The sequence below is a fragment of the Tiliqua scincoides genome, chromosome 8 (genome assembly GCF_035046505.1).
Source record: "Tiliqua scincoides isolate rTilSci1 chromosome 8, rTilSci1.hap2, whole genome shotgun sequence".
Lineage (NCBI taxonomy): Eukaryota > Metazoa > Chordata > Lepidosauria > Squamata > Scincidae > Tiliqua > Tiliqua scincoides.
The window spans coordinates 42,759,850-42,870,769 of record NC_089828.1 but is presented as its reverse complement, the minus strand read 5'-3'; the positions used below and the strand labels follow the sequence as shown (position 1 = coordinate 42,870,769).

General features: G+C 44.4%; 3 protein-coding genes across 4 annotated transcripts; 1 reads left to right on the top strand and 2 right to left on the bottom strand.

Annotated features, from left to right (window-relative positions):
- The first annotated feature begins 5,521 nt into the window (after positions 1 to 5,521).
- NR2F6 (nuclear receptor subfamily 2 group F member 6) lies at positions 5,522 to 49,552 on the top strand. 2 transcript variants are annotated; one of them, XM_066635716.1, is made up of 5 exons: positions 5,522 to 5,608; positions 6,367 to 6,697; positions 27,272 to 27,366; positions 36,861 to 37,385; positions 43,019 to 49,552. In XM_066635716.1, the coding sequence occupies exons 2-5, from the start codon at positions 6,426 to 6,428 to the stop codon at positions 43,291 to 43,293; spliced, it is 1,167 nt and encodes a 388-aa protein (XP_066491813.1). In that variant the 5' UTR covers positions 5,522 to 5,608; positions 6,367 to 6,425; the 3' UTR covers positions 43,294 to 49,552. The 2 variants fall into 2 exon arrangements, with proteins under 2 accessions (XP_066491813.1, XP_066491812.1); XM_066635715.1 differs by having other exon boundaries at positions 5,530 to 5,642.
- A 5,075-nt stretch (positions 49,553 to 54,627) lies between these two features.
- LOC136659297 (occludin-like) lies at positions 54,628 to 68,740 on the bottom strand. The gene is made up of 7 exons (XM_066636431.1): positions 68,054 to 68,740; positions 64,748 to 64,906; positions 60,252 to 60,403; positions 57,980 to 58,189; positions 57,200 to 57,371; positions 56,489 to 56,530; positions 54,628 to 54,729 (listed from the first exon to the last, which is right to left on the bottom strand). The coding sequence occupies exons 1-7, from the start codon at positions 68,738 to 68,740 to the stop codon at positions 54,628 to 54,630; spliced, it is 1,524 nt and encodes a 507-aa protein (XP_066492528.1).
- A 14,264-nt stretch (positions 68,741 to 83,004) lies between these two features.
- Positions 83,005 to 92,065, bottom strand: OCEL1 (occludin/ELL domain containing 1). Its single transcript, XM_066636265.1, has 5 exons — positions 91,059 to 92,065; positions 89,008 to 89,201; positions 87,713 to 87,884; positions 86,298 to 86,348; positions 83,005 to 83,386 (listed from the first exon to the last, which is right to left on the bottom strand). The coding sequence occupies exons 1-5, from the start codon at positions 91,821 to 91,823 to the stop codon at positions 83,267 to 83,269; spliced, it is 1,302 nt and encodes a 433-aa protein (XP_066492362.1). The 5' UTR covers positions 91,824 to 92,065; the 3' UTR covers positions 83,005 to 83,266.
- Positions 92,066 to 110,920: the final 18,855 nt, after the last annotated feature.

Below are 110,920 nucleotides of genomic sequence, written 5' to 3'. Positions count from 1 at the left end.
GAGGGGGAAGGGCGGAACAGAGGGGACCGGGTCCGGAAGGGGGGTGGGATCAGTGACTGCAATGCATGCCTTATCGTAACCCTGGTTCCAGGATAGGGCAACCCTACCAGATTTATGCCAGCTGGTATAAATAGCTGGTGAGGATTCAAGAAACCCCATGGGAGTGGCTGGGGATTTACTTGGGGTAAAGGGAAAAATATCCCCTTACCCCAAGGAGACCTCCAGCCCCCTCATAAGCTGCATAGGATGCAGCACAAGCCATGTGGCCTGGTTGCTCCAGTGCAGCTTAGGATTGGACTGTAACAAGTAAACCTACTCCTGTGTTCCAAGGTTCTAGCCAATTTTTTCAAAGCAAAATATTTTAATTGAACTGAATATTTAAGACAGCATTTAAACTTTTCCTCCAGGGTTTCACAATTCCCACAAAATTCATGATATGGAGGGGAAAACTGAGTGGAGTCTCAGGTGGATTCTGGACTTTGGGAAAGCAGACTTCGGAAAGATGAGGGAAAAATCCGGCAACATTCTGTGGGCAGGAACCCTTAAGGAAAAGGGTTTCTCAGGGTAAATGGGGTTTCTTAAAAGATACGTCCTGAGCACACAATCTTTAAATGATCCCAATCAGGAAGAGGTCTGTTCCTGAAGAAACCAGAGTGGCTCCACAAGGAGCTTTCTAAGGAGTTGACTATAAGTGACATGCATAGGAAGTGGAGAGAGGAGAAATTGACAAAGGTGAATACAAGCATATGGCTGTTAAGTGTAGTTAGATAGGATTGGGCTCAGAGTCAGGAGAGCTAAAGCTCAGATGGGGCTTAGGTTAGTGAGGGAAGTAAAGAAGAAGAAAAGGGATTTTTATGTCGTACTTTCAGCCCAGGAGGAAGAACATGTGTCTGCTGCCTGGGGAATGTATTCATGCAAATAGGTGATGGATTGAAGGCAGAACTGCTCAGTTCCTGCTTTGTCTTTATCCATCCTGCAAACTAGACTGTGTTTCGACCTAGTGAGAACAGAGAAAAAGAGAGAGAGAGAGGAAACTATGGCCTAAGAATGGAAAGGATGTGGTTCAGGATCATTCAGCTGCTCTGAATTAATGCAAGTCTCCAGGGCTGGATGAGCTGCATCCTAGGATGCTCAATGGGGGACGTGATCTTTGAATTCATGTCTACAATCTTGGAGAACTCCTGGAGAACCAGGGAAGCATCTGGAGGCAAAAAACATGATCCACATCTTCAAGAAAGTTATGTTGTACCACCATATCCATGGCAATCCTAAAGCTATTCGCGGTGGCCGTTCTGTATCTGTGGCTGCCATTCAGAAGCTATTAGCAGCCATCCTGAAGCTATACGTGCCATTCTGAAGCTGTCCACTACTGGCATTCTCTACCAATTTTGCTACCCCTCCCCATGACCCTGCTGATCCCATTGGATCAATGATTCATTATCCACTGGGATTTTCAGGAACCCTAGTGGATAACGAGAATTGACCACAGGATGCCACAGGATGTGGTGCTGGCGTCTAGCCTAGACGCCTTTAAAAGGGGATTGGACAAGTTTCTGGAGGAAAAATCCATTATGGGGTACAAGCCATGATGTGTATGCGCAACCTCCTGATTGTAGAAATGGGTTATGTCAGAATGCCAGATGCAAGGGAGGGCACCAGGATGAGGTCTCTTGTTATCTGGTGTGCTCCCCGGGGCATTTGGTGGGCCGCTGTGAGATACAGGAAGCTGGACTAGATGGGCCTATGGCCTGATCCAGTGGGGCTGTTCTTATGTTCTTATGACCCTATCTGGATTTCAGTAAGGCTTTTGATAAGTTCCCCCCCCCCCCCCCCACATACTGGTGGACAAGTTGGTGGGATGTGGGCTAGATGATACTACTGTTGGGTGCATCTGTGACTCCCTGACTAACTGTACTCAGAGAGTGCTTGTCAATGGGCACAATCCTAACCAGGTCTACTCAGAAGTAAGTTCTATTTTTTTCAATGGGGCTTACTCTCAGGAAAGTGTGGTTAGGACTGCAGCCAATGTCTCCTCACTGATCAGGCAGAATGTGACAAGTGGGATGCTTCTGGGCTCTGTCTTGGGCCAGGTATTGTTCAGTATCTTTGACCTGGATGAGAGAGTAGAGGGGATGCTAATCAAATCTGCTGATGACAACAAAGTTGGAGTCTAATGCCATAGACTAGAGAACAGGAATAGGATCCAAGACTATCCTGACAGGATGGAAAACTGGGCAAGTGCAAACAAAATGAACTTCAACAGGGATAAATGTAAAGTTCTGTGTTTAGGTAGAAAAATCAAAAGCATGCATATGCAGCCAGGGTGTTCTTATATTTACACTTTGGGCAGAATTTCCTGATGGCATGAATTGTTTGTCTGTGGAACACACTGCCTTTGAAGGTGGTACTCTTCACTGTTGAAGATCTTTAAGCAGAGGCTGGACAGGCTCTTGGAGTTGTAGCTGCAGACAGCCTGCATTGGCAGTGAGTTGGACTTGATGATCTTGTAGGTTCCTTACAACTCTATGATTCTATTATATTGGGCTAGCTGTGTTTACATCCTGCAATGATTCTCCATTCCCTTTGGCCCTCGCTTTGTGGGTTGATGTCCTATATAAACCAGGTGGCCATAGGCAACTGTGGGCTCCCAGCACATGCCCATTTTGTGCACCTTCCTTTTCCAGGCTTTGTGTCTTCAGGTGGCAAACCAAACTGCTCTGTAATGTGTGCATCTATCTAGATGAACAGCCATTGTAAGATGCATTCAACTCTTTTTTTGAAACCAATTTAATTTTTTCTTAATCTCCTAGGCTTGTTCAGATGAGATGCTCATCCCAGGGGGATTTCTCCTGGAAAAGGCTCTGTGCTTTTAACTGAAAAGTAAAAATTCAATAGTGCAGTTTCATCCCAGCACACTGAAGCAGAAAGAGGAAAGCATGGTACCTGTTGAACTCCTGCCTAGAATGCAGTCATTTAAAGGCACAGGACATCTAGTTGAAATTTCACCTTTACTCTTTTATGTGGCTTTTCTGGGCAAGTTGCCACATTCTTCTGTAAAATTGACATAATATAGAGTTGCAGTTCTAAGCATATTTACAAAAAGGTGGTCTTCAGGGCATCTGAGAATGAATAGATTTAGGAAGAGGCCCCAGAAGGACACAACTGAAAATCATACAGGCGAACACACATTTTGCTGTCTTAAACTTTAGAACTAATCCTGGGTATACTCGGGGTGCCAATTCCAAATTCTTGCCCTATCACGTCTAATTTTCAGAGATATGGCAGAGCCTCATTAGTGAATTGTTCAAGAAGCTTCCTCGAGAGAAAGCTATGGCATAGGCTTCCTGCTTGAACCATACCATGGCTTCCTCATGAGGAAGCTGCTTGAACACTTCACTAATGAGGCTCTGCCATCTTTCTAGACATGACAGGGCAACTCTGATGCCATTTTTTGGAATCAGCACCCCAAATTCATATAAAACCACCATCCAAAGTTATGCTGCTGCTGAGCAATTGGTATTCATATTGCCTTGAAAGCAGCTGTAGCTAAGAGCCAGAGATAGGTTTGTCCTCCATTAATTTGTCTGGTCACCTTTAAAAACCATAACCACAATTTGCCATCACCACATCTTGTGGTAGAGCGTTAACATGGATGAATTACGTGTTGGATGAGGAAGTACTTTTTGTCTGCCCCAGATCACCTGCTAGTCAATTTCACTATATGACTCCTGACTCAAGTGGTGTGAGACAGGAAAACTTAAAAAGTGCACCGGTATTCAAGCTAAGGAAAGGGCACTCTGCATAGGCTCAGGTGTCCTCTCTTCTTTTTTTTTTCCTGGCACTGAAAGGAAATTCCTTCTACATAGACAATCCCTTATACACACACCAGAGTAACTTCTTATTACAAATAAACTATTTATATAGCAGGCATTGAAAGTACTTCATTCAAGTACTACATTAACTTGCAATTTTTACAACAACCCAGTGAAGTAGGTCAATATTCCCCCCAACACAGAAACAAAGAAGGGGCTTCTGGCTCACCTGGTGAATTAATGGCAGAGTCAAACTGGGGATCTCTTTAGGTGAAGCTCAATCTTTATGTGCCTGTTGAACTTCTTTCTAAGTATACACTATTACAGTGTTTCTCAAGGTTTGTCCTCTGCCATACCACTTCACATGGTCCACCCATTCAAAGTACCACCAGAAGTAACTGGAGATGACATCAACACCAGTTACATTTGGGTTGGGAGGCTAGATGAAACGCGATAAACACCAGTAAGAGGCTCAAGTGCATGGAAGGGCTTTTCAAGCACTGGAAAGCATACTATGGAGCTCTGCCAGTTGAGCTGAACCTTCTACTACTGTTTGTTGCATCAAGTTCCTGGTCTCACTGCTGGGTGGCAGGTGTCCAGGAGTCCTGCAAGTATCACAAGAAACCACCTCAAGTACCACTGGTTGAGAAACGCTGCACTATTAAGGATCTGGCGGCAAATGAATGAGAGGAGGAACAGATGATAAAAGAAGCAACTTAATAATGAGATGTGCAGTCATGGAGATGTGCACATCCTCCTTAGGATGGAGGGAAGGTGCCTAAGTAGAATAAGGCCCCAGTCCTATCCAACTTTCCAGCACTGGTGCAGCACAATGCACCCCCAGGTAAGGGAACAAATGTTCCCGTACCTCAAGGAGGCCTCTGTGACTGCCTCCCCACCACAGGATGCAGTGCAGACCCCATTGGCATTACTGTACCAGCACTGGAAAATTGGATAGGATTGGACCCTAAGTTTGGTAATTGGGGAGGGAAGCAGGGAGAGAACTTTGACGTTTGAAGAGGCAAGGGCACTCTGCACATGCTCAGAGACTTGTCCTTCTCTGTTCTTGGAAGGAAAAAATGAGCCAGGATAGAACTAGCTGGGCTATTCTTGGAGTGGGAAGAAGAGAAAGTGTTGGGAAGAGGTGATGCTGAGGGACTCGGCACATGCCCAGAGACTTGTGGTGCCAGGGCAGAACAAGCTGAGCAATTCTTGGAGGGGGAAGAAGAGGCAGAGGCATTGGGGATAGGTGAGGCTGAGGGACTCTGCACATGCTCAGAGACTTGTCCTTCCCTGAGGAAAAAGGTTGGGCAGTTCTTGGAGAGGGCAAAGGAGGAGGCTGAGGGACCCTGCACATGCCCAGAGACTTTCTCGACCTCTGTCGGGGGGGAGCTGAGAGGAGGGCCGGGGCCACGGATGGCGTGGCGGGCGACTGGCCGGGCAGGAAGCGGCGGCCGAGGCGGCCCGGGAGGCGGCCCAGCGGAAGGGGAGGGCCGGCCGGCCGCCGAGGGTGGAGCGAGGAGCGTCGGGGGCTGCAGCGGGCGAGAGCGCGGAGTCCACGCTGGGCCTGAACTTCGCTCCGGCGCCGCAGCGGCAGCTGCTCTGCGGCTCCTCCTTCCCTGGCGGGCCCCGCGGCGCCCACGTCGCCCGCCCGCGGCCGGAGAGGGCGAGCTCCCGCCTCCGCGGCCGCGCCATGGCCGCCCCGCCGGGCCCCCCGCCCGCCCCGCGACGCGCCTGACTCCGCTCCCGGGGCCGGAGGGGACCGGCCCGGCCCGGCCCGGCATGGCTGCTCTGAAGTAAGTCCCGGAGAGTCGGAGGGGCTTCCTCCCGGTAAGTGGGCAGCAGCGCCGGGCGGGGGCGTCTCGCCTTCCCCGCTGCCCCCGGCCCCCCGTCCTGTGGGGAAGACCCCGACCCCTCCCCCCACTTTAATTATTAACCATATAGAGCTTGAGCGACCTCCCTTGAAGTTGGGGCCCCTCCAGCAACAGGGGCCCCTCCAGCAACTCTGCCAGTCACTCTCTCCAGACGCCCCTTGCTGGTTTCTTCATCTTCCACTGCGCTTGGCTCCCCCCCCCCTTTCCAGGTTGGTTTTGGGGCATCAGGACAAAAATTATATATATTCTTCTACTTCAGTTTTTATATAAATATTTAAAAAGTTTCCCCTTCCAGATATATATTCCCCTTTCCAATTTACATATATATATATTTCCCCCTTCCAGATATATATTCTCCTTTCCAATTTATATATGTATATGCATGTGTGTGTGTGTGTATATATATATTTCCTCCTTCCAGTTTTTATTTATATATATATATATATATATATATATTCCCCCCTTCCAGTTTAGATATATATAAATTCTAAATACATATATATATGTTTCCCCCTTCCAGTATATATGTGTGTGTGTGTGTGTGTGTGTAGAAATTATATATATAAGTTTCCTCTCTTCCAGTTTATATATATATATGTGAATTTCCCCCCTTCCAGTTTGAAAAATATATATATGTATATATTTTATTTTCCTTTTTCCTCCTCTTGTGCTATGGGAAGAGAGAGAGAGTGAGTGTGGTGAGAGCAGTGGCAGGACCCTTGGCTGCGCCCAGGGCGATATGGCCATGGTGACTGGGGGCTGGGGAGACCCCAACGGAGACGCCAACGGGGTGGAGAAAGGCTACCCCCGGAATTCCGAAGACGACTCGGCATCCCCCCAAGGCGGCACCAGCGACCAGGAGCACGGCGACGAGGACAAGGCGGGCATCCAGGTGGATTGTGTGGTGTGCGGAGACAAGTCTAGTGGGAAGCACTACGGTGTCTTCACCTGTGAAGGCTGCAAGAGTTTTTTCAAAAGGAGTATCCGGAGGAACCTGAGTTACACCTGCAGGTATGGCTGAGCATGTTCCTTGTGTGTCAGGATCACGTATTCTGGGGTCTGTGTGTGTGTTTTCTCTCTGTTCCTCCCCAGGGCTTTTTGTCCAAGGGAGAGATGCCTGGCCTGCCTGGGAACCATGGAGGGGGGGCTGCATATTTCCATCCCCCTGTCGCCTCACTCCTGCCTTGCCTGGGCCTGCCTGATCTCTTTTGGCCTTGGGGCATTGCATTGAAAACGTAGCCATCTCTGCTTCTCCCAAATGGAAGCAGGCCTCTTCAGGAAGGTTTTTTTTTTTCTGGTCACTTCGTCCAGAGCTTGGGTTTGGCAGGCCCAGGCAGGGTCCCCAACCCAGCGGTGTTAATCGAACAGATTGGCTGGGGTTTGCAGCAGAGTTGGTGACATTTCACGAAATTTGTCTTTATGATTGCTGTTGTGCTGCTGTCTTGGAAGGATTCTTCGTCCCCTGGGCTGGGGCACCTTCCTTATGAGGAAAGGCTATGCGTTTGGGCCTCTTCAGCCTAGAAAAGAGACACCTGAGGGGGGACATGATTGAGACATACAAAATTATGCAGGGGATGGAAAGAGTGGATAGAGGGATGCTCTTTACACTCTCACATAACACCAGAACCAGGGGACAGCCACTAAAATTGAGTGTTGGGAGGGTTAGGACAGACAAAAGAAAATATTTCTTTACTCAGCGTGAGGTCGGTCTGTGGAACTCCTTGCCGCAGGATGTGGTGACGGCATCTGGCCTGGATGCCTTTAAAAGGGGATTGGACAAGTTTCTGGAGGAAAAATCCATTATGGGTTACCATGATGTGTATCCATGATGTGTATGTGCAACCTCCTGATTTTAGAAATGGGCTATGTCAGAATGCCAGTGCAAGGGAGGGCACCAGGATGCAGGTCTCTTGTTATCTGGTGTGCTCCCTGGGACATTTGGTGGGCTGCTGTGAGATACAGGAAGCTGGACTAGATGGGCCTATGACCTGATCCAGTGGGGCTGTTCTTATGTTCTCTCTGGTTCAGGCGCAATAAGCAGAGCAGTTCGTGGCTTTCAGATCCTTTCCGAACACTCTGGATGGATTTTGCTCCTTCTCTGGATCCAGCTCTGTATTGTGTTCGTATTTTTTTTTGTTTAATCAGAGTAGCTGCAGGCCCTGGTTGCCTTTTGCCTTTCTGCATACCATATGGCATGACTTGCTTGCTCAAGATGTCCGAAGCTGCAGATGCTTTTCTGTTGTGTACCAGATCTCTTGTTTGTGGCATTCAGGGCTGTCCCAAGACAGTGGGCCATTCTAAGTAGCAGCAGTGTGAGTGATCCCTGGATACCTGTTTTGTTGACAGCCTCAGTACATTCTTCAGCCACCTATAAATTGATAGGTGGGTGGGTTTTCTGGCTTTGACATAGATTGAAGGTCCTGTATAATGTTTTGGTCTGTGCATTTACCAGGGGATGTTCCTCAAAGGAACTACTGCCAAAGTGTAGGCTCTGTTCTGTCCCTGGCTGTTGCTTTCTTGCTTGCGCCATTACATAAGGAATAAATGAAAAACTGCCCAGCTGTAACTCTTGGGGTGTGGTATGCAGCAACTGTGTGGTCTCTTGGTTTGGGCATCCTTCCTGTGAGCAGCTCTTGTGTCTTCCAAAAACAGTCTGGGTTTCTGGCATTTGTGGGAATCTGGAGAAACAAGGATATTCAAGTTAATGGGCAGGATGGGAGAGGGGAGATAAAGGCTTCCACATCCTCTGAAGGCCAACACTTTCAGTGTAGGGCAAGTGTGTAAAAGTTTTTTTTTTTTTAGAGTTTTCTGTGGAGGAATTGTGTGAATGCTCTTGACTCACTTGGGCATCCAACTTCCTAAATTTAACAGGTTAATTGGATTCTTTTATGAACAGCTTTTGGGAATTTTGTGTGTGTTGCAGGCTGGCATTTTGTACCTGAAACATCTTCCCCCTTTTTATTCTGAAATCTATCAATTGAGAGTACACCTTGTATTGAGAGGCTTACTTAGGTATTAGAATTTGGCAGTGTGGTGGTGATGGCTCTTAATGGGAAGAAAATGTTCTTTTTTGGGATGAAGTGTTAATGTGCTACTTTGATGGCAGTCAGAAGTTGTATCTGAAGAGTTTGCCTAGCTTATGGGACTGCAGGGAGTTGTAACAAGAGCAGGACAGGATTTCAGATCAAATTTTTGCATGCGGGTAGGAGCAGTGAACAAGCTGAGTTTGAATCTGACTGCTCTTTGTGTCTGTCTGTCTGTCTGTCTGTCTGTCTGTCTGTCTCTCTCTCTCTCTGCTTGTGTGTTAGACTCCATGCTCTAATTTCTTGAGTTTCATTCTTGCTTCCAAGTTGGCGGAGGCTTCCCAAGGTTCAGTTTTAGAACAGCAGTTTGCATCCATGTATGTATATGCTGAGCATCATTTGTCCAACAACTTCTGTTCAGAAGGACAAGGGTGGTCTTGATTACTAGTTTGAATATATGAAGGTTTCTTAGCTCATTTGACCATCTATTATTATATCTTCTGACTGGTAGCAGATCTCAAAGTCTTGGCCGAGAGAGAGAGAGAAGAGCTTTTCCCAGCTCTGCTACCTATTCTTAAGATTGTACTGGAGATCTTCTGCACTGAGCTGTGGCTGCTTCCCATGTTACAAACTGTGTGTGTAGAATCTTGGTCAAACTTAAGATTCCAGTCCTCATGGTGTATATAGCTGGAGCCCATCTGCACCCCCTCCCCTTCACTTTACCTTTTCTTCTGCCATTTGGCCAAGAGCAGGAGAACAGAATGTATTTTATTGATGCCTTCTATTGAGTCAGACTATCTGTCTAGAGCAGTGCTTCCCAAACTTTTTAGCACTGGGACTCACTTTTTAAAATGACAATCTATCACAAGCCACATAGCATTACTAGACAAAAGAGATCTTGTGTGTGTGTGTGTGTGTGTGTATGTGTCTAGACATTTGCTAGACTCTCCCTAGAAATTGAGTTCAAGGACAGTCCCCCCCCCCCCCAAACCTTTACAGTCATTCCCAGAAGGCTGAACTGGGGAGCAAGTTTTGCAATTTGGGACTTCCAATCCAGGTTAAGACTGGGGTCATACATGATCTGCAGTATGCCAATTACTAGAAAAAATTGGAAAATGTTGAGGATTACCTCATATCACAGGTTAGCATTCCATGCACGAGGGCAATCTCTTCATCTGGATTGCCCACTACAGAAATTTTGCAAACTGGGCAAGGGAACTTCCAGTTTTTTTTTTTAAACATTTCAGAAACATTTGCAACTCACCAAAAATTGGTTCACGACCCACTGGTGGGTCCTGGCCCACCATTAGGGAAACACTGATATAGAGTCTCTGTGTCTCCTAAAATTCTTTCCCACCCATGCAACCTTAGTTGCTGAAAATTGAGCCTGGGACCATCTCTGCCTTTGCCACTGAGCTGTCTAGAACAAGCTGTCTTGGTCCACCCAGCCCAGTAATGATGGCTACTTTGCCTTTCAACTAGGGGTGCTGAGGACTAAATTTGGAAATCTTCTTCATGCCAAGCATGGGCTGTGCTACTGAGCCGTGGGTGTGGGATCTTGGGACTCTCTTGCTCCTTGCAGCAGCAGTAGCTGAACTGAAGTTACCATCTTACCTTTCTTATTTCTAGTCTCTGGCTGTTCTGTTTGACATTTTCTTCCTTGAATCTTAACAATGTTCATATGCTGTTTAATATCTCATTTTTGTTAACCATTTTAAACTGTTGGAAAGCTTCTCAATCCCTATAAATATTTTTAATAAATAGTTTTGGCAGCAAACCACAAGTTAACAGGATATATCTCTTCTTTAATAGGAACAGTCTTAAAGAGTTAGACTCAGATATGGCCTTTGGGTGGGTTATGGTGCATAATTGTGGTGGAAAGCAGAGGAACTGGGCCCATGAAGCACAACCCAATGGGAAGTTTATGTATTTACTTCTTATAGTATTTCTATACCACCTTCTCAAAGATTTGTAGAGTCTCATAGACTCAAGGTGGTATACAAAGGCAGGATGATCATAAACCTTTGTCCAGATGTTTCCCTTCCTGGTGCAGTCATGATCCTAGCCGCACAGCTCTTGCACTTTCCAAGCTTCCAGGAGCAACTGCAAAACACACCTCAGGATGTTCACTTCTTGCCAGTGGCTTCTGGTCACCCATCCAAGGCAAGGCCCAAGTTGACCCTGCTTAGCTTTTCCAGGCAAGGCAACAGAAGGTTCAGCCTCCAGACCACACCTCCTGCCTTGTGCAAGCCCCACTGATGAAATGGGTGAGAGCTGTGCAGGAGCATTCAACCAAGTGACGTTTGCTCAGGTGACCTTCATGGTGGATTGGGCCTCCTGTGGATGGGAGCCATCAGGATAGGTCATAGACCAACCCCAGTTAGGCTAGTGGTGCATTGAATTTCGTATCCTGTCATGGATACTAGAGTAATAGATTCCCTTGACCTGGGTTGCATCGCAGCCAGCCCCAACCCTGTGCTGGATACAGTGCAGGCCAGCCAGAGCAGGATAGGATTGGGCTGCCCGTCTTTCTGGCTAAACTAGTTTCTGTTGCAGCCCTCTGTAAATCCCAGAATTCCTCCAGGAAAAGCCTCGTCACAATTTTATGTTGATGCTGAGTTGTATAATGACTTTTTACCTTTCCAGTGCAGGGCTGTGGTCTAGGAATTTGGAATAGTGTTTTTTTCCTTCTTTTTCTCTAGTTTTTCTCTTTTTCTAGTTTTTAAAGCATTTCGCATACTGTTTTTCCTCCCCAGAGCTGCATTGTTGAATGAAGAGCATTTTGATCAACTAAAGTGGTTCTTCTGGTTTGATAAAAAAAAATATTTATAAAAATCTAAATGGCAAGAGGCATTCCTTCTGTCATGTACAGTGCCATTTTCAGAGGAGCAATTGGGGAGGGGCATTTGTGTCCCACTTCTGGACTTCCCATATACATCAAGCTGACCACTGTGTGAAACACTGTGCCAGATTGATGGACCTATCTGGCCTCTTTTTAAAAAATATATATATATTTTTAGAAGCATGAGTTGATGTTTATTGCAATGTTCTTCAGTTCCTCAGTGGAGTTATATTGTCTGTTGGTCGAAAGACAATAGCAGTATCTGTCCCTGGGAACACCTGCTTAAGAGCCTAAATCGCACCCAGAAATAAAACTGGTAGCCTGTGGAGATCTTTAAGCACTGGGATGGTGTGTTCAAAGCAGTGAATATATTCAGGCAGCTAGATTCTGAACAGTATGGTTTGGAAGATGATCAACTATATACAGATCATGTTTCCAGCCAGGTATGGAAAGAACTTTGGGGAGAAAGGTTACATGTCTGCATTTGTCCTTTTTCTGTGGAACATCGGGGAGCTCATAGATACTTTGGAGCACAAATGGATTGAAAGTCTCAGGTTGCCCTTAGTATAGCAGCAGATAAAGTCAGCGTCCACAATACTTCAGTTTTGGCACTGACTGAAAACCTTTATGTTTCAGTTAGCTGTTTCCACTTCATTTTGAAGTTGGTTAATGTTTATTCTCTGTTCTGTTCTTGTACTATCCCCGTTTTTTGTTTTTGTTTTTTTGTATTTTGTGTCACTTGCCTTGGTACCCCTCAAGAGGAAAGCAAGGTATAGAAATTTCCAAAATAAGTGTGACATACAGCAACACAGGTGTGCTTCCATAGGGATTCCATTCTGGAACCCACCGCAGATAGCTGAATCCACAGATACAGGGAGACCCCTCCCCTCCAGAGGCAAGGCTTCCCTGGGCCTCAGAATGTCTTATAAAGCAATAATAACATTACTTCTGATTTTGCAATAAAACCAGAAGTAACTTTTTTTAAACCTTTACAGTCATTCTGAGCCTGGCAGAGGCAGCGGGCAGACATGTGAACTTCCCTCACCTCTGGAGGGGGTATATAGGGGGGCTGCAGACCTGATCCATGGTTAAGTGAAACAGCGGATATGGGGTCCCGCATGTCCCTTTGCACTTTTCATCTGGTTAGGAACCAGAGCATGCATGAAAGTAAAAAATGTATGAATGACAAATCATATTTTATGGCAAAGTTTATTTAGCTTGCAGGTTTATTTTGTCTGGTGAAAAACACAAATAATGAACTATACAACACGTGAATGTGTGTGAAACCTAAAAAAAAATAGAAGTGAAAGAAAAATTTAAGATCATTGGGAACAATGTGGATGGTTGGCTGAAATCAGATGAAAGCGGAAAGCACATGGATGAAATTTGAAATGTGGTTATTTATCCACTTGGAGTCATGTGGATAGAATAGAAGTGAAAGAAAAATTTAAGATCATTGGGAACAATGTGGATGGTTGGCTGAAATCAGATGAAAGCGGAAAGCACATGGATGAAATTTGAAATGTGGTTATTTATCCACTTGGAGTCATGTGGATGAAAGTCAAGGTATTGTTGTAGATGAAATCAAAGCAGAACACAGACTTGGATCCTTCTCCAACCACACAGCCCTCTTCCCTTTCCAGCATCCCATCTTCCCACATATTTAGGGCAAAGCGCCTTGCCTCTCTCCCACCGGGAGCCCACCCTGCCACTGCCCTGCCCAGCAATAAGGAACTATTTCTAACAGACACTTTAAAATAGTTAAGGACGTCCAGCACCCTCTTCCCATCCCCATCAAAACTGAAGTTAACCCATCTCTGCTGCCATAGACTTGTATCCTAACGTCTTGCATAAACCTTCAATCAATGAGGCAATGGTGGTCATGACTACCCTCTGGAAACTACTGGAAAGGGAAGAAGGCTGTGTTGGTCATTACCCCTGCTGATTGGGTAAGAGGCACTTTTTCAAGTGGGTGCTCCTCTTTTTAGCAGGGGGAGAGTAACTGGCCCGCCTCACCCCAGCAGTGTCTTTTCTAGTGGCTGTCTGCTGGTGTTCTTTTTGCATCTTTTTAGAATGTGAGCCCTTTTGGGACAGGGAGCCATTAGTTATTTGATTATTCTCTTTAAACCGCTTTGTGAACTTTTAGTTGAAAAGTGGTATATAAATACTGTTAATAATAATAATAATAATAATAATAATAATTAATAACTAGCGTGAGTCTCATTAAACTCAATGTGTCTTATGGGTTATGACTAGCTTTCTTTGGAAAAAAGCATTCTCTTGCTAACTCCTTAGATTAATTTAACTTGCATGCCACTTGCTGTGCATGTGAGAAAGGTAGAATGCTGCTTTGAATCAGTTTTTAAATCGATGGGCCTGCAGGAAGATGAGATTACACAGTGGTTTTGATGGTAATGTGTGTTACCTGATGCTGGAGAAAGATTCCAAAGTGATGTGCTGAAATGCATTATTATTCTCTTGATTTATTTTACTATGTAAATTGCTTTATAAACTACTCCTTTTGAGAAGCGCTATCTAAATATTATTATTATTATTATAAATAATAATAATAATAAAACATCCATGTACTTGTCATGTTGCAATGAATGAGAGGATAGGTCCCACCCAAAGGGTCTTACAGTCTGGATATTGGCACAAGGGAGACAACACAGGAAGGAGAGGGAAATGGAGATGGTCATGGGCACCTTGGTTACAAGGAATAAGACCAAAAAAAAAAACTATTTAAATGACCAATTGAAAAATATGCAGTTTTTCAATTAAGTGTACTTACAGCACAGTACCGTTCCTCCCCCCCCCCCCCCGGCTGATGCAGCTGCACCAAAAAGATGTGCACTGAATCTAGTGGGGAGGGATGGACCAGGAGGCTTGGGGGCTTCCACAAGGCCATTTATGACAACCAAAAGCAAACTCTGATGCCAGAATGTTAGTTCTGGGGGTCGGGGGGGGGGGCAGAGATAGGATTGGGTTGTTAGTTATGTAAGTGTTATGTAAGAGTTTTTAGTTATGTATTGCTGTGTTGGCTGAAATATAACTTAAATTTATGCAGCTGGATTTTCTCTCATCTTATTTTCTTGTTCCCCTTGCCTCCTTTCATACTCCTTCTTTCTTCTCTAGTAGTGCTGTGAGAAGCTTACAGTAAAAATCACAGTAGGAGACCCTTTATAGGAGACAAAGTATATTGATACTTCATAATATTTATTATTTTTACTGGAATCTTACTCACCTACCAAGTCCCTTTCCTGGTGCCTTTTCTCTCACAGGTGAAATGGCTATTGACCAGAGAAGGGCTCTTTCACCAGTGGCACCTGAAATTGTCCGTCCCGCTCCCCAGACTAGGCACTCTCCTAGTGCCTAGTCTGATATTCTCTGGCACCAAAAGATGTTTTTATTTCTGTAGGCCTTCTATAACATCTGCTGCTCTTTTAATGCCACTACAATTTTAATCATGCCTTGCTGCTGTGAGTGATATTTTCTTGTTGATTTAGCTGCTTATTGTTTTCATGTTTGTCCTGTAAGCTGTCATGGGAGTAGTGAGACTGAAGGGTGGGATAGAAATACGTATTTTAGGCACTATACATTAATAATCACCCTACCACTTGGTTAATTCTCTCTTTTTTGGAATGCTCATTTCAAACCTGTTGGAACTAGGAACAGGGGATCATCTTCTCATTCTTTTTACTATATAAGCCTCTTGGAGAATGTTCTGTTGCTGAAAAGTGCCATTTAAATAGTGAAACTGCATCCAGTTGTGGGCATTTTGTTTTGAGGACATTGATAAGGTGAACAGGTTCAGAGGAGCACAATTAAAATAGTGCAGAGTTTGAAAACTATGTCTTGTGATGAACAGTTGTTTTGCCTGTTGTTGGCAACCTTCAGTCTCGAAAGACTATGGTATCGTGCTCTGAAAGGTGGTTTTGGAACATCGTCTAGTGTAGCTGAAAAGGCCGATTCGGGAGTGACAATCCCTTCCACACTGGGAGCAAGTGCAGTCTGTCCCTGGTCTGTCTCCCTGGCTATGGGCCTTCCTTCTTTGCCTCTTAGCCTCAGACTGTTGGCCAAGTGTCTCTTCAAACTGGGAAAGGCCATGCTGCACAGCCTGCCTCCAAGTGGGCCGCTCAGAGGCCAGGGTTTCCCACTTGTTGAGGTCCACTCCTAAGGCCTTCAGATCCCTCTTGCAGATGTCCTTGTATTGCAGCTGTGGTCTACCTGTAGGGCGCTTTCCTTGCACGAGTTCTCCATAGAGGAGATCCTTTGGGATCCGGCCATCATTCATTCTCACGACATGACCGAGCCAACGCAGGCGTCTCTGTTTCAGCAGTGCATACATGCTAGGGATTCCAGCTCGTTCCAGGACTGTGTTGTTTGGAACTTTGTCCTGCCAGGTGATGCCGAGAATGCATCAGAGGCAGCGCATGTGGAAAGCGTTCAGTTTCCTCTCCTGTTGTGAGAGAAGAGTCCATGACTCGCTGCAGTACAGAAGTGTACTCAGGACGCAAGCTCTATAGACCTGGATCTTGGTATGTTCCGTCAGCTTCTTGTTGGACTAGACTCTCTTTGTGAGTCTGGAAAACGTGGTAGCTGCTTTACCTATGCGTTTGATATGATAGCCATCTTCATGTAACTGAAGGGCTGTCAGGCAAAAGGAGAAAACTACCGTATTTTTCGCTCCATAAGACGCACCTGACCATAAGACGCACCTAGTTTTTAGAGGAGGAAAACAGGAAAAAATATTCTGAACCAAATAGTGTAATAAAATATTTAATAAACTATAACAGAATAACATTTGAACCATGTAAAGTGAACAGCAGTCAACAGTGGCATTAAGAACCATTATCACTGTCATTAACAAATGGAGAGACTTAAAGGTTTGAGTACTCTAGTTTTCTGGAAACCCCAAGAACTCATCATCGCTAGAGTCAGAATTTATGAAGCTCACAAAAGCAGGTGCACACAAATAGGGGATCACATTATCTTTCTGCTACAATGATGTTCTGCCAAATTCCAATCCACTGGGCCTCGTGCCCGCTTAAGGCTGATCAGTCCCCCTTGTGCAACTCACCAGTGCAGCAAGCAAAAGTGAGTCCAGTTCTAGTCCACAGATGCTAAGTAAATCAGTCCCATCAATCAGAGTTGCCAAATCAGAGTCCAGAGCCAATAAGCCAAATTACAGTCCAAGGTCAGGTTCCAGGTAGGTCAGTCAAATCCATCAGGGTATCCAAGTCCAGTCACAATCCACAGTCAGATTCCAAATTCAATAAACCCAGTCAGTCAGTCTCCTCTCCTACCTCCAACCTGCACTCCTTCTGAGACTTACTTCTGAGTAGAAACGCTGGCTTGGGCTCCCTCCAGAGCTGCCACAGTCCGCGCAGGCGCTGAGGGAACGCAGGAGCCCCCCAGCCAGCTCAGCCTCTGACTGCCCGGGGGAGCAGAGCAGAGCGAGCGGGCAGGGGGCGGGGCCAGGGCCGGGCAGAGTTTTTTTTTTTTTTTTTTTTTTTTTTTGCAGTATTCGCTCCATAAGACGCACACACTTTTCCCCCCACTTTTTGGGGCGGAAAAAGTGCGTCTTATGGAGCGAAAAATACGGTATCTCTGTGGCTCCCAAGGGCGGGACTAGAATCCATGAGTTGGAACTTAGGAAGAATTTCCTGACTGTGAGAGGTGTCCAGCTCTGGAATGGTCTGCCTTGTGCAGTTATGGGCTCTCCCTCATTTGAGATTTTCATGTAGAGACTGGATGGTCACTTGTGAAGAATGCTGTAGTAGGTACCTGCACTCAGTAGGGAGTTGTACTAGAGAAGGTACTTTCCAACTCTTAACATTATATGATGTATAAAAGTACTAAGTACTAAAAGCAACTAAGGAGCAGTTAAGATGGCATTCAAGCTACATGAACTAAACCAAATAAGTTTTTCCTATTTCACTCCTTCTTTTGATAGTAAATATTTTCATTTGTGGACTGCAGTGTGCAAAAAATCTGAAATGGCAAATTTCTGTTTTCGCCTTTAATTTAGAAAATCTTTTTCATGGTCTCTTAAAATTTACTTTTTAGTTTATACACAACGGATAAAATTAACAACCAGCATTTTCTTACATGATGTAATATTTCATAAACGTGTAGGTTTTCGACTGATTCTTTTGGTGGCTTGTGTGCAAGCATATACGTGTGTGGCCTATTTATGCAGACTGGCCTTTACTCATTGTGGTCTTGGGTAATTGAACCCAGAACGTTTTTTAAAAGGGGGATTTGTTATGTGTTTTCCACAAGACTGCCTTTCATGCTTTTCTCTTGTGCAGCAGGCATCTGCACAGTTGAAAGTCTGAGGGAGCCCCCGAACTGCCCTAATTTGACTATTTGAAACAAAGTTGGATTCAGTTTGGAGGCTGCAGGGGGTGGTGGCAGCAGCAAGTAATGGCTCCCCTAATGATATAATAAGCACAACCAGTGGCATTGGTGAAGTTTCGGGAGGGGAAGGCAGTAGCTAAAACATCACCACATTAGTGGAGCTCACAGGGCAACCAGGATCAAGGATCGTGCCAAGTATTTAGATTTGTTTCAGTAATGTACTTAATTAACTTGGAAGAAGCTGGGAAGTATTAAGATTCGTTTAGATGTAACCAACCAGGCAGTCCTTTTGCTCCACCTCTGCATTTTACCACACTTCAGAGCGTATTTGCACTGATCAAAAGTCAATCATCAATTTTTCTGCTAAAAAGCAACATTTGCATATAGAAACATTTATCTGTTTGTTTGTTTTGGAGGAGTTGACTGGAAAGGTTTTTTGAATTTTTATTTTCTGTATAAATTTTATCTATTCATAAATATATAAGGGAAGGAGGGTAATAGTGCTTACCTCAGGCTTGCAGCAAACACCACTGAATTTGCCCTCCCACAAGCACTCGGTTTTATATGGCTTCAAATGGAGCCATTTTCAGAGGTGAAGGCTGCACATGTGCGGGGGGGGGGGGTGTGTGATGACACAGGCATGGGGGCGCCACCCTCCTCGATGATGTCATCTGGCCCTGGGAGCCACCAGGGCCTGGCAACCCGACTGCAAGGAACAGATGCCCTCTGCTTCCCTCCAGTCCACCATTGATTGGGCCTGCCTCCTTACCCACCCCTTCCTCTATGTGGACTTTTTAAAAATCAGAACAGGAAATGTGGAGTGCACTGGGCACACATGCACTAACTTTGTAAGTTTATATGTAATTTTGTATATATTATCATACCGAAAACATGCTTCTCTTGCGGGTGGCTGCAACCAGCGCTAGCCAGGGTCACTCCTTCCACCGCCGCCATCATGGGGCAGTTCTTGGACACACCCTGCAGCCTGACACCAGGCCCAGAGGGCCCCAACCACCCTCTTCATACGCCACTGGGTGATACAGTGGGTGAGATGTGACTGTGCAACCAAGTGACCCTGCTGGAAAAAAAGGCATGGTTTTGGAAAGGAAAGATCAGGAGGAAGCAGCAACTGAAGAAGACTCTCTCTCCTCAGAGAAAACTGTGCAGCTGCCATTTTTTTGTGTCGGTGGCAGTATATGCTAAAGCTGGCACAGTACTTGCAAAAAATTCAGGGCTCGTACTTGATCCCTAAAAGTTCTTTTTTATAATCCTGAAGTCCCAAAACATGGGTATATGAAATTTTTTTAATAATTGATGTAAATTTTCAGTATAATTTTTTTAGGCAAGTTGCTGCAATACAGACAGGCCCGACGTTGCATTTCTCCTGGAGATATTTTCCAGAACACAATGAGGTGTTTCTGAACTTTTGTCTTGATGCCGAGGACTTCCATTTCAACGTGTTTTTTTAAAAAGCAGACATCCAACTCTCTGTGGTCTGCCAGTGTATCTTTAAATGCACACCATGAGAAGTGTATCCCCCAGATCTCTGAAAAGTTTGCACTATCCCTAATCTGGGTTCAGTGATCCTGAACATGCAGCTCTTGCTTAAGAGCATAACAAGCAACTAGCAGGATAAGGCAAATGCCACAGTTTGGCATTTCTTGCAAGCATCTCACAAACCAACAGGCACTGATAGACCAAAAGAATTGGCTGATTGTCTGCTAGTGGTCTTTCCTCTGCCCATGCCTCTCCAGTTTTGTGTTGTTGATTTTTTACCTTTTCCCTTGTAGGAATCAAGGGGATAGAAAAAAGAGCCCTGCTGTATCATCTTCAGGAATCCATTTGATTCCTATGGGTAGGTCTATCTCGTCCAGTATCCTGTTTCCCACAGTGGCCAACCACACACCCCAGTGTGGTTCTGATAAGCAGAGGAAAAAGGCAAAAATCTTCCCACTGTTTGTTCTCTAGCACCTTTATTTGTGGGTATATTGCCTCTGTACTTGGGGGTTCTATCTAACCATCATGTCTAAAAGTTAGTAGACCTCTCTTTATGAATTTGTCAAATCTCTTTTAAAGCCATCTAAGTTAGTGGCCCATCATTGCATCTTGTGACAGAGTTATAGAAATTAATTCTGTAGTATGTGAACTATTGCCTTTTGTCAGTCCTGAATTTACCATCAGTTGGTTTCATTGGGCACCTCCTGACTTCTAATATTATGAGAAAAGAAGAAAATCTTCTCTTACTCCATTTTTCTACACCACACACAAGCTTGAAAGCCTCCTGTAATCTTATAAAACATGTGTTAGTGTATGTCTCCCAGTCATAAGAACATAAGAACAGCCCCACTGGATCAGGCCATAGGCCCATCTAGTCCAGCTTCCTGTATCTCACAACGGCCCACCAAATGCCCCAGGGAGCACACCAGATAACAAGAGACCTCATCCTGGTGCCCTCCCCTGCGTCTGGCATTCTGACATAACCCATTTCTAAAATCAGGAGGTTGCGCATACACATCATGGCTTGTACCCCATAATGGATTTTTCCTCCAGAAACTTGTCCAATCCCCTTTTAAAGGCGTCTAGGCTAGACACCAGCACCACATCCTGTGGCAAGGAGTTCCACAGACCGACCACACGCTGAGTAAAGAAATATTTTCTTTTGTCTGTCCTAACCCGCCCAACACTCAATTTTAGTGAATGTCCCCTGGTTCTGGTATTATGTGAGAGTGTAAAGAGCATCTCCCTTATCCACTCTGTCCATTCCCTGCATAATTTTGTATGTCTCAAAATTCTTTTGAGACACAAAAAAGTCCTTTTTGCTAAACAAAAAACTTGATGCTTGATCCTTTCTTTGTAGGTATCCCAACCTTTGACCCTGTTCTGCCCCTTTCCCAACTCTACAATATCCTTTTTGAAATGGGTGAGGCAATAGTTAATGTTGTTGTTGTTGTTGGCAACCTTCAGTCTCGAAAGACTATGGTATCGTGCTCTGAATGGTTAATATTGTATGTGGTTATAAAATCCTACAGGAGTAGGCCTCTTGTTCTTTAAATCTGCAGGGTGTAAACAGGATGGAGCAAGTAATGGGGAACCCTAGAAATAAAAGTGGAGATCTTTTTTTACCCTGTGCTAGATACCCTTTTATCTAGCAATGCAGGGGGGGGGGGAGAGGAAACACTGAGGAGAGAAAACAAATGTATGTTTTTCCATTTTCTGCCTTTTGAGTTTTTGTTCAACTGAAAAAAACTTCTTTTGAAATATTTCTTCTTTTGGAATGATTATACTGAAATGTGTTTTTAAGGCAGAGTTTTAAAATATTGTGTTACCTTCTTCAAAGTGTGTTCTAATAGCTACGTAATGCCTTCGGCGGTATTAGGCAATTACAGTTCCTACATACTGCAGTCACGTACAACTCTGATATCCTGTCACTGGCTTTAGATCAGTGTTTCTGAACCAGTGGTACTTGAACCACCAGTTGTACTTGAGATGGTGTCCCGTGGTACATGCGGGACTCTCAGACCCTTGCCGTCTGGCAGAGAGCAGCAATGCAATGTGACAAGCAGCAGTAGGAGGCTCAGCTCCTTGGGCATAGCTCCAGCATGTGTGCACTCCTGTCTGCCTTGAGCCTCTTACCAGTATTTCTCATGTTGCATGTGGCCTCCCAATCTAGATGTAACTGGCAATGACATCATTGTCAGTTACTTCCAGTAGTACTTCCAATAGGTAGACTGTGCACATTGGTACAGCAGGGGACAAACATTGAGAAATGCTGCTTTAGAGCCTTCCATCTCCTGCTGCATGTAAAAGAAACTGTTATATCTTTGAAAATATATGCACTAAACCAAGAAGCAAGCAAGCAAGCGAAATAGAGAAACTTGTTACAGTCCATGCAAGCCCTCAGTTCTCTATTTCATCCATGAAGATAAAAATAAAAGTTCATAAGTAGAAGCTATTGATCTTTCTGAAACTGATTCTGACTGGAGAAAATGGAGATAGTATTTTCAGGGCTACGTTAATTATTGTTTAAATGACACATAGTAAGTATTATAACTGTTAGTAAAACAGTGACTATAACGCTTAGGCTGCAATCTTATATGCACTTTTCTGGGAGTAAGCCCCATTAAACACAATGGAACGCTTCTGAGTAGACATGCATGAGGCTTCCCTACTGAAGGGTTCAGTATTATATAAAGTTTAATGGAGCCAAATTACATTCACTTAAATTTGTCAGTTTAAAATATATTTAAGTACCTCCTTCACACAAAAAACAGATTTAGGGCCCCCAGTCTTGATCAGAACCATGGTGCACAGGCAAGGATATCACCCTTTCCCTGGGGAGAGAAAAACTGACTCCCCAAAATATGACTCTTCTCAAAGTGGTTGGCAGAAAGACAAGTGACTCTTTGTGGCTAATAACCACTTGGGGAACAGGGCTTTTCAGTGGGCAAATAACACAAGGGGCAACTGTCCTCCCCTGGCCATTTGCTAACTATGAATTGCCAAGTACATGCTTGCTACTTGCTTAGCACACATTTTAAAAATATCTTTAAATTAATGGTGTGGTTTGGCTCTCAGTATCGGCAATAGGCTCTGTCTTAAGCCTAAATTTTTCCTCAGAAAGTTGAAAGTATTTTGAAAGAAGAATTGTTGTTTGTGGTGTGTAAGCTTATCCTATCAACATTCCCTTACCCTTGAGGAGGCCTCCTTGACTGCCTCCCCCCCACGGCAGGACGCAGCATACACCCCATTGGCATGGCTGCATCAGTGCTAGATAACTGAATAGGATTGGACCCCAGGTCCCACTGCATTCAGTGGAACTTGCTTCTGAGTAGACATGCATAAGATTGCACTGTTGGGTACCTTTAGATACAGCAGTTTGCTGCTCTATCTTTTATGCTGGGTGTATTTATAGCTATTTGAATAACAGTAAGGGATTTATATTTCCTATACAAACCAGATGCTATCATTTGTTCTGCTAAACTATGCACAATGAATTGTATGCTCTTAAAGTAGTTAGGTAAGTTTTTGATCAGATAAGAGAATAGACACTGCGTGTGTTTCAAAAAGAATTTCTCCAAAATTTTCCATTAAAAACAAACAAACACAGGTTAGGGTTTTTTTGTGTGTGACTTCAACATTTCTGGAAATTTTGCATCTCTGGTTTAAACCAGAGTGGACTTGGAGCTAACCTGGCATGACATTAAACATAACATTCACTAGTTTTTTTTATTGTTCAGTATAATTGCTATGCAAGGGACTGATCCTTTAGTGTCATCTTCAGGGGGACCAGTTCCAGCTGGGATGGTAATTTGTGGTGATGGTAGTGGTGATAGTGATGATGGCAAGGAAGGAGGAAAAAGGGTTAAACACATATGCACTGTGATTCCAATCAAGATTGTGTCTCTGCATGGCTGCTATTTTAAAGTTTGTTTTTTTTTAATTTAAACAACTCAAACCGCACTATGATGTGTATAGCCTGAGAGTAAATAACTTTCTAAGGAGTGTGAAGAACTCGCTTCTGTTGCCTGGAGGTCTGGTAAAGGCCTTCTCAGAGGCATCTGGTTGGTCTAGTTTAGGTTCATTCAAGTCTTGAGGGAGAGTTGGTGAGAGGGGCCCTTTATGGTAGCACAGTTTTGTATCTGCAGGTCTCTGTCCTCACTGCAGGATTATGCTGCTAGTTGTGCTTCTGTGGTTAGCCAATTAATTTATTTCAAAAGTTATTGTTTGAATCTAAAGGAGTCCCTGAATAATCACCCAAGAGATTAAAAAAATACATATTTTACAGTCTTGACTTTAGCCACTCACCAAGTTGCCTCCAATGCCACTCATTGGAGCAGTGAGGCATTTTTTAAAAATCTTTTTTCCATCATGAATCTGCAGGTAGTGGTGACAGTAGCGTAGCTGGGGGGGGTAAGTATTGCAAGCGCTGCAATGTGCCTCCCACTTGCTTGCCTTCCACTTGCTCCCACTCCCACTTAAACAGCCCCTCCCACTTGCCTTTGGAGCCATTGGTTGCTTACACAGCACCTTGCTACACTGCAATACTTACCGTACTGTCTCCCCTTTGCCTATGCTACTGGGTGGCAGCTCCAGCAGTCCTTCAAATGTTGCTAGACCTCTTGCAGTTCGATTCCTATTGGTCGCCATGTTTTTCTGTGTTGTGTGCCAGGAATCAGCACATGCCTTGGATGTTGTATATCCCATAAGTAATTATATATGCTGAAGATATAGCAACTTAAGTACAGATTTTCTACAACCAATTTCTGGTCATGTCCTAAGATTTAGATAGGCATGACTAGTCCAGATTGAAGAAATGGTGGGGTATGCATTGACATCAAACTCAATGACAATACTTTTGGGAAAATAAAATCTCTAATAATGCCTGATGGCAAAGGATTAGTAACCCATTTATTTGCTGCTGCTTGGATAAGAATCAACAAATGTTTGAAAAAAATCTAAGTACTCCTACAGTAACAGTTGTTTAAATTTATTTATTAGTTACAATATTTATACCTTTCTCATAGACTTGAGTCTTGTAGACTCAAGGCAGTTAACATAGGCAGGCTGACCATAAACTCCATTTTCCCAGTTGTTTGCTTATTGTTTGATTCCAGTCTTGAATAAACTCTTTAAATAAGATTATGATGTAATGATATGATGGGGTTGGTTGTTATAAACATGCTTTACCTTAAATTTAGTTAGTTTTATACCACCCTTCCTCCAAGGAGCTTGGGGTGATGTACCTAGTTCCTCCCTTCCTTTTGTCTCACCACAACCCTGTGTGGTAGGTGAGGCTGAGAGATAGTGACTGGCCCAAGGTCACCCAGGAAGTTTCATGGCTGAGCAGGGATTTGAACCTGGATCTTCCAGGTTTAATTCCAGCCATTATGGGCTATCTTTTTTTTAATTTGAGCTACATCTCTGTTCATATTTGTATAAATATTGTAACAGCTGTATGCATGAGAGTCGCCTTTTGCAAATTATTGTATTACTGCTGAAGAGTGGACAGTCCTGGGCTAGATTGATCAAATTGGATAAGGCAACCTGATATGTTCAGAGGTCCCGACGACTGGGAGATGACTAGAATGTAAATTTCAGTGCAATCCTAAGGTGGAGATCTGTGGTGCAGGGGTCCCTGCTCTGGCAGAAGGTGTCACAAATGTACCATAAGGCATGTCATGGCACCTAGTGAGTAAGCAGCACCACCTCTGTGCTGCCCTGCCAACACTGCATCCAGCTTGGCAGCTGCCTGCAAAAGCAAGATTTGCTCCAGGCAGCAAAGGGACAGCAGGAGGATTGTTCAGAGACAGGGAGGGGGCATTTTGGGGTGGAGGAAGGGCAGAAAGGGGGCAGATCAGGTCCAGGAGGGGACGGGATTGACAGAGGCCTCCTCCACTGTATCCTAACTTCCTGCTTGAAGCAGAAAATCCTGCTAGAGCGGGGATGTCAAACTTGTTTCATACAGAGGGCTGAAGTTAGCATTCATGGTGCCTGCTGAGGGCTGGAAGTGACATAGCTAAGCAGAAAGTGACATCATTAAGCAGATGATGGCCAGAAATAAGCTCATTGTTCTCACGTAGAAACTCATTAGCTGCAAATGACAGAAGAGGAAAATGTGCAAACCTTGTTCATATTTTCAAGATATGAGAGCACCCAATTATCAAGCTGGGAGAGCCCAGTTATAATGGGGGCTGAATAAATTGCTTCCAGGGGGCCGTATTTGGCCCGCGGGCCTTATGTTTACACTTCTGTCCTAGAGCATCTCCAGCTGCTGAGCCTCTGCTTAAAGATCTTCAGTGAGGGAGAATCCACCATCTCCTTTGGCAGTCTGTTCCAGTGCAGAACTGCCCTTACCGTCAATAATTTTTTTCATGGTGTCCAGCCACAATCTCCTCTCATTGAACCTTGGATTTTGCATGCCCTCTCCTGTGGTTATGAGAGATTAAAAATTAAAGGGTCAAATGCATGAATTTTGCATGCCTGTTTAGTTTGGCTTTTAGATGATCTTTAAAAGGAGATTGGACAACTTCATGGAGGAGAGAGAGAGGTCTTGAAAAAGACCATGTTGGCGATGATAGACAAATGGAACCTCCATCTTCAGAGTGAGTGTGGTGTAGCATTTAGTGCTGAACCGAGACTAGGTAGACCTGTATTTAAACACTGTGTTCAGCCATGGTGCTCACCCTGTGACTTTTGGCCAGTCAGTATTTCCCAGGGGTATTGTGATGATAAAACAGCTATGTAGCTCTGCAAGAGTGGCAGGTTATTTGTCTTCATGGGGAGGCAAATGGGGACAAGGGAGTTCTTAAGTCATGAGCTACACAACAGAACATTTAAATGCTTGCCTTCTATGTTTATACAGGTGGGACCTCAGTATCCGCAGGGGTTCCGTTCTCGACCTCCCCCCACGGATACTGAACCTGCGGATAACAAGATCCATGGGGCATCCCTTAGAGCAGGGGTGTCCAAAGTTTTTGGCTGGAGGGCACATCATCTCTCTGACACTGTGTCGGGGGCTGGGGGGGAAGAATTAATTTACATTTAAAATTTGAATAAATTTGCATAAGTTTACATACATGAATATATTAAAGATGAACTTATATGAATGAATGAAGGTCTTGCAATAGCTCAAGGCCTATAAAAGGCCTTGCACAAAGCAAGGCTGACCTTTCCTTTGCTGCCTCTACTGCATCACAGACGTGAAACAACAAGCAGTGGAGGGAGCCCTCATCCCACAGCTCACGCCAGAGGTGAAACAGTTGCCCTCACGCTGAGAGCAGTTGCGTCGGGCCAGTGCGGGCTCCAGTAAATCTCCCGAGGGCCAGAGGCTCACTGGAGACTGGGGGCTCCCTGAGGGCTGCACTGAGAAGCCTCAAGGGCCGCATGTGGCCCCAGGGCCGGGGTTTGGGCACCCCTGCCTTAGAGGACCTCTAGCCGTGACTAGAAGTGCCTTCTGATCGTGTCCTGGAGGTGCTCTGAGACACACAGAGGTTGCATGAAGCCGCCACGTGCCTCAGAAAATGTCCCAGAGGCTTCTGAGCCGCACTCCAGTTTTACAGAAAACCAGAAGTGCATCTCGGAAGTCTCTGGGACATGTTCTGAGACACGTAGAGGCTGTGTGCAACCTGTGCATGCCACAGAGCACCTCCCAGACATGATCGGAAGGCTCGGTGAGGCCCTCCAGCAGCTGCTTCAGAACCTGTGTTAATCAGACCCATAGTGCCAAACCAGCGGATGAGGAGAGCCACTGTATGTGCATGCTTGTGTATTCTTAGTCATGTTCTCTCTCAATGAAAAGGATGTGTAAAGTGTAATGACAACATAATATGACATTATTTTTTGTTTAAATGTCCACAGATCAAACCGGGACTGCCAAATTGACCAGCATCATCGCAACCAATGCCAGTACTGTCGTCTGAAGAAGTGTTTCCGTGTCGGCATGAGAAAAGAAGGTAAGCTGGTGACTGTGTGGTGAGAAGGGACAGCCTTCCAAAGGCAGGCCACAGGATCTAGATGAGATTCGAAAGTTCTCCAGGGATATCTCTGCTCGTCCATAGTGAAAGCATTAGAGAGCTTTGCAGCACCTTATGGAGTAGAGGGAGGCAGACGCTTTCAAGGTCTAAAGCCCACTTTGTCAAAGCCCCAGGTGTATCCTCACTTCTCAGACATACAAATACAGGTGGATCCTGAGGAGGAAATGTTGTCAACCATGGGGCGGAAATTGCATGAACTGCAAGAGGTTCAGTGTGTGACAAAATCAAGGCAAAACTTTTAAGATGTACAAGAAAAGCACTGTGATCACAACAGCAGGAAGGGGGGCTCAAACAAAATCTCCTTCTCTATGCAGTGCTAAGACTCCTGTAGTGTGACACACAACCCTACTGTGTTTAACCCCTGTTGTGGGAAAGGTAGCCCTGATCTTGATTAAGTCCTAAACAAATAAAATCAAATTTTCTGCTCAATTCTACTTTTTTTTTTTTTTTTTTTTACACAGTCATTTTGGCAGTTCTCTGTTCGAAAAAATGTGAATGTAAGATTAGCAGCAGATACCCTGCTGGGTGGAAATATGCCATTGGATTTCTGAGGCCAAACTGCACATTACAGTGAACATGTAACATGACCCTATGTGTGTTAGGGTTTTTATTTTTTGTAAAATAGCGTGTACTGGATGGGATGGACATGAAACAGGTTGAAACCATGGCTGGAGGTAGAAATTTTTCACGCTCTTCCCCCTTTGCAGTTCTGATCCTGGTCACAGCCATATAGGTGCTGTTTTTATTAGAAAAAAAGTTTTTTTTGACTTTCAAAAAAATGCCTTTTTTTGACATTGATTGGCTTTCAGGTTTTTCCAGTAAAAATAATGCCGGTGGGAGGGGACACAATTGGGATTAGAACTGATGCAACGGCAAAGTGCTAAGGCCTCCGTGTGCCCTGCAATGGTTTTGTCCCATTTTGCAGTCCCTTTCTCAGTTTGTCAAAAAGATACATGCAAAAGAGAAGCCCATGTTGTGCATAATGTACTTTGGTCCTGACTTTTGCCATATTTGTACAGGCATGCCTCCTCATCCATGAGGGTTCTGCTGACCCAGTTGGCGGATAACTGAATCAGTGGATACGGGGGCTTCCCGTCTGTTAGATTGGTGCCCAATCTAACAGGCGGGACAGTCTATACAAAACAGTAGATGGGTTTATTCTATGTAGACTGCAAAAGGACATTGATGGCAGGTGATAACATAAATCATGTTGGAGGATGAGCAGGTAAAAAGCTCTGAAATTGTTGGGTATCATATTTGAAATTGACAAATGGAGCTATAGTCCACAAAAAGTGAATTGGAGGTGGGGGAAGATGAAAGTCACCAGAGAAGCAGTCTCTGCCATAAATTCTCTTCTTCCCCAGCCTTTGGGTTGATATGATTTTTAGAATTGTTGCAAATCACACTGGGAGTTTTGTTACACAGGAAGACAGTATCAAAATGTTTTTAATAAATCAGTAAGGAGAATCAGGAAAAATGTAGAGCTGGATCTAGTTGGCCACTGACTGCAAGCTTTGACTGGACCAGAAGTGGGAACCGCAGAGACCAACTACCTAAAATCTTTCATTAGACATTAGCTCAAAAGTAACTGAATATCTTTTTTTGCCAGGACAACTACTGTTTCTTGAGAATGTTTATAAAGTCACCCCTTCTCATCTGCAGATGAGAATTTGACTCCACTTAGCTTAGCACCTTTGCACTGCTGGTGTGAAATAATGTCTTAAGTGTGTACTTGGTGCAATCAGTCTTTGTCATGCTGAGATATTTTTCTCAGTTATTTTTTTTTTCTGGTACCTGTTAGACTCCTTGTGTGATTTCTGAAGGTGTTTGGCACCAGCTTTGCTAAGCATTTTATTGAACCAAAGGTTAATGCATTCCCCTGGTTGAAGGCCTTAAATGTCCTAAGTACGATGGGCAGTACGATGTCCTAAGTATGATGTCCCTCGTAAAATGGGCGGGACAAGAGAAGAAATGGATTTGATAATGTTAACAGATTGCCTACTGGTTCAGGAAGGACTTTGTGAAAGCAGGGGAGGTATTGGAGGGGGGTTCATTGTTGGTCACTTTTGGTTGATGAGAGAGGGAAAGTGGTTCTGGTCCCAGTGGTAGCTTGGTGAAAGGCAAGAGGGAACTCGGGCAATGACTTAAAGATGGAGTGTGGCCAGGCAGTTCTGTAGCAATGCCATGGGTCAAGGGGTTCAGGATTTCATCTTACTGTCTGGGCACCCTTACTGGGTACGGTTGACTGCAATGCATGTTCATCAGGTTACAGATTGGTTGCTCATCACATTGGGTGTTCTAGGAGATTCTAGGAGGGATCATATAGCAAACCGAATGGTCAGTTAGATGACCATTAGATTAGTTAGATGAATGGTCAGTTAGAATGGTCAGTTAAATTCCATTCCTGCATCTTGCCAAAACATGCCTGAGAGAGCTGGACTTGGTATGATAACTGAAATGAGAAACAATGGTTTGTGATTGCTTAGCAAGCCAGATTCAGAAACTGTGATTTGAAGTGAGTTTGCAAACTCTGGTTAAAAGCATAAAAGCATTCCTGGTTGATCATACCCAAGTGGGTCCATCTAGGTTGCTATCTTTCCATCATAGGCCAGTCAGGTGCTTCAGTAGGAAGTCAACATGCAGGGCATGAAGGCAACAACTCTCCTCTGTTGTTTCTTCTCAGCATCTGATATTTAGTGGTAGACTGCTTCTGAGTAGGAAAGTTCCAATGCCCAATAGCAGTTGATAAACAGTGAATTTTCCTAACCACTTTCTAATGCCACCTAGGGTATTAGACTTCACTACAACTTGTGCAGTGAGTTCCATAAATTAATGGTGTTGGGTGAAGAGGTACCATCTTCTGCATTTCCTGAATCTCCTTCACATCAATTTCATTGGATAATGAGTTAGTATGAATCTGTCTTTATAGCCTGCAGTTTAAATCTTAATCTGCTTTGCCCTTAAGAAATCTTCTTCAATACTTGGAGTACCACCCAGCTGTACTTGTCATGGTATTTTCTGTATCTTAAGAAATGGCCAGTACAAAGAACTGAGGTAGATGTAAAACCTCCAAAGAGGCATTAATTTGTTTATCTAGAGCCAACATTGGAACACTGATTGCCATAAAACTATCCCTGTAAAATAAAGAGGTATGTTTAATTATTTCTTTTCACAGAATGCTAAAGTTGAAAAGGACATTGGAAGTCATCTAGCCCAGTGTTTCCCAAACTTTTTAGCATCGGGACCCACCTTTAAAAAAAGTTTCACTTTACGTAGCTATGATGGGGCAGCAGTGCTCCCCGAGATAACTGGCTGTTTAACCCTTGATGCACATAGTCTAATCTGTCTTGTCAGCTTTGCAACCCAGCAAAAATTGGGTTTTGAGCCACTGGTGGGCCGTGGTCCCACATCTAGCTTAAATCCCTGGTCAGTGTGGGCAGCTGTTTCAGTATCCCTGACAGGTGGTCATCTGGCCCCTACCTAAACTTTCGGTGAGGGAGGGATCCCCAAAGTACACTGTTCCAGTGCTGGACAGTACATGCTGTAGGAAATTCTTCCTCCTGTCTAGCTTAAGTCCCCTATTCTGTGGTTTCAACCCATTGCTTCTAGTCCTCCCCACAGGAACTACAGAGCTGTCTCCTTCTATATAAGAGCCTTCAGACACCTGAAGGCAACCACCATATCTTCCCTTGGTCAGCTCCAGACTAAACACACCAGGCTCTTTTAACCCTTCTTCAGAGGACTTTGTCCTTTTAAAAATCTGAATCATCATCTGCATCACAGAGCAGTCTCCAGGTTATAAACTGCAGGAATTATGAAATGGTTCTGGGTGGGAATAAAACTATTGAAAATATCCTATGAGGGTTTTTCATGGGATTAGATCACAGCAGGATGCAGACTTTGGTGTCATCCAGCAAGGCTGCTCTTTATAGAATGGAGGCACTTCAATATTTGAGGAAGGCAGACTTTCAGGACCAGCTGGATGGATAATAGGGGTTGTCCATTACCTTTATACAACATACAGTGGGCCCTTGGAATCTGTGACGGGGAGTGGCGTAGTGCTGCAACAACTTACAGGGGAGTGCCTGGCCCTCCGGAGGTTGCACATAGCTCCTGACCTTCTCAGAAGGCCTCTCAGATGTGACTGGAAGGCGCACTTCCAGTTTGCTGGCAAACTGGAGGCACAGGGAGGCCACACACTGTCTCCCTATACCTCTCCCAGATGCGACCATAAGCTACTTTTGGTTGCATTCGGCAGGTTCTCCAAGGCCCTTCAGCTGTGGGCTCAGCATCTGTGGATATTCAAGTCCACAGATGCTGAGCTGGCAGATAAGGAGGGTCCAGAGTATTTAGCAGATTGAAGCAGGCAGGTGAAGACTCTTAGACTGAGGACAAGACGCTTGCAGTTCTCTCAAGTTTGGTTGGGTGCATGCTAGAGAACTAGCATGTTTGTCATTGCAGGACTTGACATTGCAGGACTTGTCAGGTTTGTCATTGCGGGACTTGACAGGTGTGGAATCGAAGTCCTGGTTTCCAGAAGTATTGCTTGTCTAAAATGCCTGAGGACCTGACAAAGAAACAGAAGAAACTGGTAAAACAGGTAGGGTGTGTTTGAAAAGCTCAGCGGGTGGAGAGATGGGCCTGCAGGGCTTGGAGATCACATGACCCAGTTGCAGTAAAGGTCACTGCTGAAAAACAACACCAAGTTGGGGAAAGGTTAGAAATGCTTTCTTTGTTCACCTCTAACATGGTTCCCTGACAAGCTGAGAAGGTTTCAGGGTCCCTCCATCTCTCAAAACTGAGTTTTAAAACCTGGTATGGATTTTTTCAGAGAGGCCACACTTTGCCTGATCCAATGTCCTGTTCCCAGCAGTGGTTAACTAGATACCTGAATGTCTTACTTTCTTGATTCTCCCCAGCATTTGGTGTTTGGGGAGATGCTGGTTCTCATGTAGAGGGCCCATTTAGCTTTTGTGGTGGTGAAGACCAGTTTATCTAAACCCTTTTTAAAAACGAACAGCATCTGATAAGATACTGGACTAGATCGGTCTTTGTCACAAGCAGGAAAGTTCTTTTGTACCTTTTTTAATAAAGGTCAGCCAAACTGCTCTACAGTCACACCACCCTTGTACCTGGTATTCACATTTAGACTGCTTCTAGACACAAAGACTCCACTTTATCTATTATGGTTAATGGCTGAGGCTAGACCTCTCTTTCTCCATTAATTTATCTAACCCTCTTTCAAGAAGAAACAGGGCTCATTTGAAGTTCATTACAGCAAGATGGGCACATCTAGTCCAGCATTTATATTTCCAGCAGTGGCCAAACTAGCCACACTTCCAGAAAGCCCACAAGAAAGGCTCAAAGGTGATGTCCCTCTCCTACTATCTCTTCAAGTAGATTTCCTCTGAATATGGAGGTTCAATTGTCAAATAACTACTGAGAAACTGTTTTGTCGTGGAATTTGTCTAATCCTTTCTAAATGCCCTCTTAAGTGCCTGGGGCCATAATCCTAACCCAACTTTCTAGCACTGACATAAGGTCAATGCAGCTTCTAGGTAAGGGAACAAACATTGACTTAACTTGAGGAGGCCTCCATGACTGCCCCCCAACTGCAGGATGCAGCACATGCCCCACTGCCACAGCTATGTCAGTGTTGCAAAGTTGGTTAGGATTGCGCCCTGGGTCTCTTACACTATGTGACTGTGAATCCCTTAAGTTGGTGAGTGGCACCCGTTCCCTGCCACACTTGCTGGCTTCCTATAACAGTTTGGGAGCAAAGGGGAAGACCAACCCATTTGGGGGGAAAAGAATCATAAGAACAGCCCCACTGGATCAGGCCATAGGCCCATCTAGTCCAGTTTCCTGTATCTCACAGCGGCCCACCAAATGTCCACTAGATAACAAGAGACCTCATCCTGGTGCCCTCCCTTTCATCTGGCATTCTGACATAGCCCATTTCTAAAATCAGGAGGTTGCACACACACATTGTGGCTTGTAACCCGTAATGGATTTTTCCTCCAGAAACTTGTCCAATCCCCTTTTAAAGGCATCTAGGCCAGATGCCGTCACCACATCCTGCGACAAGAAGTTCCACAGACCAACCACACGCTGAGTAAAGAAATATTTTCTTTTGTCCTAACTCTCCCAACACTTAATTTTAGGGAATGTCCCCTAAATCAGATGTATAAGATTCTTTCTGTCTCCCTCTGCCGTTTTTCCCTATTATGCAACTCCTTGAGGGGAGTCCTCTTTCTCTTTTGTCTGGAGCAGTGGTTCTCAAACTGTAGGATTCGGACCCACCAGTGGGTCACAACCCAATTTTTGGTGGCTTGTGAAACTCACAGGGTAGATTAGACTATGTGCAACAAGGGATAAACAAACTGCTACTTGAGGGGGAAGCAATCACCGTTATAGCTACACCCCTTCCAATTTATAAACCAGGAAACAGCCTCTAGGGCCTCTAAAAAGTTTGGAAACCACTGGCCTAGAAGACTTAAAGAAGCATTTTAGAATTTCATGGAGGAAAGACATATCATAGGTTACTGGCCATCATAGCTAAATCAGCCTCCTGGTTCAGAGGCATCCTACCTCTGAATACCATATACTGAGATGAAGATCAGTGGAGAGTGGTTCTACCTGCAGACCTTACTTGTGGGCTTTTGGAAGCATCCAGTTGTCTGTTAATGGAAGCAAGGTGCTGCAGTAGGTGGTCTGATCTGACTAGGTTGTTCTTAGCCATAGTAGCTAAGTTATCTCTATATTTCAAGGCAGTCTGTTTCTAGACCAGGGGTCTCCAAACTCCGGCCCAGGGGCCAGATGCAGCTTGTGGAGAGCCTCTATCCGGCCCGTAGCCAGCCTCTGATCCCCTGAGAGCCTCTGGCCCAGTTGACCAAACACAACCAGAGTTCTGATTTTGGGGTGGGGAAGTGGGGGCTCATTTAAGTGTGTGCTTTATTTCTTGGGCTGTGTTGGTGCTTGGAGAAATCCTGGAAATTTGAGCTCATTCATTCATTCCATCTAAGAGCTATCTCTAATGTATTTAAATTTTATATTTAAATTTTATATTCAATTTTTTTTCTGGCCCTCGACACTGTGTCAGATATTTGATATTTGGCCCTTTGGCCAAAAGTTTAGAGACCCCTGCTCTAGACCAGTGTTTCTCAAACTGGGTTGGGACCCACTAGGTGGGTCGCGAACCAATTTCAGGTGGGTCCCCATTCATTTCAATATTTTTAATCATTCTTAATTTTAATGATTTCTTAACTGTATGCCAATAAAGGTACTGAAACTGAATATTTTTAATCTATTAATCTTGATGCTACCTTGGTATGTGACCACATTTGGGAAAATGTTACATTGGAAATGTTACATGTTACACCTGTACATGTGGAGCCTATTTATCCGCATTAGTTCCGTTCCGTGACTCGGCATGATTAACAAAAAACGTGTTGTGCTAAATTCCATAGAGTTAGGCAAAGACGCTGCAGCCTGACACTTCCAGATTGAAGGAAACTAAGGCAGCTGTTATCAATCCCCTCTACGCAGCCCTCAGCTGTCCCACTTCTTTCACAGGTGGAATGCTGAGCTTTTAAGAGTCCAGTCCTATGTGTTTCTACTCAGAAGTAAGTCCCATTCCAGTCAATGGGGCTTACTCCCAGGAAAGTGTGGATCGTTTTGTTTGTGTCAAATATTTGACACAAACATTTGTTTGTTTGAGAGCCTGCACCATGGGGGGGGGGGAGAATTGGGCAAACACTCCCTGGGTTTTTTGAAGCAATCCCCTCTGTTGCTATGGCACCTGGCACCTGCCCCTGTGTGTGTGTGAGTGAGTGAGTGAGAGAGAGAGAGAGCTCCACCTTGCTGCATGTGCTTTGGCTACAGAGGTTCCCCCCCCCCCGCTTCCCCTCTTCAGCCTCTTTGCTGGCTCAGGGGCTCCAAGAGTGTTACTGTTCCTTGGCAAGGGGAACCTCTTCTATGGCTCCAGTGCTATTTCCCTGTCTGGGCGAGTCGGAGCGAGAAGCCAAAGGGCAAAGGAGGCAAAGGTGTGTGTGCCATTCAGTTCCCCCACCCCATTTGCTTTGAGACAAATCTGCAGATAAAAAAATCCATGGATGAATAGGTTGCAACTGTACTTTTAACAAGCTACTATGTATATTCTTTTAACAATGATAGTCAATGGACTTATTCTTGGGTAAGTGTGGGTAGGATTGTAGCCTAGGATTGTTAAAAGTTTCTTACTTGATGTCACTTCCAGTCATGACATCACTTCTGGTGGGTCCTGACAGATTCTCTTTCTAAAAAGTGGGTCCCAGTGCTAAATGTGTGAGAACCACTGCTCTGGACATTGGGTACTGGGGGACAAACAAAATTGCATCTCAGCATCCGTTCCATTTTATAGAGCTCTGAGCAGAAGAGGCTGTCTTTACGCTTGCAGATATCCCCAATTGAGCACTCTTCTTTTATCAGAGCTGTCTTGCAGTGGTGGACCTACATTTTTAGGGCCATAACTTGAACTGTTATGGAGGCCCCTTCACAACCAGCAACAAGGTTTGAGAAATTCGGAATGTCTGCACACCATGGCAATTGGAGCAGAGAAAGAGAACCACCCTCAGAACCTTGAGTTGTGTGGTGGGGTGAGAAGACACTCCCCCTTCCCCCAAAGTTCCTCAGTTTGTTGCTAATTTTTAAACAAGAAAGTTTCAAGGGAGAATCCATGTCCCAAGATGCTCTGGTCCAGGCATTCACACTGCCCAGGAATGGGTGACCATGCCCCTTTAAAGGCCAAACACAACAGCCTAAGATGCATCACACCCACCCTGAGTGGTGGCGGAACATCGGGAGCTCAGCTGGTTCCATTAGCATCAATTCTGTCTAAACCTGAAGTGGTTGCAGTAGTGGCAGCATCCAGGAATGACAGGAGGTGGATGGAGACAGGCAGTGCCTGGTGAGCAGTAGTGCACCACTGCAGGTGGTGAGGCTTGAAAACCCATCGCCAACCAATGGCAAGGGAGGCCTTGATGTATGCCGAGGAGCTGAGAGCTGCTGATGTGACTTTGATTGAATTTTCAACCCCCCTCCCACATTTAATCTCTTCTGTAGTTGTTTTTGTATTTGACTACCTGGTTATGTCAAATGAGACATTTTTGTGTGTATTTGTGTTGCTTCCTTCTACAAAATATTTTTAAACTATCAGCCATGCCAGACAACCTATATTTGACTGGAGAACAACAAAAGTTGATCTACTATAACTTCTTAAAATATTCCAAAATCTGGAGAAATGGGAGGGAGTTTGTTACAGAATTTGATGGGGCATTCATGCCCTCCTCTAAGCAGAAGTCAGGAAGTCTTTGCATTGCCGAATTTGTAAAATTTGAGTTCCATCTTTTATTCATGCTTGCTTCTTTTTGCAGCTGTCCAAAGAGGCCGGATTCCTCCTACCCACTCCAGTGCCAGCCCGAATACTATGCCCAGTGGAGAATACTATAACGGGCAGCCCGTGTCGGAACTGATCTCCCAGCTCCTGCGGGCTGAGCCATACCCCACTGCCCGCTTCAGCTCCCAGTATGCCCAGCAGGGTAGTGTGATGGGAATTGATAACATTTGTGAGCTGGCGGCCCGGCTGCTCTTCAGCACGGTGGAGTGGGCCCGCAATATCCCCTTCTTCCCCGACTTGCCTGTTTCAGACCAGGTTGCCTTGCTGCGTCTGAGCTGGAGTGAGCTCTTTGTCCTCAACGCCGCACAATCAGCGCTGCCTCTCCACATGGCACCTCTTCTGGCAGCTGCTGGCTTCCATGCTTCCCCCATGTCCGCAGACCGCGTAGTGTCCTTCATGGACCAGATCCGCATATTTCAGGACCAGGTGGAGAAGCTCAACAGACTGCAAGTAGACTCGGCAGAGTACAGCTGCCTGAAAGCCATCGCGCTCTTCACCCCAGGTGAGTTGGCTACTGTGTTTGCCTGTGCATGTCAAAGAACCTCCTCATGTTTTGGCGGGTTGTAGGGACTTGGTGTCCCCCCCCCAGTTCTGCTGTTGTGAGGCTGCGCACACGTTACCAGTTCATACTGCTATATGCCCTATATGTTCATGTGTGCTCCATTCAAAGCAAAAGGCCACAGATTACTTCTGAAAGTGAGCCTTGTTGCACCTTTGCTTGTTTTAGGAATGTTTATGAAATTTTCCTCTGCCAAATTTCTCCTCACATGCTGTTGTTCCAAATTACTGATCTACTACAATCTGTAACTCTTCGTTCTTTTACGTCTGAAATTTGCACATTTTCAGGAAGACAACATTTTAAAAAAACCCTCTCAGGGCAGCACATGTCCTTACGCCTTTAAGGGACTGGGGGATTGCACTGCTGCAGGGGAAAGGAGGGATTTTTTCACTAATCATCCTCCAGTGCCAGAGTCCTGGAGGGCCCAGGGCGAGGGGGGGCCTTCCTACTCCTCTAAACCTGTAAGAAAAGGAAAAAATGGCATTTCAGGTTCTCATCATGAAACCGGAAGTGCCCCTTTTTTCTTTTTTACAGGTTTGGAGGCGCAGAGGGTCCCCCAGGACTCCAGCATCCCATTCTGGTACAGCAATACAATCCTGGGTATTGTGTTGCTACCATAGCCACACACACAAACACCACGCACACACACACTTACAGTGCTCCCAACTTCCTTATAGGTGTTTGGGAAGCACTGCTCTAAAGAGTAAAAAGGCATCATTCTAGTGAAGTGGGGTATTTTAAAAACATATTTTCAAATTAAAAAAAAAAATTATCCACATTGGAGTAGTTTACTAATCTCAGTGGGTGTATCCTAGCTGGAGTAAAAATGAAAACAGAACACTAAAACAATGATTTGTTTTATAAAATACTTCTTCCCAGAGAAATAATAATTTTACGTTGTTGTTGTTGTTGGTGGTGGTGGTGGTGGTGGTGGTGGTTTGTATAATAATAATAATATATTTTTTAAATGTTCCGCATTCCAGGAAAAACCTTGGAGGAGGGAAACTAACTAGTGGCTTATTCCTTTGAGTTACATTTTTTGTTAAGTTGCTCATAGGAATAAACTTTTTTCCCTTCCCCTGGGAAGTCTTTGCGCTTCCTGCTTTTGAACATTTGTTAAATCTGTTTATAGCACTCTGAAATTCTCTTTCCCTGTTGAAAGCTAAGGCAAACTCATAGTGGGGGGGAGGGTTCTTAGGCTGCGGTTCTGTACAAACTTGCTCAGGAGTAAGTCCAACTGAATTCACAGGACTTACTTCACAGTAGACATTGGATTGTGTTGCTAATTGTGTGTGTGTGTGTGTGTGTGTGTGTGTATATATATATATATATATATATATACACACACACACACACACACACACACATAAAAATGAAGTATAAACTATTAACAATATATAGTGGGCCCGTGGTATCCACGAATTCAGGACCCAAGGATTTCATTATCCATGGTTCCCCTGAACCCGTGGGTTGGACCCGCATGGACCCTCCAGAGATTATCAGAGCTGTGCTCTCTGAAAAACCGGAAGTGACGTTTTAAGGCCTTAAAAGGCCTTCAGAGGGCCAAGGAGGGCTTCCCTGGCCTTAGAAGGCATTCTGAGGGCCCGTGAAACCCTTGGATTTCATTATACGCATGTTTCCTTATCCGCAAGGGGTCCTGGAACAGAACCTTTGCAAATAATGAGGAACAACTTGTAATCCCAATAAAAATCAAAATTTAATTTAACACAGAATCCTCTTAATAAAATACATAAGCAATAAGATACCCAGATAGTTTCAGTTTCAGAACCTTTATTGGCATATTACGCACATACATAGACAAACAATCAATTCGCAGGCTTGAAGAGTAATGATTCCTTAAATGTTTGGAAAGTACAACCCAATTCTCTAGATACCTAGATAATTTCCCAGATATTGGGGAAACATCACTGAATGCTCTATAGAACATTTGGGGGCGGGGGGAGTTCCACAGTTGGTTCCCCACCGAAGAGAAGTCCTGGTCCCAAGTCGTTATCAGCTACCTGAAGCTGGTGCAAGGAGTACAAGGAGCGTGGCTTCATCTGAAGAGTTTAACAGACAGGTTGGAGCACTTGATACTGTTGAATGTCTGAACTGATCCCCTAGTTCTGGGATCTCCAAACCGCGGCCCGGGGGCCAGATGCATCCTGGGGTGGGCCTCTATCTGGCCCGCAGCCAGCCTCTGATCCCCTGACAGCCTCTGGCCCAGTTGACCAAACACAACCAGAGTTGTGCTTGTGGGGTGGGGGAATGAGGGTCCATTTAAGTGTGTGCTTTATTTCTTGGGCTGTGTTGGTGCTTGGAGAAGTCCTGGACATTTGAGCCCATTCATTTATTCATTCATCTAAGTTCCATCTCTAATGTGTTTATTTAAATTTTATATTTATTTTTTTTTCCGGCCCTCGACACTGTTCCAGATATTTGGCCCTTTGGCCAAAAAGTTTAGAGATCCCTGTCCTAGTGCAAGGTTTGACCTGAGTTTCTTCAGTGGACAGAATTGCAGGTTCCCTCAGCTTAGCTCTTGTGAACATACTGGATTTCCTGGTATCGGTAGTAGAAAGATTTGCTTGATTAGAAGCATCTTGAATAAAAGGAAGCGACCAGATTGTAGAAGATATTCTGCATTCCTTTGACTACTGAGGTTGAAATTCTCATTTTAAATTAAAATACTTATGCTCTCTAGTGTCTGTTCCTTGCCTCAGTGGCTTATTGTGTTCATGCTTGAACTGCCATCTTGTGGTTAGATGGGTTGCATGCATGGTGGTATTTTGCTGCTTTTAAAAATATTTTTCCTCATCAACGTTTAAATTCACAGAATTTTTAATATTCACAATATTAAGTAATCAATAGTCCTTCATTTAACACTCCCCAAACTGCCTTATAGTGTGCAGGATGCCTCAAGGAAACGTACACATACCTTATAGCAGCGATTTTCAACCAGGTGTGCCATGGCACTTTGGTGTGCCGTGTAAGGTCCACAAGTGTGTCTGTGGAGCGTGGCAGTTGAAAATCACTAGCAAACTCTTCTGGGTTCTGTGGCTCTGTTTCTAGGGCAATTGTCTACAGTAACGAATTATCTGTACGCCACAGATCCTGTGGAGGGAGAGGGGCAGACAATTTGTTGCTACTAACCTAGAAACAGAGCTGCAGAATTTGGAAGAGACTTCCAGAAGCTGGAAGTGACATCACAAGAGGCAAAAATCAGTGTGCCCTGAGAAGAAAAAAGTTGAAAATTATAGCATAATTTATTGTGCTATAATTCACATATATACTTCATATGGTGTATACAGAAGCAGTTGCTTGACTGTTAATTAATAATAAATTATTAGATCGAGGACTCAAAATGTTTCCCACTGACATTGTTGATGAAGGGATCTGCAGACATCCTCCAACATGTGCACTGGAAGGGGTCCATACATATTGTCGGTTGCTTCCCTTAGATCAGCGATCCCCAAACTTATCATGGTCATGGCACTCTTCTTTCACGGCAGCCTCTTCTTCCTGGCTCTCCTGGGTGCCGCTATCTTGGATCTCACATGATCTAAGATGGCATCACACAGGAGAGCTAGAAAGATAGTTGCTGATATCTTGGGTCATGCAAGATCTTGTGCAATCCTCCCATAATCCAAGTTGGTGGCACCCAGGAGAGCTGAGAAGAAGAGGCCACCAGGATCCACTGCCTTAGATATTTGAGTGTTGCAGATTTTCTACAGTGAAGTAGGTATGAGTTAGTTTATTAAAACAGGTATACATTTTTTGAAGCACTGTATGGCAAGCTGAGCGGTTTACACGAGGCTTACTGTAGACTCCCATCTGATCATTGCCACTCTTTCAACAATTCCACAGCATTGGGTGTTCCCAAATCTCTCCCTGAGCCATAGTAACAGGCTAAAACTATTAATTTTACTAAATATCCATAATGTTTTTAAGAGTCAGGGTGGTACAATGGATAGTGTCAGATGAGGCTGGAGAACATAAGAACAGCCCCACTGGATCAGGCCATAGGCCCATCTAGTCCAGCTTCCTGTATCTCACAGCGGCCCACCAAATGTCCCAGGGAGCACCCCAGATAACAAGAGACCTGCATCCTGGTGCCATCCCTTGCGTCTGGCATTCTGACATAGCCCATTTCTAAAATCAGGAGGTTGCACATACACATCATGGCCTGTAACCCATAATGGATTTTTCCTCCAGAAACTTGTCCAATCCCCTTTTAAAGGCATCTAGGCCAGATGCCATCACCACATCCTGCGGCAAGGAGTTCCACAGACTGACCACACGCTGAGTAAAGAAATATTTTCTTTTGTCTGTCCTAACCCTCCCCAACACTCAATTTTAGTGCATGCTCCCTGGTTCTGGTGTTATGTGAGTGTAAAGAGCATCTCTCTATCCACTTTATCCTTCCCATGCATAATTTTGTATGTCTCAATCATGTCCCCCCTCAGGCGCCTCTTTTCTACGCTGAAGAGGCCCAGACGCTGTAGCCTTTCCTCATAAGGAAGGTGCCCCAGCTCAGTATTCATCTTAGTCGCTCTCTTTTGCACCTTTTCCATTTCCACTATGTCCTTTTTGAGATGTGGTGACCAGAACTGGACACAATACCAGGTGTGGCCTTACCATTGATTTGTACAATAGCAATATTAGCCATTTTGTTCTCAATACCTTTTCTAATGATCCCAAGCATAGAATTGGCCTTCTTTACTGCCGCTGCATATTGGGTTGACACTTTCATCGACCTGTCCACCACCACCCCAAGATCTCTCTCCTGATCTGTCACCGACAGCTCAGAACCCATTAGCCAATATGTGAAGTTTTGATTTTTTGCCCCAATGTGCATGACTTTACACTTACTGACATTGAAGCGCATCTTCCATTTTGCTGCCCATTCTGCCAGTTTGGAGAGATCCTTCACAATTACTTCTGGTCTTCACCACTCGGAAAAGTTTGGTGTCGTCTGCAAACTTAGCCACTTCACTGCTCACCCCTGTCTCCAGGTCATTTATGAAGAGGTTGAAGAGCACCAGTCCCAGGACAGATCCTTGGGGCACACCACTTTTCACCTCTCAGGTTCAGGTCCCCTACTCAGCCATTATGGCTCACTGGGTGACCTGGAGTCAGCCACAATCTCTGTGTCTAACCTACGTTACAGGATTTGTAGTGGGATACAATAGGGTGATGACACCATGAGTGTCACATTGAGCTCTTTGGAGGAAGGACAGGATAGAAATGTAAGAAAAATTGGTATTAAGTATTAGTTAAATATTTGTGATGTGTATTAGTGCAACTAGCAGACACTGATTTATTACATAAGCAACCATGAACTGGTCTAAGCCTACAGATTAATATTTGCCAGTAAGAGACAACGGTGGGTGTGTGGAGGAGATCAGAGAGCAAAGAAGGGTGTCCAAGGATATATCCCAGTTTAATTCAACAGGATTCCAAAAAGTCACAAATCCTACCCTTTAACAGACTTAACAGCTTGTGACCAACCTTTTCTGGGAAAATGAAGGATCTCACTCAGATCACAACTCCTCTTTTATTTTCCTTCCCTTTCTCAGATGCCTGTGGCCTCTCGGACCCCGCCCATGTGGAGAGCTTGCAGGAGAAGGCTCAGGTGGCCCTGACGGAGTATGTGCGCTCACAATACCCCTCCCAGCCACAGCGCTTTGGCAGACTCTTACTGCGCCTCCCGGCCCTCCGGGCCGTGCCAGCTTCCCTCATCTCTCAACTCTTCTTCATGAGATTGGTGGGCAAAACGCCCATTGAGACACTGATCAGAGACATGCTTCTGTCGGGGAGCACCTTCAACTGGCCTTATGGGACAGGGCAGTGAAGAGAGCCAGAGGAGGGGTGCACATGTCCTGAATTGTTGCCCGTCCTGCCGATCTTGTCGCCACTGTGCCGACAGCCTGGATGTTCATTGCCCGCCATACCTTCCCAGGAAAAGTCTCTGAACTTTGTGCAATTTGGGCAAAAAGATGTCCCCTCTGTGGCAATGAGGGAATTCCTGCCTCCAAGGCCAAGAGAGACAGAGCTTGGGGTGGATTTGACTTGGAAGTTTTTCTTCTCTTCCTTTACTTCCAGGGTGGGCTAGTGGAGAGAGACATAATGTTCTGTTTTCTGGTTTTTAATTATTTTCTCCATACAGACTTTCAAATGGATGCTGATTTCCCCTGTTGGTTTACAGAGGGTTCCCTTCTTCCCCACTCACCTTGGTTCTTCCAAAAAAAATTGCATTGGCACCTTGCATGTTTTAAGGAGCTGCCAGCTAGTTTCCTGAAGATGGATCTCATTCATCAAACTGCTCAGAGTGTTTACCTAAATTATTTGCCCCACTATCTGACTTTCCTCTCTGCCCTATTTCTGCCCCTCCTTTTTTTCCTCAAATAGTCCTGGTGGCTTTGTCTTGCCTTGAAGAAAATAGCTACTCATGAGTAGAGGTGTTTGAAAATGGTGTTATTTACCTTAAGCCTATTGCATTTATAAGACTTGGGGTGACTTTGGTTTAGCTTACTCATTGTAAACAAGGAAGCCATCACCTCTACTCATGAGGCATCACAACTGGCAAAGTAATTTTGCCATGGACTAGGCTGGAAAGCAAGACAAGGCTGTTGTTTGGTTTCATGAAGGTGGGAACAGAGTTAAATCTTAATTCTTTTTATGGGGCAAGCTCTTTCTAAACCCACACTTGCGCTTCCAGCCACGCACATGTAACACTGTTTTATATGCACCATTTAAAAAGAATTCCTGCCCCCCTGAGCAGATTTTCCATTCTTCTGAATGCAGAAAGTCCCAAAGCGGTTCAATCCCCAGTTAAAGGAATCTTGCGGAGCAAAGGCTAGGGAAAGCCTCCCTCTCTGCCGGAGACCCTGGAGAGCTGCTGCTAATTGAACTGGATGGACCAGTAGTCCGACTCAGTTGAAAGCTACATCATATGGTTTAGGAAGGAGCTGAAATTCTTTAGCTGGAGCATCTACTTTGCATGCCAAAGTTCACTCCCAGGATCTCCAGTTGAAACAATCTCAGCAGGCTGCAAAAAAAATTCCTTCTCTCCCTGCGATTTTGTACAGCAACCATCAGTCAGAAATAGCCAGTACTGGGCTGGATGGACCCATGGTCTGATTCCAGTAGAAAGTGGTTTCAGTTGTAAGTTTCCAGTAAAAGCTGCTTCTATAAACTCTGCCTGGTTTTTGTTGTTGTTGTTGTTGTTGTTGTTTTGCTGCCTTCCCACAAGCCCCTTGGAATATGGAGATCCTGTTTTCCCTCCTTGTATTAGTTTCATCTGTTATGGAAGTCCACCCCAGAATAAGTTGGCCAGTCTTCTCCCTGTTTGTGAAGATGCTATGCACATGGTTAATTGCATGCAAATTAACAGTGATCCTCCTGCTTTTATGGTGGGTTTCCAGTGTATTCTGCTGGTTGGTCAGTTTGACTAAAATCTGCTGCTATTTCTTGTTCAAAATCTTTTTTTCCCTTTTCAGTCGGCAAAGTGCTTTACAGTTGTCCTGTATATGGTTCTCTCAAGGACCCTGTGATGTAAGTCGTCAATAAACCCATTTGCAGATTAGAGAAAGTGAGGGCCACATCCTATCTGACTTTTCAGTGTGGGTGTAGCCACAATACAGCACCAAAGTGAGAGAAGGAACATTCCCTTACCTTGGAGGGCCTCAGTGGCTGCTTCCCCATGGCAAGATGCAGCTCATGTCCTGTTGGCACAGCTGCATCAGCACTGCAACGTCGAAGAGGATTGGGACCTGAGACTGAAATGGTGGCTTGCCTGAAGTCACTCAGTGAGTTTATGGCAATGATGGGACAAACCCAGGTCCAAAGTACTGGTTGTAATCTATGCAAACTTCCCTCCCTCCACATCCTGCATCAAGGATGCTCAGATTTTTTGCTCTTTCAAATAAAATGAATTTTTGGGTATCAAATGTGCTTTATTTTAATCAAGTTGGACTATGTGCATTCTGGCACGTTTTATAAGGGAAATGAGAATTGGGACCAGGAACTGCAAAATTTCTAGAACACAACCAGATGTTGAGAATCTCCCTACTTGTAGTTTCTAATGTCTCTTAGTAGCAAGAAGTGCCTTGCTAAATCGACCATCGATCCAACTAGTCCAGCATCCTGTTCTTAGGCTTTCTGGCAGACAGATTCTTCCAGGAAGCTTGACCAGCCCATTAGGTGTGCGCGTTTGATCCCTGTTGCATATATGCAGCATTGGGCAGAAAAGGCTTAATAGGCAACGAACCTAATGTTTTCTTCCCAGCAACTGGTATTCGGAGGTAGTCTGCCATTGAACTGGTAGGTTCCATGTAGCTATAATGACTAATATCCATCAATAGGCCTGCATGAATTTATCTTACTCTTTTTAAAGCCGTCCAAGCTAGTGTCGTTTGTGGCACTTTGCTGTTGTCAGTGTGTTAGGATGAATGTTCTTTGTTCAAATGTTCTTTGAAGTGACTGACAACACTATGCCATTTCTAAGATTATATTGGTGCATTTGATTCCACTGTTGGAATCTCTTGGGCTGTGTGGCACAACTTTTCTCCCTGTCACTGCAGTTTGATCACAGAACAAGCAGCTTGGTAAACTCTCCAGTCTGCTCCTGATGCTTAATAAGGAAGTGGAGGGAGGATGCTGTTGGACTGGGTTGATCAGGCAGGATGTATAGAAAGAGTTTTGGGGCAGCCCTCATCTAGCACTATCCTAGATGCTGCCTCAGATTGACTCTGTGCTGGCCTGTAGGCATCAAGAGTTGCCTGAGATAATCTGAGCGCTGTGAGTCCGCTCTGGTCGTCAGTGGTTCTAGGGAGCTGATGCTCAGTTAGAAACTAGTAGTTGGTCATCACATAATCACATGGCAGGTATCAATTGATACATCTATACAACTGGATGCATAAAATTGCCTTTTACCATGTCTGGGCCAGGGTGCTGTTCATAGGAGCGTAGGGCCAGTAAAAAGTTGGCATCCCTGTTCACGAGTGACGGTCCAAGACACTTTGTAGAAGGCATAGTATAAAACTACGTACTATAGATAGCTGAAGTTACAAGATCATGCGTTGGGAAACTAGAGGAGCTTTGCTATTTTTCCCCCAACCCACCCAAGTTATCTTTTTCCTTATAAAGGAAGACTCAAAAAACAAATAGCATCTCTGTTTCTCGAAGTTTAAGGAGATCTAAAGTTAAATAATGTGCATTTGGACTGAATTAACTTCACTTGTGTATATTGTATCTTTTCTTACCTTAACTCCTGCTGCTCTTTCTATTTGATACAAAATGGAATTGCTAATAGGGTACCAGTGATCCTGAGTCTGTACTCTTGTTTGAGGATCTCTGCGGTGGATTAGTCCGAGATCCAGTATCCTTCATAAGAGTCCCAGGTGCCAAGTGAGCCGCAGGAAATTAGATACTGAGAGATTACTAGCAACCCCCTTCCCCCAAATATACAGAACCCATTTCGCAAGAGGAGTTCTGCCCAATGTACCCTTTTGATTTTAGCAGTAAAGCAAGGATAAATTCCACACTTTAAAATACTTCCCATTCGGCCCTCCTAATGAATAACCCAAATCAAACATTAGTGGAAAATGTGTCATCTGATCTCTTATGGCTGGGGAGATGGTATTGTTTTTTTCTTTTCTTACTCTAGCACCACCCAGTAGAATTGTAGCAGAAGGATAGTCCTGAACTGAATTATCTTTTGGCCAAGGCCATTTCTCTGCAACCCACAGGGTCTAGAAAAATGGTGTTGGTAATTGGTCAATATTTTTCTTTGATTGCCAGATTCTACACCTTTTGTTTTGTTTAAAACAAAAAAAAAGGGACAGAATTTTTCAGAATGGAGAGCGGTTTTGGAGAAAGCTATGCCATGACAAGGTTGTTGCAGTGGTATTTCCTCTAACCAGATTGGTGAATCGCTCTTAAATCTGTTTTGGCAAACTTGAGAAACGCTTAACTCCCTGCATAATAGTCAACAGTTCCTAGAAAAAATAATGTCTGATTTATTCAAACACATAATTTACATCTTGAATTCATACCACGCAATGTCGTAACAGTTACTGACTTAGAAATAGCTTGGAAAGAGACTAGACCAGCGGTTCCCAAACTTATCACAGTCATGGCACCCTACAGTCATGGAGCCCTGTCACTGTAGCAACATTGCCCAGCTCTCCTGGGTGCCATCACCTTGAATCACATGAGATATTGTGCAATCTCATGCGTTTCAAGATGGCAACGCCCTGGAGAGCCAATAAGAAGAGGCCACCAGGGACATCTTGTGGTGTCCCTGCGAGTTTGGAAACCGCTGGATTAAACCAATTCATGATGCATCATTTGCTTTGGTGGCAAACAGGAACCTCCACAACCAAAGATAGTTTATTGCTGAATACCAGATGTGGGAAAGTACATCAGCAGAAGGCTATTGTTCTCATGCCTTGCATATGTACTTCCTTGACACATCCATGTGGCTACTAAGAAGCAGGATGGACACATAGGTCAGATTCAGTAGAAGTGCTCTTAACATTTGTTCAACCATCATCGGAAAGAGAAGCATGTCAGTGTGCTGCACCAGATCTGATGGTGTCACACAGATGAGTGTGACAAGATGAGTGCCTGATTGTTGATTCCCACCTGTTTTGGTTTCTGATTTTTCTCCTTTAGGGGTCCAGTTTCAGTTTGGTCTAAAGGCAATTAGGAGATTTTAAGGCTTGTGTTCAGTTCTGGTACACTGAAAAAAACCTCTTTAAACCAATTCTTTGGTTTGACTCCATGGGATTTAGTTTGACTCCGTGTTTGACCCTATTACTTCTATGGGGTGGAAGTTGTTTTTTGTAGACCATCCTACATTGCTAGTAGACTGTGTACATTGAAGGATCTTGACTCCTATAAAACTTGGGATCAACACATGAAGTTGGATGGCCAGTAGTTTCAGGATAGAAGAAAGTTAAGTACATCTTCACACGCAATTAACTTATGGAACTCATTGCCACAAGATATGATTGCCACTGCCAGGAGAATCCCTAGGGGGACCAAGGGCACAATCCTAACCCACTTTCCAGCACCGACATAACGGCTATGCAGCTCCGAGGTAAGGGAACAAACATTCCCTTACTTTGAGGAGGCCTCCATGAGTGCCACCCACCTACAGGATGTGGCACATGCCCCACTGAAACAGCTATGCCAGTACTGAAAAGTTGGTTAGGATTTGGGACTAAAAGTCATGGTCTATCACTATTATCCACAATAACGAAATAGAACATCCATGTACAGAAGCAATCTATCTCTGAAATCTGTGTATTACAGGGAGGGCTTTAGGCCTGCTTGTGGGCTCCCTAGATGCATCTGGTTGGACATAGGATGCTGGAGTAGATGGTCTGATCTTGCCAGGTTCTTCTGTGGGAAGGGACTGTGCATTTTTTTTCTCCCTCTAGCTTGGTTACTTAATAATGGAGCAACATAGAACTACAGTTCTTATGCATGGAGCCCAGGTCTAAGTGGAGATGGTAAACTGGCTTCTATCTTAAAGCCTTTCTCCCTAATCGCTAGAAGAGACTGGCTGGTTTTAGATAATCCACTGCTGAAACAAACGCTTTCTTTTTAGAATGGCTGTCTACCAAGGTTCTAGCTCTCTGCCATCTCCTGTTTAGGTTGCACTGTCATGGTAAAAGAAGGGCATGAGCTACCCAAAGCAAAGCACTTTGAAATCGTATCGATTACAAGAAGAATGTTAAGAGGTGCTTGCTTCTGAAGTCCCATCCTAACAGAATTACACACAATTGCTGTGGGACTTCAAAGTGAATTGTCCAGTGTTTCCAACATTCCAATATCTGTTGTCAGCCAGTTCCATGGTTGCTTCTGTTTGACTTGGTTTAATTCCTTCCACACTTTTTGTCCTCCATGAAATTTTCTTTAGCCGTCAACACTCTTAATGGAAACCAGATTTTGGCTGAGGTGGATTGGAAGGAATTTGTGCCAACTAAACAAGAACAAAGGGTGGAATTACTGGAAAATCTGTAACTAAATTGATTTGTTGCAAGTATATACTTTGTCTGATGCTCAACCAATGAACTAATAAAAAAACTTTTCTTAGAAAATGAGGGTGGTGGCAATCTTTGTTCAGTGGGGGATGGGGGATGGTGCACCTGCATTCCAGGACAGGAATAAGGGGGCATGCCTGTATCATTTGGAGTGTGAATGCATGTGTGTTGCATCATCGGAGTTGTATATAGCAAGCATTTATTCTCACACTTCTGTTTCCACTCATTGGATTTCTGTGATTCCTTTTTAAAAATAGATTTATAACCCAGTTTTCAGAGCCAAGGTTTACACCACACAATAAAGATGCAATAAAATCCACAGAGGAAACAACAAATAACAGAAAGCGGGAACAAAACACAATTTTTATAAAATGCAGAAAGGTCCAATCAAGTCTTACTGAAGTCTTTACAAAAGAGCAGTGTGTGAGTCTTTTAAAAACTTGATGAGTGGGGGGAGGGGCATGATGAGGCTTTCCAGGGATAAGGTGCGTCTCCAGCTGTGGTGTTGCAGATGATGTGGGGTAGAGGCAACTTCTGAGTCTCATTGTCCCTTGTCATATGATGAAGACCCATGGTTCCATCCCCTCTTGGACATGGACACACTGCCTACCTTGGAGGCCAAAGGGAAAGTTGCTGCATTGAAATAGTAGCACATCTCTGTCATTTGGTGGCTACGTGAGAGGATCTCGTGGATCAGCAAGGCAATGTCTCTTACATCTATGATTGGAAGGAGTTATGTCCCTTGAAACGGTCGTCTGCTGCCAGGTTCTTCCTGGGGGCTGTTCACATCAGACTTGCCTCTGAAGCAGCCACTGGAACATGTGGACTGGAGTGTTGCCATCATGTCCATTCCCTCCCCCCACCTCCAGCTTTCACTGGTGCTTAAAGAGGTTGTGTGAGGAAGAATTGGCATGAGCCAGGGGCTTCTGACATCAGTGAATAAACAAATAAAACAATAAATTTGGACCTCCCCAACTGTGCCTTGGCTTTTAACCGTCTCCCCGGAGAACAGTTGAAGCAGCATTTGAGGCTACATAGTGCTTTTTAGCCCTTGTTGGACTTTGCTTCCCCTTGAAGCCAGAGGGAATCGTGGGCGCATTTGGTCACAATTCCACAGTTGTAGTGCTTCCACCACCAAGGAAGCCCTGTCCCTGCTACCTGTCAACTTATGTCTGAGAACAGGACGTGAGATGCTGATTTTAAGCCTCAGCTATGCTCAAGAGGGGTGCAGGTGGTATGGAAAAATGCACACAATGTACTTGCAACAGCTAGAAGTTTACTAGCCAACACTGGAAACATCTGGTGCCACCCATAGCAGTTTGGTTGTGATGGTTTTTGGACTATAACGTTAAGAAAATATCGTTCAACCAGCTTGGGGTAGAATGATACAGTCAAAAGAGCCCTTTATTTTAAAAAATCAATTTTCTTCATATTGGAGAACCAGATTATGCCCAGGGAGAATGTCCAACAAAAACTTAGTTGTATAATTCTGCAGCTTGCATTTAAAAGAAAAAAATTCCGCCTTGGTACAACATTGTCTAATGTATACCCAAAGCTTGCTAACTGGGCAAAAAGGCACTTTCTGAAAAGGTGATATCAATATTTTAAATAATGTATTTGCACGGCTATATTATAGCACAATTTTAGGTTTCGTTCTGTATGAGTTCAGTATACCATCATGTATCCTATAGTGGAGAACAGAATGTTAAGACAACACTTGTTGACATGAACTACAGCTGTCACCTTCTTGTTTTCCATTTTTCTTATCCTATAACTATAATTTTTGTGACCAGTACCTTGTTTTTGTTTAGTGGTTCGCATCTTTGATTTTTCTAATCTGTGCATTTTACTAATAGTGTGTCAAAACCACTGACCTACACCATAGTTACAAAAATAGGTGCCGGTAATTTGGCATTTGAGAGGCAAAACGACTACACAAATGCACTAATATTTACACAGCTTACAGATTCTTTCATGAATATTAAAATAGCTGGGTACTGTAGTTATTTAAGCCACTTCTGCCCAAAGTTACATATATGCAACAGGGATCAAACAGGTACAGCTGTGGGCCAGGCAAAAATGGGATAAACCCCCTTTCCGGTCCTGTTCCTCCTGCCTGTCCCAACAGCCTGACACATGGATGAATAGATCATGTAGGTACAGATACTGGTTGACTCCTTGCTGGAATGAATTGCTGGTTTAATAGTAAAGGTCATTCATTCCAGCTGCTCTCCAGACTTTTAATGCCAAAGTTACACCTCAAATTTTGTATGGCATTCCTGTTTGGATGCCAGCATTAAATGACTCAATTGAAAAGATCCATTCAAATTTTCTATACAACAGGTGTACCGCATTGTGTTCCTTTCATGGCACTTTGCCTGGAGACAGGCCAATATAGGCTGGAGTTCCTAGCATGGTCCAGTTTCTTAAAATACTGGGCCAAAGTGTGCTTCAGGGCTGACCAAAACCCATTGTTAAAGGGGCTATTGACTGACTCACTGTTATCTCCTTGCTTAGCTCTTTTCAATAAGAAAATCAGACAAATGGGTCTCAAGGAAGATCTACAAGGAGCTGCTACACTTGAGGTTTCTATTAGGCTCCTGACAACGACTAACTGATATAGAAAGGCAAGAGATTTTGGCTGCAGCACAAAAAAATTGATCGCCCCTAAATTTCCATCTTAACAATACCTTTGGTCAACAACCAAAGTACCTGACCTTCTTAGACTGCCCCTTTGCAAGGAGGGCTTTTACATTAGCCCATTGCAACGTGTTGCCTTCTAAAGACCTACTTGGTAGGTTTAGAAATGCCCCGGAAGAACGATTCTGCCATTGTGGCCTCAGAGAGGCAGACTCTCTTCCACACATTGTTCTGCACTGTGCTTTCAATCAAGCGCTCAGAGACCAGTATCTCCCTTCATTGTCAAGAATCAAAAAAGGTCTCTCTAAGAACACCTTTTTACAACCTCTGCTGGCGGGTGAATCTGAATTAGTGGCCCTTCCAGTTGCTACATTTTTATATTTGAGCAACTTGAAGCAGGCTAAGCTGCTGGTCCTAAGCAATTTGGAGCAACTCTGTAAGTAAATTGTTGTGTTTTAACCCTTATTTTTATCTCTCTTTTAACATATACTTTCATACATGACTGTCTGGAGATATTAGTTGTAAAACTATATGCCTAATAAAGGTTTGTTGTATGTTGTTGTAAAGGTCATTGATGGGAGCTGGAAATCCCTTTTTGAATGAGATACCCCTCTAGCTCAAATGAGTGGCCAGATGCTGTTTTGCTGTGTAATTGCTGTTGGAATGAGTGAAGAGTAAGCTGAGAGTTTCTAGTTCAAATTGGATGTAACTGGAGGAGGCAAGTGGATCTGTGGGGGTGGGGGGGGGGGAGAGAGAATCATGTCCTGACTTGCTTTTTGCCTCTACTTATGCTCCATTTGTATATTTTCAATATGCATTTAATGTAAAAAAAACACCCTTAATTTCCCCTGTGCTCTTGCATTCAAACAAAACTAAAATTGGTTGTGCTGCTCCAACAAGTGAAATTTCCCTATTCCGGTGCTTTGTTCCATGGTTTTGCTCTGCCTTGAATTCCACTCCTTCAGAGTACATGCATGCTGATAAACCACTAGAGAAGCACAGTCTTGATGTGCTTGCAGCAAAATTCTTGTGTGGCATTTTTCCTGATGTGAAATGTTTGCGCAGTCCTGCACATTTGACAGAACACCTTACAAAAGAATTGGAAAGAAATCAAAAGTGCAAACCACTGATCTACTCTAATTGTACAATCACAGCATTGTGGCTTATATGCAGCACTTTATCTTTGCATGTACCTATGTGTATTAGTAAATGTAGAGGGGAAATGGATGCAAGGGAACAGAAGGAGCTGAAAGCTGTGGCCAGTGGTTTGCAAAACTTTGCAAGCTGTGCCAAGTTCAGAAATGAATAATGGAGGAATTCATGTGGTGTGCTTTGCAAAAAAATCAGATAACTTGGACCGACCAAAGCTTCAGAAGAAATTTGTATGAGAAGTTCAGAAGTATTCCTGGCTGTCCAAGGAACTTTTCACTGCTCAGCAAAATGGGGAGGATACACCAATATGATGCTCTGCTATTTCTGGAACTGATCAAATATGTTTTGCATTAAAGATAATTGTTAGAAAAGAGATTCTGGAAAGCCAAGTGAAGAAGACCATACTGTTATAATTAAAAATGACTTTACAAAAGGTTGCTAAGGTTCAATGCACCACAACTGGAACCCAGTTTTCCAAAAGGCTATCATTTTGGCACAAAAAACCAGCAACACTGTTAACAAAACCACATTAAAAAAAAAAGTTTGTATTTGCAGCACAACGTCCTGGGTTTTCAGAACTCCGTTCCATGTAAATGGAGGCTAGGAGAGGTCGTTTTTGGTTTGTTTCTTGAAATCTAATCAGTGTTCAGTGCACAAGAAGCAACTTTGAGTACAAGTGTGTGCCGCTTAACAACAAACCACGTATATGACGGTGGTCAAAGTACAATAAAGAAATGAGGCAATCACATCTCCCATAGCCTACAACAGAGTGTCTGTTTACACAACAGAGAGGCTCTTAATGCAAAGAGGCAATCTATCTCCAGTAGCCTGTGGAGCCAGCTAGTGTCTGACAGGGAGTGTCTGTTACACAATGAAGGCAATAGATTGGACTAAATGTTCACTTAATGACCTAATTGAATAACAACGGGGATTGGAGAACATATCCCCATCGTTAAGTGGCACACACCTGTATTTGTACAGGTTGATCCCCCACCTTATCTGCAGGTTCGGGATCCACGGATTTGACTTAATGTGAGCCCTGACCCACATCTGGAAGGCCTCACTGAACCTCCCAGATGTATATGGAAATCTTCTGTGGACCTCCCCACCCATGGACCTTAATATCTGCTGGTGGTGGTGGGGGGGTTCCAGGGAATGAATCCCCAAGGATCAACCTGTATTTTCCAAAACTGGCAAGCAAACAAATAGTTGTCACTTCAGCAGATGCACAAAAATGAAAGTAGCCCTCCATATTTTGTCTGCTTTTGGTCAAGTCCTTGAGATAGAGGAGGAAGAAAATAGGAGCAGTCTTTCAGAGGGCCCAATGGCATCTGGCCAAGTCACCCTCTGTGCTTGTCATACTTGCTCACCATCCGCTTGATGTGAAACAGCTTGTTCCGCAAGGATTTGCTTTCCATTTTCTTGCTCTGATAGTCAGGAGTCTGTCAAGTTTTTCAAAGGGGAAGATGAATCCATTACAAAACTGTAGCACTATTTATTACAATCTTATTAATTGAGTGCCTTCAGGAATCAGCATGTCATTTTATTTTAAAATCTTTAAGGCCCTCAAAAATCTCCCCATTACACACAGGAAAAGATATCATCTGCTGCCAAAAGCCGATAGTAAATCCAGTTGAAATAATGGGGCTCATTTCCAAGTAAATGTGCTTATGATTGCAGCCCAATGCTATGCATTGTTTACTCAGAAGTAAGCTCCACTGAGCTGAAAGGGACATACCAAGGAAATACATGCAATGTTGGAGCCTGATCCTTTGGGATGAGTAGATTTTCCCCATTCTGTTCCAGAAGTTTGTTCTGCCCTGGGTTTCACTCTTTCTGAATTTCAGTTTAACAAGGAGGATATCTAATGTTAATTCTGGAATTGGGCATGTGAAGTTGCCTTATCTTTCAGTTCCTCCCTTAGGACATTTTGATTAATATGTAAAACCTGATGGGAAAGTTGCTGTAGAATTTATTTACTAGTTGCAGAGTGTTAGCACAGATGGAAGAAAATGTGGGAGAACTCCAAAGATGATAAAAGCTGTCAGACTGTGCAAAGCGGGCGAGAGTAAAGGTGGTAAGCATCTTTTTATACTAAATGAGGACCAGTGGTAGTTTTAAGCCCATTGGACCAATTGCTTCCAAGTAGCCCCACACCTAAGGAGGCCCCGTGCTAGGGTAATTAATGCAATTTATATTAAAAAGGTGCTTAGATCCATTTGGTCTGGTCTGTTAATTCACATGCACTTTTTAAGTGCACATTTTGATTGATTTCCATTCTACCATAACGTCTATCATAAATTTTATTTATAGAGCAACCTTGTTATCCAAGGGGGATCCGTTTCAGGACCCCCAATGGATATGCTAGTCTGCAGATATGCAGAATCTCAGAAGGCTTGCTGGCGGCCTCAGAGACACTTCCGGTTTGACAAGCAAACCACAAATGGCTTTCCCCCGCTATCTATGGCATCCACAGAATCCGTGGGGTTTGTACAGATACTGGGGATGTACAGCATATAAGATTCTACAGACCTTGGCTGTGAACCTGTGCCCTTGCAAAAAAAATTTACCCAGTGGGACCCCACAGCTCCTCAGGCCAGCCCTGACGAGGACCTTTCATTAAATCAGCCACAGAACTATGGACCAGTGGGATGTTGCAAAGCTGCACCTCCTGCCTCCCCCCAAGCAGACCATTTTGGCAGAGAGACAACCCAGCCTGCTCCTATCCATCAGCCGGGAAGGAGCAACTTGCAGCAAGTCTGCTTGGCTGCTTCTTGCCAGTGAAGAGCACTCATACTGTCAGTGGCCCAAGGACTGCAGCTGTAAAGGGGCCCACAAGAGGCAACTGTGCAAAAAGAAAGCTAGAAATTCTGTTACTGATGTTACTGTTACAGAGGCAAACTTTAAAAAAAGAAAAAAAGCCACCTGGCCATGATTTGTTACAGCAAGGTTGCTCTCATGTGACCTTTTCTCAGTGCAATAATAAACACACAGAACCAATTTGGGGGGGGGGGGGGGAAATGCTGAAAGAATTGCTGCCACTTTGAAAATAAGACCAGGTAATTCAGAACTCCAACCTCCATGGAAAAACTCAGGTGAATTTTGGAAAAGACCCTAGAGGTTATGGTGGCTTTGACTGCAGACCAGAGAGAAAAGCAACGTAGGATACTCATGACTAGCGCTGTAGAAGAGTGTACTCACGCGCTTTGAATCCTTCAGTCGGTTGTATTCTTCGGCTACCCCCTGTAGAAGAGAACATTAGAGGTAGAGGAGAAATATAGCCAGCATCAGGGTAAGCATTTCACGAGTCTTATTTGGAATTATGTGATTAACAAAGCAGAGTGGGGAAAATGGAGCCAGGAGCTTCCCAGCAGGCAATGGAAGCATTTCAAGATTCCTGGGGGCACTGAATTCCCTAGCTCAGCTAGTGCTAAGTGCTCTGGATAAGCAATGGGGGTGGGTGGGTTATAGAGGTTTAAAAGCACATAGGTATTAGCAGAAGCTGCAGCTGGTACAGAATGCGACGGCCTAGCTGGTCATGGATGCTTGGCAGGCCGATTCTGCCATGCCCTTGTTCTGGCAGCTACACTGGCTGTCCATTCCATTCTGAGCCCAATTCAAGGTGTTGGTGCCTCCCCCCCTAGTAAAAAGGATAAAAACAGAGACTTGAGCAGCTGGTAAGGTGAAATAGTTTTTTTTTCACCTAGTGTCATAAAGCTAGGTGGGTCCCAACAGAATGTCATTTTAAAAAGTGTGTCCTGGTGCTAAAAAGTCTGGGATCCACTGGCATGGACTGTCCTGGACTAGATGGACCAAAGACCTGGTACTTGGAAGACAGCAGCTCCAATGCGCGTTAGTCACAGCATGATCCTTTCAGAGATTCTTGATCCCTTCTTAGGACATGAGGCCTACCTGGTACTGCAGGCTGCCTTCTTGCAAGAGGTCCAGCTGTTTACTGAGCTGATTGATCTGGTCGTTGATACCGTCCATTTCTGCACACAGCTGTTTATAACGCTTGAGGTCGGTGTCAAACTCTTGTTTGTATTTCTGACGGACACCATCCGATGTGATTGGTGGGTATAAGCTGTGGGGGAGAAGGCGGAAATCCACGTTGGGAGTTTAAATTTGGCGGACAAACATCAGATTTCAGATGTTGCTTTAAAATAAGTTAAATACTAAAAAAGTTGCAAATGTGAGATGCAAAGATGTAAAATGAAGCTGCTAAAAGAAAGAACTGGCTCAATTACTGGGAGTGTGAGATTTAGAGAAACAGAATAACTGAGGTTTCTGAGGAGTTCTATATCTGCATAATATGAATTTTTCTTTACTATATTAAGATTTAGGGTTGTGTTTAAACCACTGAAAGGACAAATGTCTGACATGATTATATATCAAATGATTTTATTTATGTATTTACTGAAACTTGAATCTTTCTTGTTTGCTGTGCTACATAGTTTTCCATTTATAATTTCTAGTGAACTGTACGATTCAAGGAGAAATTTCTGGCTTGCATATTTGGGAACATCATATGGAATAGAACATGAGAAGAGAAGATTTTTCCAAGGAAAATCCTTCAACCACAATGTCTAATTTTCATGTTGGCCTCCCCATTTCTGTGTTCTCTTCCTCCGCCCTTGCCCCATGCCCTGTACAATATGGCATCACTTGCTCCCCTTCCTGATTCACACTCACCTGCTCCATTCATCCTGATCTCGCTCATCACTGGACTCTACAGCTGTGGTGTAATCAGTCTCATACTGGGATTCCTCGAACTCAGGGTTCCTCCTTCGCCTCCGTCCTCTGCGGGCAGACGACTTGTTTGGGCTCTCTCTGGCTTTCTCTTCCAAAGTGCTGGAACTGAAGGTTCGACTGGGCTGTTCAGGGGATGTGTGGACAGGTGTGCTGGGTGGGTGGGTCCAAATAACAATGTGTAAATTAGGTGTGTTGGAGGTCAGTAAGGAGGAGATATTTTGCCAGTCTAGAGCTTGGCTTTAGAACGAGATGAGACAAATTCATGGAAGAGGAGGAGGAGGAGGAAGTTGATCATAAGCCATGATAGGTAAGTGGAATCTCCATATTGAGAGGCTGTCTACCTCTGGACTCAGTTAATGAGGGAGAGCTGTTGTCTTCATAACCTACTGTGGGTTTTCACAAAGTACAGTCTGCCCCCAATATCCATGGATCCAGCATCCACGGATTTGACTCACCACCACCCCATGGATACTGGGAGAAAGTCATTTCTGGTTTGCTTCCACGGACCTCAGAAAGCCTCCTAGAAAGCCACTTCCAGCTTGCTAGTCAAAATGGAACTGGCTGGATTTGCAGATCCGTGAAGGGCCCTGGAATGGATCTCTCACAGATAAAAAGGGCTCACTGTAGCCTCAAAAAAGAGAAAATATAGATACACTGGAAAATTTTAGTTTATGAAACTTGTTGCCACCATGACATGGCCAGTGGCTGAAATGGTTTTGAAAGTGAATTGGACAAATCATGGAAAAGGAGAAGTCTGTCAATGTCTGAGGATCATTACTGCTACACATGGACTTCCATGTTCAGAAGCAGTGTAAACCTGAACCCGAATACCAGGAGAGCATGGAATGGGACTGTTGCTTTCAAGTGAGTTGCCAAAGATGGTTATTTTTGGAAACTGGATGATGGGCTTTTGGAAACTGGATGATCTTGTTGGTCCAGCAAGGTTACTGTTCTTATTACAAGGGGACTGGAAAAATTCATGGAAGTGTTTATCAATATCTACACGATAAGTAAATGGAGATTCTGGGTTTGGCAACCTTTGAATGCCAGTTACTGGACTAGGACGTCAGATGATGATGATAATAATAATAACCAGTATTTATATACCGCCTTTTTTGGTCATTGGATTACTCCTTTGGCTTTAATACAAGGCAGTTCACATAGACAGGCTTTCTCGAAATCCCCGAGGTGGTTTAGATAAGCTCTCTCTTTCCTGCTTGTGGAATTTGCATTGGTACATTTGGGTGACCATTGCGGCAAGTCGGGTGCTAGACTAGATGGGCCTTTGGTCTGATTCAGAAGGGCTCTTCTTCTTATGATCCCCTGGGAATTGTTACGAGATGCAAGAAGTTCAGTGAAATCATGAACTGAAGGTCTGTTTTAAGAAGGAGATTGACAGGCTGGATGGGTGGAGGGCAACCAAGAAGGGGAGGGGTCTGGAAACCACCGCTATATGCAGAATGGTTAAAAGAGCTTGGTATGTTTAGCCTAGAGAACAGAAAACTAAGGGGAGATACGACAGCCACCTTCAAATACCTGAGAGGCTGTCATGCAGAAGAAGGGGAGGACTTACTCTAAATGGCTCCTGAGAGCAGGACTAGAACACGGAGAAGTAGATTTTGGCTTTTACATGAGGAAGAATTTCTTAACTCTAATAGCTGTCTGGTCCTGAAACAGTCTGCCTCATTCAGTAGGGGGCTCTTCCTCACTGGAGATGTTCAAGCAGAGGCTGGATGGCTACCTGGCCGACCTGTGGGTCATGACACCAATGGGGTCACAAAGCCTCATTTAGGGGGTCACGGCAACCTTTCAAAGCCTATGCAAGAGAGGGCTTGGATCCAATCCAATAATAGAACTGCCTTATCAAAACAGAGTTCTTGATATAATCCTGCACAGCCTCTTCTTGCTGTCATACCCCGCAGCTCCAAAGGCCAGCCCTGCTCAGCCTGCTACCTCACAGGGTCGTTGTGAAGGCACAAGAGTTGGGGGAAAGGGGTGGGTGGAGGCGGGTGAATTGGGCCCTGGGAGGGGGGCCAGGATCAGCAGTGGGTCCCCAGTCGCATACTTTAGATGGGTGGTGGCACAGAAAAGGCTGAAGACCACTAGACTAGACTACACAGAGAGTTCCAAAGAGTTTGAAGTGGAACATTTAAAATTGCATTTCACCACATAAGTATACAATCTACATACTCAACAGGTTTGTCCTGCTCACCTGCTCTGGTTTTTGTTAGCGTAATAGCCATTCTCGGAGGCTCTGTAGTTGTAGGGGCTGGCTGCCATGCTGACAGGGCTTGTGGGCTTTTCTGAGTAAGCCAGGGTGGCAGTCTCGTCATGGATGCTAGCTCCATCGGCAACATTCTTGACCTGGAAAAGACCAGGAGACACGTGGTTGTTTTCAGCCTCATGGCAAACACTATTCTGGGTTACGAAAATAGACCAGGAGCAAAATGGGATCAAAGACTTATTCAAAATTGCTGTAGAAATAAGAAAACACTGGCTGTACCCCAGCACACGACTTGCCAGAAATCAGGCCCACAAAAGTAATTCATATGTTCATCATGTCATAAAGAGAGTCCTGCTAAATCAGAACAAAGTCTATTTAGGCCAACGTTCTGTTTAATCACATTTTTTCCTCCTCTGCTGCTGCTGCTCCAGTCAAAATCAGAGGCCTCCCAATTTCAGTTCCAATGATGAGAAACACTGTAGCTTCTCGCTGGTGCCTCTGCACTGATAGCCTGTCCTTGAGGTGTCTGCAACAGAGCTCTGACTCCTGTGTGGTGTCCTGGCCCCTTGACCACCTCCCAGTTTCTACTCCAGTTACGAAACAAAGCACAGGATGTCCTAATGTGCTTTTTCTCTGGCCACTGAGGGGATCCCAGCAGCCCCTTTTGTCAAACACTTAATGAGGCTGAAAAAGATGACACATGGCCAAAAGTTGGACTTGAGATGAACAGGTGTCACAGAGGGAGACGAACAGAATAGAAGAAGCAGGGACTCTTCTCAGGAATGTGAGATGATCTGTTCTTGCAAGGCTTTGGTAGTGAAAACAAGATTCATGTCTGTACCCAGGCACCTATTAGTATTAGTATTGGCAACCTTCAGTCTCGAAAGACTATGGTATCGCGCTCTGAAAGGTGGTTCTGGCACAGCGTCTAGTGTGGCTGAAAAGGCCAATCCGGGAGTGACAATCCCTTCCACACCGGGAGCAAGTGCAGTCTGTCCCTGGTCTGTCTCCCTGGCTATGGGCCTTCCTTCTTTGCCTCTTAGCCTCAGACTGTTGGCAAAGTGTCTCTTCAAACTGGGAAAGGCCATGCTGCACAGCCTGCCTCCAAGCGGGACGCTCAGAGGCCAGGGTTTCCCACTTGTTGAGGTCCATCCCTAAGGCCTTCAGATCCCTCTTGCAGATGTCCTTGTATCGCAGCTGTGGTCTACCTGTAGGGCGCTTTCCTTGCACGAGTTCTCCATAGAGGAGATCCTTTGGGATCCGGCCATCATCCATTCTCACAACATGACCGAGCCAACGCAGGCGTCTCTGTTTCAGCAGTGAATACATGCTAGGGATTCCAGCACGTTCCAGGACTGTGTTGTTTGGAACTTTGTCCTGCCAGGTGATGCCGAGGATGCGTCGGAGGCAGCGCATGTGGAAAGCGCTCAGTTTCCTCTCCTGTTGTGAGCGAAGAGTCCATGACTCGCTGCAGTACAGAAGTGTACTCAGGACGCAAGCTCTGTAGACCTGGATCTTGGTATGTTCCGTCAGCTTCTTGTTGGACCAGACTCTCTTTGTGAGTCTGGAAAACGTGGTAGCTGCTTTACCGATGCTTTACCAAGCGCACCCAGGCACGAACTGATTACAATTAGACTGCACGCTCTGCCACACATAGAAAGGCCATTGCTGATCTGGGGCGGGGGGTCCAATTCAGTCTATGCAGTGCTGATGCAAGGTTGCTGGAGGCCTCCCATAGTGCCTACCTGCTTGTTCCCCGATGGCATCTTGGATGCTACCAGTGCCAGGAGCATTTGAGGGTTTTGGGCAGGGGTTCTCCAAGTGTGTGTTGCAGCACCTTAGGGAATTGTGGCACACTCACAGGGACCCCACAGAATGTCCCCAGGGGACCCTCCTACCTGCAGTCCCAGGTGCTGCCATTTTGGGCACACCTGAAATTTGGGCACAACCATCTTGTGAGATTTTGCAAGATCCAAGATGGCAGTGCCTGGTTGAGCCAGGAAGAAAAGGTTGCAGGGGCACTGTGACCCTGATAAGTTTGGGAATGACTGGTTTATGGACTGGCCCAGTCAGGTAGGCCCTCTGATTGGCTTTTGATCTGACCTGGCTAACCCGATGCCACCCTCGAGTCTATGGTTCAGTCTTGCTGAGGCTGACATTCTTATATTGTTTTCTTCATATAACACAGAATTAAACTTCATGGGATTAATTTATGGGGCTTTCTCTATGCAAAGCTCACTAGGCCTCAAACCCTTCCCCTACATAAACCTTTGTTAAATACTCCTGACTCTGCAGTCTGTATTGAAAAAAAAGAGAGAAATTCCTTAGTAGAGCAGATCAAGATCCATTGTGCAAAAAAAAAAAAAAAATTCCCAACAGTGTTCCATAATTTATTGGAAGCATTTGGGTACACATAGAGGCAAACCCTCCTCGTTCTGGGCCTGTCAAAAGTTTCCAGGATACATGATTCTACACTAAGAGTACTGTGTGGCATCAATTCGATATCAGCTGGTATCAATTTGGGACTTGCCTAAGTAGTTAATCATTGATGTAACCGAAACATAACCATATCATAAGCAAACAACAGAGAGAAACCTCTCTTTCACACACATGCATTTCCTCCCTGGTGTAGGTTGGCCCATCAGATCCTGCATTTGAAAAGCAGATTTGTGTATTTATTTTTCCTACTACCCCAGATAGCAAGAGCCAGTTCATGACTCATTTAGAAGGACAAAAACAAGAGAAACCCAAGCGCTGGGCTCCAAGAGCCAGTTCAGAAGCTGCCCATTAGGTTCTGGAAGCTGGAATCCTTGGTCAGAACATAAGAAGAGCTCTGCTGGATCAGGCCAAAGGCTCATCTAGTCCAGCTTCCTGTATCACGCAGTGGCCCACCAAATGCTTCAGGGAGCACACAAGACAACAAGACTGTGTCCTGGTGTCCTCCCCTGCATCTGGCAAACTGAGGCAGCCTACCTCTAAAACCAAGAGGTTGCACATACCTACCGTGACTTGTAGGAAGAGAAAAGTGTTAAAAGTGTGCCTCTAAATTATTAAGAATATTTATACATATACTGTTTCTTGAAAAGTGGTATTCGTATAAATATTTCTTAATAAGAGTAGTTCACAAAGCAGTCTACCTAGTAAAATAAATTAAGTGCAGGCAGACATTTCCTTCCCTTATGAGGACATTTTTACTCCTTACAAAGCACAAGAGGCACACATTATAGAAGTACATTGTGTACCTTCAGTGATAACCTTTGAAGGACGCACAAAGTAACTGAAACATTAATCGCTTCTGTGCTAGGGTCCTTTGAGACTGCTGGGCATCGTTTTTCCTTAATTTGCTAGAAGTAGAATATAAATAGAGGTTCAATATAATAAAATGCCATTGCATTATCTTTTAAAGCTGGATAGCAGTCATCATCCTTCTGTGATATTTACTTGCAAGGAAGTTCAATTCAGCAAAGGTCCTTTCCAGTGCTAATTAAAAATTTCCTGATTGCAGGTGCTGCAGTCAGAACTCTCATTATTGATTTTGTTTTAAAGGTAAATAGCTGTTAAAATCAAGCATCATCAAGCATCAACATCATTTGCAAACACCATGCCAGGTAATGAACCAACTAGTGCAGCCAGACTGCAGTGGTAAACTTGTACTTGCCTATCTGTCAGATATCTTGCAATGGCACAACAACCCTGCTGGGAGAAGATGGTTGGTAACCAACCAACCAGCAGATGCTGCTTTATCACTTATTTAGTTCATTAAAAACTTTGAATGGATCACCTTTGTTGTTGTCTTGTTAGAGAGAATACAGGCGTGCGCTGCTTAACAACCATTTGCTTAACAACAGACCGCATGTATGACGGTGGTCAAAGTACATTAAAGATGCTCTTAATGAGGCAATCACTTCTCCCATAGCCTGCAGCAGAATGTGTTTACATAACAGAGAGGCTCTTAATGCAAAGAAGAGGCAATTGGTCTCCAGTAGCCTGTGCAGCCAGCTAGTGCCTTGCAGGGAGTGTCTGTTTACACAACAAAGGCAATAGATTGGACTGAATGTTCACTTAATGACCTAATTGCATAACAACAGGGATAAGAGAACATATTCTTGTCGTTAAGTGCCGCACAACTATATGGAAGTATTCCAGGCAGAGAATTATGATGGGAAGGGGCTGAAAGGGGGACAAGGAATGAAGGAAGGTAGATAAAGAAGTGATAGGAGGACAGCAAGGGAAATAGTGAATAGATAGGAGAAAAGGACAGTCTCCTATATATTTCTCCACATGCTCAACTACCAGAAAGGTAATTGAGAATTGGGAAAGCGTGGGAAGCTGAATTTCATATATAATTTTGAATTAACCCAGTCTGGTCTCTAGCCTCAGTTGTTTAAAACCCAATCCTGAACCAGCACAAAAAAAGGAGGAAGGATTGTACATGGTGGGAAACAGCACAAGTACCTGGAAGAATCACAAGACTATCCACTCACCCATTCCTCCACATTGGGCCCCTCCTGGAACGCTAGCGGTTTCTCCCAATAAATATTGGACTTTCCATACATCCAGATCTTTTGGCGTGTCTTGTGGGCAAAGAAGCAAATGACACAAAGGAGAATAACAAGCAGGAAACCACAGACAATGGCGATTGCCTGCAGAGGGGAAAAGAAAGAGGTTCACCGTTAGCCACTTCCACCTCCTGCATCATTCAATGATGAGATTTAAAGTTTGCAAGTAGCATCCTTCAGCCATCCCTTAGATCACCCTGCCACAGGAGTAATTACAATTTTGAAGGAAGGTGCCTTTCTATCCTTGCATCAAAAGTTTGAAACCTCATCAAAGTTATATTCTTCCCCTCCCGCACAACCCCTGACTGCACAGCCTTATCCAACTGAGCCAAGTTTTTCAGTATTCAAACCCTGGATTCAATGCCAGGCCCAGACACAACAAAACTAGGGGTATCTCTGAACACCCAAAAGGGATATCATTCTCTTTGACACGTGCACACAATCAGTTGAGACACATCCGAGAAAAAGAATTTTGCATGCATTAACACCAGGACCAATGGATGAATCAGGGCCCTGTGAGTATGCAAGATCCTCCATGGCATATCTCCCCCTCCTCCATGTTGTAGGGCACAGGCCAGAGGGCTGGCAGGGGCAGTTCCTCCTCCCACCCTCAGAGTTACCTGGGAGTAATTGGCAGGTGGGGATAAAGGAGGAAGTGCTTATGTGAGACTTGCACGGGCAATTTCTCTTACCTCCTTGGAACAAACTCATTGGCTGCTGCACAAGCCATGGCAGCACAGATTTATAGCACAATCTTATGCATGTCTACTCAGAAGTAAGTTCCATTGTATTCAATGGCACTTACTTTCAGGATAATATGTATAGGACTGCAGCCTTCGGGCCCAATCCTATCCAACTTTCCAGCATCGGTGCCACCACAATGTAGCTCCAAGGTAAGGGAACAAATGTGCCAATACCTTGAGGCGGCCTCTGTGACTGCCTTCCCTACAAAGGATCCCCATTGGCACAATCCCCATTGGCACAGCAGCACTGGCACTGGAAAATTGGATAGGATTGGGCCCTTAGACTGCTAAGAAACTTGAGTCATGCAGTGACTCTATATTTTCTTATGTTTGTGTGATTTGGAGTTGCATATAGAGATAAACTATAGAGTCACTCACTGCTTGCATGACCCTCTTTCCTTAAGAGACTAGTTTGACGTGGTAATGACTTGTGTGGCAATTCCCTGAGTGGTTCTATACCTGTCTAATAGCCTCATGTGCGAATGGGAGTCTTGGGCCATGCCCAACAAGGCCTCATGTGTTGCACCATCCCAGATAAATGTATGAAATAGCTTCTTTGAATGGGTTGGGTGAGCCAATGGTACCCATTCCGCCACCCCAGAAATCCATGCTTAATTCCATTTGCTGTGCTGGTGATCCTGAATCTCACAGCCCTAGGTTATGAAATTCACTTCCACCAGCTCATAATCCGGGGCAGTGTTCAGACCATCAAAAACAGTTGTTGTTTGCAGTGGCATAGCTAGAGGGGGTGCAAAGCACTAAGTTTTGCAGAAAGCCTCACCACAGCATGCAAGTGGTCCCTCCCCCTCTCTTCAGAGCCATTCTGGGTGGTGGGAATAAAATGGAAGTGTTCACCTCCATTTTGCTCCACCACCCTGAATGGCTCCAAAGGGGAAGGGTTGCATGCACACTGTGGCGAGGCTCCCTGCAAAACTTAGTGCTTTGCACCCCCTCTAGCTATGCCACTGGCTGTTTTTGTTGTGCCCTTGTTTTTAAGAATTGGCATTTAACGTCCAAACATTATTTCTTGATTTTCTGTGTGTGTCCAGGATTTCATGTACCAATAACTATGCCCCAGAGTAAATAATGCAACAGGGTAAATATATTAATCTTATCTGCCCAACTGGGCAATTCCAAGGTGTGCCACCCTCCTTTAATGTGCGCTAATTGTTTTCTCTTCGGTATTGGTTTCTTTGATAGGGGCATGACTCATTCTATTGATGGCATTTGGTGCATAATAGCAAAACTGAGTAATAGGTAAATTGCAGGAACTTCAGGCAGAACACAAAGCAACAGTAAGTTCCCCAAATCCCACCAAGTGACTTTTTGTAACGTGATTAGTAAAAATGTTTGGAGCTGGTGTGCCAATAAGTTAGATTTGACCTGATAACCTGAAGGATGACCTGAAGTTCAAATTTCTTAAAGGTGGGTAGCATACAAGGTTGTTGGTTTTCCTGAGGCCGGGTCTCTGAAACGTGTCTGAGTTTTAAGGTGTGGTTGCTGTTAGAGAATGGAGAAGACCTGGGGAAAGGATAATATCTTGAGAGTCAGGGGTTAGGCAAGGGTGGCTCAGTGCAGACTGATAAACATGGGGTAGAGAGCCAGGATGGCACAATGGTTCGTGAGTTGGAACCAAAACATCCAGGTTTGAATCCCTACTCAGCCATGAAGCTTCCTGGTGTTACCTTGGGCAAGTCACCATCTCTCAGCTTCACCACCCTCCTAGGGTTGTCATGAGGACAAAAGGAGGGGTGGAACCACCCTGAGCTCCTTGGAGGAAGCGTGGCATAAAAATGTTAAAAATAAATAAATAAGGGTGTTGGACCCTTTACTTATTTTGTTTTCCCTTCAAAATGACCTTCTCCCCAAAGTGGCTATTTGGGGTCCAGTAGCGAAGAGGAGTTTCAGCAGAAGAATGATGTGGTTTATCCAATCTCTATGCCACCGCCCTGATCTGGATTGGCTCTCAGCATGGCTGCTACTTTGCTACTCTAACCAGGTTCCTAACTAGACAATGATTCACTGAATGTCACACCCAGGTTAGTCTTTATTGAATTCACAGGAAGTGAATTCACTGGAAGTGAACATTCACTTAAGTGTAACATATAGCAGAATAAATGTGCAAGAGTTAACTGGAGTACTATTTTCTTATTTTCATTTAAATTGGTTCTTTATCCCCTCCTCTTTATGCTGTGCTTGGGCTCTAAGCAGCCAGTGGAAAAGTGAAAGCTCAGGATCATGTCCCCAGTAAGCCAACATGCTGCTAAAATTTCTCTGCACCTCTTCCAAATGTGTGGGCAATATCACTGCCTTAGTTATGGCAAACACCCTGAGGATTTCAACACCCTGGTCTAGGTTGCATCTGTGGTTGAGATGGACCCTACTACCCTCCCTGTATCCTCAGCGAGCCTAATGAGAGACCCTCCCTCCCAAATGGACCCATGACTGGAAACAAAAGACCACAGAGAAGACAATTGACAGTTCCTACCTCTTGGGGGTCAACTATGCAGTAGTGGTACAGGTACTGGTTGACATAGGTTCCAGATGAGTAAATCTGGTTGCACATGGTCAGCATAGGGTTGTAATAGTAGCTGCTTGACATCTGTGCCCGTGGGTTGACGCCCATGATGTAGACGATGGATGCAATCAGCATGATGAAGGCCAAGAGAGCACACAAAATGATGACAACCAAGTAGAACCTTCTGGAGCGGGAACCACTGGACTTGGTGAGGCTGGTGATGACCAGGGCCAGAAGGGCGATTAAGCACAGAACCGACATGGCAATCATGAAGCTGTTTGCAGCCCGGGGGTTGGTCACACCTCCATAGTAGCCCCCATAACCACCATAGCCCCCATAGTAGCCCATGCCTCCTCCGTACCCACTTCCATAGTAGCCACCCATTGTGCCACCATAAAGACCACCACCGTAGCCATAACCGTATTCCCAGGCTAGGGTGGAGGCCACGCAGGCAAAGATGGCAATGCACAGAACGATCCCTGTGGCTTCCAGGATCCTCACCACACCGGGAGGAGAGTTCCATTTGTAGAAATACTGGGGTACATCTTCTGCATAGTAGGAGCCAGGGGGAGGTGAGTGGATGTTGTACCCATAGTTCTCTCCAGGAGGGCCATATTCAGCTGTGGGGCTGGCATACTGCTTCTTGCTGCTATACATGCTTCAGAAAATTTGATGCTCAACTGGGGAGCTCATCTATCTCCAGAAATATCCTTAATGATGACATGTAGAGAAAAACACAAAGCAGCATGTTAAACTGTTATGACATTTTCTATAGGTGGAGCAGGCTTGCATTCTGGGACTGCTCCTTGATTTAGTGCTGGTGGCCTCAGTGATGAGGAGCACCTTTATCAGCTTTGGGTGGTTTGCCAGCTGTGGCCTTTTCTGGAGAGGTCTGATCTCTCCAGTTATCTTGCCACCTCCATGTTGCACTAATATAGAATACAGCAAGTCCTCACTTAAAGTTGTTTCTTTTTAAGATGTTTATTTATAACATTGCTGAGGAAAAAATTGATTCCCAGCCCCGGCCACTGTCTGTGTGGAGTTTGCATGTTCTCCTCAGGTCTCCAAGGGTTTTCCCTGGCCCAGAAAGCTCACATTTATTTTTATGTTTAATATTAGAAGCATTTTGGGTCTCTATTTAGAAGTTTGGTGATGTTTTTGTGATCAGAAATATGCTGTAGGAACTTAACTCTTTTTTTATGTATATCAATTAGCCCACAGTAAAACTGGCTGGGCTGGAGTAAATCCATGAATATGGGGAGAGCCTGCAAACTCCACACAGGCACTGGCTGCGGGCCAGGAATCAATTTTTTTTCTCACCAACTTAGGGCGCAATCCTGAGGTAGACTTGGGCCAGCACAAGTCCCTTACACCGGTCCGGGAGTGTCGCAAATGTGCAGTAAAGCACATTTGCGTCGACCTGGGAGCCAGAGAGGCTAGCGCAAAGAGTTGTGTTGGCCTCCCCTGGTGGCCTTCCCCTGGTGGGGTAAGTTTGTGTTGGCTAAGCTTGGCCAACACAGGGATCGGGGGGGGGGGCATAGGAAGGGCAGGTAGGAGGCGGAAGGGAGGCGTTTTGGAGCAGGGGGAGGGCATTCCTGGGGTGGGGTGCAGAGAGCAGGAGGTGATCCAGCAGTTATGCTGGATCCTGACCCAATTTCTGAGTGGTGCGGAGTGGCCCCTGTTTTCTCCATTCTACTTGGATCTGCGCCACCTTATCAGGTAGCACAGATCCAAGTAGACCCATTGGGGTTACTGCAGCACAACATGGGGTAAGGGGAAAGTTTTCCCATTGCCTCAGGCTGCACCAAACTTGTGCTGCCTTCAGCGCAGGCCCACTGGCCTGCCTGCTCCAGTGCAAGTTAGGATTGGGCTGCCTGTAGTGTAGTTAGAAAGGGTGCAGAGCACGAAGTTTTGCAGGCGTCTGGATGTGCCATGCAAGCAGCCCCTTCCCCTCCCCTTCAGAGCCATTCTGGGCAGTGGGAGCAAAACAGAGGTGGGGGAGGGCTGATTGCACGGCATGTTCACACGCCTGCAAAACTTAATGCTTTGCACCCCCTCTAGATATGCCACTGAATCAACTTTATAATGAAACTTTAACAAAACGACTTGCAAGTGAGGACTTGCTGTATGTTGGACATCCACTACAGCTAAGGCCTTCTTGGTGGTGGAACTTTCCCTATAGAATTCCCTCCTGGGAAAGGCCCTGTTACTACTGCCCACCATATTCTCCTTCAGATACCGTACAAAAGGTTGCCTTTTCATTCTGGTTTTGTTTTTTTTAAATGATCGTTGGTTGTGGCTGGGTGACACCATGGCTTTTGTTTTTGTGAACTGGAGTTGTTCAAGCTGCCTTTTTTGTGTACAGTTTTGTTGTATTTTTTTTATGATCAATAGTATGCTACTCAGAGTTGCCTACTGATGACAAGATAGGCAGGGTAAAAATGATTTACATAATATTTTAATCTGTTACTTATTTAGGAAATAAATAAATGTTTGTTGTGTTCCAAACAACACAGTCCTGGAACATGCTGGAATCCCTAGCATGTATGCACTGCTGAAACAGAGACGCCTGCGTTGGCTCGGTCATGTTGTGAGAATGGATGATGGCCGGATCCCAAAGGATCTCCTCTATGGAGAACTCGTGCAAGGAAAGCGCTCTACAGGTAGACCACAGCTGCGATACAAGGACATCTGCAAGAGGGATCTGAAGGCCTTAGGAGTGGACCTCAACAAGTGGGAAACCCTGGCCTCTGAGCGTCCCGCTTGGAGGCAGGCTGTGCAGCATGGCCTTTCCCAGTTTGAAGAGACACTTGGCCAACAGTCTGAGGCTAAGAGGCAAAGAAGGAAGGCCCATAGCCAGGGAGACAGACCAGGGACAGACTGCACTTGCTCCCAGTGTGGAAGGGATTGTCACTCCCAAATCGGCCTTTTCAGCCACACTAGACGCTGTTCCAGAACCACCTTTCAGAGCGCGATACCATAGTCTTTCGAGACTGAAGGTTGCCAACAAAGATATTTAGGAAGCAATTTCAATTTTGTTACTGTGTTAGGATAGTCTCTACTTTGTTTATAATTGTATAATTTACAGTCCTATTATTGCATAATTGGATATTGTACTATCCAATTATTAAATTTTTAATGCTTTTGAATAGGAAGGTTCTATTTACAGTAGTTGCCACTAATTCCTTGAATAGATATTTCCTCCTCCATGATTTTGTTCTAATCTTCTTATTTTAATAATGCAAGTCAGGCTAGATTAGACCAAAGATCTGTCTAGTCCAGTTTCTTTTCCCCACAATGGTCAAACTGATATCTCCAAGAAACCCACAACGAGGGTGTGAAGGTATTGATTCTGCCCCTTTGCTGGTTCTCTGCATTCTCTATTAGGATAGTCACTCTCTGAACATGGAAGCTCCATCTAGTGATCATGTTTATTTGTTGTTGTTAGATCAATCCTCCATGTGCTTTTTCTAATCCCCTTTAAATAAGAATACAAGAACCTTGCTGGATCAGACCAAGGGTCTATCTAGTATCCTGCAACCAACAATGGCAAACCCAGTGCTTCTTGGAAGCTCACAAATAATGAATGAACTCAAAAGCCCATCTTCCCTGCTGCCCCATAAGAACTAGTATTGAGTGGCACATGGCCCCTGATATTTTTTTGGCAAGCGGAGGTATTTACTGCTCACAGAACTCTCACCCATCCTGGAAATTGTGTCCACCTAGGGCTGGCTTTAAGCCAATAGGACCAGTTGCTGATTGGGCCCTGCACCTAAAGGAGCCCCTCACTCCTGTAAATTACTCAGTCATGTCAAATACACACAACAACACATTGCAACTGACATCTAACACCACACTGCAGCAACCATCGAGAACAACAACCATTTTAATTTCCTCCTAAATTCTTAAGAAGTCAGTAGAGTTTGTTTATACTGTTTATATTCTGAAAATTTTTACTGTACTTGAATTACATAATATGTTAATTAATTATAGAACATATGATAGAATATGTTAATTTAGGGCGCAATCCTAACCCCTTATGTCAGTGCTTTCCAGCACGGGCCTAGCGGTGCCAATGGGGCATTGTGCTGCACCCTGCAGTTGGGTGTCACTCACGGAGGCCTCCTCAGAGTAAGGGAATGTTTGTTCCCTTACCTCAGAGCTGCATTGCCCTTATGTCAGTGCTGGAAAGCACTGACATAAGGGGTTAGGATTGCACCCTTAGAGAAATAAAAAATTTTTTCTCCAAAAAAAGTTAAAAAGACAAATATGTAACTATTTACTTATCAAAGGTAATCTATACATTTTGTTTGTTTACTTGTAGGCTTTGATGTAGGCATTAAAATGTGCTAAGATCTATTTGGTCCATTAACTCACATGCGCGTTTTAGGCACACATTTCAGTTGCTTTCCATCCTGCCACAGAAATATAAATCTATAATAAATATAAATCTTTTACTTCTATTTCTTCTACAGACCTCGGCTGTGAACATGGGAACCTGCAAAAAATGTTTCCAATTGGGCCCTGCAACTCCCAAGGTCAACCCTGCCCCCTCACCAATTCCTCAAACTCAGACAGTTACAACACAGGATACATCACACCCCCTGGCAGCCCCCAGAGATTTTCATCAAAATGCCCAGTTCTCAAGCCCAGTTCTCTTCTGGTTCAGGACCCTGTGCATACATTGTTACCACATGCTCCAAACCAAACATAGAGCACTGCTGCTCCTATGGAACTTTCAGAGATCCCAGGGGTCTTTTGGACTCTTACCTGCGCACTGTCCAGTTGCTGTGAGGTTCCCACACAGATAAAGCAGCAAAGGCGTGAAGGATCAGCCGACAAATTCCTCTCACAAATTTGTAGCTCTCTCTCTCTCTCTGTGTGAGTGTATTTCAAGGTTGTTCCTGGAAGACACAAAACAAGGCGCACAAGTCCAGCCAGCCTCTCGCCTTTCACCTGATAAATAATTCTGTTGTGTTTTTTTTTTCTCCTCATGCAGCTGGCAAGAAGCCAGCTTTGAATAGCACACGGCTTCCTCCCCATTGAGTAGGCCTTTGGACACCTCCCCCACAACCAGCTCACACATTAAAAGCAGGTTCCTTTCCTTTCACTGCTGAGAAAAGCAAAACCAAAAATGTGTCCAGGTCTGGAACCTTAGATCGGTCAATTCCTCGACAAAAAAGCATGAGCTGATTAATTTACTGGAGGACACTTTTAAACGGTGAGGCTGGTGTCTTAAAAGGCAAATGGGTTTGTTTTATTGAAGAACATATGAAGAACCTTGCTGGAGCAGATAAAGTTGGGCTCATATAGTCTAGTGTCCAGGAGTGGCCAGCCATGTGCCTCTACAAAGGAGGACATGAAGACAACTGCCTCCCTTGTTTGCTCCCACAGCATCTGTGGGTCAGAGATACATTGTTTCTGAACATGGAGACCCATATAGCTATTCTTGCTAATAACTGCAGATAGAATTTAAGTAGCCCTGCAGGATCAGAACAAGCAACCATATCAACTTCCTGCGTCTCACAGCAGCCAGGCAGATGCCCTGACAGGAAACCCATAAATAAGACATGATGACAACAACCTGAACCTTGTATGTTCCTAAGCAACTGGTATTTAGCGGTACACTGCCTCTGAACATGGAAGTTCCATTTAGTTATCAAAGCTAATGCACACAAGGGGCTTTTTCGGCATAAGAAAAGCCCTGCTGAATTAGACCAAAAATCCACCTAGTCCAGCCTACTCAGTTTTTAGGTCAACCAAATGCAAGGCATGATAGCCATAGCCCTCTCCTGTTTTGATGCTAGCAACATTTAAGCCAGTGGACATCAAGGGACACTGAGCTCTACTACAAAGGAAATTACCTGGGGCAGATGCCCCTCAGGCTCCATCCTAGTTAACCCAGTTTTGTCCTTCCCACAGGTGTACACATTTGGTCCCTATTGCATATATGCAACTTTGGGCAGAAATGGTTTAAGCCCACATCAGCTAAATATGGTTTGATAGGTTAATAGTCCTGGATATTCTCTCCCCAACCTGCTCTCTCACTCCCACACATAGTAAGTTCTCTTTTCCTTGCCAGCTTGGGTTCCCTTCCCCCACTTTGGGTTGAGAAGTCAGTTTGAAACCAGCAACAAACATTTCTTTAACTGGCCCTTTCAAGAACAGGCAGAGCAGCAGGGAGCAATTGAGAAACAATGGCTACTTTTCTCAGATCTGAAACATTCCGGCTAACTCCTTTACGCAAAGAACACATCAAGTTCTCTTCCGGCTTGGCCATTTACCAAAGTCCTTGGGGTTGCATGCTTTTCTTTGTGTGGACTGCATTTTAAGGCTTTGGCATAATTATAGTTCAATTTGGAATTTTCATTTCTCTTTCTGAACTGCGTGACTTGACAGTCATCGTCGGAAAAATCAAAAGGCGAGATCATGCTTTGAAAAGCACGTTGTTCAGAGAGTGGTAGTCTGTACCTGATGAATTTCTGCCTGTCACACCACCCCATCAAGCAGGGGCTTTTGGAATATGGGGCACCATGTTGTTCTCCGCTTATCGGTGTTGTGAAGGCTGTTGTGAAGACTGTCACCAGAAAGGGGTAGAGTCGAGTTGTTCTGTGGATGTGGAGTTTTTAATGCAGAATCCTGGGAGGGGATCTAAGAGATCTTAAGGTTGGCAAATATGGAGGAAGATAGGCTGGCTTCTTTGTAATGGTATAGCAGAAAGCAGGTGGAGCCATTTCCCTCTCTGAACCTATGAGCATAAGAGCCCCACTGGATCAGGCCAAAGGTCCTAGTCTGGCTTCCTATGGCCCAGCTTCATCCAGTGATCCACCAGATGCCTCAGGCTGTAGCAGTAAGAGGGAAGCCCCCTAGTTCTGAGCCTACATTCACAAATGATGTGGGATCAAGATGGAGTCTGTCTCGTCAACAAGGGAGCATACAAGACAACAAGACACCTGTATCCTGTTGCCAATCACCTGCATCTGGCATTCTGAGGGTTGCATATACCCATCATGGTTTGTACCTGGGATGGACATTTCCTCCATAAATCTTTCCAATGCCTTTTTAAAGGCATCTAGGCCAGATGCCCTCACCACATTCTGTGGCATGGAGTTCCACAGATTAATCACACTGTATTTAGAGATATTTCCTTTTGTCTGTTCTAACATGCTATTTTTATGTCTCTCGATCCTAATCTCTGGAGGAAAAGCTGCCCAAATCCCCTCTCCTATGGGGAAAATCCATTTATCAGTGGCAAAGCACATATCAAGCCTTGAATGAAGAAGGCCCCAAGTTCAAACTATAATTAAAATGGTCAGACTTATGCAGCAGAGCTGGGAATGGCAGGGATTTGAGACTACTGACAATTCTAAGCCAGATGGACCAGCACTGAGAATAGGGTAGCTTTCTGTGAGTCCAAGTAAAAACCTACTACTGCGCTCTTCTGCTTTTACCCAGTGTCATGAATATATACAGTTTAGGCCTAGTAACATGTAAAGCCTGAACGCTGCCCATCAAGGATGGAATGCAGCTGTAGATCTCCAGGGGGGAGGGAAGAGCTGAGAGGGTGAGCTTCCAGCCCACTTCCGGAGGACAGAGTCTTTTGCTTTTGGTCTTTGTCTCTTGGTGAGATAGGTGGTGGGTGCACATCCTGCCCCACCAGGACCATGTGGCCTTTGAGGTAACTGACCTGAGGATCTACAAAAGAAGCTGACCCAGGTGAGGGTTAGAGAATAATAGAATTAGCCAGTTAGCTTTGTTGTTTTATGCTAATATGTTCCCTAGAAGTTCTTATGCCTCTAGCATTTGCTGCCTTTTGTAACTTTTTGTAACCCTATGTACTTAATAAAGTAAAAATCTTTTTACCATGTTGGTTCATTGTCTGTTGGGGACAAAGATTCAGAATCCTGCCTAGCCATTCAGCAAGCTACCAAAAATCCTCTTTGTGGACTAGTAACTTGAGGACTGAGACTTTAAGTAAAGAAAGTGCTCAGTGCCTACAAGGGATATAGTTAAGCCTAGAGGGTCTCAGTATCCCTGGACTGAGACACTGGCTCTTACAGGGTGGTGGCAGTATTACCGAACAGGGATCTTTGAGGGCTCTAGGGTTCAGAACCAACAACTCTGAGCACCCAAAACCCTGGGAGTGAGACCAAGGGTACGACACCCAGCTGTAATGTTCATATCAATGATGAACAGAAACATACAACTATACCCTTCTCCTTTTAGTCAGGAGTGACAGTTCTGTGGTCCTGCTCATACTTTGCATGCACAAAGTCCAAGTCTCAATCCCTGCTGTCTCCTGTTAAAGCATCACTGCGAGTAGTGCCAGGAAAGGTCTCCTTCTGCCTCCTGGAGAGCTGCTGACCTCCAGAGGAGATAACACTGTGCCCGATAAATCAATTGATTCACTAAGAAGACATCTGCAGATGTGCACAGCTCTTAATGGTACCAATCCCCTGAATTCACTTGCATTGCTCAGCATTGTGATGGTCTTGACATCGACTGCATCATATCAGTTCACATCTGGTTCATCTCATTGCAGCTTCAAGACCTGAGACCATCCTCTGAACTTTTAGGAGCCGTGTCCAGTGGTGTAGCAAGACAGGAGGAGAGCACCCCAGGTTCCACCCAGGAGCGTCATGTAAGGAGGTGCAACTGTGAGCTAGCCAAGATGGTGGCCACGGCCTCTTAGTGTAGAAAACAGAGGTGGGTGCAGCTTCGCGATCTCGCTGCCGCCCCCCCCATTCCAAAGGAAAGGGAGGTGGCAGTGAAATTGCCCCCAATGCCTATAAGAGTTTCTTTGGCTTCTTCATGCTTTTTCACTGTGCTCCGACAGCAAAGAACAGTGAAAAAGTAGCCGAGTCAGCGGCTCCTTCCCCAAAAGTAATTGGTAGTAACATCATCACGTCAACATCAATTACTTCTGCGTCTGCTCAGTGGGGTGATGCCAGGAGTCACTGCTCTGGGTGGTGGACAAGGCAGCTACACTACAGGTTGGGTCACCACTGCTTTCTTCTAGCGCAGCTCTTGTGACCATAGCAACAATATCTCAAAATGCCCAGAAGAATGAAAGTTTCTTAATTACTTTACCAATGCCAGGAATCACAGCTCAATTTCTTTTACTAAAGGTACAGATTCTGCTAGTCAGGCCCAGTTATGTACAACTCCACGCTTTCCTCTGCAAGGGTGATTATGGTAACTTTTTTTTTAAAGCAGCCATATGAACAAATTAAAAATCACACACACCCTCCCAAAGAATACATTTGCAAAAAATAACAATTAAAGGGATTGGAATAGCAGCAGAACCAAAATGAAAAGGTCTGCCCGAGCAGAAAAATTCTTAAGCACTCATGGAACACTGGCATCAAAGTGGAGCCCAGTGGCATAGCACGAGGGGGTGCAAAGCCTCACTGCAGCATGCAAGCAGCCCCTCCCCTTGAGAGCCATTCCAGGTGGTGGGGGCAAAATGGAGATGAATGCTGGAATGGCTCTGAAGGGGAGGGGTTGCTTGCACACTGCAGCAGTGGCCCAGCTAATAGGGTGCAGGGGGTAGCAGTTTCACCAGGCATCAAGCTTTAGGGGGGCAGCAAGCTGAGCTTGACACTAGTGACCAAAATTTGTATGTATGAATAATACCATCAAGTTATATATCCTTGGAAAGGTTATTTAATGCAGAACGCAATGAAACAAACCGCATTGGAATATCTGTATTCTATCCAATGTTATGGCCAATTAACCATAAAATGAAAACACAACTGCCTTATGGAAGAACAACTGGGTTTTCTTAACTCAAAACTGACCTATGAGACTGATTGTTCTGAGAGCCAGTGACATATTATCATGTTATTGACATGTTGCGATGACGTGTTATCATGATACAGCATGAAACCAATAAGGTGTTAATATGAGTCAGCTCTCATTTCCATTTATCATAATATAGTTACCCCTACTATCTAGGTAAAAGGCACTTTTTCAAGTGGTGCTCCTCTTATATTTAGCAGGGGGAGAATGACCATCCCTCTTCACCCCAGCACAGTGTCTCGAACCTATCAGGGGCACACTTTTTACTTAATTTACTTAATTTGATTTTGTCTGGTTGGGGCTACAAATCTTCTTTGACCCCAGGTAGCAGATAGATGCCTTAGCTATGCCACTGACTGGGGGGAGGCAGTAGAGCAATTAGGTGGCAAGCTACTGACGGGAGGTGGTGGGTTCCTCCCAATTTTTGCTTTTTTAAAAGCCCTGGTGTGACGTCCCTTCCGGTTGTGACATCACTTCTGGGGCAACATTTTAAGCTTGGCACCAGGCTACATGATCATTAGCTACACCACTGCACTGCGGTGAGGCTCCCTGCAAAACTTAGTGCTTTGCGCCCCTTAGCTATGCCACTGGTGCAGCCACAAGCAAGGTATCAACACAACAGCTCTCCCTTATTGTTTGCCTGACATTCCATCTAGAAGCCTTGCAAAAATTTACCTTCCTCCAGATATGTGTATTGAATGATGACATTTTAGTACTAAGAAACTAAACTCTCTCCACACTGTCCACATCATGCGTGATTTCATAAACTTCTGTCATGGCCTTTGCCTTAGTCGCTTGTCTTAACTACATAGCCCCAAATGTTTAGTTGTTTCCTGATGTTTTGATCTACCTTTCAGCACCTTTTCCAGCTCCTCAACCCCCTTTTGGAGTTGGACATGGCCAGAACTGTACACATTATCCCAAGTGCAGCCGCATCATAGATTTGTATGCGCAGGACAGAACATATTAAAGGCTGCAATCCTGTGCTCATTTATTTGCAAGTAATTGCAAATAGCAAACACAGTTTCTCAATCATCATGCAAAGGTGTGCATTGCACATCTGATAGTCTTCAGGGGCAACAAGGCTCTCTGAAATTTGTCCTTAGGAAAAAAGGCCTTCTGTTTAGCTTAGACTTCTGTCATGCAAAAAAGGGTTTCTGCTTACCTTGATCATTAAGTTCTTTAGCGTTCCTCCTGAATCCAAGCTGAGTTGTTACTTTCTTGACCTCACCTCGTCATTCTTCATTATTTGAAAGGTTGTCTTAATTACTGCAACTGCCTTTTTGGAACAATCACTGGATTTGTCTGTAGAAGCAGAAGGCGTGGGTTAAACGGGACTCTCTCTCTCCCTCTTCCCTTTCAATGTGTTCACCTTTCCCTGTACCCCTTAAAATGGCAGCTCTAGGAATTAATCATTGCTAGGTGTACACAATCATTAAACCTGTGCATGCCCATGCACAGACCAAAAACGTCCCCTCCTCCCCTAAAGACCCTGCTCTTCGGTCAACTTTGAAGACTGTCAGAGACTGGTACAAGCCGAGAGCGCACAAAGGCCTGGCAGGAGAGGGAGAATTTAAATCTTTCCTCTCGCTGGGTTGTTTGCCGTTGCCAGTCCCAGCTCTTACGGTGTGTACAATTAAGGTGACCTCTGCAATTCCACTCTTTCAGGCCTGCGTACAAAATTCAAGAGAACACCTCGGGCCTCAGTGTTTGTTCCCTGTCTGTATAAACTAGCCATGCAGAAGGTGTGTGCCACCACCTGCCAAGCCACCCACACATCCCCCACCAATTTGAAAAATAACAACCTGGATTCCACAGCTTTAATCCCTTAAGCACTCACCCCTTGTCAGCTTTTGCAGCCAAAACATGCCAGTAGGTTCCCAGACGGTTGCGTCAGTAGGAGTGGCTGGAGTGATTGGCTGTCTTTATGTTTGGTGCAGGCTGGACCATCCATGAGGACAACTGAAGGAGTGAGTGGCTTTACACAGCAGATTATCAGAGGGGAAGGGCACCCACCTCCTTCCTCCTCCTTCTCCCTGAATTGAAAGAAGAGCAGAAAAGGACAGCAGAGAGGAGAGTGGAGGGCTAGAGAATCTAGGTCTAGCCCACCACACTCTTGTTCGCCACACTTTCCCTTCTGCTCTATCCTCCTCTTCCTTGTCCAGTCCAAGGAATGGAAGGAATGGAGGCTGGCATATAACCAGGTAAGAGAGGGCAGCACTTGACACATCTCAGGAGCGAGAAGATATTGTGTCAGTCCTGGTTAAGCAGCACCTGTGATGGTGGGTTAGAAGCCAGGATCCAAGATTCCGATAATATTTAACCCCGGGGTGCTATGGTCTTTCAACAAGAAGTAGTTCACAAAATGGTTTACGTAGCAAAATAATCCAATAAATTGTTTCCTGTCCCCAAATGGCTCATAGTTTAAAAAGTATATCCAGTAGCAGCTGCTGGAAAAGAACCATGCTGGGGAGAAGAGGGACAGTTGCTCTCCCACTGCTAAATATAAGAGGACACCACTTTAAAAGGTGCCTCTTTGACCAGTTAGGAGGGGGAATGCTATATAGAAATGCACGGATTCCCCCATTCCGTGTCTTTCTTTTTCTTAAAGCTTTTTCTTAAAGCTTGCCTGGCATTCATTCCTCCCAAATTCTGTTTTAAATTTACCTCTCCTTTCTGTTTCTTCAGTTCAACTGCATCTTTCCCCTCCTCCCAATATGCGTGTGTATGTATGCACACAGGTGTCTGCGACTTAACAACCTTCCGCTTAACGGACTGCGTATATGACGTGGTCAAAGCACAGCAAAGAGGCTCTTAATGAGGCAGTCAGGACTCCCATAGCCTGCAGCAGAGTGTCTGATTACACAACAAAGAGGCCCTTAATGCAAAGAAGAGGCAATCTGTCTCCAGTAGCCTGTGCAACCAGCTAGTTTCTTGCAGGGAGTGTCTGTTTACACAACAAAGGCACTAGATTGGGCTGAATGTTCGCTTAACAACCTAATCGCATAACAGCAGGGATTGGAGAACGTATCCCCGTCTTAAGTGGCGCACACCTGTATACACATTGACAAAAAAAGCAGTCAAAAACAATTTTGATGTGATTGTGCACATGAATGCACCAAGACTCTTGTGTGGTGTTTTGCTGATGTACACATGGGCTCCTCCACTGGCAAAACACCACATGTAAAGTATAGCGATACAATTCGTATATGTGCACAGGCAATGTGGGGGTGGAGTCAGGAACCTATGCTGAATTAGACCTTCAGTTCATGTAAGTCAATGTTGTCAGATAAGAATTTTTCTCGGCCCTACCTGGAGATGCTGGGATGGAAACCGGAATCTCTTCTGCATGAGCTCTGCCAATGAGCTACAGCCCTCCCTCCTTCCCATCCTAGTTCCGGATTCTGGACTACATGGAATGACCTTGCTCTAATTCCGCAGGGCTCTTTGTATGTTCTTATTAAAAGAGGATTAGATCAGGGCCAGCCTAAGAGATTTTGCTGCCTGAGAGAAGGACAAGAAGGCACCCCCCCAAAACTATGTTGTACACAGGCACTCACAGACTGTGCCATTAAGGCAGGGCAAGCAGGACTTTTGATAGTTTTTAAAAAGATCCATGGTGTTTAGGATTCCTTGCTGCTTTATTACTATTTATCCTCACAGCAAACCCTTTGAAGTTAGGTTATGCCGGCAGTCGGTGACTAGGCCACAGTAACCCCCGGAGCTTCAGGGCTGAATGGGATTTGATCCCAAGTCTTCTGTTAATCTAATGTTAACTCACATTGGGCACAATCCTAACCCCTCATCTCAGTGCTTTCCAGCACTGACATAAGGGCACTGCAGCTCTGAGGTAAGGGAACAAACATTCCTTTACTTTGAGGAGACCTCCATGAGTGACACCCAACTGCAGGATGCAGCACACGTCCCATTGGCACCATTGGAAAGCACTGACATAAGGGGTTAGGATTGCGCCCACTGTCGTATATCAATGGGGTTTCAGGTGCAGTCTGATACACACTTACCTGGGAGTAAGTCCCATTAATGGGGTTTACTTGTGAGTAGACATGCATTGAATTGTGCTGTTACTCCCTTGAATCAGTATGCATAGGTCTGAAGGAGGCATTCCCAAAACTAGATTTATACAGACTTGAGCTGTACATTTAACCAGAAGAAAAATCAGCAGCATTACCATTCAGGCATTACTGGAACACTATGCTTCCCTCCTTCTCATCATTGCCACTACTGTTGCTATGAGTCTGCACCCCACTGGTTGCTGCCTCCCCCTTCCGCCCCCTTGCTCTTGCTGGGGTTTTTCCCCAGAGAGAGAGCTGGTCCTCTTTCCCTCTCTGCATTAAGGGGGAGCAGAATCCCACTGACTGCACAAGGACGGCGATGATTCTGCCCCCGCTTTGATGCTTGCTATGCTGAGCCTGTTGTAGGGACAGCTGTTGGGGGGAGACAAGACGAGGCAACCTCAGCACAGGGGCTGAACAATCATCAATCTGCCAGCACCGGTTGCAATGGGTTTGGGTCGCCTAATTGGCCCTGGATTAGACAAATTCATTTGGAGGGGCTTATTGATGGCTATTAGCCACAAGAGCTAAATAAAAACTCAATGTTCAGGAGCAGTCTATCTCAGAATGTCTGGTGCTGGAGACGAATAGGAGGGAAGTTGCTTGCCCTCATTCTGGATATACAGACTTCCTGGAAGTCTGGCTGGAAGCATGTGTGTTGGGAACAGGATGCTTCATGAGATGGACCGGTCTTGGTAGGGGTGGTTCTTATGCTCACATCCTAGTTGAACACCAGGCAATAATGAAGTCCAACAAGCCCGGCCAGTGCTATTGTGTGCACTTTGAACATGCTCAAGCATCCTTAGCCATGTACTACTAGACAACTGGATATTGCAAGGGTTATCTGAAGGTCAAAATTTGGAATAAGAGGAAAAAAAGACACCCAGTTCTGAAGTAAGGTAATTAACATTAGTGGCTTTATTGAGTTTTGCTTTCTGGCACAGGCTGAACAAAGGGGATTTTGAGGGTGACATCCCACCTCAAAGGCAGCTCCAGCCAAGTTTCTGTTGACAAATATGGCTTTGCACAACTGAGCAGGACTGGAAGAATAACTTAAAGACACTACAAGAAAGCAACAGCCCATGCTGGAAGAGGAAAGGCAGAAGCCAAGGCACAGCACTTTGAGGTGACCCCCTGCACAAGCCGAACGTTGCCAAGGTCATTCCTGTCCTTGTGGCTCCAAGACTGGACTGTACTCCATGGGGCATATCCTTTGAAGGCTGCTTGGAGAGACTTGGCAGTTAATAATGGATTCAGTAGCTCTGCGCGCGTGGGGGGGAGGGGGAATACTGTATTTGCCATTCCAACTTCAGAAGAAGGCAGAGTTCTTGTTGGTTTCACAGTCATAGGCTTGGATCTGTGACTTGATGTGGGTGAGCTTCCTCTTCAGGTAATCACAGCGCTCCTGTTTCTCCAGGAATGTGGGATCCTGAAATGTGAAGTTTAAAAGGGAACACATCCAAATCTTTATGTTGTTATTATGTTATTAATATAATATTTATTATATTACTATTTTAAATTGCCTTTTAAAGGTTGGAAACAGTGTTTGGTCAAAAGGTGGTATATAAAAATCCTCTATATTTTTGTAATTCCAACCCCCACTCTGTTATTATTTATTTGATTTGTATTTCTCCCCGAAGGGCACCCAAGGCGGCCCTCCAATTCTACCTTCCAAGGATTACAAATTCACTTAAGTGGCAACTTGTTACTCTTTTTTGCTGATGGCCTTTTGAACTTTTAGCAGCCATATAAAGCAGGGGTGTCCAAAGTTTTTGGCAGGAGGGCCACATCGTCTCTCTGACACTGTGTTGGGGGCCAGGGGAAAAAAGAATTAATTTACATTTAAAATTTGAATAAGTTTACATAAATTAATATATTAAAGATGAACTTATATGAATGAATGAAGGTCTTGCAATAGCTCAAGGCCTATAAAAGGCCTTGCACAAAGCAAAGCTGGCCTTTCCTTTGCTGCCGCTACTGCATCACCGATGTGAAACAGCAAGCAGTGGAGGAAGCTCTCATCCCACAGCTCACGCGAGAGGTCAATCAGTTGCCCTCATGCTGAGAGCAGCTGCATCGGGCCAGTGTGGGCTCCAACAAATCTCCGGAGGGCCAGAGGCTCATTTTAGACTAGGGGCTCCCTGAGGGCCGCATTGAGAGGCCTTGAGGGCCGCAAGTGGCCCCAGGGCTGGGGTTTGATATAAAGCATAAGGGTGAGCAGAGGCATAACACACTGCACTGGTCTCCGGGGCAGTGATGTCACCATGTCAGGTGACATTGTATTACATGACATCATGTCTGGGTTCTCGCCGGTGTGGGGTGCTCACTACAGCAGCTTCACACTTCCTGTTCTTTCTCCTGTGGAGTCTCCACTTGAAGGGGAGCCTTCACTGGAGAAGGTGTGGGGGACACAAAACCTCCAGTGCCTCCTCATTCTAGGGGAACCCTAAGTGACTGCCTTATGGTGCAAGGAAGTAACTTCCACGTTCCTCCCAGAAGACTTTTAAGGGGAGCCTCCACAGGAGAAGCAACATACGGGATGCAAAGACGCCAGTGCATCCTCTGTAACTAGGGGGGAACCTGAGGGACAGTCATGTGCCCCCTTTGGTGTAGCACCCAGGGCAGGTGCCCCTCATGCTCTACCCTAGTTACAGCTCTGAGGATGAGAGAGAAAAACATTTCTTTCCCCACACTATGCAAACATAGTCGCTGCATCTCAAAAAAGACATAGTGGAAATGGAAAAGGTGCAAAAGAGAGCGACTAAGATGACTGCTGGGCTGGGGCACCTTCCTTATGAGGAAAGGCTACGGCGTTTGGGCCTCTTCAGCCTAGAAAAGAGGCGCCTGAGGGGGGACATGATTGAGACATACAAAATTATGCATGGGAAGGATGATAGAGAGATGCTCTTTACACTCTCACATAACACCAGAACCAGGGGACATCCACTAAAATTGAGTGTTGGGAGGGTTAGGACAGACAAAAGAAAATATTTCTTTACTCAGCATGTGGTCAGTCTGTGGAACTCATTGCCACAGGATGTGGTAACAGCATCTGGCCTGGACGCCTTTAAAAGGGGATTGGACAAGTTTCTGGAGGAAAAATTCATTACGGGTTACAAGCCATGATGTGTATGTGCAACCTCCTGATTTTAGAAATGGGCTATGTCAGATGCAAGGGAGGGCACCAGGATGCAGGTCTCTTGTTATCTGGTGTGCTCCCTGGGGCATTTGGTGGGCCACTGTGAGATACAGGAAGCTGGACTAGATGGGCCTATGGCCTGATCCAGTGGGGGTGTTCTTATGTTCAAACTAACTTGAGATTACACTGCTAATGACGCTTCCCAAGAGAAACCCAGAGAGGGAAGACTTACTGTTGCCCTATTCCCCTGCCCTGGCTCTTTCTCTAAATCCCCCTTCCACTTCAGCCTATAAGTGAGTAGGAGAGATCCAGCAGGGCTTCACTGCCACCCAGGGTTGTCCTCTGACACTGGCCAGAGCTCGCAAGAGGTCCCAGGGGCCTTGGCGAAACTCTGGGCCAGCCTACCCACAAGGCCACCTGAAGTGTTTCTGTGTAACAACATCCTTGGGCAGCCTTGAAGAGGTAGCAAATGGACAAGCCCCCAGCCTGTCTGCCCACTGCCTTCTTCGGCCTGTCACTCCACTGGGCATCTGATTCTCTTCCGACTTGCGGAGAGCAAGTTAGAAGAGGATCATAGCAGTGGCAGCCTCCTTCTCTCTCCTACACTGCTGGAGGAAGGAAGAAAAAGTTGCCGCAGTTTCAAATAACTTCTTGCTGTCTATTTGCTGCTTATGAAGCACTTATGAGTTAGGGACAGGTGATCTGGAGCCTGCCTGACTACCAGCATCGTCCCTATACAGGGCCATGGGCCCTCGCTTGGCATCTGCAGTTTTCAATATCAGCAGATACCAAGCTGGCTGGAGGGTCTCAGAGCTGGAGGGCCTCAGAGGACCACCCGCTCATGACCAGAAGTGCCCAATGCAGGAGATGAACAGAGACACTAGGGAGCGTCCAGTGCAAGGCTTTGACAATCTTCTGAGCATTTGTAACCAACTCCCTCCCCAAACAGAACAGCAGCATCACAGTGGTCTGAAGACCGGGGGGGGGGGGCAGGAAGACCGTCACAGTTCACCTGATGCCATCACAGTGCTGGAAAGCCGGGCCAGCAGTGGTGCTGCTGGAACTAGTTCAGATTACTGGTTTTGTGTATGGTCAAACAGCCCATCGATACTTCGAAAAATAAGGCAGGCCAGTCATATACCCATCTGATAGATTTAGAAAGACCTTTTGGAAACAAGGCCCATGGGCTTCACCCACTCACCTCCTTCTTGCTCTTATATTCTTGCCGTATGGTGGAGGCTCTGTCCTGATCCTGCAGATTGAAAGCATATTGTTAAAAATCTGAAGAGGTAGAAGAACCAGTGTCGCCATCACCTGAAAGCCTCAAGAGAGAGTTAAGCCATCTTAGATCAAAATGTCAGTGATACTTTTTGCGCTCAGGCAAAACTCAAGGGAGAGTCACATTTATGGGGATGGTAGGGGGGCTGTTTCATGTGAATTATCAGCAAGCGTGGAGCTAAACATAAGCATTCTGGAGGAATTCTCACAAGTTCCTCTCTATGGGGAGATGAATGCCTGAACAGGGTTGTCGTTCTGGGAGAAATTCTGAACACCACGTTGCACATGTCAGGAGGAGTGTTGCCACAACCAGCACTACCAATGTGATGCATGAGAATTCCCACCATTTTAAAATAGCCATGGTGACTCCATTTTGTGAATGTCAGCAAAGGCTTCAATAAACCTGACTCCACTCCTCTGCACTCAGCCCAAAAGTCACGATAGGCCTTTTGCACTTCGCACTGTGTGGGCTTGAACTCCATAGAGGTGAATTAGGCCTTTGAACACATACTGGTTTGTGACATTGTTGAGTATAAATAAGCTATGTGCCCTGGGGGGGGGGGGGGATGCTCTATTCAAATAGGATGTTTTATCATTGTTTATGTACACTCCCTTTTCCATGGAAAATAAAAGCCTCCTTTTGATCTGTCCTCTTCTGTGATTCTTGGAACTGAGTCCTCCACAAGGCCACTAACCTACGACTTTGTGTAACAGATGGTAAATTCCACACCCCCTAATTTTGCAACCCACCTAAACCCCAAAAGAATGCAAAAATGCCTCCCATATTCACTCTCTGTGAATGGGTGGTGAAAATTTTTGGGGGGGGAGGGGAGGAGGTGCATTTTGATCCAGCCCTACATAAAAGCTCTGGAAAGCCATATTATACCCCCAAGCAGATGCTCCACACAGTCCAAGAGGTACCCCTGAGAGACCCCTTGAAATGATGCAAAAATGCTTTGATGAGATGAGACTCTTAAATCACTTCCTATTTTGTGGTTGTCCACTGAAACAAAATTGTTATTGGTATTAGTGATTATTAATTATTTTATCTACTCAAAAGTAAGTTCTATTATGTTCAATGAGACTTACTTCCAGGAAAGTGTATATAGGGTGGCAGCCTTAGTGAGATCTTGGGGTGTGACATGAATAAGGGTATTGTCAATTTATTCAAATAAAAGCCACCTGTGCATAAATTAATAAACTATTTATAAAATAAGAAAATTACAGATATTATATTACATACTTATATTATTCTTTTCCATTTCTGTTTCTGTGAATATCAACTTAATGCCAGATAAACAATAAGAGATTAAAATCACAACACAAATAGAGAATTACCTTTTTAGTCCAGTAGCGGGGAGGCAACTTGGAGAGTAGGGCTTCTAACTCCTTAAATTTCTGGACTGTGATGTGGACATCGCGGTACAGCTCTTTGTATTCTGCATATTGGTCCTGGAAGACAGCCTTGTACTTCTCTCGATCATCCACACTTCTGATAGCTGGGTACTTTCTATCCAGCACAAAAGAGGAGAAGGAGATGCTATCAGTAATAATGGGGAGCATTAAAAGAACAACTATTAGACAGAAATCCAAATGTTTTACTCCATTATTAGAGATGCTTCCAAAATTCTCCTTGTCTGAATTTCTCTGTGAATCTTGGAGTCCTAAATAACCAAGTCTTCCTTCCAAAGTGGAACCAATACATTTGAAATTCTCTAGTGCTCCATTTTTTCCTATTCCCAAATGTACAAAATGCTAGCCACATGTCACTGATCAATGCATTATGCTTCAGCAAATTGGTAAATTTACCCATTCATTTTACAGAGTAAAACTCTGCACAGTTTTTGATGTGATGGTACATATGACTGCAGCTAGATTCTTTTTGTGTGGTGTTTAACCAATGCTCACATTAAAACAGCTGGTCACATTATTAATGGTGTTCATAATTACCTGTGGGCTTCCCTTTGGAACATTTGGGTGGTCACACTTGGAGAAAAGATGGTGGACTTTTGCTCTGATCCATCATCTCATGTCTTTATTATGGATGTTCGGACTAATAGGTGCTCGGGGACATAGCTGAGCACTTAAAGATGCTTTATGAGAGACCACTGGCTCATCTAGATCAATGTATGCTCTTGCAGACCCAGACAGGAGTCTTTTCCAGGTCAACCTGGAGAGTCTGCCGGGGATTGAACCTGGGTCCACCTGCATGCAAAGTAAATGTTCTACCAACTGAGCTAGAGCTCTGCCCCACACACAGATGAAGAAACTAGTAGTGCAAGCATGCCCTTCTTGTGTGCTTTCCATAGGGACATCTGGCTGACCACCATCAGAAACAAGATGCTGGATTAGGTAGACCTTTGTTCTGATCCTGGGGGGCTCTTTTGTTCTTCAATGGAACTTCTGATGCCATAGGAAAGACATTATATTAATAGAGTATCATTCTGTGGTTAGCTTTCAAACACTTAGCAAAAGAGAATCCACCACATTGCTATCTGTGTTGAATCTGGTCTCTGGCTGGACACTGTTTTGATCTATCAAGTCAATTCTTGTGATAGATCTTCAAATTCTTCAAATCCCTTCAGAAAAAGATCCTACCCTATTAGCCATCCAAATGTTATTGAACTACTTACATAACATAATCAGGGACAATGTATGGCTTTGGGTTGTGGCCCATTGGGATGGTAGAGTTCAGTGTCTTTGGGTCCTCACCCATCTCTGAAAACTCAACGCGCTTAGTGATTTTCTCAAGAGGATGAGCTTCATCCTGGGAGGGGAGTTGCTTGGGTTCAACTTGCAAGAGGATTGGCTTTTGCTGTGAAAGAGACTGGAGAAAATGTTATTTGCAGATTATAAACTCAGCCTCCAATTTACAAGGGGACCTGAACATTATCTTTGTGAGAAACATATGAAACTGTCATCTACTAAGATGGACCACTGATTTATCCAGCTCAGAAATATCTGTTTGGATTGGCAGCTTCAGACAGAAGCTCCTTTCCCTGCAATTCTTTTAAATTGGAGATGCAAAGTGTTAAACAGAGCCGTTTAACATCTCTACAAAGCATGCGGTCTACCATCACTGAGCCATTTGTTCTTATTAGAAGCCTACTGGTGCCAGTGGCATAGCTAAGGGGGTGCAGGGGATAGCAGTTGCACCAGGCATCAAGCTTTAGGGGGGCAACAAGTTAAGCTTGACACTAGTGACCAAAATTGTGAAAATCTTGGCATGTATGAATGATACAATCATGTTATATATCATTGGAAAGGTAATTAATACAGAATGCAATGAAACAAACTGCATTGGAATATCTTTATTCTATCAAAAGTTATAGCCAATTAACCAGAAAATGAAACACAACTGCCTTATGGAACAAAAAGCGGATTTGCTTAACTCCAAACTGACCTATGAGACTGATTGTTCTGAGTGCCAATGAGATGTTATTATGATACAGCATGGAACCAATAACTTTTTATTTATTTACATAATTAAATTTGATTTTGTCATATTGGGGGGGGGGGGCTACAAAATCTTCTTTGACCCGAGGTAGTATATAGATGCCTTGGGGCCCAATCCTATCCAACTTTTCAGTACCCGTGCAGCCGCAATGCAGCCCCAAGGTAAGGGAACAAATGTTCCCATACCTTGAGGAGGTGTCTGTGACTGCCTTCCCATCACAGGATGCAGTGCATGCCCCACTGGCATGGCTGCACTGGCACTGGAAAATTGGATAGGATTGGGTCCTTAGCTATGCCACTGACTGGGGGGAGGCAGCAGAGCAAGTGGATGGTGAGCTGCTGGGGGGAGGAGATGGGCGCCTCCCAATTTTCACTTTTTAAAGAGCCCGGGTGCGATGTCACTTCTGGTTGTGACATCACTTCCGGGGCAACATTTTGAGCTTGGCACCGGGCTACATGATCATTAGCTACGCCGCTGACTGGTGCTGCTGAATTCAGCCTAAAAATGCTTCCAGTGAAAAGCCTGGGGAATTCTACTGAGTTCAGGCATTTACCCAGTTGCTCTGGCCTGTAACTACTGAAAGGAAAACATGAATGTATGACAGAACCTTACCCCAGTATTGTCCACTCTGACTGGCCACAGCCCTTTCTACCTGGGATCTTTTAAACTGGAGATACTGGGACAGAACCTGTGTCCTTCTGCATGCAAAACATGATCAGTTAGCTATAAACCCTTACCTATTCATATGGAACAGGTGTGAAATGGGGGGGGGGGAGCCTATCCTTCTCATCTAATTCACCCATGATTCTTAAGCCATTATCTCTTAAATCAGAGGTTCCCAAAGCGTGCATTGTGACACTTTAGAGTGTCAGGTCAGACTCACAGGGGCACTGTGGGATGTTACCATTTGTCCCAGCCACCTGTTGTCCCTCTCAGGTGTAGCCAACTTGGATCTCATGAGACCTCACAAAATACATGATGATGGTATTCAAATCTCACAAGATTTGGGCACCGCCATCTTTCTCACAAAGTCATGCAAGATTTGGGCACCAGCATCTTGAATCTTGCGAGATTTCACAAGATCCAAGATGGTGGCACTCAGCTGAGCTGGAAAGAAGAAGCTTTGGGGGCATCATGACCCGGGTCAGCTTGGGAACCACTGGCTTAAACACATGCTTGTGATCTATCTCCATCGACTCTTATACTCCCTAGGTCAAAGAGTCTTACCACAGCCATCACGGTCTTTCTGGCAGCTTCATGTCTCCACATCTTGAGACAGACAAAGGAACCAACCAGATAAAGCAGTGTGGTGATGAAGAGGAAGGTGATGGCTGCCACTTGGCCCCCTTCTACCCGGCACAAAGCCACAATAAGCGGGTTGTTGACAAAGATAGAGTAGCACAAGCCACCACGGTTGACATCATTGATGTAGGCAATAGCAGCCGCCATATACAGTAGGAACATGATGAGATTGAGGGCAAACTCTGACAAGGGCCACCAGTGAGAATTTAGGAGAATTGTCCTGTAGTACATGGTCACACCAAGGCCTAGCAGAATCACAGTCACTAGCCACACCAGGCTTGCCACTACCAGCACAAAAGGGGTCATTGGGCCATAGTAGTTGTACCCAAACCCTCCTCCTGTGATGCTGCTGGAAGTCCACAGATTGTTACCATAAAGTTGAGACCACTGATAGTCCTTCTGGATATAAGCAGCAGTGCATGCAAAAACCATTCCTCCCAAGATAAGTTCCAGGCCCCCGATCAACCTCAGGAGGCCAGGCCATGATTTCATGTAGGAATATTTGTAGTTGTACGCCTCTAGTTTCTCTTTATAACTTGGTGGACCAGTTGACAGGTCACCATGGTTTGTAGGAGTCAATGTCTTCCCAGCATTTGATAGGCTGGTTGAGCTTGAGAGTGGGTCCTTAAAATCACCATCACCGCTATCTTTACCACTTTCATCACTGGAGCTCTCTGCAACGTCAGGCATGATTCTCCGAGGGTGCTCTAAAAATAGAAACACTGGCAGGGGGCATTTGACATCTTCTGAAGAGGAAGCCAAGAAAGAAACCTCTGCCCTGTGCACTTGCCACTCTCTCTGGAAAAATGTCTTCCAAGATGGTGAAATTAACAGGTCTGACAGGCCGCTGGGAAGATAGTTTTTCGTCCTAAAGTATATCAGTGAAACCTGACTGGATAGATAAGAAAGGCCATTGAGGAAAGGAACAGAGACTTGATGTGTTTCCAGAACTTTATGCCCAGGATTCCATTGGACATAGTCAGTTGGAAGGATTAAGAAGCTCTCCCTCTGTGGCCATAACCAGCTACCTCTTCTCTGTGTCTGAGGCAGAGGTTTCTTCATTCCCCAAAATGACAGCTTGGCCAAATCTGCATTATCATCTGTGTGTCACTAGAGAGAGAGGATGGGGACACCCCTGTTCTTCCCCCCTGCAGATTGAACTTGGTTTCTGTGGGGGACTTCTTTGAGAACTGGAGGGAAATAAAGCAATCAAGTTAATGTTCAGAATTAGTAACAGTGCTTTTCAATAAATAGCCCTCAAGGCAACAGATTTGTGGAGAGGAGGACAGAATTTAAGCTTGTGTACACCATGGGCAAGAGCCCTTCCACTTCTTGAGCTCTCCCCAATCACAAACCTTGTTGACATCCCCTCCACAATCTAGAGGTCCATCATCCCCCCCCTCCCGGATTTTTCACATTACCTCCAACTGTTTTCTCAGATTCTCAGAGTAGCCTGCTTTGGCAAGATGGAAATGGTGGTGGGAATTGACACTCTCCAGTCGATCCAAAGCCCCAAATGGAGCAGGTCATTGACTTCTTTCCATGGCATGAGCATGTCTCAGCCGCAGGAGACCAAAAATAATGCTGTGGTGCGCAAAACACTTCAAACTCTGAATCCAGCCTGTTATCAGCCTCTGGCGCAGTTAAAGATTAACTGTAGCCTAGCCAGGAGGAAAATGGCACACACAGAGATCAACAGTGTTGGAGGGCCTGGTCCCTCTGAGGACAACCCAGCTTCCTATTGTGGATGTTCCATTTCATTAAAAAGAAACCAAAGCAATCCATTTTGTGAGCTATTTTTGTTGAACAGCAGTGTATAAATATTCTAAATATTAGTAGAGATCAGTTTTTCAGTGATAACGAAATAAAAACACAGAACACTGCTTTCTGCACTTCACATTTTTGTAAAAAAAAACAACCCAAAATCTGCAAAAAAAAAAAAATTATCTAACACCCCTACAAGCATGTAGCTGCATCTGGTGGCACTATACCACCTATAACACCTGCCTAGTGCACTTTAAAAATGATTCTAATTTATAACTATAATTTATAAAAATGTGCCCTTGGGATAAAAACACTGCTTTCTGCATGTTTCATTTTTGTCAACAACACTGAAATCTACGAAAAAATAAAAACAAAAGAGCACACCTTTAAATATTAGTAATAATCCTCTCACTTTTATTTACGAAGTTGTAAGAGAAAGCATGCAGGAAGCCATGTACACAAACTGTAGGCTCCTCAGAGCTCTGTCCTATATACGCCCCTTTTTAAGTTTCAAGCTTGATTATTCCTAAAGCAGACAGAAGGCAAATTACATCCCTATCTCATCCACAAAGAACAGTTAAACCTGATTCAAAAGTCCCACGTGACTTGCCCTTTTCTTCCAGCTTGTAAAAATATCATGTTTACTTAAGGAACTGGTCATTTACTGCCCTTTCATATTTTTCCCAAATCTACCATCTGAGGCAGATGCCATAATTTGCCTAATTGGAAGGGCCAGACTAGAGGATTATGCTAACCGGTCTGCAGCAGAGTTTGGGTGAGGCCCTTTTTGCAGGCATTGGATTGGGATGGAAACAAGCCAAGCTATTTCTCCCTACAACAGAAAATGCCTCCGCTTATTTCTGAGCCAGTAACTACGAGGCACCCTAGACCTCCTCTTCCTGCGTATGTACTCCTGCACCTTGTTAAAACACCGCATAAAAGGTCCTGAGACTGTATGCACTGTCCAACTTTACTTTTTAAAGTGATGTTTTAGCAACTCACACACATTTATTTACTGCATTTATCTCCTGCCCTTCCCTTCCAGGAGCTCAGCACCACACACATTGCTCTACCTCCAACCCCTTTAGCCTCACAACAACACTGCGAGGTAGATTAAGCAGGTAGATAGTGACAGGCTTAAAGTTACCCCATGAGTTTCAGCTGAGTGGGAATTTGAAATGTGGCTCCCACTGTAACTGCTACTCCACACTGACTCATGTGTACCAGTAAAATTGTAATTAACAAAGAAAGTTAGTTACAATTAACAGGGTACCTGTTAGTCTGAGCACCTCGCTTTAGGAAAGATGCAACCACACTGGAGGAGGTTCAGAGAAACGTGATGAGAAAGATAAGAGGACTGGAGAACAAGCCCTATGAAGAAAGGTGGAGGGAACTGGGTCTGTTTAGCCTGGAGATGAGAAGGCTGAGAAGGGATCTGATTGCACTCTTCAAATATCTAAAGGGCTGTCATATAGAGAGCTCCCTGGACCCCCAACAACTCTTATGCTGGCTGCAGGAAACTTTAAAAAACCCTCCTGTCCCCAGCAGCAGTGAAATCTTAACAATCATGTTGCTGCCTTAACCCCTCCCCTGTACATACTTACCTCAGGTCTCAAACTCCGGAGGTGTTTGTGAACCAAGGCTCTAGGACAGTGGTTCCCAAACTCCTATGTAGGAGTTTGGAAGCACTTGTTGGGGGGGGGGGCAGGTCAATGAGTGACACAACCCCCAGTATTGCATCACTGCCATTGCTCCATCCCTCCCCTTAAGGGGCCAGAGAGGTGTGATTCCCTGGCTGGTGGGTCACCACCCACCAGTTTGGGGACAACTGCTCTAGAACAGTGTTTCTCAAACTGTGGGTTGGGACCCACTAGATGGATCACGAGCTGATATCAGGTGGGTCCCCATTCATTTCAATATTTTATTTTTAATATATTAGACTTGATGCTAACATGTAGCTTCCTGACAGCCCAATCCTATGCATGTCTACTCATAAGTAAGCTTCATTCGTGTCAATGGGGCTTACTCCCAGGAAAGTGTGGATAGGATTGGGCTGTTAGTAAAGGCTTCTTTACTTCTAAGTCTCTGCGAAGGAGCTGCTTTAGCAACGTTTGCCCACTAGATGGCGGCAAAGAGACATGATGCTTAATTTTCCATCAGTCCTCCTTAATTCAGTGTTTCCCAAAAATTGTTTGGGAAACCTGTTTGACCATGACCCCAACTACCGTTTTTCTCTCAGTCTGGTGACCTATGGAGTTGGTGTATGTTAATAAAAATCAACTAATTTGGTAGTTAATTAAATAAAATGAAAATTATCAGCCCCCCCCTTTCCATGATGCTGCTTAATTTTGAAGGGGAGCTCACTGAAATCATAATTCAGAAACTCAGGCTTATGCAGCAATTTCTGTTTAGACATTTTTTCCAATTAAATAAAAATTTCAGTGAGCCTTCTTCCTTTCCCTGCTCTTTCCGAACTTATTTCCCCCCCCCAGTCCCTTCATCCCTCCTCTTTGTCTTCCTCCCCAACAGCCCACCCTCCCAGGTTCTCTTTTGCACCCCTTCTGCTTCCATCAAAGCCATAATGCACTGCAGCTGGGCTGATGCCCCTCAGTCTCCACCCTGCCTTCCACTGCCAAGCACACTCCTTGCAAGCAACCACAGATTACCCCTAGGCCAGTGGTTCTCACACATTTAGCACCGGGACCCACTTGTTAGAATGAGAATGTGTCAGGACCCACCAGAAGTGATATCATGACTAGGTGATATCATCAAGCAGGGAAATGTTTAGCAATCCTAGGCTACAATCCTACCCACACTTACCCAGGAGTAAGACCCCTTTACTATCATTGCTAAAAGAATACAGTACAGCAGGGGTCTCTAAACTTATTGGCCAAAGGGCCACATCAGATATCTGGTACAATGTTGAGGGCCGGAAAAAAAATTAAATAAATATATTAGAGATAGAACTTAGATGAATGAATGGGCTCAGATGTCCAGGATTTCTCCAAGCACCAACACAGCCCAAGAAATAAAGCACACACTTTAAATGGACCCCATTCCCCCACCCCACAAGCACAACTCCGGTTGTATTTGGTCAGTTGGGCCAGAGACTCTCAGGGGATCAGAGGCTGGCTGCAGGCCAGATAGAGGCTTGCCAAGGTCTGCATCTGGCCCCCGGGCCAGGGTTTGGAGACTACTGCAGTACAGGTTACAGTACAGGTCTGTAACGTTTCCCCAAATGCAATCACATACCATGGCAGCATCAAGTCTAATATATTAAATAAAATATTGAAATGAATGGGGTCCCACCTGAAATTGGCTCACAACCCACCTAGTGGGTTCCAACCCACAGCTTGAGAAACACTGTCCTATGCTATTCCTTCTGCACCTTAATTGTACTTTTGATCTTGGTGTGCTCTCTCTCAGCTTCTCTGTCCTAGGCTGTCCTGTCTCTGACCTAGACTCTTCTCTGATGCTATCACAGATTACCAGCACCTCTTAGCATGTTCCTGCCTTGCTATATGAATTCTTTGGCTTCTTACTTCTTTCCAGAAACAGTTCAAGGTGCAGCTCATTACCATTAAAGCCCAGAATGATTGGATCTGCATGAAGGACTGCCTGCTCTCACATGATTCTGTGGGCCTGTTATGATGTTTGGAGAAGGTTCTGCTTCACGTACTACCACCAATTGAGGTAAGCATGTGGAGAATCCAGCCTTTGGATTTCCCTCCCATGGAGAAGTTCATAGTCAAGGGCAGAGACCAAGATCAGAGGAGGGCTGAATGCTGCCTGCCCTGGTCTGACTTGGTGGCAGCTATGTGCCCGCTGTCACCTCAGTCAGATTTGAAAACAAAAAGGGGGATGGAGTGGAAGAGGAAGAAGAATGGTGATCTAGGCTGTTTTGCCAGCACTCCCCTTTCCTTAACTTGTCTACTCGGATTTCCTCCTCCTTTAAAGAACTGAGCAAGGTGGTGGTGAGGAACAGGTGTGTGGGCACTTTCATGCCACCTCCTGATAATCTGAGACCTTCTTCAGTTCATCTTGTTATGTTGCTGACTGGTCCTGTTCATGTTGCCCTTAGACATCCAGGCATTTTCTAGGAGGATTTCCTGCTACAGAGAGGGGGTTGGACTAGATGACCTTGTGGATACCTTCCATGATTCCATTCTTTCCAGATGTTGCATCTGTATTTGCAGGCCTGTTGGAAGAGACCTTTTGTTGTTCTGTTATCTCTGGCTGCTCTGTTACCTTCTTGTAATAATTGGTTGGAGGATTTGATTTTTTTTTTTTTGGTGGTGGTCTTGTTTTTAATTTGATATTAGCATCTATGAGACTATATATGAAAAGCAGCATTCAAGTTGAAGAAATAAGTGCCCTCTATATTCAGCAGCTTGGACAAAATAAGTATTGCAAGGCCACAGTGAAAAAATACATAGCCAGCAAGGGAAGCTTTGTGGGCAGGGGTCACACAAAATATTCATTGAGAGAATTTGTTCCCTTGCACCCAGGGTAAGTCCTCACTGCCCTACTGGTGCAAGTCTGAGTGGACCTGGAAAGGCAGATCAAGGCTGGGAAGGGAGATGGTATATTGGCGGCATCACTGCAGCTGATACCACCTCCTCCTCCCCCTCCCTGCCCTTTTCCACTCACCTTGCCTCCCTCCCACCCCCGTATTGACTTACCAACACCAGGACTCTTTCTCCATCCACTGGCATGCCAACCCAGTCACTTGCAGCGGTGGCCAGGCTGTGCTATGGTATGTCGTGCTTCTCAACAGCCATAAAGCTATAAACCTTATGGTTTATGTCAGGGATGGCCAAACTGCAGTGTGAGCCGCATGCTGCTCTTTGACCCTCATTAGAGGGATTGTGTTGCAGGGGCAAGGCTTCTCTGTAGTGGTGCCACGACTATGGAATGCAGTTCAGGGGGAAAAGTAATACCCCCTCCCTTGTGGCTTTTTGGCAAGGGCTCAAAACTTGTTTGTTTCATCTGGTGTTTGGGTGATGGGTTGATAAGAACATGAACATAAGGACAGCCCCACTGGATCAGGCCATAGGCCCATCTAGTCCAGCTTCCTGTATCTCACAGCGGCCCACCAAATGCCCCAGGGAGCACACCAGATAACAAGAGACCTCATCCTGGTGCCCTCCCCTGCATCTGGCATTCTGACATAACCCATTTCTAAAATCAGGAGGTTGCACATACACATCATGGCTTGTACCCCATAATGGATTTTTCCTCCAGAAATTTGTCCAATCCCCTTTTAAAGGCGTCTAGGCTAGACGCCAGCACCACATCCTGTGGCAAGGAGTTCCACAGACCGATCACACGCTGAGTAAAGAAATATTTTCTTTTGTCTGTCCTAACCCGCCCAACACTCAATTTTAGTGGATGTCCCCTGGTTCTGGTATTATGTGAGAGTGTAAAGAGCATCTCCCTATCCACTCTGTCCATCCCCTGCATAATTTTGTATGTCTCAATCATGTCCCCCCTCAAGCGTCTCTTTTCTAGGCTGAAGAGGCCCAAACGCTGTAGCCTTTCCTCATAAGGAAGGTGCCCCAGCCCCATAATAATCTTAGTCGCTCTCTTTTGCACCTTTTCCATTTCCACTATGTCTTTTTTGAGATGCGGCGACCAGAACTGGACACAATACTCCAGGTGTGGCCTTACCATTGATTTGTACAACGGCATTATAATACTAGCCATTTTGTTCTCAATACCCTTCCTAATGATCCCAAGCATAGAATTGGCCTTCTTCACTGCCGCCGCACATTGGGTCGACACTTTCATCGACCTGTCCACCTGATACCCGCCTCTGGGCCTCTGTAATAGTGATGTAGCTTGTCTGCTTCTTTCTGAACCAAATAGCTGCCCCTCCCCATGGCTCTACTGTATTTGTGTGTGTGTGTTTTAATGATTTTACTTATTGTTGTTATATATTGTGCTTTTATTGCAAAACCTTGTAAGCCACCTTGGGCATTTGCTTTGGCTTGGGAAAGGCAAGATGATGATGATGATGATCATGGAAATATATTGACTGAGCTCCTTTTTGCATCACAATTAATAGAAAAGCTGCATAAGAAATTTTCAAGCTTTATTATTATTTATGGGTATAAACGGAATGTCCACTAGATTAAAACATAAGTTTAATGTTCAAAGATATTTGATGTTTTCTGTAAACCGCTTTGTGAACTTTTTGTTGAAAAGCGATATATAAATACTGTTGTTGTTGTTCATGGCAAGTAAAAATATTTAAGAATTTAAAAGCATCTTAAATACTGCAGCTCTCAAACATCTCTTGTGGCTCTCAAACATCTGAAGTTTATCACATGTGGCTCTTATGTTAAGCAAGTTTGGTCACCCCTGCCATATGCATTAGCATGTTGTAGCCCTTACAACAACCCTGTAAGGTAGGTCAGTATTATTACTTTCATATTACACAATGGGAGACTGAGAGAGGAAGTCACTTTGTGACTTCATAGTAGAGCCAGCTTTCAAACTGGGAACTTCCTGATTTCAGTTACACTTCCAAAACAACTCATCAGAATTTCTCCCTATACTTGGAGTTCCAAATTACCTGGTTTTCATTCCAAAATACAACTGATGGAATCTTTCACTGTGCTGAGGAGGAGGAGCCAACAGTGGATGAACAGACATGTCTCCAGGGGCTCCTGAGAGATAGTCTGTTTTCTCCCAAAAAACTGCAGGTCTGAAGAGGATCTGAAGATCTTTATCAGGAGAGATAAGATATTTCCATGGTGCAGGTACCAGAGATTTTGAAAGCCTGACCGGGGGGGGGGGGGCTTTCTTCTTGGAAACCTAATAATCAGGGACAGTATTGGGAGAGGTGCAGTGCCTGCAATCAAGCTGCTGGCTCCGTGCTAAGATACCATAGAGAAGAAAAAGCATAAAGTGTAAAGTTTAAGTTGGAAATTTAAGATAAGTATGTGTTAATATTGTCCCCGGCTTTGATTGACTGATTTGGTTAAAAGCCCTGGATACAGTGAAGGCGTTAATGAGAAACTTTTTAAGGATGTCGAAAGTGCTCTTTATCTTTGTAGTGGAATAAATCGGTTGTGGATTATAACTATAAATATAATTTGGTGTGTGGACTAAAATCCAGAGTTACTTGTGGACATAATTTTTATTAGACTTGAAAGAGTTTTGTCTTCTTGAGACTATTTCTTTCGTTTTGTTTTTCTCCATTAACCACACTGTTATCTGTAAGAAAAATTCGAAGAATGTCTGACTGAAAAAACATGTGGTGGAAGTAAGGAGAATAATACGCTGTGGACACCTTCTGGATTAGAGAGAAATTGCAAGATGGAGCCTGTTCCAGATATTTGGACTCAAATGATACTCAAAAATTTGAAAAAATTGCTCACAATGAGCAGTTGAGTTGGTCCTTGCAGGTTCAAGTCAGTTTAAAGACTCTCTCTCAACAGACAGATGTGTGCAAGGAGCAATTGGAAGATGTGAAGAAAACAGAAGGAGAAAGTGGAAAAGATGATGGTGAAGTATGAAATCATCATCAGAAGAGTGGATACAGAAATTAGAAGAGTGGAAAATCAATAGAATCTAGAGGGGATGCTGATGGAGATTGAAATAGAGAAGATGGACAGAGTAACATGGGTGCACAAAATACAAAATTTGTTGGAACAAGAAGAAGAAAACATATTCCAGTTAATTGGAAGAATGAACATACCTTATAAAAGAAAGTGGGGGCTTATTGGATTCTGTTATGGAGATAAATTATTAAAGGTATTACAGGAGAAAAAATGGAAAGAAAGAAAAAGAAACCTGAGGGTTAAAGAAAATTGGAGGATTTCATTTAGTTAATAACAGGTTTAAATTTACTTAAAAAACAAATACATACGAAATTGATATATATGAATTAGAACGAATTGGGGAAAAAAGCTGGAAATTTTAGTGTGTGGATGAATTGTTTTATAGGTGGTTATTATGTTAAAGAAAAAAATGTAATCACATTGGAGAATTAGATTGGAGAATGGTAAAGAACATACCATAAGAGAGTGTTGGTTTTATTATAATTTGGAAATTAGATTATTATTTGATATTAATGAGTAATTGAACTAGTTGAGATGATAAAAAGTGAATATTTAGAAAATATATTATAGGGAATTAGGAACAATCTATTATATTTGATATAAGAAATATATGAATGAGTAGAAGAGTTAGAAGTAGATGGAAGAATTGTTTTATATGTTTTGGTAATTAGATTATTTTGTTTTAATATTAATGAGTAATTGAAGTAAGTTTATGTTTGATAGAAAGTGCAAGTTTAGAAAATATAGTACAGGGCATTAGTGAAAATTTAGCATATATTATATAAATAAATGGATAAACTAATAAGAGGCAGAAGTAGATGAGTAGTAGATTAGGAGATATAGTATGATTTATGAGTAATGGTATATGGTATTTAGCACTCCTAAATGTATGTTATATGTTTGTATGTCTGCGTGTGTTAATTAAAAATAAATAAATAAAAAAGAAATCTTTCACTGTACTGTTTTTAAATTCCAAATTTTGTACAGAGTGCTAAATATGTAGTTTTCAGTTCCTACCATTCATGTGTGGCCTTTTACTTCCTCTACATTATCAGTGGGCATGTACACACTGACAAAACACTGCAACACTCTCTTGATAGGATTGTACATATGGCTGCATTTCAGATTCTTTCTGCACAGTGCAGAAGTGCATGTAACCAATGCCACCACTAAAATATTGCCCCCCCCCAAATTCTTGCTGCACTCATCTGTATGATCAAAATGCCATTTGTGCCATGTTTTGACTAGGTACACATGTGCTTCGGCAACATTCAAGCAGGAAAGATGCAAATGTACAAAAGGGAATTAAAGCTATAGAACACTGCACCTCCTTCAATTCTAAAATTTATTTTAGAAATTCACTTTAAAATAGGAATTAAGGAGGAGTAGATTGCAGCACAGTGGAAGAAATGAGTCGAATGGGAAAAATCTGCTCATCTGCCGCACCACCTTAAAAGTAACTGTTTTATTGTAACTCTTGCAACACAGAATGAATTTAAAAAACAAATTTATTTAATACTAGCCCTGTATACACATGGGTCTTCATTTTATAGGATGAGTATCACCTTTAATTGCAAAAACTAATCTCTCTCTCACACATACATACACACACACACAATTTCCAGGGATAATTTTTATGTTTTTCCAAATAAACGTTGATCAGGAGATTCCTGGTATTTGTTTGTCAATCAGTGTATTTGTACAGATGTACCAAAAGTAGATATCGAGGTCCCAGTCCAGAGGATTACAGAAACAGTGCAAGCCTTTTGCGTGCCGCAGTGCTCCCATGGAGAAGCAGGGTCTGGTGCCACTGCTGACCTAACCATGAGGCAGCATGAAGCAGATTGCATCAGTAGTGGATTGCAAAGGGTCTGACAGCCCAATCCTAACCTGCACTGGCTCGGCCAGGCCACCTGGCCTGTGCTGTATCCAGAGCAGGTTAAGAGGCACCTGGAGATCCCCTTGGGGTAAGGAGATATATTATCCTGGGTAAAACCCAAGCTACCCCTGTGGGTTTTCTTGGGTTCATGCCAGACACCAGGAAGCCTGGTGAAATGCCTAGTGGACCGGGAGGGGAGTTAGGATATGGTGGAGGCCTACTCTGCCAATCTAACCCCCCTCCTGGCCCGATCCATCCACTGTTCCAGCCTCTGCTGCCCAGAAACCCCTTCCCTCTCTGCCTGCCACCTTTCCACGCCTCTGCACCACTCAGCACAACCTTACTTGTGCTGGCTCGTGCTGTTCCTGGTTGCAGTGCCAGTTGGCCAGCACAGACTGCCAGCTCAAAAGCAGTCACAGACATGCATTATGGCATGTTTGTGACACTCTGAGCATGTTTGTGACATCAATCAATGTCCGGATGCACCTGCTGGGACAGCTTCACCTTTTCTTTAAAGGCGTTTCAGTACAGATGCACAAAACCAGATCCTGGCGACCATCTTCAACAATGCGCTTCAAAACACTGGGTGTTCTAAAGGCCAAGACTTAGGTGTGCTCAGTGAAAAGAGTGTGAATTTGTTTACACTAGGTTTATGCCAGGCCAATGTACTCAGAATTAAGCTGTACTGATTTCAGTCAGATTTGCTCTAACTGTTTAGGATCCAGTCTAAAAGTATTTACACCAAAGTTAAACTGATTTAAACCAGAGAAATTGGATTCAAGCTGTTTAAAGTACAACTGAAAAGAAATGACAGCAGTTGGCCCAAGATGAAAACAGATCTAACACTGTTAACAGTGGTCACAGCTGTTTACCGGCATTGTAAACAAGGCACTGTAACTTGTCTTACAGCTCAGTCTTATCTAAAGCTCCCACCACCATCAACACCACTGAAGCTGTGCCACGGGAATGTATGCTACGTCCTTTGGGGCAGCAGTCCCAGATGTCTCCTCAAGGTAAGGGAACATTTGTTCCCTTGCCTGGAGGTAAGCCTCCGCTGCCCTGATGGGTCTGCTTGGACCTGCATCAGCGATTTTGCTGGTGCAAATCGGAGTGGTTCTGGGAAAGTGAATTGAGGCTGGGAAAAGGAAATAGGCTGTAGGCAGAACTGCTGCCACCAATACCGCCCCCTTCTCAGCCTTGCCACACGCACCTCCCCACCCTAGTTCCTGCCCTGTTTCTCCCCTCTGTTCAACCCACTCTCTGCCCAACACCCATCCCCTCTGCTGACTTACCTGTTCTGGACTTTTCTGGAGATAGCTAGCATGCAGCCTTGACCACTCACTACTTGCAGAGGCTGCACAGAATGGCAGAATAGTTTTGCAACTGCTGTAAAGTACACTGTGCCACCAGAATGCAAGTTCTGGAGGCTCAGTGGGCCCACAGGATCAGGTCCGTTATACATATACATACATGTGCATGGGTTCTCACATACATGTGAACAATCAGCTCTCAGTTTTACATTACATGCACCCAACACAGCTACCTTGTTTTGAAAAAAAACCAAAAAAACAAAATGTGTTCCTAAGCATATTTTTCATTATTTGTCAGATCACCACCCTAAAAAAAACCCATACATGTTTTGCAGAACTGATGCACAGATTAAGATGGGGGCAGGACAGGGTACAGCCAATTTTTCCTCAACAATCTGGCCATGGGATAGTTGGTCATTTTTTTCCCCTGGATTATTTTTTTCCTAGGACAGAGTATGATACATGTGTTTTGAGGACTGCAAAAGCAGCCTTAAATTACAGTACATTTGAAATGTTATGTCTGTCACTAAAGCAGATGAGACTGTATGAAAACGGCATTTGGAGGTGGAAAAGAAACCTGTTGTGGAAAAAGTGGCTTATTTGTATTTTGTAGGGACTTAAGGAAGGGGAAATCAAGTTTGGCTTGCAACACAATTCATGTCAGGGTTCGGCGGATTCCTTGGCAAACTTACAAAAGTATCTTGTGAATTCTGCAAAAATCCAACATTATAAAAATCATAAGATTTCAGAATCGCTCTTCCCGGACCCAACCCTCCTTTTGTGTATTATATTAACAAGAAGAAAATCTATTGCTGTTCCGAACATTTGGAAATGCAAATGCCACATTTCGTCCCCCTCCCCATTTTTGGTACCCCTCCCAACTCTTTAACTGTAATCAGATATTGCTTCAATGCAGTAATGGAGACTCAGGTGCACCCACAGTTTCAGCTTCTGAAATCGACCACTCCAGAAATCCCTAGTCACACCATAGTAGCAGTTGGGTCCTATTGAGATGGGACCATCTCATTTTGTTCCATCAGTCTCAAAGTGGGGATCACATCCCCATCTATCCCATGCTCTTTTCTCTCTTTCCTCCCCATTTCTGCTCTTCTCCCTCTTTGATCCATGGAGATTTATCATTGCCGCTGTTCACTACAATCCTGGTAAATGATAATTTGGAATAACATTCACAGACATCCTTGGACATCATTCATTTTGGATATCATTTCCATGACCATCTTTCCTCCCACCCCTGCCCAAATTACATGCATTAGCCCGCCCCCACACTGTCCAAAAAAATCTCATGCTAGAAGTGGTTGATCATTCCACATCAGTGTGAAATTGAGTGGCATTTTGTTTTTTTTCATTGGAAAAGTAAATTTTCACACCTTCCACCTCCCCCTTCCCAGACTGGTTAGAATTTGTGTGGGGGGAAAAGGAAACATATCTTCCTTTTCACACACACACAGGAAAATATCACACGATCCTGGTCAATTTTTAGAATTCTGAGTATGGATTTGCAAATGAGGATTTCTTGCTGCATGCAAAGGTGAAGTTTTAAAAGGTCTCCTGCCCTGCATAAGCAGTGCAGGTATGCCTGGAAAGAGGGGCAGCTAAAATGGTTATCGTGATTCCATTTCTTGCTAGGAAAGAAATCTCAAATATATATATAGTAATGAAATAGTAAATGCAGATAGATGGATAGTCTCAAAAGTAGAACTGTGATCCGATCCAAATCTTGTGCAAATTGATGCAAATGTATGCTTTGGATGAACCTAGATGATGTGCCTGTTATGTGCTTGGGATAGGCATGTGTTTTTGGAGTTCCAAAGCCAGCTCAGGACTGCAAGCCAGAGGGCTTTGATCAGCTACCCCACAGTTCCAAGCTGGATCTAGTCTTTCTATGATTGCTATTTGTCCCATGTGAAAAGTTCCCAGACATACCAAAGCAAATGGTGGGGGCAAAAGGTTAAAGGATCAGGGCCCTTTGCAGCTATTAGTGACATTTCAAAGAAACACGGAGGCATCATTCATGTTAAACAGGTATATAGTTCAGTTTGAATCACTGCAGAGAGACTGTAATGGTTTCTCATGGGACTCTTTAAATAGGCTCTATTTTGAAGACTTGAAAAAGAAAATCATATGGGTTTGACAGGTGTGGAGGGGGCAGGTTGACTGACCATTAGCAGTCGGTGCCAGGAACTAAGGAGTCCATCTTTTCCAGGGGAAATTCTCTCCCAAAACTGAAGATTCACCCAGAATTTCAAATTAAATCTGTATTAATTTTTTCCATCAAAATGTTTTGCAATTCTACATTATTTCTAAGATTTTGTTAACATTTGTATCCTCTGTGACTAATATTTCAGTGTTTCCAAATTTATTTAAACACAATTATCGAAAGTTTTTTTTTAAGGAAATGAAAAAGATGTATGTTCCTGAAGCATGATCCAGCCAAAGCTAATCACTTATTCAAGTCCCATTTATTTCATTAGAACAATTAGCCCCATGATGGCAATATTGAACCTCCATGTTCCAAAGAAATGTTCCTCTGAATACTATTTGCTGGGAGAAGCAACAGCAGGAGAGATCTGTTGTCTTCAAGCCTGCTTGTGGGTTTCTCAGGCTAAACTATAGATGGGCTTCAAACTGGAAGTGTCCCTTAGTTTCAAAAAGGAGCGATTTACAGTACAATCCTATCCATGCCTACTCAGAAGTAAGCTCCATGTAGTTCAATGGGGTTTACTCCCAGGTAAGTGCATATTAGCTTGCAGCCTTAGCCAAGACCAAGCATGCAGGGAGAGACGAGGCTCACTGAGGGCCATTTTAAAACCCAAAACAATTCCCTGGAGTTCTTTGAGGAAAATGCTTTTTGCTGTGGTATGCTTGTAAGCATTTAGAATAGAGTAGTACTTGCTAAGAGCCAGCATGGTTTTCTCAAGAACAAAACTTGCAAGACAAACCTTTTTACTGTCAGGTTAGTAGATTGGGGGTGCTATGGACATATACCTCAATTTCAGTAAGGTTTTTGATAAGATTCTCCATGATATCCTGGTGGACAAGTTAGTGGGACATAGGCTAGATCAGTGATTTTCAATCATTGTGCCGCGAATGGTCTGCAGGTGTGACAGAGGAGTTTGGGGGAGGGTGATTTATTAGTAGGGCCATTTGGAGAGTTTAACCCATTTCTGCCCAGCCCACAGGTGTACACATTTGATCCTTGTTGCGTATATGCAACGTTGGGCAGATATGGCTTAAGGGAGGGCAAAACCAGTGTCATTCATCAGTTAGCTGTTGTTCAGATTGGGTGTGTCATTCTAAGCTTGTGCTAATACATTTTGTTATGTCTATATCTTAGTGTTCCTTTTTAAAAAATGATGTACTATATCCTTAAACCAACGGTGTACTTTGACAATTTTAGCACCTCGTCAGTGTGCTATGGGACAAAAAGTTTTGAAAATTGCTGGGCTAGATGATACTACCATTTGGTGGATCCATGACTGGCTGACAAACTGTACTCAGAGGGTACTTGTCAATGGTGTTTGTCAGCCTGGAGAGAAGTGATGAGTAGGATGCCTCATGGCTCTGGCTTGGGCTGGTTACTGTTTAATATCTTTTTAAATGCTTTGGATGAGGGATTAGAGGGGATGCTCATCAGATTTGCAGACAACACCAAACTGGGAGCACTAGCTAATACTCCAGACCAGGGATGTCAAGCCTGTTTCATACAGCAAGCCAAATAGCATTCCTAGCACCTGCTGAGGGCCAGAAGTGACATCACTGAGCAGAAAGTGACATCATTAAGCAGATGATGGCCAGAAATTAGTGCTTTGTTCTCCCACAGGAACTCATTAGCTGCAAATGACAAAAGAGAAAAATATGCAAATCTTGATCATATTTTCAAGATATGGGAGAGCTCAGTTATCAAGCTGAGACAGCCCAATGATCCAGCAGGAGGTGTCACTTTGAAGCTCAGAAGATGAGAGGTGCTTTGTGAAGTGATGACTTGGCAGAAGGGGTGCTGCTGAAAGGACAGCTTCCTGATTCAAAGCAAAAAAATTTTAAAAAAATTTTTTGCAAAGACTTTGCAAATGAAGAGAAAGGTGTCATAAGTGGGACAGAGGGAATTTAAGAACCACAGATAAGTGATCCTATGGGATCCAGTCAAGAAGTCTACATGGAAAATCAAAACAGGAGACCTTATCAAAATGAAAGAAAGGAAAGGAAAAAAAAGTGGGGGGAAATAAAGCATTGAGAGAGAGAGAGGGCAAAACTTTATGACAAAATAAAAATGAAGGCAAATCCACCTTTGGAACCCTTGGAAAGTTCCAGAAACATGTTGCACTAAGTCATCAAAGCACTCCATTCAAGCCAACTTCCTTACAATGGATAGAGGAGCCATATCTCTTCCAAATGAGAGGGCCAGTTTCAATGTAACATTTCTGCTTCTGTCCCTGGGGTACGTTATCAACTGGATGATGCCCCTTATCACACCTTCATCGGTTTGGATGTGCTTCTGCAAAAGCTGGGTGTATCTGGGCTACCTGCAGTTTTGTCAGTGCTACAACATTGAAAGCGAACTTATGGTTCTTGGCCACAATGGCATTGCAGATTCACTCTTGCAGGTCCCCAGCCCCATCACACAACTACACACGTGATAGTAACATGTAGCTCAATGTTTCTCAAACTGTGAGTCATCATGAGCCAATTTCAGCTGGGTCCCCATTCATTTCAATATTTAATTTTTAATATATAAGACTTGATGCTACCATGGTAAGTGACTGCATTTGGGGAAATGTTAGAGATCTGTATTTTTAACAGGTTACTATGTATATGCTTTTAACAATGATAGTCAGTGGGACTTATTTCTGGTTAAGTGTGGGTAGAACTGCAGCCTAGGATTATCAAAAATTTTCCTGCTTGATGAAGTCACTTCTGGTCATGGCATCACTTCCGGTGGGTCCTAACAGATTATCATTCTAAACAGTGTGTCCTGGTGCTAAAAGTTTGAGAACCACGGATGTAGCTTATTATCAGCTGAATTTGCATACGATAATTCAGCCATACGCTAAATAAATACATCAGCTGAAGATTTGCATACCATCCACAGAGTGGTTCCTATTGCAGTAAGAAGATAACTGAGCAAAATTTTGCATGTGATGTGGTGCAGGTGATGTCTTGGTGCAATGTTTCACTAATAAGGGCAGGCATCTTCCTTCCCTTTATCAGGCAGGGATCAATTTTTCATTGCAATGATCTCTGTACAAGAAACTTTATTATATTACCCTGGTGATGCATGAGGGGCAAGGCTGGTAAGAACATGCCAGCTAAGCTGGTTTTGAGTTGTAATACAGCATGCTCTTCAATCATGGGTGCACCTGCAACTAAGGAATTTCTCACATGGTGATTAGCTCATGTGGTTTGACAAAGTGCTTCAGTTAGCAGAACAAACTGCTAGAGAAAGGTTTTGTTTACCTAGAGAAAGGTGGTATAGATATTCCCAAATAAAATAATATGAGAAAATCATATGGAGAAACAGGCTTAGATTAATCACAGTACAATTAATAATAGCTTCTCTTCCTGGTGTCATGGCGGACTGACCTGTGTACTCGGCGTGTATCTCCTGTTGGACTTGCTAATATGTATTGAAGAGGGCTTTTTTTTGTTTCACAATCTTGTTAAGTTAATGACTACTTGGTTCATTTTCTACTCATTTTTCTGACTTTCGTGCCAAGGTTGCCTCTGAAAATGCCTTTGAAAAAAGATAAGACTGCTTCAGTCTCTTCAGTTCCTTCTCCCCCTCCAGGAAGTTCTCTTCCACATGGTGATCCAAACCAATCAGGGATCAAATGGTCAGTGGAAGGACATCATAGCACATGATAGCTAATCAGATGTGGCTATGTGACCCATTGCTGAAGGCAATTAAGCCAGTTCAGAAGGAAAGCAGTATTATGCAAGAATATGGTGCCTTCATTCTGAATTGGTTTTGTTTGCCCTCACTTAAACAGCCTCTTTCTCTGATCCAAATCTTGCCTTGTTGGCTAGATAACCAGACCAGTATAATGAGGAAGAGAGGGAATGGGGTGGAGCATTGCTCTATTTCTAAGATTTTAAAAATCTGCTCTTTTTGAGACTCAAGAACTGCTAGCCTAGCACTTACATGAAGGAACACACTCTTTTTAGCACTAAAAAATCTGAAATGTTAAGAAATAAGAAACTTTCCTGAAATAGTAGAGCACTACTGTGAGTGAAAAGAAATGAGCAGTCCCATATGCTTTCTTTATTAGCATGTCAGATGCGTTTTCCAGTTTCAACTTACTCATGTAACAATTTCTTTAAAAAGCAGTTCCAAAACTGCTCTGAGGACGGGGGAAGGAGTAATGAAGTGCCTTAGTGGCATTAAAAACGTCAACATGTGCTAGCCAGTCAGGGCTGCAATGCACATTTATTAACTTCTAAAGCACCCAATAGACACTATTCGACATTTGTCGTCCATCTGGGAGGAAAAATCAGATTCGGAAGGGCCTGGCCTTAGCTCAGTGGGAGAGCACATGCTTTGCATGCAGAAGATCTCCATTTCAATGCCTAGCATTTGCAGTTGAAAAGGAGCTCAACAAGGCTGGGAAAGGACTCTCCCTTCCTGAGACCCTGGAGAGCTGCTGCCAGTTAAGGTTCGCAATACTAAGTGAGTTAGAACAGTGGTCTAACTGTATACAGTAAGGCAGCTTCATGTGCTCATGAGCCGAATCTCTAGTTATGCTCTTTGACTTTTTGCCAGAGGAGCCATTGTTCAATGGTACAGCACATGCTTTGCCTGCAACAGTAGCATAGCCAGATGGGGGAGCACAGGAAGTACAGCAGGTACTGCAATGCACCCTGTAAGGAGCCACCCACTTGCTGCTGGAGCCATTGGGGAAGTGACAGCAAAGTGCAGGTGCTCAGTGAGGCACTCAGTGGTGCCGTCTCTGCCCCAGTGGCTTCGGTAGCGAGTGGGAGAGGCCACTTACGTGGTGTGTTGCTGTGTCTGCTGTACTTACCACGCTCTCCCCTCTGGCTATGCAAATGGCCTGCACTCCCAGGTGCAGCATCTTGAGTTAAAGGGTCTCAGGAAGTAGCTGATTGGAAAGACCCCTGCATGAAATTCTGGGGAGCCACTGCCAATCAGACTGGATAGTGCTGAGCTGGACGGACCAATGGCCTGACTCTGTATAAGGCAGCTTCTTAAGTGCAAGTGCATCAAAGCCTGCAAAGGCCGTTTGACCAGACACT

Coding starts and splice junctions, on each gene's coding strand:
- NR2F6 (XM_066635716.1), top strand. CDS start 6,426: ATGGCCATGGTGACTGGGGGCTGGGGAGACCCCAACGGAGACGCCAAC. Junction 27,367..36,860: donor TGTCGGCATGAGAAAAGAAG/GTAAGCTGGTGA, acceptor TTCTTTTTGCAG/CTGTCCAAAGAGGCCGGATT. Junction 37,386..43,018: donor CATCGCGCTCTTCACCCCAG/GTGAGTTGGCTA, acceptor TCCCTTTCTCAG/ATGCCTGTGGCCTCTCGGAC.
- LOC136659297 (XM_066636431.1), bottom strand. CDS start 68,740: ATGTATAGCAGCAAGAAGCAGTATGCCAGCCCCACAGCTGAATATGGC. Junction 64,907..68,053: donor GCATAGTTGACCCCCAAGAG/GTAGGAACTGTC, acceptor TCCCCTCTGCAG/GCAATCGCCATTGTCTGTGG. Junction 54,730..56,488: donor GACTGAAGGATTCAAAGCGC/GTGAGTACACTC, acceptor AAAACTTGACAG/ACTCCTGACTATCAGAGCAA.
- OCEL1 (XM_066636265.1), bottom strand. CDS start 91,823: ATGCCTGACGTTGCAGAGAGCTCCAGTGATGAAAGTGGTAAAGATAGC. Junction 86,349..87,712: donor CCCGCTACTGGACTAAAAAG/GTAATTCTCTAT, acceptor TTCAATCTGCAG/GATCAGGACAGAGCCTCCAC. Junction 83,387..86,297: donor AATATAAGAGCAAGAAGGAG/GTGAGTGGGTGA, acceptor TTCACATTTCAG/GATCCCACATTCCTGGAGAA.